The 144,179-nt window shown below is 41.3% G+C and overlaps 1 protein-coding gene and 3 pseudogenes across 1 annotated transcript; 2 read left to right on the forward strand and 2 right to left on the reverse strand.

The window, feature by feature from the left end:
- The first annotated feature begins 808 nt into the window (after positions 1 to 808).
- Positions 809 to 82,410, forward strand: LOC104573937 (rapamycin-insensitive companion of mTOR-like). The gene is made up of 38 exons (XM_088538627.1): positions 809 to 857; positions 1,000 to 1,047; positions 12,854 to 12,951; positions 19,510 to 19,574; positions 23,299 to 23,430; positions 24,534 to 24,597; positions 41,135 to 41,261; positions 43,260 to 43,429; positions 43,678 to 43,745; positions 45,567 to 45,634; positions 47,843 to 47,925; positions 49,867 to 49,954; positions 50,943 to 51,033; positions 51,157 to 51,223; positions 51,329 to 51,409; positions 53,269 to 53,369; positions 54,043 to 54,205; positions 54,563 to 54,664; positions 56,869 to 56,915; positions 59,131 to 59,266; positions 59,841 to 60,040; positions 60,125 to 60,251; positions 64,027 to 64,191; positions 64,837 to 64,913; positions 65,021 to 65,099; positions 66,041 to 66,150; positions 66,274 to 66,361; positions 67,127 to 67,219; positions 67,976 to 68,082; positions 68,753 to 68,982; positions 69,658 to 70,687; positions 73,740 to 73,917; positions 75,141 to 75,225; positions 76,527 to 76,760; positions 77,669 to 77,821; positions 78,661 to 78,784; positions 79,775 to 79,913; positions 80,061 to 82,410. The coding sequence occupies exons 1-38, from the start codon at positions 809 to 811 to the stop codon at positions 80,133 to 80,135; spliced, it is 5,142 nt and encodes a 1,713-aa protein (XP_088394753.1). The 3' UTR covers positions 80,136 to 82,410.
- On the reverse strand, positions 24,880 to 32,579 carry LOC148590751 (syncytin-A-like; annotated as a pseudogene).
- A 7,553-nt stretch (positions 82,411 to 89,963) lies between the features above and the next one.
- Positions 89,964 to 129,023, reverse strand: LOC104575754 (oncostatin-M-specific receptor subunit beta-like; annotated as a pseudogene).
- A 3,823-nt stretch (positions 129,024 to 132,846) lies between these two features.
- LOC148590752 (uncharacterized) overlaps positions 132,847 to 144,179 on the forward strand; it is a 23,707-nt pseudogene continuing 12,374 nt past the window's right edge.

A 144,179-nucleotide genomic window follows, 5' to 3' on the forward strand; every position in this document is an offset into this window, starting at 1 on the left:
CTCTCCTCCTCCTCCTCTTCTTCTTCTCCTCCTCCTCCTCCTCTTCTTCTCCTCCTCCTCCTCCTCCTCTTCTCCTCCTCCTCCTCCTCTTCTTCTCCTCCTCCTCTTCTTCTTCTCCTCCTCCTCTTCTTCTTCTCCTCCTCCTCTTCTTCTTCTCCTCCTCCTCTTCTTCTTCTCCTCCTCCTCTTCTTCTTCTCCTCCTCCTCTTCTTCTCCTCCTCCTCCTTCTCCTCCTCCTTCTCCTCCTCCTTCTCCTCCTCCTCCCCCCTCCTCCCCTCCTTCTCCTCCTCCTCCCCCCTCCTCCCCTCCTTCTCCTCCTCCTCTCCTCCTCCCCCTCCCCCCTCCTCCTCATTCTTCTTCTCCTCCTCCTCTCCTCCTCATTCTTCTTCTTCTCCTCCTCCTCTCCTCCTCCTCTTCTTCTCCTCCTCCTCTCCTCCTCCTCTTCTTCTCCTCCTCCTCTTCTTCTCCTCCTCTTCTTCTCCTCCTCTTCTTCTCCTCCTCCTCCCCTTCTCCTCCTCCTCCCCTCCTCCTCCTCCTCCCCTCCTCCTCCTCCCCTCCTCCTCCTCCTCCTCCTCCCCCCTCCCCCCTCCCCTCCTCTCCCCCCTCCCCTCCTCATTCTTCTCCTCCTCCGCCTCCTGCTTCTTTTTCTCCTCCCTCTCCTCCCCTCCCTCTCCTCCCCATCCCTTCTCCTTCTCCTCCTTCTCCTCCTCCCCATCCCTCCTCCCCCCTCCTCCCCCTCCCCCTCCTCCTCTCGCTCCCGCTCGCGAGAGCCCGCGAGGTTTCCGGTGTTGTGAGCGTGGGCCCTAAAAATGGCGGTGAGTCTCCGCGCTCGCTCGTTCAGGCACCTCCGCATCCGAGGTAAGGGCCCCCACTGGCCCGCGCTGCCGGCGCTGCCGCGGCCGCTCGGCGGAGCGCGGCCCCCCCGCTGCCCTTCCTCCTCCTCCTCCTCCTCCTCCTCGCGCAGCCTAACGCGTTCTCCGTATCTCTCCCCGTCCCGCAGGCCGGAACGACAGCGGCGAGGAGAACGTGCCCCTCGACCTGAGCCGAGGTACCGCGGCGGGCGGCGGGGCGGGCGGGGCCGGCGCTGCCCGGAGGCTCCTCGGGGGCTCTTCGTGGTGTCTCCGCTTTTCCGCCGGTTCCGGTGGCGCCGCGCGGGCCCCTCGCCGCCGCGCTCGGGTGCGATCGGGGAGGCAGAAGGCAGGCAACAGTCGCGGGGTGACAAGTTGCCCGAGGGATATCCCGGGGAGCCGCGCAAATGGTCGACTGCCTCTCCCCGCACGCGAAGCTCGGTCGCCCGCGCTGGCAGCCCGGGTGTCTCCCGCGCCCTCCCGGGGATCCCGTGCTTCCCCGAGATCCCGCTGCTTCCGGAGAGCCTCGGTAGGTCCCTCTTACCAGGGGATAAACTGCAGGGAAATTGCAGAAGTCGGGAAATAACAGTAGGATGTGAGAGGTGATGGAAATGCCACCACGAGCAGCATCAGTAAACTTTTTAGCTTAGTATAGCAACAATGCCACCATTTTTTTCCAGCTGTAATCTGTTTTGAGATGTTTATTCTTACTTATCGCTACCTTTGGCTGAAAGTTCAGAATTGTCTTGGTTTCAAAGAACTAGACACATGGTTTAAATGCCAAAGTGATTATTTTCGTATATGGTCTGTTTGAGGTGTTTTGCTCAGAATTTAGAAGGACACTGTCATTATGATATTATTTTTTTTGCTGTGAGGTGGCTTAACCCACCTACTGATCCCATGAGACCTGGGGTAGTAGCAGTAAAACTCCCTTTGTATTACATTGTAAAAGAGACTCTAAGATAAGATGCAAAATATATTTGTTATCATATTTTACCTGACATCGCTATTTGAATTCCTGGGCTGTTAGGACAATAATATTGCAGAGAATGTGAGAGAATTAAGTGCTTTATATATATATATATATATATATATATATATATATATATATATATATATATATATATATATATATATATGTAATGGGGGGGGGCGATTTTTGCACTATGACCGGTTTTACAGCCTATAAAATAAGTCATTGTCATGTGATGGCAGCTGAAAATGGGAGCGCTCTAAATTTTATTGCATGTCCCTTCTCAATGAAACACTTCTGTTGCGCTTTTGTCAGAGAAACGACAGCAGACTTACCAGTACTATCACTATCCTTAGTAGGCATTAACTTCATTTCAGGGAGGATAAAACCAAAAAAACAGAGAGAGGTAAAAAAATCATGCTAAAACAATGCCTCAGTCATAGGCGTAGTTGTATTGGTCTTTTCATTACAAATAAATTAAGTTGGTGTTGTCCTGTTCTAAGCAGGCTCTCGTTCAGTGTTAGCTTGGCCAAAATGACTTGAACGCATAATTCAGGACTTGGGTAGTTCATAGCCAAGAGGCCAATGCTGGTTTTAAGTATTTCTGAACTGTTAATAGATGCAGGGAGGATCCTGGTCCTGTTTTCACTGTTTTGGGTCCTACTTCTTCCTGGCCTCTTGGGCAATAAGGCTCCCAGCACTTTGCTGCACACAAAGCTAATTTGCTTTTCTCTGCAGTTTTTCTCTCGTTTTCCCTGTTGCCTTAGTTTGATCGCCCAGATTTCCCAGAAAGCACCATTTTGGCTTTTTATTATGTATTTTTACTGTACCTCTACGGGAGGATTTCACTCTCTGGGGCTTTTTAGTGTTCTGTAGCTTCAAAGAATGATATAATAACGTACACAACAAGTATTTATAAAGTTTATGATATGTCACACTGTATGTGCATGTGTGAACTCTCTCCATAGTTAGCATATAGTTAAAAAATAAGGAAAGGAGGATTGTGTGGGTGCATGTTAGAATTGTTGCTTGTGGCTGTTAAGGTCTTATATCTTCTGTTAGCATGAAAATTGCAATTAATAGTTGGAATTCAGAGTACTGATATTTTGACCTTGTGTTCTATTACCTGCTCAGAATAGAACGGACAAGGAAAAGGAGGACAGATTCATCATCAATGCAACTCCCATTACAGTCATCTGGAAGGGATTAGCTGTGGGATGAGGCAGACTGGTTTAATTAGACTATTGAAATCAACCTCCTAACTTCTTAAGGCTGCAAAGGACAATTGGAATTATCGACCAAATTGCCACGTTCAGTAGGAACCTCATGTGTCAGTTCTTGCTTCAAGTCTGGTCATAGCTGTGTGTACAACCGTGCTATAAGTTTCCACATTTTTTGACATAACTCATTTTAGGCTTTGACTGTTTTACAGGGATTACAAACTGAGTTGCAGGACTTCATGAACCTTTCAAAGGCCTAGGCACTTGGTTGGAGTTTCAGCTGCTTGCTTTAAGTTGTGGAGGCCTAAATAGCTTGGAACTTGCCAATTTGAGAACTGCCTGTTACCTTGTCTGTCGTCAAGTTCCTTTAAAGGTCTTTCCTCAAGAGATCCCTGTATTTTTGGATTCTTACTCTCTAGTTCTGAGTCTGCAATGGTTGAACATACTGCCCATTAGACCCACTTCAGTTTGTTTCTTTACTGAAGTTTTACGAGATATAGGCGTGCAGGAAAGACGGCTGGTGCTGGATGCGGCAGAGTGGTGCTTGTGCCTGTCTTGATTTTCTCTTCTCTGAGGGTAACAATCTTTGCATTTTGATAGGTATTTTTCAGGTAATTAAGCAGCACAGTGTCTCCAGACTTGATGCTTTCATTAATATGTGTGATATGCAGCACTTTGATTTATCAGGTTTTCTTGTATAGCCAATTCTCTCGGTTATATAAATGCTAGGTCTTCTGGCTATAATGGCTATAATACAAGACAAATATGAATAAAGTAACTGGCTGGGACAACTGGCTTTTTTTTTTTCTCTCTCCTCTCCCAAAGAGAGAGTTTCACAAAATTGGTTTAGTGCTAGCTGAAAAACTAACTAACTTTCTTCTTTCACAATCTTTCTACTTTCTATCGTGTAGGCAACATAAAAGATTAAAAAATAATTTGTTTGACTTCACCTGAATCTGAATTGCATTGCTTTTGTTACTACACTCACATCATTTTAAACTATATTGCATTTGATTCCACGTGCCCACATGGCAAACGATAACCCATCGCATGCAGGGCAGATGTCTTGGCATGTTATATGCGGTTTATAGCCCACAAAAATGTTGGGCGTTTCTAGGGTTTCTTTGAGAGATATTCAAACGAGGGTGGATGAGTTTTGTTTCCAAATTCAGCTTGTGATTTGGTGACCGCGCTGTTTCCAACGTACTCCAGTTTGGAGGCAGCAGAGAGGAATGCTGGGCACCTGTCTGGTCCTGATAGCTCAAGGAGTGGCAAAAATCCCATGGAGGGATTGCTATAGTGTTTCAGAAATTAATGTACTGCTCTTGCATAATGCTTTTTATACAGTTGGAGCCTAAAGGGGAAGGAGTTGCTGATAGCAGTCTGCCAGTTTTGACCAACATGTGTCCTTTTGGTAGGTCTTGATAGCAAGGGAGCTAAGAGATGTTCAGTACATGCAGGGCTCTCTCTCTCTCTTTTTTTTTTTTTTTTTTTTCTCCCCTCCCCCTGCTCTGGTTCAGATTGCTTAAAAATGTCAGCACTCTTCTGAAGGACAGAGGAAAAAAAAGGCTATTCTAATATCTGTGGTTTCTACTTCTGTTTGTCAAAGGGGATTGACCATGAGGCAGCAGTGTGCCCTCGTGGCCAAGAAGGCCAATAGGATCCTGGGGTGCATTAAGAAGAGCGTCTCCAGCAGGTCGAGGGAGGTGATTCTGCCCCTGTACTCAGCCCTGGTGAGGCCGCATCTGGAGTATTGTGTCCAGTTCTGGGCCCCACAGTACAAGAGGGATGTGGAGCTGCTGGAGAGAGTCCAGCGCAGGGCTACAAGGATGATCAGGGGCCTGGAACATCTGCCCTGTGAGGAAAGACTGAGGGAGCTGGGCCTGTTCGGCCTGGAGGAGAGAAGGCTGAGAGGAGACCTGATTAGTGTATATAAGAACCTCAAGGGAGGCAGTGAGGAGGATGGTGCTGGCCTCTTTTCAGTGGTGGCCACCGACAGAACTAGAGGTAATGGCCACAAACTGAAGCACCAAAAGTTCCACGGGAACTTAAGGAAAAATTTCTTAACAGTGAGGGTGCCAGAGCACTGGAACAGGCTGCCCAGAGAGGTTGTGGAGTCTCCTTCTCTGGAGATCTTCAAAACCCGCTTGGACGCAGTCCTGTGCCACGTGCTCTAGGTGACCCTGCGTGTGCAGGGGGTTGGACTAGATGACCTCTAGAGGTCCCTTCCAACCTTCAGCATTCTATGATTCTATGAAAACTTTTATCTCAAAACCAGGGAAAAAGTGAAGTAACCAAGTAAATTGAAAAAGGGCTATTTACAAACTGGCTATATCTACACAAATGCAAACTTTGCAAAAGAGGATAGTGTTCAAAAGGGCTACAAGAAAACCTGCTTGTATGATGGCTTGAGAAGAGATGTTGAAACAAGCTGAGTAGTTTGGGGGAATATTATAATAATTATTATTATTTTTATAACAGTGAATGACATGACTTTAAAGCTAGATTTTGGCAAACAAGACATAAGCTTGTGACGTGAGGCTTTGATAACTCTACAATAGACTGTGCAAAATAAGAATTTTACTTTGCATTGGAAGTGTTTTGTATGGCACGCAGCTCAGGCAGATGTTAATTCCACGCTGCAGATGACTTCACACGCAGAGTAGCACTAGCATGAAGAGCTTTAATACAGAAGGGAAGCTGCTGTAATGCTGCCACTCAAGGGATGGCAAGTGTTTGATGAGATTGCTTTAATTGGCGTGCTCATAATTTGCACTCTCACAATAAAATGTTTTATGCTATACTGGTTGAAAAATCTTTACTATTAATATATTCAAATATATTTCAGAAGCAGTATTTTTGTGGCAGTGGAAAATAGATTAAAAAAAGAAAAGCAGGAATTAACGTAATTTCAGAGATGTGACTAATGAGGAGTAAACTTATCAGATCCATGCAGCTGGTGAAGGGGAAGGGTGCTGGTGAAAATGCATGAGTGAGAATTGCTTTATTTGTCAGATCTTATTCATCAGGCTATACCAGCTGAAAGGATGTTGCCCATTACTATGTAGTAACAGTTTTAACACTGATACAGAATGTCTATGTAGTATTCTGTACATTTTGCAACATTGCAGTAGCTACATGAATTTTTCTCTGTAGTGTTTTTACCTAGAAATTGAGACAGACCTTCGGTCTAAATGTCTGTTACTGAGTTTTTGGCAACTAAAGGCTGCATGTAGCTGTTCCAGCACTGATTTTTATTTATTTTTATTATTGTTTTTTTCATCCTTGGCAAAGTACAGTTTGGTCTTAGTCCTTCATATGTCAGTATTAATAAATAAATTCATGAGTGAAATCTGTATCATGCAGTTCTCTCTCTCTCTCTCTTTTTTTTTTTTTTTTTTTTTTTAATGTAGCTTTTCTCTTCTTGTGGTGTTCTGTGCAGTTTCTAAATTTTCAGAGAGATGTGAATTTGGAGAACTTGATGTTGCTAGAGAGATTAGATAATTGTACTTCACTTTTTTTCTCCTTCCTTGCAAGGAGTTGGTAGTGGAAGGATCTGCTTTTTCATCAGCGCTTCATTACATGGTTCAAGATTCTGATGAAGAAGGTGTTTTAGCAGACTGATTACCTGTCGTCCAGGCTTGTATAGACACCTGCAAGTACCCGACTCCTAATGTTTCATTGCTTTTAAAACCCCGTAACTCGTGACTGTTTCGGTGGGAATGGCAAGCGCTGCATTAACGTTCCCAGCTGATCCCTGTTTTGCTGGATGCCCTTCCTTGGGGTAGCCTGCAGTTTAAGAAGTCATTAAAAGTACCTTGCAACACACAACTGGAATGACCGGCTGGATAGATGAGGGGAGAGCGGTGGATGTCGTCTAACTTGACTTCACCAAGGCTTTTGACACCGTCCCTCACAAAATCCTCCTGGGCAAGCTCTGGCAGTGTGGGATAGATGAGTGGACAGTGAGGTGGATTAGGAATTAGCTGGATGGCAGAGCTCAGAGGGTGGTGATCAGCGGTGCAGAGTCTAGTTGGAGGCCTGTAGCTAGCGGGGTCCCCCAGGGGTCAGTCCTTGGTCCAGTCCTGTTCAATTTATTCATCAATGACCTGGATGAAGGCACAGAGTGCTCCCTCAGCAAGTTTGCTGATGATACCAAACTGGGAGGTGTAGCCGATACCCCAGAGGGCTGCGCTGCCATCCAGAGGGACCTGGACAGACTGGACAACTGGGCGGTGAAAAAGCTCATGAAATTCAACAAGGCCAAGTGCAAGGTCCTGCACCTGGGGAGGAATAACCCCAGACACCAGTACAGGCTGGGGACGGACCTTCTGGAGAGCAGCTCTGCAGAGAGGGACCTGGGTGTCATGGTGGACGACAAGTTGACCATGAGGCAGCAGTGTGCCCTCGTGGCCAAGAAGGCCAATGGGATCCTGGGCTGCATTAAGAAGAGCGTCTCCAGCAGGTCGAGGGAGGTGATCCTGCCCCTCTACTCAGCCCTGGTGAGGCCGCATCTGGAGTACTGTGTCCAGTTCTGGGCCCCACAGTACAAGAGGGATGTGGAGCTGCTGGAGAGAGTCCAGCGCAGGGCTACAAGGATGATCAGGGGCCTGGAACATCTGCCCTATGAGGAGAGGCTGAGGGAGCTGGGCCTGTTCAGCCTGGAGAAGAGAAGGCTGAGAGGAGATCTAATCAGTGTCTATAAGTACCTCAAGGGAGGCAGTGAGGAGGATGGTGCTGGCCTCTTTTCAGTGGTGGCCACCGACAGAACTAGAGGTAATGGCCACAAACTGAAGCACCAAAAGTTCCACAGAAACTTAAGGAAAAAATTTTAACAGTGAGGGTGCCAGAGCACTGGAACAGGCTGCCCAGAGAGGCTGTGGAGTCTCCTTCTCTGGAGATCTTCAAAACCCGCTTGGACGCAGTCCTGTGCCACGTGCTCTAGGTGACCCTGCGTGTGCAGCGGGGTTGGACTAGATGACCTCTAGAGGTCCCTTCCAACCTTGAACATTCTATGATTCTATGAACTGCACAGCACTTAGACTTCAGAAGCCTCCGTTAAATGTAAACACCTGTTGTAAGCTAACCAGCACCGTCCATTTAGACTGCGATCCTCTCCCTCCGTAAGAGGAAGGCCGCTCTTGTGGTGTTGTTCTTATTCAATTATTAAATGCTTAACTGTAATGAAGTAAGTGTTGCTTCTTTAAAAGAAATCATTAGGCAAATTCCAATTTTGTCTCACCTTTGGCATTATAATTCCAGTAGATGTGAGAGCAGCTGCAAGTGTTGCATGTACATTGGCTGCTGTGTTCAGGTGCTCTCCTAGTGCCGAGGAAGCGATGTCTGTTAAACTCCCTGCTCTTCCGTTTGACTCATCCCGCCTGCCTTCAGACTCACTGAATTATTTGTGTGCTAAAGGCTCCTGCGCTTCCTGTTTGCTTTTTTTTATTGCCATGTGCCTAACAGGATAGTGCATGGGCTGCCCTCCGGAGCGCCAAACAATGGGGCTAAATCTGTGGGGGAGAGGAGGAGCTGGCGCCAACATGGCTGCCGCCGCTTGGTCCATGTGCTCGGCTGGGCCACGCTGGGAGCCGCTGCTCTGCCCTGGCCTTGCTGCCTCTCTGGAGAGCAGGATCTGTCAGATTGGATCATGGTTCGCACTGGGGAAAACAGTATCGCAGGCCTGAAGGGGTGAAAAAATGAGTCAGGCCCGACAGGTCATGTGGCTGTGTGTAGGGTCTTTTTCAAGGCAACAAAAACAACAAATTCAATTTTTTTTTTTAAGCTGTGCATGAGTCTATGAATTACATTGAGGGTAAGAGAATCACTAAATTCTTGAGACTATGGCTTTAAGTCAGTTTTAACCCATTCCACTGAGAAAAGTAACAAAAAAACCCAAATGCTTTGGCAGTGCTAAAGATTACCGTTAGATGAGAATGAGAGGGGTGTTACTCAGTGCACACACAGTTGTAGACCAAAGACTGCTTTTGGTGCAATATGAATAGGCAGCCCAAAGATAACTGCTCCTTCAAGGTACTTGCTATCCATAAAGAAAGGCAGAGGTGTAGAAAGTGACAGTGATGATCAGCACATTTAGGCTGTTGTGTACCCCAGAGTGGGCCAGCCTGAAAATGTTGTATACATCAATAAAATAATAATAATAATAATAAAGTAGTTGACATTTAAGTCAAAGTAGCTGTGTAAATACAAATAAGTGCATAAGAGAGCCTGAGTAATATCTAATGTTCCTCCTCTGGTGAAAAGGGCACGTCCTGTTTCCAATGCTCTGCCTGTGAGCTTCTCGCTGGCACAGTGTGGGCTGATTCTTGTGTGACTCTGCAATAATCCAGTTTGACTCAATCTAACACAAAACTAACACAGACAGAATGAATAAAAAACTGCCTGCTGAGTTAGCAAGCAGCACCATTTTCATGTGAACTTGATCAGCACCTGAGTAATACAAAGGATGTGGTATCCCATAGAGTGAGACAAGGTGAAAGGAAGGAAAGTAGGAGAAGGAATCATGCCCTTTTGTGGGAAGAGAGCTGTAGGGTCAACTCAGTCACTTTGCACAACTGCATTCTCAGAAACTCCATGGGAAACGTGTGAAGATACTTGGTTGTCATTATAGGCTACTTAAGGTGAGTCAGCATCTTAGTAATAAATGAGGTAAGACAGGAAAGAATAAGCTCTTAAGGGGTTTTAAGATTGAGTACCCTTCCCCCCCCCCCGGTAGAAAAGCAAGAACTTGTGAGCCAGATAACTCGCTTTGTTCATATAATCAATTTGATAGTGGAAATGACTGCCTCATTCTCAGTTTTCTCATTGTTATCTTATACTGGACTTCCCGTTCTGCTTTAAATTATTTTTCTGGTAGTAAAATTTTTGGGAATACCTTACTGCTCTGCTAGCCCCTGCAAAGACTTTTTTTCCTCAAACTTTGTGTCCCTGGGAATGACAGGTTATCTCTGCATAAAGAGACCAGTGTTGCTGTAAGTGCAGTTTTGCTACATGTTTACAATAAAATGGTTCTAATGCGCATCTTCATTAGGCAGACCCATTAAAAAGGTGTACATATACTATTATGACAGAATTGTTAGACTGGGAAGAGGTAGGAATATCAATTGCCTATGGTGTACCAGAGGTACAAGGGTGTACAAGATTTTCTAGGTGGTCTCATGTTTTTTTCCTGTCCATAATACTGAGTTTCATTTGAGTAGGTATTTATGTTCGGTAACCACTGCACTTTCAGAATTAAAACTTTGTAACTTATTTCTGGTCACTTTGGAAAATTATTCTTGCTTCTAATTCTTCAGAGAATTGAAGGAGAACATTCTAGAGAGCTAGAAACTACTAAGGGCCAATCTTTCTTGTGGCATAAATGTGGATGTGTTACAAGTCCAAAAGTCCTGTGAGCCAGGAAAATTCCCACCCATACCACATGACAAGCTCAAGAGCAGAAATCTGCTAAACTATTTTCAGAGAAACCAAATTATCAGGAAGTTATTTTCCTCTCTTATTATGTTCCCTTGAAATTGGAGGTTATGGTATAAACTGTTTGCAGTGCCATAACTTCCCTAACATACTTGTCTGTGGTGTTTCTCTGTATGGTTTGTGCTACTGGAAATCTCTGAGCCCTGGAAAATTATGTAGAGGAATCCTAAACACAGGATGGATCTAGTAGTAAAATCTTGTCTCCAATTTCTCCAATCCTAGGAAATCCTTTTTTTTTTTTTTTTTTTTCTTGTAGATGGGTGCAAATGTTCCAATTTAAATGTAAAGCTTATTGGATATTAGCTTTAACTAGACATAGTGTGCTAAAGTACAAAGTAGTTGTGGTTGGACCTAAGTCAACTATGCTTATTGCTAGGGCTGAGGTTTATGGAAGAGGATAGTTGATACCAAACTGGTTGTGCCTGAAGTTGATGCCTGTATTTAGGTGTCTACATTGTAAATGTCTGTCTGTATGTGTGCTAACTTATGTATGTAAGATAGGCACCTCATAGCTAGTGAAGGTAACTGTAGGCTTCATTAGCTGATGGACAGATTTCCATTGACTACAGCAGGACCTGAGACATCTAGGACTGATTAACCTCACTTCAGGTGTCTACATGTAGGTGTCGGAATCTCCAAAGAAATACTGCCTTGTGTGTCTGGTGGTAGAGTAGGCACAGGCTCCTATCTTTCGAAAATACATTCTGGATATATCCTGATAAAATTATGCTGATAAAATTATTATTATTATTATTTACAAATTTTTGCTCTTTAAGTTTTTAAGTTTAAGCAGCTGTTCACACTGCAATAGGGGGCAAGATTCTTCTACTATAAATTAGTATGGGACATGACACACAAGCTGCCTTCTTGCCCCTTTCCAGATGTCTAGTAATTGGACTCCAGTATTTTTCTAAAGACTTTGTTTTATGTAATTCCACTTTTTTTTCTCTCTCTCTCTTCTTGGCCAACAAAACTTTTCAGCAGTTCATGTCTCCAGTATGGGCTCGGTGTTCCTTACATTTAGAGCCGGGGCCGTGCTGGCAGTCATCCTGGTGACCTGCCTGTCACAGAGTGAAGTGTCTAACCCCAGACCGCACAGGAATCCTGCAGCGAAGCAGCTCGCTTTGAAGGCCATCCTTATGGCCATCCAATATGACCGTGCACAGAAGTGATTGCAGTTTGTTGTAGTAGTTGTCTGGGCATCAGTTTGTGCCAAGTTCTGCTCTGTGCTGCTCAGTCCTACTTTCCTGGTATTCCCAGCCTCATTTCCCGAGGCATGACAATGCCCTCTCTTTTCCCCATGTTTGGCAGCCCTCTTCTATTTCCCAGCGGGGCCAGGTCATCAATGGGAATCTGAGTTTTGGTGGTTTTGTTTGTTTGTTTTTGTTCGGATGATGGATCCTGAGGAAGAAAGGGAGGGAAGGAGGGGAATAATTCCCAGATCTCCTGCTCACCTTGAAGTTTGCTTCATGTCTTGCTGGCAGGTCACAGTGCCCTAGTTAAGTTTAGGGTGACTGTGGACACAAGTTGGTAGGGAGAACAGAAGAGAGTCTTGTCTACCCAAAATCCCATTGAGCCTCTATCTGAAAAAGAATCATAATTATGTGGTGTCGTAGTAACATGTAACATCTTTTTTACTTTATGCTTTGCTTCTGAGGAATGAATGTTTTGCCTTTTAATTTACAAGAGGATTTCAGATGAAGCTGTTCAGATAGGAAATACTAGGAATAGAGTTTCATAGAATCATTAAGGTTGGAAGGGACCTCTAGAGATCTAGTCTAACCCCCCTGCACACGCAGGGTCACCTAGAGCACGTGGCACAGGGTGGCATCCAAGCGGGTTTTGAAGATCTCCAGAGAAGGAGACTCCACAACCTCTCTGGGCAGCCTGTTCCAGTGCTCTGTCACCCTCACTGTTAAAAAAAAAAAAAAAAAAAAAAAAAATTTCCTTAAGTTCCTGTGGAACTTTTGGTGTTTCAGTTTGTGGCCGTTACCTCTAGTTCTGAATCACTAAATAGCTATTTTTGTCAACTGTAAATCTAAGATATTGATAAAAATCTGCTTTGAAAATAGGAATCTCTCACCTTCATGAGCATTTATTCTAGAAATACACTTGACTGATTTTGGACATAAATCAAATTGATATTCCATAAAGGAGAACAGTCTGCATACCTAATTAAAAATAGCTATTTCAAATTTTAATTTCAAAAGTCTCTACTTGGAAACTTAACTATTATGTTTAGGTAACTTGGTTGTTGAATACAAGTTTAGGATTTTGTTTTTTAACTGTTTATGCTAATAACATGTTTTTCTTTTGCAGAACCCTGTGATAATATGAGAGAGATTCTCCAAAATGTGGCCAAATTACAAGGCGTTTCAAATATGAGAAAACTAGGTCACTTGAATAATTTCACTAAGGTAAGAACTTTAGTAGCATAGAATATATGATCCTGTGTGCTAAATGTTTTATTTGCACTTTATCAGGTATTGGCCAGAAGCTTCATGAAATATTTAGCAGTATGAAGCAGTAAATGGAGTCTAGATGCAGTGAGAGAGAAAAGGAGAGGGGGGGGGAAAAAAAAAAAAGTATAATCAAACATGGGAAGTTAGGGTGATGCTTTAGGAAATTTTTTTTTTTTTTTGGTCATACTGTTGTACTTATTCTGAATCAAATTCCAATTTGTGGGTTAGGTTGTACAAGTAGAGGGTGCTTTCTCTGCAGAATTGAATCACACATTTGAAATGCCAAGCTGCCTGGATATAAATTACTGAAGTGCAGTGAAGGGACTGTGCTGATAAGCAGGACATGTAGTGATTTGGGCACTTCTATTGCCCTAGTCAAATTTCACTGTAGGTTTCATAGTGAAAAAGACTTAAAGGGCAGATTTCTAAATTACCTGTGTCATAAATTTGGAGGTGTGTTTTCCAGATGTAAACTCCCAATCATGGAGCAATGTGAAGGATATTTGCCTAAAAGTGTGATGGATGTGTTGGAGGTTGACATTGTGAATTGACAAGAGGCAGGAATTAATAACTTGCTACAGAATGAGAGAGGATAGTTGACAGAAGGAAACCATGAAAGGCCTTTGGAGTGAGAGCAGGTACCATTTTTTGGTAGATGAGGAACTGATAAAGAGGATGAAAAAGAGCACTGATGGCATGCGAACAGTCAGTTGGAAAAAGTTGGGTGTGTGTTTGAAGCACTCCCACTGTGGTTGGACTGGTGTTCTAGTTGTCAAGGCAAGGGAAAAAATATGCTGTTAGTAAGCTAGGAGAAATTGGAGTTTCAGAAACCGATAGATGGAAAAGGCCATCTCCAAATGATCATACAGAAGGAGCTAGTTAGATGTACACATTTCTGCTGGAGAGCCACAGATAGGGGTCTGTGTCTGAAGATAAAATTCAAGTTTCAGTGACAAACATGATGTATCCTGTAGTCACCAGCAGTGAAGAAGGAAGGTAATGATGGAGAAATAAGGGAAAAAAGTAAGGTTGTAGGTAAGCTGATAACAAGACATTGAATAAGGTAACTACAAGGCTGCCTGGCAGTTTTTTTTTTAATAGATAATCTCAAGTGAAAGAGAACAAATGCTCAAGGACAGGTTTCGGGACTTACTTAATGTGAGAAGGACAAATGTGTGTCATGTTTGGGGCTGGCGTGCTCCTTGGCTGTTGAAAGCCCTCCTCACAAGACTTGGTTGGATATGAGAGTCAGCTGGTAGAACTGTGAATACTGAGAACAAAATTCCTAGGAGATAAGTTTAGTTGCCATCTTCAGCGCTTCGGTAAGCGATTTGTAGGTGCTCTGTTTGGCGAGCTGGTTCAGTGCATGTATAGGTGTGCAGCCTCACTGAGGAACTGAACATATTGAAATCTTGTCTTGAATTCTTGTATAAAATGCCACTGGAGTTACTGAGATTCCAGATTTTTTTTTTGAGGAAGCCTTTAATTTCACTAGAGAAGGCAGTTGTAGCTGTGTTTCCTTTTTGTGCTTATCTGGGAACTTACAAATGCAGGTGTCTCCAGATGATTCTCCTGTTGATTTAAAATTAAAAAACTAAATTGAATTTTTAGATAGGTGATTCCCAGTGAAGAGCCAATATTTGAAGCTATGAATCTTAAAAGTGTTGATTTTCATATTAAAAATTGCTAGATGTTGAGCAGCAATACATTGGATAAATTAGTAAATATGTAAAATGTAATTAAAGGTAATGAACCTTTATCTAGTTCATTTGTTTAAAAAATCAATTTTGAAAAAAAATAGTTAATTTCATAATTAAATATTTGAAGAACTTGTTCTTTATCCCTTCTTTATGTTCTTTATTCCTTCTTTATCATAGTGTTAAAATGGGAGAATACGTACAAAAACACAAAGATTTTTTTTTTTAATAAATGTGACTTAAGTCTGTCGAGAAATTACAAGTTTGTGAAAAGGAAAACTTGTAAAATTAAATACAACTTTAGAAAATAGAGACTGTAGTGTGTAACCTACTTCCGATTCCAAATCAAAATACTGTATAATCAAATCATTTTATTTCTTTTGATGTTTAGCACTTGTTCTTATATTAGTCTTTCTGTAATATGGTCTTAGAGATGTAAGCTTATACATTTGATTGTGAAAATTGCTCCTGTTTTTTTTTTTTTTAATTTTAAATGCAGTTATGAAAATATGATTAAAAAAATGTATCGCCTTTTCTACTTCGTGGTTGGAATGGTTCCATGTTTTTAATTCCAGTGGTTAAGAGTGAAAGCCTGGAGCTTGAGGGAGATGGTTTTATTTTGCACTCCAGTCTTCTGCCATGTATTGACATAATCTCAGTTCCTTCTTAGTGAAATAAGAGTGTGGGAAAGCAGTGGAGTCTTGTGACGTTAGATATGCTAAAAGCTGAGCATGTTTGTATCCTTCCTTGGAATTACAATGGTGGTAGCAAACTTGATTTGTTTGTAAATTTTTGCATTTTACGGTCCATGCAAAAGGCTATTGATTATCTACAGTATTTATACCATGGGTAGGGAAAGTACCCTTGAAATATTTATATTTTATATTTCTTAAAAAAAAAAAAAAAAAAAAAAAAAAAAAAAAAAAAAAACAGAAAACTTATAAAAGCAGCTTTTCTGATAGAAATGTTGTTATGCTAAAAGGAAAGGGTAGGAAAAGTCAGTACCAGTATAAGCAGTTGTTCTCTACCTCAACATTTTTCTCTCTAAAGAGTAGGCAGCTTGTACATTTGAATCACAGAACAGTTGAAGTTGGAGGGACCTTTAGAGATCATTGAGTCCAACGCCCATACTCAAGCATGTTGCCCCAGATCCCATCCATTACAGGTCATCCTTCATTGATGACCAAGTTGAACAGGATTAGACCCAGTGTTGACCCCCGGGGTGCATCTCTAGTTACTGGCCTCTGATTATGTTTTGTGTCACCGAACACCATTCTGAGTGTGGCCATCCTGCCAGTTTTCAGTCTATCTCAGTGCTTATCTAGCTCACTCACCAGCTCTGGAGACGGTGCTGAAAGTCTTGCTGAAGCCAAGGTAGACTTACCACCTATTACTGGAAGCCACAGTTCTGCAAACCTGAATTTTAATCAAACCTGAATTTTGACTTAAAAACAGCTTGAGGAGTTGACCTCTAGTAAATGGTCTGTGACAGCCCCAATCATCGCTGCAGTTCCCGAGTTGGTCAAGTGTCTGGAGCTTTAGCAAACGGATTAGGCTAACCCCTCTCGACTTGCATGGCCAGCTAGCTACGGCAGGTGCCTTGAACTTTCCCAGCTTTTGCTTTTGCTGATTAATACCAAAACCTCTTGGTTATTTCTTTGGGGTTTTTCCCCACCCCCATGAGAGTTAGTAAGTGCTACATTACTGAAAACCAGAAGGACTGTACAATTGCAGATACCTAGTGGAAAATAGGATTTAAATTTGAAATATTCATTTAGATAGCTTTATTATAGATTACTTATTCTACTGTTAGTTTCTGAGAGATCCTTTATATCTTTTTAAACTTAACTGCATATTTAAATAATGCAGTGAAAAAAATCACAGGCATTATTATAGTTTTTTTTAAATATTTTTAATTCAAAGAGAAAGTTATTTCTTTAAGGACAAAATGAAACTTGACTAATCATTTTAGCTTAACCTTAACAATATAATAGCATCAAAATGTTTCTGTTGTTCTTTCAGTGTCTTGACTGTCATTTGCAAAGCCCCAAACTTTGAATCTAAATGCAATATTGACTGACCATAAGGTTCATCCAAAAAGCTGTACCACTGTGGATAAAACCTGATACCCTGTGGTGAAATACACAGCTGATAGGAATAAAACATCCCCTTAGGAACACTCAACTGTGGAACAAATTTGAAGAGCAAATGGATGCAAACCCAGAGTCTATAATTTCAGGAAGGGCTTCCCTTTGATGCAACAGTAATATCAAAGATTTTTAGAAACAAGTATTTTAAATCAATCTCTTTAGCTTCTTTGGAGTTTCCTATGGAGAAAAAAAAGAGAAAATGATTATGAAACCCTGTTTGCATTAAGCTAATGTGATTCCTCTTTATTGTGTAAACAGAATTACATTAACCTCTATTTCCTCTGAATCAAGACTTAGAAACTAATCTTAAAATCTCCGTCAAATAAATGCTATTGCATGATCAATGGACTGGACAGCAAACTAAGAATAGAGGAGAATTTTGCATATGCTTAGTGTAGCTTAAATTATTTTGTTTTGTGATTTATTTTATTTCCCTTGATTTGCCTTGATAAACAGTCTTTTAGCTTCAATTAATTGGAAGGTTTTTCTGTATCTGATTTGTAGCTAATCTATATATTTATAAATAATGCAGTTTTTTTCAGCAGTGGTCTAATCTTTATTTGAAATATGGTATTGGAATGACTTGAGTTTCTCTTCTGCATTGTGTTGGAAAGGATTGTACTTATTTTCACCTGTTGCTGAACTAAATCTTCTTTGTAAATTGTTGTATTACTTATCTCTCGCTTTCCAGAGACATACTTTTTGTCCTACTTTGGAAATATAATTCAGTTTTATTTAAGTAGGGGAGGGAAAAAAAGGCTGTTAAGGGTAATGTGGTTAGAGCAGGATTTCTTATTTGTGTGTGGTATGGAATGATGGGGAAGGTTTGGATTTGTAAACAATGGGCCTTGCTGCCGCTCTCTGGAATTGAGCAGTGAAGTATTTTTGCTCACTACCTTCCCACACTGTTTTGCTTACACTCTGCCAGCCAGTTTTTACAGTTCATAAGATGTCAATAGAAACGCTAAAGCAGCAGTGGTGGCCTTAGGCAGTCTGACCACACAGCATAAAAATAGATTGATAGTGGGATGTGACATACTGTCATAACCGATTAATGCAGGCAATTGCCTACTTTTATTATCACTTTAATTTGAAATGTGAGGAAAAATAGGTTTTACGATAACTTCTCATACCTTTTGTAATCACCTCCGAGTATAACCATTGTTATGGAAAATGGAAAATCCAACATATTGCAAATAGCTAAGGTTATATGAGCCAAAATATGGAGTGGATCCAGGTCAATTTATTAATGCATCTTATTATTTTAACATTTGGTTTCAGTACTACCACTACATAGTTTTTTCTCCCAAGATGGAAAATAATTTCTTAATGTTATGCGGTCCTTGAAAGACTTTGCAGTTGTTGAACATATACCCCCAAATTGCATTTAAGCCATCGTGGTAATGAAATCAAGTTTACTTAAAAATGGGATTTTGGTGCAATATGCTGTTTTTTAGGTGGAAGTGAGCAGTGGGATGGAAGCATGGAACACTTGGGTATTTCAAATTCTAGCAACTTCAAATTAATTTCTCGTTTTTCTGTAGCAAATTTCTTATTGTTAGTAGTAAATACATAAAATGAACATGGCACAGAATTGTTTTTATAGCTTCAGGGCAGCTGTGTTAGCATAAATACTTGCTGAATTCCTCACTGAGGAGAAATTGTTAATACTGCGCTGGTTTGAAATTGAATGCATGCTTTTGGGAGCAGCAAGGACGAAGTGCACATCCTCTGTGACCAGCATTAGTCACTAGGGAATTTGAAAGCGCTTTGAAAAGTACTTTGGGATTTGGACCTAGTTATTAAAGCATTTTATAACACAGCATAGTGAATGAGATTATTATTAGGAATTTTACTGCCGCTGTTCCAAAGGAGAACAGTTTTTCTTAAGGAAGAGACTGTTTTTCTTTTCTCAAGTTAGGATGCCCTGGTTTTCTCCTTTGGGATTGACCTTGGACATAAATGCTGCACTTGTAATCTTCAGGCTTATGCTCAAAACTGACAGAGAAGGTTGACTTGTTCGCAGGTTGCTACAGGTTATGGGTGTCGGGTGTGTGTGAATTCAATTTTCTACACCATGAGCCTGGCTTGTATTTGATTCCACAGAACTCATGGATGTTTTGTACCCCTGAAAATCAAGGTCAGTTATGGGTTTATCATTGGGGACTCCTCCTGATTTTTTTCATGTGCCTTTGCTGTTGCAAAGCACAAGCATGGGTCATGGGTTTCTTTCTTCGCTTCAAGACTCTCCCTGCAGTCCTGCCTCTTTTTGAATGCAAATGTCATGTGCGCTGGGACTTCAGTCCTCCGCCTGTGTTCAGGCTGTTTACCAATTTCCCATTGAGTGGCTCTTCTGAATAGAACTCCGAAGGCAGCAAGGCGAGCAACCTCAAATAGGTGGGGATTAAAAATGGACCAGCAGGCAGCTTAAATAATTGTGCAATCTTTCATCTAAAAAGAGAGACCCAAGGACTCCATGTGCCTGGTATGTAGATGAGTGGAATACCAGCAGCAAAGGCTTTCAAGGCAGTGCGAGCCTAGCACACTTGCCGTGGCAGTGAATGAGAGAGATGAATTTAATTCCTCAGGTTTCTTTGAAAGCGTTACCAGATATTTTTCAAGTTTTTAGAGAGTTATAAATAACAGATGCTTTCTTTTATTTTCAGCTTCTTTGTAATACTGGCCATGCTGAAGAAAAGCTAGGTTTTACTCATAACAGCATCATAATATGGTAAGTAGTAAGGAATACTACATTAGTAGTAGGGTACTTGTTCTAGGTGAAATAAAACTAATTTTATTTATACTCTTAAGCTACATTTTTGTAGTTCTAATGTGTTTGAAAATTTCATTATACATATAAATTAAACATAAAATTACAAATATTTATAAGGGTAAAATTGAGAATATATACTACACTGTTAGAGAGGAAAAAAATCAATTGAAAGTTTTTATTTCTGTATTATATTCCTCATAAATTTAAAAATACTTCTAAGCATCTCACTAATTACCGAAAACACTTTTCCTAAAAATGTAATCTTGTAGAATGTGAAGCAAACTCTTTAGGGAGAACCAGGATTTGAAGATAAACTTCTCATGTTAATTTGATCTGTATGATTGGGTTTGCAGCATCCTTCCTTTCAAGGAAAACATTCTTTGGCTAATTTTAATGCACTAAATTATAATGGATTAATGATTTCAAGAAAAAATACCAGTTTCCTATGACAGTTTTGTTTTGATGGTCAGTTACTGCAACCGAATATTTAACCAAGCCAAGCATTGCAATTGTTCTTCAGTTAAGGATCTGTTTTTTAGAGCCTTTTTTTTTTTTTTTTTAAATGCTTTTAGTCCAGGTGCCTGCCTGATGATAGTTTCTTCCTGCCAGCAGATGGAGATAATAGTGACACGTTTTGTTGTCATTCCCAGTATAGATGGGTCTTGCCGGTTCCCAGAGCATCATACCAATGACAGCTGAGAGGAAGCCTTGAGCCATGAAGAGTTGGAATGTTGGTAGGCCTCAAACTTCTGAGGTCTTTTAGTAATGTGCCAAGAAGCCTTGACCAGAAAAGCAAAGTTCAGAATATTCTTAATTACCTGACTGAAAGAAAGATCTGTCAAAACCACTCTGTAGTGGTTTTGACAAGATAAGATGCTTCAGGAAAAAAGGTGCAAGAATGAACCTACAATAGGTAGTTAATATTGTTATTCCATCCTTTGTTAGTTCTTCTAGACTTTTTAATCAGTCTTAATGCTGTCTTATGAAATTCTTTTTATTTCTACAGCAACATTTAAAATACTGGGGCAAGCGGTATTATACTTGGTTAAGAATATACTGTGCATTTATGTATAAATGTTGTATTCTTGGTAAAGCTCACTCTTTCACAGTTATAACGTTTCTTTGGCTCTTCCAGCCACAGATGCACAGTAAGTGATCTGCAGTTGATACCAAAATCATTTCCTTGATTGGATGGCTATTTTAGAATCCTGTAGTATGGATAAATAAAACATTTTTGTCTCGTGCACTAAGTCACATTTAACCATCTTGAATTTTCTTTACCATCTTGCTTACTATTCACACAAATTATTTTAAAGTTCCCTTGAAGTTTCTCTTAATCCCAGTCCTACTCTAATTAACATAAATAACGTCATCATATTTAATATTTCCCCCCTCCCTATTCCTTCTCCCAAATAGGAATCATAAATTAACTGCTATCTAACAAAGGAGATTGTGGTTCTCTAGTACTAAACTGTTGTCAGGATAAAAATCTGCCATTCATCTCTGCTATTCATCTTTCAGATTTTGATTTGTGAAACTACTTTTTATTGCCCTATAACATCTTTGTCCCTTAGTTCAGTCTTAAGTAACACTTGCTTGAACGTTTTGGTTGCTGAATTATGAAAGTGGTTCCTGTATGTACACCATTATAACAACTCCTTTAAAGAAGTCTTTCAGTAACTAGTGTAATACAGTTTGCATAAACTATTCTGGTTTCTTTATATGGTTCACTAGATTTATCTTAAGCAGTCACCTAGATGAGCTTCGAAGCCTTTTTTACATAGGCCTTTTATTACCTTTTGGCATGGCTGTTTATAATGAGGTGCTTGCTGTGCACAAACAGTTCATGCTTGTGTTCTTTCTGGATAGTTAGATGTGTAACTTGGTGGGTTATGGATAATACATGCTGATGAGTTTTCTCTAGTTGTTTAATCACTTCCTCTTCTGCAACTAGCTTGTCTTTAATATAATTAAAAAGGTTTTAGGACAAGAATCTTCATGTAGATCTTCAAAGCAAAGACTTAGCACAAAGAAAGTTTTCATTTTTTCCTGTCATACTTCAGTCCATTTTATATGCTGCATTCCTTCCCTCCATTCTCTCTCCTGATTCTGTGCATCTGCTTCATCTTTCTAGTTTCCTGCCTGTGATAAACTTGAGAAGAGAGAAAAAAAAAAAAAGGAAACATACACATCTGGATACCCCTCATATTTTTCTGCTTTTTTTCCCCCCTTTTAGCCTGCAGTAGCATATAGTAATTGAATTTTCATAAGGTCAGATTTCTCTTTTTGCTTATGCTACGTTCTCTGAGGTTTTGAAGTTGTTTTGTTTTAATGTGAAGGTTTTGTTCAGCCTTGTATGTTTCTATATATCACTTCCTTTATGCCTGTATGAATTTTATGATCTTAGAGCTAAGTCTTACTAGTTAGTACTTACCTTATATTTTCATTGTATCATCACTATTTTTGAAGATAGTGACACATTCCTTTTTGGTATCTGTTTCTTCTGGATTTTAGATCTCGTGATAGTGTTGCCATTTCTTGTGGTTTCAGTATTGTTGATTCTTTAGTTCCTGACCACAAGTTAAGAGTATCTTTCCCCAGCAAGTTATAGAACAAGTTTTCAGAACACTAATTAATTTTGAGAAACTATGTGTCTAAAGATTGTTTTGTAGTACCATTCAATAAGAGTCTTTGTCTCCAATATAAAAATAAATAGTGTTTTACTTGATGACAGGAAAAAAAAAATCCAGATTTAGAATTTTAGAATTTGGTTGTTTAGAATTTGTTTAGAATTTGATTTTATAGCAATTCTGATCTTCCTAAAGAGGGAGCTCCTTGGTGCTGAAGGTAATAAATAGTTCATCTTTATTTGTGTGTAATATTGTAGCCCTTCTGCTTTGTCTGGACATCATGTAGAAGTAGAAACTTTTATATGAACTGATTGGATCTCCATAAAGTTTCAGACTATTTGGACCTTGGAATATTTGATTACCCTGCAGCCATTGCAACTCATAACCATTAGCAACCCAAAGTAAGAAAAGCAAGCAAAATGCTCTCAAAATTTGTATAAAGAGAAATACATTACAATAAAATGTTGAAATGAAATCTGTAGCGATTTATTTTGTGTGGGGTTGCCTAAATTTCCCTTTTACTCTTTTGTAACATTTCATGTAAATGCTGAAACATTGGTGCCATAGCATCTATAATGCATCCTTCATAAAGCTACTGAAACTATAAATTTGTCTCTACTAGGTATCAGAGGTTTCTTTTAGGATTCAGGCTTATGGGCTGACAGTCGAGCGGACGAGGAATATTCTCCATGTTAACGTTTTCGAAAAATCCAGAATTTCTTTTGGGGGTTGATGTTACTTGACAAAACAGATGAGCACAAGTCAGGTACAGGGCTTGGTCATATAAAATTTCAGGGATGTAGGAATTATTGGTAAAAGATTGGTTTCTGGCTTTCTTCAGATTAATATATTGTCTACATCTGCTGGCAAGGTGAAGATTTCCCCTGTAGGCTGCACAGGTATACATCTCAAAGATACAATATTAATGCAGAATACTTTTCTTTAAACATCAGACTTTTTATTTTAAATTAGTAGGTACTAGCTGCCTCTCAGATTGTGAAGTCTACCTGCTGCTGTAGAATGATTTTCCTGCTTTGTTTCCGTCGTTGCAGCCTGCGGTTAGCTCTCCTGAACGAAGCGAAGGAGGTGCGCGCAGCAGGGTTGCGAGCCCTCCGCTATCTCATTCGAGACTCCGGGATTCTCCAGAAGGTGCTAAAGCTAAAAGTGGATTACTTGATAGCCAGGTATTTTTTCTTTCATTATAATCCTTGGTGTAAATCTCTTGTTTTATCAGGGCTGAGAGAGGTGAGGAAAGATATTTTCATGTCTGTTTACATTTTTGATATGTAGCTTTGTAAATGACTGTTTTATTCAATATTGAAGGTTTTCTTCAGTCTCTTTCTTTAAAAGTAGAGGGATAATACATCACACTGGCTAATCCAGATAAAATGCTATATGAATGTACGATACGCTATGAGGAAACTAAAACAAAATTAGAGGGACTTAAATTTAAGCTAATTTTGAACTGTAAATGGTACTAATCAAATTAATCTGCGGTGGTGTTAGGAGATTGAAATCTTTAAAATGTTTGTGCCTTAGTTTGTGCTATGGCATTTGTTCTGATTTTTTTTTTTTGTATGACTGTAGTGCTTAGGAGTACAAAGACAAGGGAAAAAAATAGCTCATGCCCAAGAATTCATCATCTAACTATATCCTATGACACAAAAGAAAATACCAGAGGGCAAACTAACAATGAGATAATAAGATCAGCATGATGAGTACATCTAACTATTATAATCTCTAGTGCTTGTTTTGTTAAAATCTGTTGAATTTAATGTACTGAGATGTGGATGTAACTGTTTGTATATACAAATATATATTAGGTACTATATATATAGTAATATATATATTATACTATATACTTGTAGAGATGACTAAAAATGCATGCTAAAATTGAGCGAGTGTATACATGCATTAGTATATATACAAATGTGTCTTATGTATTATATTTAATATATATATATACTTGTAATTATGTTGGGGTAATGGGGCTTTTCTGATATGAGGAGACACGCAACAAATGTCAGTATTTAGTTGAGTCTCATTTGAAATGGCAAAGGCAACTAGCTCATATTTTCTGTTGAAGCCTTTTTGCCTCATTATTGTATATTTTAGAACATTGTAATTTAGTTATGTGATGACTGAAATAATATATGTTTGCTAAATGGCAGAATTTAAAAATATTTTATCTTTTTTTATATTTATCCATTTGTGTAAATATAAACAGCGAGGTGTTAACAGTTATGGTGAAAGTTGTTGTTATTAAAATCACATTTTCTTATTTCAGGTGCATTGACATACAGCAGAGTAATGAAGTAGAAAGAACACAAGCACTTCGATTAGTCAGAAAGGTGAGCTTTACCAGTGTATGGTCTTATGTTAGATATGCCAGGCAGCTGTGCTGACTGCAGGCTTTCTCCATCAGCAGTTCTCTTTCTCACAGTCTCTAATTCCTTACCTTAATTATCATATGAGAAGCAATTATAGCTGGTAATTCAAAGAAGAGCAGGAAGGGCCCTGCTGAGGCTTGTTGTGATTTTAGTCTCTCAGCACTGACAGTCTTGAGTGGGCTAGAAGAACTGTGCTAACCTTTCTTTTGATGAAGATCAAACTGAGCAAGATTTGTGAAGAAACTATTGAACGATGAGTGCTAGGATATAAGAATCACACTATTAAGTTTATCTATTAAGGTTATTGTATAGCGTATTTAAACATATGTGACTTAAGGATGGGAACTTTTCTATGATTTGAGAAATGAGGCAAATTTCCATTGCTGGAATAGTTAGTTCAAGGAATGCTTCCAGCCTTATTGCATTATCCATGGGTGTTGATGCTGTCCATAGTTCTTTTCTCAGACTCACAGTCAGACCTAGGTACTCTATGCTAGTTATTGTTCTGTTATTTTAATTTGGCATGAGATGTTTGAAACTGTCGTAGCATCATTTTCAAGCCTGTCTTGGAGATCTTGGCATGCACAGTTATTAAACCTATTCTTTCAGGCAATGTGCTTTTTTTACTCTGCCTTTGTACTGGACTTTGCTATTCATTTTCTTGCCTTTAACTCTTCTATTGAACATCTCAGAAAAATTACCAAAGACTCATGTGAGATTTGAAGTGAATGGATTTTTTTTTCCCCGGGAGCACTGCGTTTAATCTCCGTGATTTGCACATACGTGTGTGTGTGTATGTAGGTTTAAAATATGGAAGTTTAATATGTGGTCCACTTTCTAAAAAAGGCATACTGTTTCTGACAGCAATACTGAGACAGTATTCTTTGTGCGGAAAATCTCGCTGTCAAGAACTGAATGTCCAAAAAGGAGACAGAGGAGTCCTAAAACTTTATTCGAATAAAGGGAGAGTCCACCGGGCATATCCCTGTGGAGTCTCTCAAATTGATGGAGGACGCAGCCCCCCTTTTATCCTAATTTCCCGACCGAGGGACGCCCTCTCCTTTTCCCCATTGGCCAAGGTACTCAGAAGTTACAGTCTTCCCGGCCCGCCTACACCGAACTCCGGCCTCCTGCCATCTGTTCTCACCTGAGCTCACCAACTCCTTTGTCCCCCTTGCTAAAGAATGTGGGGGAATTGCCCTATTTCCCTCCTTTGTAAAGGCCCCATCTCCTTGCAGATGGCTCTTTTTGTCCCACTCAGCTCATGGCTCCACTCAGTCTCCCCTCCCTTTGTCCTGCTCTTCAGCCAAACTGTGGAGAAACCCCCTTATTGATGAATACAGAAACTTGAGCATTCCGCTCAATCCCTCCTCTTTTTCTTTTTCTTTTTTTTTTTTTTCTCCTTTGGACAATATTTGTTTTTACAAACTAGGTTATTAACTAACAACCTGCGTTCAGTATGTCTAGTACCCATGGGTAGTCTTCATATTCTCCTGGACTCCCACAGACCCAGCAACCCAGAGTTTATTTTCCAGACCCACTCCCCGCCAGCGGTACAGATCTACGGAGAGTTAGCTGGGGCTTTCCATCCTCTTCCTTCAACTGAGAAGTCCAGACTTCTGGAGTCTTGGAAATCTTAACTCTGGTATGATGAGTCCATCCATGCTCAGCTGTCTTGATTGATGTTTCTGTGATTAGTAATACCTGATAAGGTCCACACCACTTCGCTAGCAGTGGTGCTTCTTTCCATTCTTTGACCAAGACCCAATCCCGTGGTTGGACTGCAAAATCCAAGGGGAGGCCCTGTGCGAGCTGGGCTTCCTGTCGGAGAGACTTCACAAGAAAAAGTATTCTGGCCACATATTGCTTTAAATATAATACAGTCATGGATTTCCTTTGGTTCTTCTCCCTCAGGACCAGTTAGACAAGAAGCTGGGTTAAACCCTCCCTCGCTTCAGAAGCCCCTTCAGGTAGCAAGGCCCTGACAAGGTGTGGGACCTTGACATCATGGGATCCCTCTGTGGTCAGTTTTCGGACCTCAGTTACCATTAGGACCGTACCTGCACAATTTTGCAGACAATAAGGCCACCCCTTAGCCACTGGGTCTAACATTTTAGAAAAATAAGCTATTGGTATTCGCATGCCTCCATGCCTTTGCACTAAAATTCCCTTGCCATGGCTCTGTTCTCCTTCTCATGTCCATACCACAACATTGGGGCTGTTTTGGGTTAAACCTCCAGCCAAAATATGCCCCAAATATATATATAATATAATATATATATAATATTTTTCCCAACACCCTAAACCCTTTTTGGGCCAAGAAATTGAGTAACTTCATACTGCAATAACCTGTCTCCTGGGAGTGGGATAAATTCCTTCAGTATTTTCTGCAAGGCTTGTCCAAATAGGACCGGAGCCTTGGTGTATCCTTGCAGGAGGACTGTCCATGTCAATTGCTGTTTTATCATTTTCCTGGAACTGCCCACACTTCTGAGTTCACTTCAGCCTAGCTTTATCAGACACTTTGCACAAAGTTACAGTAGTGCTAACTTCTTTATCATCCCCCACAATATCAATTGACATTCCCAATCCAGCCATCAACTCCAACCCCTCAGCAGATTGCCTCTCTCTTTTGTTAATCCCAAACCCTCAAAAGTCTTCCCAAGGGACTATATAGGTATAAGTCAAGGTCGTCATACCTTTTTCCCAGCACCCTCTTTTGGCTTCCCTTTGGTGCCCTCCCTAGATGTCCATATCGGGGTCGTCACCCCTTTTGTTCCCCAGTCCCATAGTACTCACCAGTGTGATTTCAATGGTCCTTTCCGTCGGACCTAGCCCTTTCCGTCGGGCTTAGCGCTACCCGGAGGTCCTTTCCGTCGGGCTTAGCGCTACCCGGAGGTCCCTTCTGTCAGACCTAGTCCCTTCTGTCAGACCCCTTGAGGACCCCCTCCCGGTCCTACCTGCAGATCCCCCTGATCCGCTTCTCGTCTGTCTCCGGACAGTCTCGGGAACCCAATCAATCGTCCGGTGCAGGCTGCCGTCGAAGGGAGTCGATCACCAAAAGCTATGGTGAGGCACGCCATCGACTCCAATCGCCGTCTGCCGTTCCCGGAAGGTGGAAGGATCCCGGACGAGCCCCCAATTGTGCGGAAAATCTCGCTGTCAAGAACTGAATGTCCAAAAGGAGACAGAGGAGTCCTAAAACTTTATTCGAATAAAGGGAGAGTCCACCGGGCATATCCCTGTGGGGTCTCTCAAATTGCTGGGGGACGCAGCCCCCCTTTTATCCTAATTTCCCGACCGAGGGACACCCTCTCCTTTTCCCCATTGGCCAAAGTACTCAGAAGTTACAGCCTTCCCGGCCCGCCTACACCGAACTCCGGCCTCCCGCCATCTGTTCTCACCTGAGCTCACCAACTCCTTTGTCCCCCTTGCTAAAGAATGTGGGGGAATTGCCCTATTTCCCTCCTTTGTAAAGGCCCCCATCTCGTTGCAGCTGGCTCTTTTTGTCCCACTCGCTCATGGCTCCACTCAGTCTCCCTTCCCTTTGTCCTGCTCTTCAGCCAAACTGTGGAGAAACCCCCTTATTGATGAATACAGAAACTTGAGCATTCCGCTCATCTTGATCGACACAACTGTTTTAAAAAAATATATCGTGAGGAAGAAAAAGGAGGAATCACCTGTATCAGCATCATGTGTCTTTGAGAAAGTTGTACTTTAAAAGTATTTTTGACTCTTCTTGTTTAAGAAGAGCTTCAGTGTAGGGCTAGGATAACTTTAATAAGAAATACATTTATAGTGAATTGGTTTTACTGGGGCCAGACATTTGTCCTCAAATTTCTGGCTTTTCTTGAGCAAAGACTTTTGCTGGCTTCTTGAAACAAGAAGCAAGAGAAATAAATTTTTGACCCCCCAAAAATAATTCTACAAGATCCACTAAGTGCTATTTTTTTTCTTCCATCGTTGTAGAACGATTCTCATTCTAGTTCTCTTCATTGTGTACCCAAAGAATCATGAACTTGCATCCCTTAAAAGAATGCCCCAGAAAAGCTGCATTTCTACCTTCTTTCAAATCATATAATGAAACTAATTCAATGCTTATCCAGGATTAAACAATACACGGAGAACCTGAATTTATTCAAGTGAAGAAGGAACACTTTGAAGGAATTATAGATCCATCTGATGTGTCCTTTGATTGAAGCTGCACAGCTCCTGTTAGAGAGTATTCTGTAGTTCCTCCAGCTCTGCTTTGATGCTGAGAATTGCATTGATCAATGATGCTTCTCAACATCTTTTGCTAACTAGGAAACTTGTTTCTTAAAGAAGAGCACCAAGCAAAAGCCCCCACCCACCCTTTACTGGCTGTAAAAGGTAGTAAAGGTAACACCTTTTTCACATCCTCTCTGGCCCACAGCAGCCAAACACTAAAGTTTCCCAGAGAATACTGTGGCACACTCAGTGTATCCACTGTATCCAATGGGCATACTCTGTATCCGCACTTGGTCTTTTCTAATCCTTCTCCTGCCCTTCTCCTGTCTCTCCTTGTCTCCCTCAAGGTCACAGACTCAGTGGTTTGTGACCAGGATTCCGTAAAGATTATTGGAAGGTCTAGGAGAGGAGAAGGGATGCCAAATGCAATCATCAGACACAGCTAATTTGCTTATGCAGAAGGTACTGTACTGAGGAGCCACCGAAGAGCTGAACTGGGTTTCATCTGCATCTCAGAACTATTGTTGTTTTCTGTTCCGGAGTCTGAATGTGGTTCTTTACCTTTTGTTTTTTCATAGGAAAAAAACATTCATAAGAATAGCATAGTGTTGCACCTTGTGAAGAAACGGACTCAGTCTGGGGTGCAGAGTGAGACAACTTTATTTTCAAACCAACTTCTTTTTATACTTTCTTAACACAAGTGTTGCAAAGCTTACAACCAATCAGCATCTTGCCGCCTGCGCAGTTGTCCTGGCTTTGTTTCTTTTCTTCTGACAAGACACTCTTCACAGGGGGCAGGGGGAGGTGTTTTGCAGTCCTTCTTTTTCGGCTCTGTCCCCCATCTGCTGAGAAGACTGACATCCTTGTGGTTAACTATCTGCTAATAAGGTACTATTGTCTTTGAACGAGCCTCCACATCTCACCCTTCTTTATTTGTTTTTGGTTGAACAGCCATGACTTAATTGATCAATCAATGCTTAAACACATAATAAGAAACAAAGCAGACATGCTAACAATAAACAAAATATACCAATCATCAACAGGCTGTCCTACTAGACAGGTTACAAATGGATTTCCTGAACTTGATAATATAATGTGTCCTGTCCCATTTGATTGGCCAGAATTACCCATAGGTAGGTTTTAGCTTGGGACGGTATCCACTGCGGTGTGGGTGATATCACGGTGGTGCAGATGATGGTGATGACTGTGATAAGAAAGGCTTAATCCATCGAGCAGGTACCCATCTTGGCCCTGAGCCTGTAGAAACACAAGCATATCCTCTACCCCAGCTTATTAAAGAAAAAGGCCCTTCCCACTGATTTGTCTGTGAGTTTTTGACGAGAACCTGGGCTTTATCCTGAACTTTGTGTTGTCTCTGTGAATCAAAATGTTGGTATATAGGGGGGGCCTCTTCTGTCCTGCGATTTAAAAAAATTCAACACATAGCAAGCTTTTACTATGCATTCCTGTGGGGATAAGCCTACACTCCCCCTTTTTTGTTTTTGTAACATATTCTTAAGGGTGCCATGTGTACGCTCGATAATCGCTTGGCCTGTGGGTGAATGGGGGATACCTGTGATGTGTTGGTTTCCCCATTGTTGAAAGAATATTTGCGGTTTTTGTGCTATATAGGCTGGACCATTATCAGTTTTTATAGTTTTTGACACTCCCAACATTGCAAAGACCATCATAAAGTGTCGACATACATCTTTGGCCTTTTCACCTGTACGTACAGAAGCATAGATACAGGATGAGAAGGTATCAACAGAAACATGTACATATTTAAATCTGCCAAATTCGGCGATATGCGTTATATCTGATTGCCAAATTTTAAGCGCAGAAAGACCGTGAGGGTTTACTCCGATGGATGGTGCTGGTAAAATGTGCCGGCAGTCTGGGCATGACTGTATGATTTGTCTAGCTTGTTCCTGAGTCAATTGGAACGACCTCCGTAACGCTTTTGCATTTTGGTGATAAAAGTCATGCGACAAACGTGCTTGTGCTGTTGGGTCCGGTTTTTGAATCAACAGAGAAAGAGGCCAACACCATCGATATATTGTGCTTTTTAATAATAGGAGAAAGATAATAAGTATTACCAGCTAGCTGGGATCCAGGCTTTCCCACGCAGGGGTCACACCACGGACCCCGACCGCTTCGGTCGTCCCTCTTTTATACCGTTCTTACCCCAAAAATGTTCCCCCTCCCGTTTTCCTGTTCTGCTTTCATGTCAATGTTATCTATATTTTATTGCTGACTGGGACCTCTGGATAAGCAACCCCTCCATGGAGATCATCCTGACTTGCCATATATCAGGAGTCCTTGCAGATAGGTAACCCCTCCATGCATAGCCACCTGTCTTGCCAATTATCAAGAGTCCTTGCACCTCGAGACTAAGTATTGACTAGCTTATTAGTACACTCTACATTAACTATTTAATCCCTACATTCCCCCCTTTTTCTTTTGTTCATATCAGAGAATCCTTTCTCGATTCTTCTGAGTTTGTCGCATAAGCATTATATGCATAGAATTACCTCGATTTGTAGCTTTTTCCATAACCCCCATTACACATTTCCATATTATACAGATACATAGTAACAGCAATAACAGAATTACAAATATGCGCAATCCTTCTTTTATCAGTCCTGATATCCACCCAGGTAACCCTCCAAACAATGACTCTAGCCATCCGTCCATCAGTCCTTCTTCCCGTGTTATCTTCTTAGTGTTTTCCTTGAGCCAGCGCGATTGTTGGTGAATCGATTGGCCATGATCAGGCAGGTTAAAACAACAAAGTCCTTCAAACTCTTCACATCCATGCCCATGCGAGAGGAGCAAAAAGTCTATAGCCGCCCTATCCTGTAGTAGTGCATGTCACAGGCTGTTCTGATCGAGCAGGAGTTGCTCCAATACTTCGGTTGTCACATTTGCTTGCTTCTCACTCCAACAGGCTAGCTTCGAAAGTTCCCTTAATGCATTTCCTGCTGTGGCTCCTGGTACAAAGATAGCTAAGGCGACCCGTGCAGTTACAGATATTAATTGTACATTATCATTACATTCCGGTGTTAAACCAAGGGAACGCTTTTGCCTTCTTTGTTCCTGCTTCATAGTTAACAACTTAGCTCTAGACGGGGCTATCATTGCCAGTTGCCCTAAATAACACGGTCCCCCATAGGCATTCTTAGGTATTCCCTGCCATGCTCTATTCCCACAAATTAAAAACACTCCATCTGGCAAGGCCTTAGCGGTATCATTATTCCATAGTAAATCTGTACTCTTATGTACCTGTCCTGATGGATCCCCCCCATATGCTCCTAAGGGTAATCCTGCAGGGAATCGTTGTTGTAACCCGTCGACTGTCCCATTTGTCCCACAGAATGTCCCGTTTGCATATATGGGACCGCTACCACCTGGGCTGTTTCTCGCTTAGTGGGGAAGGCCTCCACCCACCCCGAGAATGTGTCTACTAATACCAATAAATATCTATACCCATATTTACCTGGTTTTATTTCCGTAAAATCTACTTCCCAATGCCTTCCAGGTTCACCAGCCCTTTCCCTTATACCTTCATGCACCTTTCTGACCCTCGATGGCTTCATTTCCTGACACGCTTGACACCCTTCTATTATCTCTCTTAATATTTTCTTCTGATCTTGGAATCTCAACCCAAACTTTTCTATTAACAGTCCCATTTTTCTTTCCCCTAAGTGTGTGGTACTATGCAACTGCTGCGCCATCCTCTGTCCCATCCGCTTGGGAATTAACATTCTTCCTCCTGTATCGTAATATCTTTCTCCAACACTTTGTTCTTCAGTTCCTCTCTCTGAGCTGAAGTGCCGTCTGGTAAACGCTGGCTCCAAACTATTTCTCCGTTCTGATTTACCACTGCAGCTCCCGCCCTTCTTTTTCCTTGCTCGACCAAGCTACTTCCATCTGTAAACCACACTTTTCCTCCTTGCATCGGCTCATCCTTCAAATCTTCCCACACTGTCGTAGTTTCAGCTAACACCTCCTGACAATTATGCATAGGTGTTTCATACTCTGGGTTAGGTAGGAGAGTGGCTGGATTCGAAGTCATTGGGGACGTATACATAATTCTTCCTGGGTTTAAAAGCAAGGCTTGATAATGAGTCAGCCTAGCATTTGTTATCCATCTTTCAGGCGGTTGTTTGAGTAATGCCTCTACGTAATGAGGAGCCGTTACATACAGCTTTTGCCCAAACGTGAGTTTGTCTGCGTCCTTAACCATTAACGCCACGGCTGCAATAATTCTGAGACACGAAGGCCACCCTGTGGCGACTGGATCTAACTTTTTGGATACGTACGCCACTATCCTTTTCCAAGGGCCTTGATTCTGCGTTAACACTCCCTTGGCAACTCCCGCTTTTTCGCTCACATATAAGTGAAAATCCTTGGTTGGGTCCGGGAGTGCAAGTGCAGGGGCCTCTAGCAGGGTTAATTTCAGTTCCTCAAAAGATTTTCTCATAGCTTCTGTCCACTGCCAGTCCGGTTTCTCTAGACTCGCCTCATACAGAGGTTTCGCTTGTTCTGCGAACCCAGGTATCCACAAGCGGCAGTATCCCACCGTCCCCAAAAATCCTCGAACCTCTCTTGGAGATTTGGGTTCCTGAATCCGAAGAACAGTCTCTTTCATGGCACCAGTTAGCCATCTCCTACCATCTCATATCTTATATCCCAGATATGTTACTTCCGGATTACATAGCTGAGCTTTCTTAGCACTTACTCGGTATCCTAGTTTATTTAATTTTTGCAACAACTTCCTCGTGCCTTCCTCGCACTCCTCTTTCGTTCTTGCCGCTAGCAGCAGATCATCCACATACTGAAGAAATTTCACACTAGGATTCTGTCTCCTGAATTCACTCAGATCTTCCTGCAGTATTTTATTAAATAAAGTCGGTGAATTTTTGAACCCTTGTGGTAATGGGGTCCAAGTTAACTGACCCTTGTATCCGCTCTCGGGATCTTCCCATTCAAAAGCAAACATTTCCTGGCTCTGTTCCGTCAGGGGGATGGTAAAAAATGCATCCTTTAAGTCTAAAACCGTATACCATCCCATATCTGGTGGCATTGTACTTAACAGAGTATATGGATTCGGGACCGTAGGATGCACATCCTCCACTCTTTTGTTAACTTCTCTCAAATCTTGAACTGGCCTGAAATCTCCTCCGGGCTTCTTTACTGGCAGCAGAGGAGTATTCCATGGAGATTTGCATTTACGCAGAATGCCAGCTTCCAGTAACCTTTTAATACGCTTTGCTATTCCTTGTCGAGCTTCAGGGGTCATTGGGTACTGTCTAGCCCTAATCGGGTGAGCTCCTGGTTTCAATTCCACGACCAGAGGAATTTTCCTTTTAACTCTTCCTACTCCCGAAATTCTCTGCCCATACTTCTGGGAGTTCCCTCATCCATTTTTGAGTTTCTGGTCCAATTTCTTCCTTCCTCTCTTTATACAGTCTATATTCGTCCTCTAATCTAACGGTCAGGACCTGTATCGGTCGTCCTTCTTGGTCATTGATTTTTATTCCATCGTCCTCAAAATATATCCTTACCCCTAATTTAGTTAAGAGATCCCGGCCCATTAAGGGTACCGGACTCTCCGGTATATACAAGAAAGAGTGCGTGATCTGTCTATTAGCTACATCTACTTTCCTTTCTGATGTCCACCGATATACCTTACTCCCATTTACCTCTTGTACTCGAGTTTTCTTTGTTGATAGCTTCCCCGCTGCTTCATTTACCACCGAATATTCAGCCCCTGTGTCTACCAGAAATTTTACACGTTTCCCTTCCATTTCTAATTCTATCTAAGACTCGGGGAAGGGTTCCGAGTCCCGGCCCCTTCAGTCGCTATCTTCATTTGCCACCAGTACTCTAGGTGGCCCCCTTTCTCCTTTTTCCGGACACTCATTTTTCCAATGTCCTTTCTTTTTGCAAATTGCACATTGATCCCTTCCTAACCGTACCTCAATTCCTCTGGGGGGTGACGGTCCCCTTCTTTGCCTCCCTGACATTTCTCCTGCTTCAAAAAATCTCCTAGACATTTCCCTTTGATTTCTCTGATTTTCTTTTGCCTGGGATTCCCAATCTTCCCTTCTCATTCTTTCCTGTTTTTCTTCTGAAGTCTCCCTGCTGTTATACACCTTTTCTGCTACTTTTTAAAAGATCCTGTAAAGTTTGCTCCCCCAACCTATCAATCTTTTGCAATTTCTTTCTTATATCCAGGGCAGCTTGATTTACAAATGCCAAGATGACAGCTGCCCGATTCTCTTCCTTCATAGGATCTAAAGGAGTGAATTGTCTAAACGCCTCTAATATTCTTTCTAAGAAAGCGGCAGGGTTTTCCTCGGCTTCCTGCCTGACAGCATTTACTTTAGCTAAGTTAGTAGGTTTACGCGCCGCCGCCCGCAACCCTGCCATCAACGTTTGCCGGTATGTTCGGAGACGCTCCCTACCTTCAGGTTGCTCAAAATCCCACGGTGGTCTTACCAGTGGGAATCCTTCATCGATAAGGTTCTGCTGCCCAGTGGGTCTCCCATCCTCTCCCGGCACCAACTTTCGTGCCTCGGTCAGGATCCTCTCACGCTCTTCGGTCATAAACAACACTTTTAAAAGCTGCTGACAGGTAGGGTTATGTGTAAACAAGATGGATTCTAATAAATCAATCAATGCTCCCGGCTTCTCGGAAAAAGAGGGGTTTTGACTTTTCCAATTATACAAGTCACTAGAAGAGAATGGCCAGTATTGATACGTACGCTGTCCCTGAGGCCCTGTTGTTCCAATTGCTCTAACTGGGAAAGCTTGAGAGGTGCTTGACACACCTCCCTCGTCTCCCCTTTGGTGAGATCGAGTCCCAAACGCTGGGCCCCTATCTTCCCCTCCCTCCCTCCTTTGATCACTACTATTCACCTCCCTTCGTGCCTCAGGCGGAGGTGCGTAAGGGGGGGGATTATGCCCGCTTTCTTCATCCAATATTTCTGGATATAAAGTTGAATCTGATAATCCCGCCTTTTTCCCTTCCTTTTTCATTAAGTAAATATCAACCTTTTCGTTCTTTTCATTCACCCCCACAAAAGGTTTCAACCATGGGGGTGGATGTAAAACCAAATCCTCTCAGGTGATTATATATGGAAATTGATCTGGCTGTCCTTCCGACCCAGGTCTCATTATTACCTCTTTTACTTTCCTTACCAATTCTAAATCTAAACTTCCCTCTCTCGGCCAGCCTACGTCAAAACTTGGCCACTCACTTTTACAAAATATCTCCCATCGGTTTTTATACACTTCTACAGATAACACATGTGCCCGATGTTTAACATATCCAAAATGATTTAACATAAATGACAAAGGGGTGGATTTCCCTTGTCCCATTGTATCAAGCTCGTCGCTTAAAACCAAAATTAATACAACTGCCAGTAAACCAGTAAGGGCAATTATTAACAGAATTCGCCCTTCCCAGACCGGTCTCCCTTCGTCAAGGAGAAACGGTATACCCAACCAACCACCCTTCCTTTTCCTGGGAGTCCGAGGGACGTCTCCCTCAGACTCCAGCCGACTATCCTTCGGTGCGTCCACCTGGATTTCTGTCGGCTCACTCTCACCCCCTGAGGCCTCCCTTGGCTTATTGTCTTTCTCTATTTTTTTCTTCTTTCTCGTATTCGACTCCCAGACGAGCCCCCAAATGTTGGGTCCGGTTTTCGAATTGACGGAGAAAGAGGCAAACACCATCGATATATTGTGCTTTTTAATAATAGGAGAAAGATAATAAGTATTACCAGCTAGCTGGGATCCAGGCTTTCCCACGCAGGGGTCACACCACGGACCCCGACCGCTTCGGTCGTCCCTCTTTTATACCGTTCTTACCCCAAAAATGTTCCCCCTCCCGTTTTCCTGTTCTGCTTTCATGTCAATGTTATCTATATTTTATTGCTGACTGGGACCTCTGGATAAGCAACCCCTCCATGGAGATCATCCTGACTTGCCATATATCAGGAGTCCTTGCAGATAGGTAACCCCTCCATGCATAGCCACCTGTCTTGCCAATTATCAAGAGTCCTTGCACCTCGAGACTAAGTATTGACTAGCTTATTAGTACACTCTACATTAACTCTTTCATCCCTACAGTGCAAAGCGATCCGGCAGAACTACAGCTCCTGCAAGGCTGTCTGCTTGAGCGTTACCTTCGCTAATAGGTCCAGGCAGCGAGGTGTGCGAGCATACATGTTGGATAAAGTATGGATAAATCCTTCTGTTTAATAGCCATCTAAGCTTCCAAAGAAGCGCAGAGAGGGTCTTGTTTGAAACCTCTTTTAAAAAGGAGTGTTCTAACCTAGAGACTAACCCTGCAACATAGGCAGAGTCTGTTATAATGTTAACTGCAGAGGGCCATCGCGTAAAGATGCGGATGACCGCTGATAATTCCACTATTTGCGGTGAACCTGTGACGACATGTATGTCACTCTCCGTGCCCTTCATCATTTTTCCAAACTACAACTGCACGACCTGTCCTACCTGAGCCAATAGTAAATACTGTAAGAGCATCAGGTATTGGCGTTAGGCTCAAATGGGAAACAGGTAATAGAGAAAGAGAGTTAAAAGACTGTATGATTTTATGTCCTGGAAAGTGAATACTTATCTGTCCTGGATAATCTGCCAAGGCACACTGAAAAACAAAAGACTGGTGAGTCAAAAAGGTTAATTGTTTTTTATCGAGTGGTAAATAAATAATATCGGGCTCTGTGCCATCTAGAAACATCAAACGCTCTCTTCCTTTTTGAATAACCATTGCAATCATATCAATAGCAGTGGTGACGGTTTTGCCAAAATTATGAGGCAGAAACACCCATTCTAAGATTATTAATGGACATGCGTCCTGTGGTATCCATTGTGCTAAGAAGCCATAAGGTTGGAAGCTGGAATAAGAAACAAAAAGACTGACAGGATGATTCTGCTTTCGTCTGTGAACAGTCTGAGTGGTTAATTTGTCCACAACTTTGCCAAGCGCAGCTCGCGCGGGAGGAGTAAGCTTTCTTGAGGACGTCAAACTCGTGTCTCCCTCTAAAAGCTTAAATAGAGGATATAATTCTTCTGTGGAAGTCCCTAAGGAGGGACAGATCCAATTAATAGTTCCCAAAAGTTTTTGAAGATCATTCAAAGTCCTTATGTCTGTCTTTAGGGTCAATGATTGTGGTCGAATTTGATGATCAGAAATTCTCCATCCTAAATATCGCCAAGGTGGACTTTCCTGTACTTTATCTTTTGCAATTTTTAATCCTGCAGCTGATGCTGCTCGCGTAATCTGATGCAGAGCCTCTTGTGCCGTTTCCTTTTGCTCTGCAGCAATCAATATATCGTCCATATAGCGATAGATGAGGATGTTATCGAAATACTTGCGTATTGGGCTTAAAACTGCTGCCACAAATTGTTGACATAACCTAGGACTATTTTTCATGCCTTGTGGCAGAACTCTCTAATGGTATATGCTATGCGATTCCATAGCATTGATGGAAGGTACAGAAAATGAAAACCGAGGTGCATCCTGTGGTGCAAGTGGAATGGTAAAGAAACAGTCTTTCAAATCAATTACTATCAAAGTCCCTGTTTGAGGTAACATTGCTGGAGAAGGGAGTCCGGGCTGTAAGGCTCCCATATCTCCGATGACCTCGTTGATTTTCCTAAGGTCATGTAACAATCTCCAGAAATTATTTTTCTTTTGAATTACAAAAACTGGTGTGTTCCATGGGCTTGTAGTAGGAACTATATGACCAGCTTGCAATTGTTCATCTACTAACTTGTGTAATTACAGCAGTTTATTTTGTGGAAGGGGCCACTGGCCTACCCACACCGGCTTGTCCGTTTTCCAAATCATGGGTGGGACCTGCTGCTGGATAGTGACCCCTAAGAAAAATCCGTGCTTAACTGCATGCCCCATTGACTCAAACAGTCTCTCCCCCACAGGGTAACGGATCCAGGCAATATAAATGGCCTAATGTTTGCAGTTCTTCCTTCTGGGCCAATAATATTTATCAATCTTTTGCTTTGCATTGGGGTACTCTGCCCATCAATTCCTGAAAGCGATGTATGTGCATTAGTTAGGGGTAAACTGTTTGGACATTGCGAGGCAGCGATGACTGTAACGTCCGCTCCGCTATCTAAAATTCCTTGTACATTAAACTTTATCATTCCTGCTTGTAACGTACAGGATATCTGCGGGCGATTCATAGTTATCTGTTGAGTCCAGAAAATCTCATGCCCTGTGGACCCAAAAGAGCCTGTGCCATGGTTATTGTTTGCAGCATTTGGTGTCTGTGGTAAAAAGTATACTAATTGTGCTATTCGGCTCCCCGCTGGCACAGTACAGGGGGAGTCCATACCATTATCTTTATTTCTCCTTTGAAATCTGCATTGATAACTGCAGGTAACACAAACAGCCCTTGTCTGGTTGTCGAAGATCGCCCAACCAACAATGCTGCCATTCCTCGCCCCAGGGGGCCATGGACACCAGTTGGAATTAGCACAACTGAGGTATCAGTAATTAGCACTTCTATTGTGGCGGCCAGGTCCACCCCGCGCTGCCGCTTGTGCTGGCGCACAGATGGTGGCTGCTTCCCGGTGAGGCCACTCTGAGGGGTGATTTGTTGTCATGGCGCGACCCCTTGCCGCACTCCGCTTGAAGTTTCCCGAAGGGGCTAATGGTTGACCTTCCTTATCAAATTTTGATCGACACTGATTAGCATAGTGTCGTCCTTTGTGACAGCGCGGACATATTCCAGGTGCTCCTCCTTTGTTTGCTTGCGTTTTTGGACAGTATTTATGGATATGCCCAAATTGGCCACAAGCAAAACATGGCTTTTTCATGGACATTGTTGCAAATGTTTCGGCCATCAATGAATATTCATACTGTTTGGTACCGACATTAATACATGCTTTTAGCATGTCATCAATAGTAGGATCCTTTAGTGGCCGCAAAACTCTCTAGCAATCAGGGTTAGCATTCTCAACTGCTAGTTGTTTAAAAATGTAGCTTCGTGCTTGTTCATTATCAATTTGTTTCTCCAGAGCCTCATTAAGCCGATCCAAAAACTTCATATATGGCTCATTCGCATCTTGTCTTATGCTAACAAAAGGTTGTCTTTGTTTACCACTCTCCGGGACGGCCTTAAGGGCGCGGAGAGCAAGTGCCTTAACTTGTTGCAGGCCCTCAGGGGGAATTTCTGCTTGTGCTGTTGTAGCACTGTGATCGCCCTCCCCCATTAGCACGTCCACAGTAACAGCCCGTAAAGGACCTTTTTTTCGATAGCCGCTGGTTTTCCTCCCCCTGTGCTTGAGCAAGCTGTCTCATTTTCGATTCCCACATCGTACATTGCATATCAGTCATAATGAGGCGAAACAAAGTTTTAAAATCGTGAGGAGTAAAAACCAAAGTATCACAAAGAGATTGTATAAGATGGGTGGTATATGGTGCGCCGAGGCTATGATCTGTCACTGTGCATTGCACGTCCTTAATAAGATTATACGACAGACCTTCCCAACGCGGATTCTGGTCTGGTGCACAGATAACGGGAAAAACTTTCAGCATGCCCACATCCCCTGCCTGTTTTGCTCCTTGTCTTACTGAGGCCCATTTATCGTGAGGATCCGGGGGGGTATAGGTCTGGCTCCTTTCCAGGGTCAATAGGACCCGAGTCAAAAGGATCATCGTCCTGGTCATCAGGTGGCAGTACCGCAAAGGCTTTTGCAGCGGGTTTTCTTTCCTGATTCTCATCAGCTTCTTTGGTTGACTGTCCTTGCTTCTGTAGCCTGCAGCACAGTCTCCCCTCCTGTGTGCATAAGGAACTGAGTACCAAGAAGAGAGTTTATTCAACTATTAACTATCCAGGAATAGGTCTTGAAGAATCAGTGATGCAGTGTGAGTTTACTTTCTAAACGGGTTTATAAATCTACTGTTTGTCATTCTGTAGTGTTCTCTGATAATAAGTAAATTCTTGGAAATATATCTGAAAAAGGCAGCAATAGTTCTTTCTGGAATATGTATCCTTTTTATCCTTTCTCATTATGGTAAAATAATACAAAAATCCAAACCTAAACCAGGAGCGGAATGGTAAATTCAAGTCTTTCAAGAACAGAAGGAATATTTTTGAGGGTTCGTGTGATACAAGATAGACTGTTCCACATATTAACTGGTTTTATTGTGGAAACAGTCTCAGTATATCAGTTATGTTTGTAGAGAAATATTATGAAGAAATTTTATTTATTTATTTTTATTTTTTGGCAGATGATCACTGTGAATGCTTCACTGTTCCCCAGTTCTATAACTAACTCTTTGATAGCAGTTGGAAATGATGGTCTTCAAGAAAGAGATCGCATGGTACGAGCTTGTATAGCCATTATCTGTGAACTAGGTAAGATGTCTAGAAGCTAATTAAGAAGAATTTTGACAGGATTGTTGTCAGTTTTCTAACAGTTTCTCTTCTGCGTGTTCCTATTAAACAGCTTTATACAAATAATAAAGGACGTGTTCAGTAACTGATGAGGTAGTTGTTAAATGTTTTTAATGTACATTTCCTAAATGTAATTACTAATTTAATAGTACAGCAGAGGTAATGAGGTATTTTTTTTTATCTTCCCTGTATGTTTTTCCAGTGCAGTTGATGTTTCCAGTTGTTTCAGTTTATAAAAGCTAATGAATTTAGAATAGTGAGAATGCCATACATGAAGTGCTGTTAAATGTACAGAAAACTACTAAACACAGTGGTACTGTGGTTAGCTTATAGAAGTCAGTATCTGTATGTGTGTAAAGATGTGGACAGTGGTTTATACTTAATACATATACTTTTCTATGGTTACAGGTTTTTAAGGTTCTTTGATTTTTGTATTAGTGAGAAATGACTAACAAAAGTTCAGAGATATGAACAGTTTTAAAGAAATATTTCATTTATATTTTTTAGCCTTCTATTATAATTATTTTGATCATGTCAGTCCAGTGAAGTACAAAACCTTTTTGTGGTGAAATGCAGACTACTTTCATAGAATCATAGAATGCTTAAGGTTGGAAGGGACCTCTAGAGATCATCTAGTCCAACTCCCCTGCACACGCAGGGTCACCTAGAGCACATGGCACAGGACTGCATCCGAGCGGGTTTTGAACATCTCCAGAGAAGGAGACTCCACAACCTCTCTGGGCAGCCTGTTCCAGGGCTCTGTCACCCTCACTGTTAAGAAATTTTTCCTTAAGTTCATGTGGAACTTTTGGTGCTTCAGTTTGTGGCCATTACCTCTAGTTCTGTCGGTGGCCACCACTGAAAAGAGGCCAGCACTATCCTCCTCACTGCCTCCCTTGAGGTACTTATAGACACTGATTAGATCCCCTCTCAGCCTTCTCTTCCCCAGGCTGAACAGGCCCAGCTCCCTCAGCCTCTCCTCATAGGGCAGATGTTCCAGGCCCCTGATCATCCTTGTAGCCCTGCCCTGGACTCTCTCCAGCAGCTCCACATCCCTCTTGTACTGTGGGGCCCAGAACTGGACACAATACTCCAGATGTGGCCTCACCAGGGCTGAGTAGAGGGGCAGGATCACCTCCCTCGACCTGCTGGAGACGCTCTTCTTAATGCACCCCAGGATCCCATTGGCCTTCTTGGCCACGAGGGCACACTGCTGCCTCATGGTCAACTTGTCGTCCACCATGACACCCAGGTCCTTCTCTGCAGAGCTGCTCTCCAGAAGGTCCGTCCCCAGCCTGTACTGGTGTCTGGGGTTATTCCTCCCCAGGTGCAGGACCTTGCACTTGGCCTTGTTGAATTGCATGAGGTTTTTCACCGCCCAGTTGTCCAGTCAGTCCAGGTCCCTCTGGATGGCAGCGCAGCCCTCTGGGGTATCAGCTACTCCTCCCAGTTTGGTATCATCAGCAAATTTGCTGAGGGAGCACTCTGTGCCTTCATCCAGGTCATTGATGAATAAATTGAACAGGACTGGACCGAGGACTGACCCCTGGGGGACCCCGCTAGCTACAGGCCTCCACCTAGACTCTGCACCGCTGATCACCACCCTCTGAGCTCTGCCATCCAGCCAGTTCGTAATCCACTTCACTGTCCACTCATCTATCCCACTTTATAGATGCTTGGTGAGAAATTGGCTAAGAAATGGTTGTACTGTGGTGATTGACTGATAATATTTTTGTTGCTGACAAGTGTAATACAAAATCTTGATTTATCATCAATGTCAGTCAGTGCCAGAAAAAGCTTTATATGCACCTCGACAGTGTTCAGGAAAAGAAGATATCTGTATTGCATAGACTATGAGTTTGACTCATTTTGTATTTTTTATAGTGGGCACCTTGAAATTTCTTCTTGCCTATCATTCAGTGAATTGATGTGTCTTTATTTTTTATATATATTTTTTAGCACTTCAGAATCCTGAGGTGGTAGCTCTTCGAGGAGGTTTAAGCACCATCTTGAAAAATGTGATTGATTGTCAGCTAAGCCGAATAAATGAGGCTCTGATAACTACAGTTTTGCACCTCATTAATCATCCAAAGACCCGACAGTATGTTCGAGCAGAGGTAGAATTAGAGGTGGGTTCCCTTTTATTTGTTTAGTGACAGAAATTAGCAAATTATGTTACTAATTAAAGTGTTTAATTTTCACTTTGTATTTCACCCTTTGTGTTAATACAAAATGTTTAAAATGTAAGAGTTTAGGCTAAGAGCATGATTATTTATAAAGCAGAAATAAATGGCAGATTGGGGTGGGACTGAGGAAAGGGCAAGACCCATTAACTGTATTGTCATGTGAAAGTAATGCATGTCTTTCTTTTGTTTAGCGAATTTTAGCTCCTTACACAGATTTTCACTACAGGCATAATCCAGACACAGCAGAAGGACAACTCAAGTAAGTGTTGGTGCTGCTGTACTTGTGCTACCAGCTGTGCATGGTATTGTAATTAAACAAGTGGTAAAGTAAAAGCAAGGAACTAGAACGAAACTTCGTAAAGTTGCATGTGATAGCAGCTTAGGATGCAACTTCCCAGTATATTGTTAAACTTTCAAAGTTTAAAAGGGAACATGTAGTTTTATCATTTTTCTCCCTTGTTATATTGTTTTTTATTTAAAAAAGCACTAAATTGTTGTTATTATTATTATTATTTATTGTTTTTATTTTTACTTCAGACATGGGTTTCTTTAGACATAGTATCATAGAATGCTTAAGGTTGGAAGGGACCTCTAGAGATCATCTAGTCCAACCCCCCTGCACACACAGGGTCACCTAGAGCACGTGGCACAGGACTGCATCCAAGCGGGTTTTGAAGATCTCCAGAGAAGGAGACTCCACAACCTCTCTGGGCAGCCTGTTCCAGGGCTCTGTCACCCTCACTGTTAAGAAATTTTTCCTTAAGTTCCTGTGGAACTTTTGATGCTTCACTTTGTGGCCATTACCTCTAGTTCTGTCAGTGGCCACCACTGAAAAGAGCCCAGCACCATCCTCCTCACTGCCTCCCTTGAGGTACTTATAGACACTGATTAGATCCCCTCTCAGCCTTCTCTTCCCCAGGCTGAACAGGCCCAGCTCCCTCAGCCTCTCCTCATAGGGCAGATGTTCCAGGCCCCTGATCATCCTTGTGGCCCTGCCCTGGACTCTCTCCAGCAGCTCCACATCCCTCTTGTACTGTGGAGCCCAGAACTGGACACAATACTCCAGATGTGGCCTCACCAGGGCTGAGTAGAGGGGCAAACATCTACAAGGAGCTTGCATTAGGGCTGCTTCTGTGTTCAGGAGTTGGGTGTGAGGCTCAGGGTAGTGGTTAATGAGTCACTCTGTGCCTGGAGGCAGGTAGTGCACAGACTTGAGGGTCTGACTGGTTGGGGTGCAGCTCTTGTAAACAGTAAATCTTTAGCAGGGCAAAAAGATTAGCAGCAATGTAGGCTGTATGAACAAGAAAAATAGCCAGCAGACTGAGGGAAGCAATTATTTCCCTCTTAGCACTTACTAGACCTTATCTAGACCACTGTGTATGGTTTTGGGCACCTTAACACAAGAAAGATGTTTTGAAACAGGAACAAGTTCAGCAAACAAGCAACAGCAAAGATAAATTGGAGGAGGAAAAAAAACCAAAATATTTTTCAGGAGGACAGTCAATCATTGGAACAGGTTGTCCAGAGAGTTTGAGTCTTTGAAATATCCGATTATGAAGACTGCACAACTGGATGAAACCTTGAGTAACCCTGTCCACTGGTGTCATTGCAGACACTTGTATTGTGCAGGAGTTTGGACTAAGGGACCTTCCTGAGGTCTGGTTTCTACATGAATCCTATGATTCTATCTTATCAAATGGCAGTTGGTGCTTAGGTCTAGGTAACTGAAGCAAGGTCCAAGTCTTTTGGCCCCCACTCTAGTCACACTGTCCAGGGAAGCTTGAGTGATTCATCTGACCAGTTCAGGGTATTTACTTTGTGATCTTCTTACAATAAAAACTCTGCTGAAAAAGAAGAGTAGGAATACTTAAAATTCTAATCTTTGGATGTGTGCATACATATCGGATATATGTATAGGCACCTCAGCAGTGTTATATGCAATACAGACACACTAAAATTTTTCTGACTTTGGGTTTCATTCCCCATCTAAAAATCTAAGTTACATTACCATAAGACAAACAGTGTTACTAACACAGAAATAATTAACTATGTATTGTGGCATTTGTGTTTTTAATAACAGGGAGGACCGAGAAGCCCGGTTCCTAGCCAGTAAAATGGGAATAGTGGCAGCATTTCGATCATGGGCAGGTAAGGTTTGGTTTGTTAGTTCCAAGTTGCATGATTGGAAAGCACTTCCACCTTTTGGAGTAAAAGAATGGTTTATTTAAGCACATAATCTGTGTCTCTTGATCCGTCTTCTATCAGTACCTTCCTATAGTTGAGACTAAGGCATTTTTTTTTGATAGGAGGAAACATAAATAGTTTGCTTTAACTGATTCTGCTGACAAGATACGGCTTTGTCAATGTAGAATATTGCATCCGTTGTTCCTTGATGGTAGTTCTGGACTTCAGCTTAAAGATAAATCCCATTATGAACATAGTTTTGGATTTTTCTTAATTGCTGTTTTGCATTTTTCTTAGTCCTTTCTTTGCAATAGTGCAATATCTGACATGGAGCTGTTACCATAGGGACTGCTCATTCTTTCACAGGAAAGTCAGTGTCTCTAAGATGAAGTAAATCACTTGATAGGAATTTTTACCAAAGTTTGGGGCAGTTTGTCCTTACAAAAGATACAGATATATAGAAAGCCTTTTTGATTTTTAAGACTATTTGCTTTATCTTTTAATCTTCTGAAAATGATCAGTAAGCTTAATTTAGTGCTCACATGTCCTTCAAAAATTTCCTCACATGCAGTCCCACTTCACTGGGACAGAAACTTGGAAAATTAGTGACAACTTTGAAACTTTTAAATAGCAATTTCTATTAGGAGTGTTGCTGCATCCTCCCTAATTCAGGCCTTCAGAACTGATAGCATAAGCCTAAAAAGTTCTAAGTGACTCAAGAAACATCGTCTTGGAACATGCTACTTATCTTGGTACTTCTATTGTTATGCTTTCTTCTTTTTTTAAAAAATTAGTTGTTATACTTGTTTATATATATTATATATCTATTTTTAAATATTATTGGTACAAAAACGTTCCTACAATGTTGGCCTTCCCAAAAGACACATAGTAAAATCAAGGTTGAGTGATTTGTTTTTTGCCTGTCTACACTCGCTCATCACAGTTGATTCCTCTGTCCTTTATTCTCATGTTCTGTTACATCCTTACATATAAATTTGGGCCACTCAGCAATAATTGCATTAACCCAGATCTATTCCTCCCTTGCATTTGGGATGTGGCCATTATATGGAAAGGCCCTTGGAAAGGAGGCCTGTGAGGTGACTGTGGAACATACTTGGAACATGCACACTTCATGTGTATGGGCCCATATGTGTTTATCATAAGCTTGTTGTGACAAGAAAGTTTTGAGCTTGAGGACTCTTCCACATAAGACATTTGTTATTTAGTTTAGTATTAATGAAAATAAATGGATGAGTAGTCAATTATTACCATCTTCGGGTACTTAATTAATGAATGGAGATTTGGGTTTATATAAAATGCGTAAGACAAAGATGGGTTCAAGCCTGGCATCTCTTTTGTTCACTTAAGTTTACATTTTTTGATTGTTTGTTTCCTGAATAGTGTGTTACTGTAAGCTTTAACTGCTTCTGTGATGTGTGAAGGGAAACAGTTAAGGAAATGGAGCTAAAATACTGTCTTTGGAATCATATAGATTGAGACTGTAAATCAGTGTAATCGCTAGCTTCAGGCAGAATTTTGCATCATTTAAGAAAAACTGAGGGTTTATCCTTTAAATCTAGAATTATTTTATTGAGTAGAGCATATTTTAAAAGGACCAAAATGTAAGAGAATCCCTGAAATTTTAGGCAAAGTAGAATCAACTGTGTTGATTAATCTAGAGATGAGCACTCTTCATCTTGGCAAATATGATCAAAATAAACACAATAATGTTATTCCAAGGCATATTCAAATTTACTGTTTAGATTTTTTCAAGATTAAATCAAACAAAATAGTTTATTTTGTTAAAATAGAGCTTTCAGTGCAGAAGCTGCTCACAGTTTTGTTAAGGTTATGCAGATTTTTGTTTTCAAGGCCTTCCCCCCCAGCTATTTCTTTCACATAAACTTTGTTATCACAGCTAACTTGAACATACTGTCCACATTAGTGAGGGCGAAAGCTGTAAGTGTTAGTGAAGGAACAGTGTTTTATAATTAGAAAGTTTTATGTTAAGCATATACCACTGATTAGAAAAGAGATTACATTAGAAACATGAAAAATATTTATAATTAAGACATTTGTCATCTATGCTTGCACTCTGTGGAAATCAAATTTAATAATGTATCTCAGGCTTTTTTTGTGTAGGAATGTTATTATGTATTTGATATTTTCTAGGTATTATCAGCTTGTGCAAGCCTGGGAATTCTGGGATTCAGTCTCTGATTGGGGTACTTTGCATACCAAATATGGAAATACGGGTAGGTGGTAAATATTTAATACTGAAATATGAATAATATTGGATGTTTTAATTACACATTCTTAAATTTTTAACAATCTAGTGGTTTAAATACTTGTTCTATTTTTAAGGCCACTACCTTGAAGTTTACTTGACCCCATTGTCTGTAAGCTTAATTAATTTGTTTGCTTTTTCTATATCTAGCTCCTTATCTATAAAATGAGACTAAAAGCACACCCTCTGTCTGACAGGAAGGAGAAGAGAAGGGGGGAAAATATGGGGAATAAACATATTAAAAAATTGATATATACTCAAATGTTATGGCACTAAAATAGCTTATAAGCTGTCAAGAAGGAGGGTTAAGTTTTTGTTTTGTTTATTTTTAGTCTGTTGCTTATTATTTTATGTAGACCTTGAGCTCATTCTGTAGAAATTCCACTGTGATTTAAAAGGAATTAAAAAAAATAAGGCACTATGAAGTTGATACTGCCAGGAAAAAAAGTTTAGTAGCTTGCAGCAGTTGTTCTTGGTTTTAAGTTTAGTTTCTCATTCATACTTTGTATGGTGGGAGTCTCAGATGTCTCCAATCATAGAATCATTAAGGTTGGGAGGGACCTCTAGAGGTCATCTAGTCCAACCCCCCCCCCCCCCCCCCCCCGGCACACGCAGGGTCACCTAGAACACGTGGCACCGGACTGTGTCCAATCTGCTGGTATTTAGTGACTAAATGCATAGAAGGCATTAGGAAAGTCCACATGGAGACAGACCAGATCAGAGGTACGTAAATTAATTTCTGTTTTGGCCACAAGTCAAAGCAAGCACAAAGGAGCTGTAGTTATGATGAGTTTAAATCTGCAATGTGAAAAAATTGCTTCCTTCAAGTAACTGGCTAAACTAAAAAGCTGTTGGTGGCAAAATAAAAACAAAAAAAAACCCAACCTGCCTACTCAGGAAATATGCCAGTATCTTGCTTCATAACCTTTGGTAGACAAGATAATGGAACTGTTTGTATTTCTAGTACACAACTGTGCATTAGTTTCATTTTTATTTGCATATTGGGTAATGCTGAATGAATAATTGAATAATCATTAACATTTCTCAGGGTTTCCTAATTAAGTATAGAAGATCAGTCTGCACTTTCACTGTCATTCATGGCAGAAATTATACAGTAATTGTTAGTGCACTGTTTGGTGGTGGTAGTAATGTATATGGCAGTAACATCCAAGATGCCGTTTTTGGATTTTCTTCTGTACTATTTTAAGTAGAAAACCTATAGAAAGCGTGTGGCTAGAGGAGATTCTACTGAATGTAGAAAGAATTGAGAGCTTTATTTTGAACAGTGTTGAAAAATATCAATTAAGTTAGAAATTATGCTTTTAACTTAGTAACGTTTTCAACTGATGTAATTCAAGTACCCCAAATTTCTTCAGCATTTATGGTGATAATAAAGCACACCTGTGAAGTAAGCAAGCTCTTGTCTTCTCCTTTTTTTCTCTAAACTCATTTAGATTACAAAAATAAGTAGGACTAGAGGAAATGGCCGGAAACTGAAGCACCAAAAATTCCATAGGAACTTAAGGAAAAAATTTTTAACAGTGAGGGTGACAGAGCACTGGAACAGGCTGCCCAGAGAGGTTGTGGAGTCTCCTTCTCTGGAGATCTTCAAAACCCGCTTGGATGCAGTCCTGTGCCACGTGCTCTAGGTGACCCTGCGTGTGCAGGGGGGTTGGACTAGATGATCTCTAGAGGTCCCTTCCAACCCTAAGCATTCTATGATTCTATGATTCTATGATTCTATATTCTAACCTCCCCTCCTCCCAAAAGAAAAGCCGCAAAACAAATGCACTGATCTTAACAGTTATAGAAATGTGAACTTCAGTATTCAATTTCTTAATAGTTTAATGGAAAAAAGACCATTTTTATAAATCAATAAAATCTCTACTACTTTCTTCTTATTTTCTAGCGAGTTCTGCTGGAGGTTCTTTATGATATATTTCGCCTTCCTCTCCCAGTTGTCGCTGAAGAATTTATTGAGGCACTTCTCAGCATAGGTAAGTATTTAGAACCAGTTCACAAAAACATTCTGTGCATTCATTTACAATTTGAACCCTTGACCGTTTCCTTCATACGGTAGATAATGTAGATTAACTGCTTTATCACTGAATTCTTTGGGTGTTCTCAGGCCCTATTTGAAGTTCTTTGTCAGTTATTGGGCATTGAAGATGAAACTACTAGAAGTCTGATTTTTCTTCTGACATCCTTACTGCACCAATGTTAAGTTTGATGCAATAGGTGTATTGGAGCATAATAAATGCAGAAGACTGTAATTACGTTGCAACAAAGTAGCCTGCTTTGATCATGAAGTTAATCTGTGTCAAAAAAAAAAAAAAGCCTGTTTCTATATACTATGTATGTGCTAGCTCTCTGCGCTGTGCTTCAGCATGCTTAGCTTTCCTAAGGCAAACTTGCACCAGTTTCATGTCTTTGTATTTAGCAAAGTCAGGCTTTTATTTTTAGAATTACTCCTTTTCAACCAAAAAAAAAAAAAAAAAAAAAACCAACAAATCTCCCTTTGCCGCACAGTACAAAACCATTAGCTGCATGAGGAGCAAGTCTTAGCCTTAGCTGTTCTGGGCATTCTCTAGAGTCTGGTTTTAAATGTCTGTGTCATAAGATTGATTATGAAAAAGCTTAATCATTTGTCAGCAGTTAAATCATTCTTGCAAGCTTGCTATGTTGCTTCATAGAGATAAGCGCCTTTCCCCCCCCCCCCCCCTTTTAAACAAGATGAATGTATATATGAATTTGGAAATTTTGTTATCTTGGTTGTCCTAGTTTCAAAGTTAGCCTTGCTTTGCATGGGAGTATGGATTAGAAAACTTGTAGGGGTCCCTTCTGATGTAAGTTTTTCTATGTTTTGAAATCTGAAATTGCAGTTATTGTTGATATAAGGGCTATTTCTCTAATGGTGACTCTCTAAAATGGCACTATGAAATACAGCTTATGCAGTGTCATAATTATCATTTTTTTTTTTAATAGATCCAAGCAGATTTCAGGACTGTTGGAGACTTACTGATGGCTTTGTAGCTGCTGAAGCTAAAACAATATTACCCCATCGAGCCAGGTCAAGGTGAGTATTTCATGAACAGCATCTAATTTTATTTTATTTTTTTGATAAAATAATTGTTGTTCCCTTGCAGATATAATAAAAACAATGTTCTTTCTAAATTTTTTCCATAATTCTTCTCCTTAGGCCTGACCTCATGGATAATTATTTGGCTTTAGTGCTTTCAGCTTTTATTACCAATGGACTTCTAGAGGTAATTAATGGCCTTAAGTATAACTTATTTTTTCCCATAAGAATTAAAATAAGAGGATGTACATTAAATACTGTAATTCTTTTAACCTTTTTTTTTTTTTTGAAGGGCCTGGTTGAAGTGATTGCCAGTAGCGATGACCATGTATCTGTCAGGGCAACTATCCTTTTAGGAGAACTTTTACATATGGTACGTAGAGACTTTCTGCTTAGAACAAGTAGTATTAGTAGCTCTCTGTAAATTGATGTTTCTGGCTATAGCCTTGAATGTATCTGTTGGAACAGATATAAAAATCTCTTTATAAAAATAATGTGCTATCTTGTACTACATTATATGGCACTGCATATTTTAAAAATAGCATGACTCAGCTAGGAAGGCAAGACTGAAAGAGGGGGCTTCTGTCCCAGATGTAATCCCCAGCTCTCAGGCTCCCACCGGCACTCAACTTGGCTTCAGAAACTGGTTGTACTTTTAATCTGGAGTCAGACAAACTCACTGGTCAATTACTATGTTTGGGGAAAGGAGGACTATACTTGCTTTTTGCTTTTATTTCAGTGTTAGCAGCCTTGTGGCAGTGAGTTAAGCTTTCTGTTTAGAAGGATATAAGATATTTATTTATTCATATTTTTTTGCTGGAGCACTTTGTATTATTCATCCAGGCAGCTCCAGCTTGGTGGAGCCCTTTCTTAGCAGTGTTATTGGCAGCTCTTACACAGCACAGAGAAGCTGGAGGTCCCTCACTTACTGCCTCTCCTCTCTCACAATAGCTCTTCTTCTTCCTTTATGCAGCATCCAAACAACTCTTTACCTTTCCATTCTTTGAGGGTTTAATCTCATTTCAACAGCTGAAGATGAGAGGAAATTTGTAAATTCATTCCACTGTATTTGTCTTACTGTGATCTCTGTAGCCCACTCAAAACAAATGAATGGAAACAACCTGCTCAGAGAGCAGAACTTTTGAGCAGAGCCTAAATTATTGTGGTATAGAGGTGATTTTATTGTTTTCATGCACAGCAGTGTATGAAAATGGCCTTCTTCCGCCTGCTGAGAAGCTACTAGTGATGTATAAAGTGGTGACATGCCTTTCTTATGAATGGTTCTTTTTCACATCCTTTCCTGAAGGCAAGAATAGCTTGTACAGAAGAGCTCTTTGATTCTGGAATACTTTTTTGTATGAGGGTGACCAGATGCACTGACTTTTGAGTATGCTGGTACACTTTCTATTTTATGAGGAGATCATTCCCTAGTCTGAGATTAGGCTTTTTCAAAATACTGAGCAAATATCTATATTTTAGTTTTAACAAAGGTGAATACAGAAATATTTCTCTTTGTGCAAATATATTTGAAAGCTATAAAGAATAATTTACTATTTTTCAAAACAAAACCAATTCATCAACTACTCACTTAAGAAGTTATGTGATTGAGTTCATCAGATAGTCACAAGAATATTATTTTTCTGTGCAGAATCATTGGTTGTTGAAGGTATTAAATGAATATAATTAATTTAAATAGATAAATTTTGTATTGTTATTATGCTTTTTAGTACTTAAAAGCATATCAGAATGACTGCAGCTGAATGCAATAAAGGTTGTTTTTACTGCTTTTGTATTTGTTTTGTTTATTTAATAATGCTTTGCTTGGCAGTGTTCAAGAAATGTGTAGATGAGGCACTTGGGGCAGTGATTCAGTAGGCATGGTGGTGATGGGATAACAGTTAGACTTGATGATCTTAAAGGTCTTTTCCAACCATTATGATTGTATGTTATTCCATACTGTCACTTTAACTAATATCAGCCTGTTCATAAATTAGAATGCTCTCATACCAAGTCTGTGTCCTAAGATTCTTAAATTAGTTTCTACTGTATTTTAGACTGATGAATTTGAGAAGTTAAAAATCTTGTGTTTGGTTATTGCTGTCATGTTTTACAAAAAGCAATTTTGTGCGTCTTTGAAAGTTTTGTGAGAAGTATAGACACTTCAAATGATTCTTACAGATGGCTGAAAATGTTGTGATAAGTTACTCTGCTTTTTTGGTTTGTTTGTTTTAGGCAAACACAATCCTCCCTCATTCCCACAGCCATCACCTGCACTGCTTACCAACGCTAATGAACATGGCAGCATCTTTTGACATCATGAAAGAGAAAAGACTGTAAGAATGCTAAATTATACTTAGAGATTAAAGTATGTACACTGCCTTCTCCCGCCCCAAGATGTGTATTTACCACAGCTGCGCACAAACCTGCATTACCTGTTTCTTGGTGGTTGAAACCACTGCTGTCTTTATTGCAATGGAAATGCTCTTTGACCTTTATTAAAGAAATGCTGTTTCCAGTGCATGATTCAAAAAATGCATGATATTTATAGTATTGATTCTGAAATTCAGAAATCCAGAAGAGAATTTTCAGTGGTAGGTTTCAGAACTTTTTTTTTTTTTTTTTTTTTTTTTCCTACTAGCACTGTTTTGTGAGTAGCCAATTCTGGCATTGTCCAATGTCTTTTTTATCACTTCCTATCCTTTCCTGGAAATTTTCTTATGTGGTGTCCCTCAGCTGCTTGGATTTAAAGAGCAGAAAATATAATATTGATACCCCCACTACCATCTAGAAAAGAGAATTTACTTTCCCAAGTATAATTTGCATAGAAGACTGAGGGGTATAAGTGTGTTAAAACCTATATTTAAAACATTCTTTTCTTCTTTTTTTTCATAATTGCTTCTTGTTGGTTGATGCTTACTTGAGCTATGCCTGTTAAACTCAAGATTTAGCAAACGTGTAACTTAATTGGGGAACAGTCATCCAATACTGATTATATTTTTCTGTTAGACGAGCAAGTGCTGCACTCAACTGCTTAAAACGCTTCCATGAGATGAAGAAGAGAGGACCTAAACCTTACAGTCTCCATTTAGACCATATTATTCAGAAAGCAATCTCAACCCACCAAAAAAGGGATCAATACTATGTGCAGAAAGACGTCTTTATTTTAAAGGTATTACCATTACTTATTTTCAAATGAGGAGATTTTATTTTTCCCTTCTCAACTTTGCTTTCTTTAATTCACAACCATTTTTTTTTTCATTTAATTTGACCTCTAGCTAGTCGTTGGGGGTATATGTGGATTGCACTTTATAGAACTTATAAAATGAAATTACGATGTTTTTTTAATGCTTTCTGGGGTCATTAGTGGTCTCTTACTGTTAGATTCTGATAGCAGTACCATCATCATGCAATGTACTCTCAAACACAAAAGGCCCTTCAGTGAACATTACATGAATAGTATATCCAGTGACAGTACTGAAAAATGATGCAAGGAAACTTACTGTGGTTTTTCATGTCTATATTACAGGATACAGAAGAAGCCCTTGTAATGAATCTTCGAGACAGCCAGGTTCTTAATCATAAAGAAAATCTCGAGTGGAATTGGAATCTCATAGGGACCATATTGAAGGTGAGCAAAGACAGTGCATGATTCTAATTTTACGAAGCTGTTTAAAAAATGATGGTATTCATTTCACATGTGAGCTTTGACTTTGTCCTAATAATATAGTGTTATACACCATAATCTGTTTTATTTCAGAAAATTATGATGTTATGGGTTTAATCAATGCTGGTACACTCTTTTTCGTATGCAGCCTCTAAATTACATACAAAAATACACTAGTTAAACGATCAGTTTCCTTAATAAACTTATATTAAGCTCTATATAACATTTTGCATATATACACATACACTTTATGAAGTGATACAATGATTTTAAATTTACATAATATGTTAGATGTAATATGTTAGTAAGGCATCAACCTGTCTGTGTTCATTGCATCACTTTTAGAAGACTTTGTCTTTTTTGAGCAACAGACTTTCTTACCAGTTAAGTCGGAATAATCTTAGAGATCATCTGAAGTCCTGTTTTCTGTGCATCAAAACTGTCCTCCTATTGTTACCCACAAACAACCTTTCCTTACTATAAGCTATATTATTATAAATATGATAGAGTACAGAAAGGATTACTGGTGACAGATATATATGATCAAGTGACAGACACTTACATAATCAAGATTATATAAAAAAACATGAAAAGAAAATATATTTCTATATTTTTTTTTCTCAAGGACTGATAAACTTGAGAAAACAAGAATTTGTCTAATATAAAGGATTAAATAGGTCTATGACAGTAATTTCTTGCTCTGACAAATTTCACTTGTTTACAGGCTTTTGGCAATGTTGCTAGGTTTACGTTAATCATATATATTTCTGCTTTTGATTCCGCATTAAATACATTATCAAGAAACTATTTCTCAGAATCTCACAGCTAATCTGTGTAGTACTTTGTCAAAGGATGTTCCCCCCCACCTTTTGTGAAATTTAGAAACAAAAGAGCTTCTCAGTCGAGCTGTCAGTTTCCCTGATATTTAAGACATTCCCACAGAACGTTTTCTAGTGATCTATCAAACAATTTTAAATATCTCAAAATGAGACTTCTGTCTTTCAGAATGAGAAGTTATTGTGCTTTCTGGTTAGAGTCTAACCACTTCCCTTCCTGTTAACATAATGTTAACAGATAATCTCAGTGCATGCTGGTGTTGTGCAGTTTGAGTGGTCCATCTTTAGCCCCAGACTGAGCAGGATCCAGTTTCTGATGTTTGGGTTTCATTATCTCATGTGGCAACATATCTTCTCCTCACTCAGTCAAAATGTTATGGCTATTGAACACCAGCTTTCCTACCACCTCACTGTTTTATGCTTCATTTGGTCCCTTGCAGCCTTTTTTACTTGCTCATCTTGCTGTCTAAGCTGCAAGAAAAGCAGCAAAAGTATCAGTTGTCAGGATGGAAGGATTCACTTTGTTGACAGTCAGAGCTTTATGTTTATTCTGACACCCATGGAATCAATATTACCAGTCGGGTCAGCTTTACTGATCGTTAACTATTGCACTACTTGTCTTTAGAATATTTGTATACCAATTTGCAATGTAGAACTGAATTTCTTAGGTAGGAAAGAACAATGTGTTTGATGCACTCTTTTCCACTCTTTCAAAGAAGATACTAGTAGCAACAAAAACAAATCTGAAATCATAGATAACAGCTGTAAAAGCAGAAAACTCAGTACGGAGAAAAGAAAGGTCCAGAAACATCTGGCACAACTTATTTTGGCCTTATTCGAAACAGTTTTTAAAGTGTCAAGAGGAGTTTAAATACCATTTTAATAAGGAATATTTAAGTGAACTGTAACAGAATAATGACTGTTTCAGAACTCATCTGATTAATAGTGAAAACAAACAAAAGTTTTCTTTTTACATGAGTATTAAAAATTGCTTTGTATTTGCAGAGTTGATACTGAGCATAATTGTTTCTTTTTCATTAGCATGTCATAGTTTGGTGTTTGCATTAGAATTGTGGTCATGTACGTGTAGCACGCAGCCAGCACTCCCTGTCCTTCTCTGCAAAAAATAAAGCATTTATTGGAGCAAGAAGAGTGTGGGCTTTTCAATAAAATAAGTTGTGTATTTTTTTTAATAGATAATATTAAAGGCAAGAAAACATATACTTCTAATTATTAGATGAATTTGACTATAATAGAAACGAGTCAATATTAGTGACTAATCAAGGCCTGATGTACAAGTTTCATATAATGCTATATTTGCTGTTTTTCTAGTGGCCAAATGTAAATCTAAGGAACTATAAAGATGAACAATTGCACAGGTATGTAAAATTACATAGACATCCTTTGAAGAAAGAAATTTGGAACAACTGTTTTTAATATTGTAATAAACTATTCCTTGGATATGTCACATTTCTAAAACTTAATATATAGATAAGCATTAAAAACAAAATTTTAGATAATTAGGTTGCAAAACTTGCTTTACATAAAAGGGTCTTTAAGATTTATTGTGGGGTTTTGTTATCGTTGATGAGGTTTTTTGTTTTTTTCTTCTATGCACTCTGTCTATCTGTTCCCTAAACAGGAATCATATCAACTTTGCAAAATACCCTATTTCATTTTAAAGTTTTTAAAGTATTATGTCTTCAATATTTCATATATTAGTGTTTTGTATTAACACTTGGCAAATGTGAGCAGAACATGTAAAGTTATACAGTTAGAGCCTGAATTTGAGAAGAAGGAAAAAAAAAAAAGGTATTTCTAGCTGCTGTTAATGGTGAGGGAAGCACAAGTGATTTGGAAAAGCAGACAAAAAACCAACTTTGCTTCTATTCATATCTCTCAATATTGTAGCACTCTTAATCAACTTTGTGCATATGTGATAGTTAATTATTGGATGTGATACTTAGCATGCATTTCAGGAACTTGTTTTGAAGAGTAGTAGTTTAATTTTAGGCATGGAAAGCTATTTCTCTGTCAATTTTTAAGGAAAAACTTAAAGATAAAATATATCCTGAAAGGCTCCATGCTGCTTCATCTTAAATTTTTATAAAAAACAATCAGACTAATTTTATATAGTGCTCCAGTGTACAATGGTAGTCCCATTGTAATCATAGTTATAATTCAACTTTGCATTTTTTTTCCTGTTTTTTTTTTTTTTTTTCCCTTATCTGGTCATTAACTGCTAATCCGTGTGGTAAAGGATTATTTTCCAGATCCTGTAGTTAATAACATTGCTTTTTTAAAGGAATGTCTGCAAACGTGGCACACACCTAGATGCACACACACTGTTTTTGTGTTTTGTGTGCAAGCATTGTTCAGTGGCTACGTGATGCCAGATAAATCTGGAAAACCTAGGACTCAATCAGTATATGACTTAGGCAGTTAATTGATCCTTTCTGCAGGTGGCAGGCTGCATGCTTTAATGGCTGTGAAATCCTTGTTTAATTATGACAAATGAAACCCCAGTTATCTCTGACCACAAAATGGTTTTTTTTAGATGTTTTTGTATTTTTAAAAATGCAAAAGATATATCTTGTTTTGTGTTTTTATAAGTTATTTTTACTGTTAGTTTATGATCTTATGTCTGTAGAAGTCATTTTCTAGATACTTTTAGTGTAGGTTTTAATACTGATTACCTCAAAGGAGAGCTGTAGTTATTCCTAGCCTTCCGTAATTTTTGAGATGCAGTTATGGGGGTATGTGTGGGTCTGTATATGTATCACTATATATACACCCTTAGGCATATATATATATGCATGTGCATGCAAATATAAATATGCTAAATATATAATGCGTATATTTAGTAGTAACTCAGAATCAAATATTTTTCATTTCACAAAATCTAACCTAACCTCCACAAATTTTCTTTATAATCAGTCCTTTTTTTGGACTTGGAAAGTGATAACACTTTTTCCAACTAAAGCACTACTTTAGTTAATCTTTCCTATTACTTTAACCTTAAGATAGATTTAGTGATTTTTTTTAAGCAAATGTTTGTTTATTTTTTTGGGTGAACTGGGTGGGGAGGGGAAAGTCCTTTCCTGAAGATTTGTCCTCCAGGACAAAATTCAACCCATATTGCTTAATGTGATATTAAGAAGCATGAATGAGAATCTGTTTTGCAATTACCCTGTTGTTGAAGTGCTTAGGTTTTTCTTTTTATTCTTTTTAAGCTTAGACTATATAGTCTTGGAAACTCATCACAGGATGAACAAAATGAATTAAAAGCATAAGAATGAGAAAGAAGGAATGAGAAGGCTTCTAAGAGCATAGAGATTTTGAGTTTCTTTTGCTTGTTTCAAATCATGGCCTAGGAAAGCCTTCGTACCACGCACAGTACAGCTGCATCTCTGAAATCCTCTGTGGATGGACTTACTACTGATACCTGCTATACTCTCTTTAATAACTTTGAAAATTATTAACAGTGAGCTAATTTATTGATAAAACATCTTTTATACCAGTATCATTTTCTACTGTTAGGGATTCATTGAAATTGAAAGTGAAAAATAACAGCTTCTATTGTACTTTCCATAGGTTTGTAAGGAGGCTGCTGTATTTTTACAAGCCTAGCAGTAAACTTTATGCCAACTTGGATCTGGACTATGCCAAGGCTAAGCAACTCACCGTGGTGGGTTGTCAGTTTACTGAGTTTCTTCTTGAATCAGAAGAGGTGAGAAATATTCAGCTGCAAGACTGGAGATAGAACTAGAAATGCTGCTGCAGGACACTTAGAGGAAAAAAATCTTAATTTTAATAAAGACTTCATTAGTAAAACTTCAGGTGTTAATCTTAAAATGATCAGCATAATTAAGAAATATAACTTAAAATGCTGAAGTATCTAGGTGAGAGACTTGGGGGGGCACCATGTTTTAAGTAGGGGTTTTATAATAAGTAGTTATATTAAATATAATTTATTTTTGCTGTGGTATCCTTCCTTTCTCTAACTCATTTCTTCTGCCGTATTAAGATTTTTATGCCTCAGGCCACAGGGCAAAAGAAAAATGTCATAAAATGTTCCCTTTCTTGGAAAGAATAGAATAGGTCCTAAAATGACTGCAAGCTAAAGCTAAGCTTATTTGTCTTGAGCCCTTTTCGTTATTTTGAATACTGCTTGTCAGTCAACACTTCTATTTTGTATCTTTATTGTGTTTGTATGTTTTAAGTAATGTAAAATAATGCATTTCAGTATAGCAGAACTGGCTCCCTCTTCTTTTAGTAAATGCTATTACTCTTCCTTTTGTTAGGATGGACAAAGTTACCTGGAGGAATTGGTTAAAGATATTGTGCATTGGCTCAATTCGTCATCAGGGATGAAACTTGACCATAGTCTTCAAAATAATGGGTTATTGAACACTCTTAGTCAGCACTACTTTCTGTTTTTTGGTACTCTCTCTTGTCACCCTCATGGAGTGAAAATGCTTGAAAAATGTAATGTGTTTCAATGGTGAGTGGTGTTCTTGTGAATTTCTCTCTCCCCCCCCCTCCCCCCATCTAATACTAATATTTTCTTTTTCCCTCCCACATGCAGTCTTCTTAATCTTTGTTCTTTGAAGAACCAGGATCATTTATTGAAACTGACTGTTTCCAGTTTGGATTACAGCAGAGATGGATTAGCAAGAGTCATCCTTTCTAAAATCCTAACAGCAGCTACTGATGTAAGTTCAAATCAATATACATTCTGTGTTTGTTTTCAATTAGACATTTTTTTGGTTCAAGATGCATAATTTTATTTTGAAAGTATTATATATTCAGAAAGGTTTTTTTTTATTTATTTAGAGACATGTAACTCCTACTCATGTAACTTTAGAGCTTGCTGTGGACGTCACCTCTTGTAGTGTCTTTGTGCTCAAGACATTAATTCATTTCAACAAGTTTATCCCATGTATGAGAGTAGTTAAAGTCTTAAAATGAATGCATGAAATGTAAATGCATACACCAAATGCAAACCAAGATAATGCTATTGTTCAGATCAGTGGATATTCTAAATCAGCAGTGAGGGCATTGTTTTCACAATAAGAAATGTGGATTTCTGACGGTATAACTTGTAGTGATAGATACTCCTTTGATAATGATGGAGATGGCTGTGCAGAACTTCGGAGATGCTATAGTTCCTAGAATGGCAGAGGGCTCTGAAGTAGATGCTGGGTTTGGTGCTTCCAAATCAAAGGTGGTAGGTGTGGATAATACACAAAGTATCAGGAAGGAAAGCTACTGAACCTTTAACAAAAGATAAATTATTCAGGTGTTACATGGTGAACAAGCAAGCATTGATGTCAGATAAATGAGAATTAAATAAGTTGCAATCTTAACTAGGAAAAGTAGTTTCCTAGTTAAGAGGGGAGAGCTATTCTGTCCACTGGACAAGGCAGAAATATATACTACAGTGAATGCAAGAGGGTAAAGAGTCTGAAAGTAATGGAGATAGTTGATGTTAAAGGAATGACTCATTGAAAGAAGAGGGTAAAAATCTCTATTGTCTACATTTTTAAGTAGTTTTTTAATGAAATCATGACTTTGGCATTCTTTCTCCATAGGTGCGTTATGCCTGGCCTGAGCAGGCAAGTAGAAAATAACAGGTTGCGAGGACACATGTCTGTGTCTTTATTAGACTTCAAAGCTTCTGTAAGATGATGGCCAATTAAGAGCAGTTTAGACAGTGGAACTTCATTTAGCTGTTTCAAATGAGACTTTGTGTCAATAGATACCACCCCCCCCGCACACCCACCAGCAATTTTTCCTCTCATAAAAGAGGCTACACGAGGGGGAACAGCATGCCAGCATTTCACTTGCTTCCAACTAAAAATAACTGCAGGCATGTTGTAATAATTTCTTCAGAACCTAAATAATTTCTTCAGAACCTTCAGCTGTGTGCAGCTCAACGCTATGAGCAATTCATAGCGAACATTTCTTGTCTTTTGGATACAAATGGGATAGACTTTGCTCTTTAGCACCCTTGTAGAGCCCCCAGGTTTACCTGATTCCATTCCAGACAGTTGGGCATCCTGAGAAGGATCACAGATCGAATTTAATAGACCTCAGTGGTATTACCTCCAGCATTCAGTGCCAAATCTTAACAGATAAACGCCATCGAAAAAACTGAGACACATTCTACAGATTCAGGAGCTTAAGAACTCAAATTTTGCAGCTTAAATAATCATCTTTAAAGGAAGAGATGCTTCCTGCCAGACACCAATACCTTACCATGTCCCTGATGTTTTAAGGTCTCAATCTATGTTACAGCTTCTGAGTTTCACTTTCCATTTTCTCGCATTGATAATATGGATCTAGCAATAGTGCCTGGAAGAAGATCAGAGATTATATAAATACATTATTTTTGACAGTGTTTTGAAAAACCAAAGATAGAAATAATTAAGATATATCTTCTCAAGCACTAACACTGGCTGATTCCCTAAGTGAAAGTGTAACCTGTCTTTTACATGCCCTGTTTTGGTTCAACAGTCCTCAGTATTGGCACAGGTTGCAAAGTCAAGGGATCTCTAGACAAATTCACGACTGAGATCTCTTGTGAATTAAATCTTACCAGCTAGACTTTGATATGGCATCTAGTTGCAGTGGATGAGATTGTACTCTGATTCTGTACTCTGCAGTACCATGAGAATCCTATCAATATCAAAAAAGAGATTTATGATAGTAAATTTAAGAAATATATATGTTTTTTAAAAGCTTTGTTTATCAAAAATGTCTATGAATCTTTTACTATCAGAATAGTGGAAAATAAGGAAAAGACACTGCTTGACTTCCTCTACGGTATCTCTTGAGTATGTTGTGGGGTGGATAAAACAGGCATTTTGCATCCTGAACCAGTTAGCCTGCTCGCGATTCTTAGCATTCATAAAGAAATATCTTGTATTTTTGATCTTAAAGAGGAAAGCACAAGTAGAATAGACTATGGAAGGAGTTGTATTAGTTTATAACAAAAAAAAAAAAAGAAAAAAAAAAAAAAGACCTAGCTTCTAAAAAAAGATAATTTCCCGTAAGGGTTCTTTCCATCAAAAATTCTAATTTCCTGATTTTTTTTTTCAGTTAAATATCTTATTATTAGTTCCAGTTCATTTGAAGAGCTGAAGTTGCTCGTATTTTAGGGTTAACCATGGTTATAGCCTCAAACACAGCTGCTCAGAGCTATAATTTAGGTTGTTCTCTGTTAATGAGAATCTCAGGATAATGAGAAAAGTCACTTCTCTAGTCACTGTAGCGCTAGAAGGAAAGAGTGGATTTTGGGCTGGCTGAATGCAGTAAAACATTTACAGAGCAGCACCCTTGAGCAGTGAACATTTGGTGAGCACCTCAGCAGGCCTTCGTATGTGCTCTGAAGACTCGTGCTGAAGGAAATGAGCGCTGCTCAGCTGCCTTCTGCCACTTCATGGTGGAAATAGCAGAATAGGCAGCATGGTCTTCTCAACTGCTGCAGATCATATAGCCTAACATTTTCCCTTAGCCACCCATGAGGGTTTAAGGTGGTAGACGCGTCCTGTGCTTTCTGGCCCCGATGCTGAGCCGTATGTAATTAGGTGAATATACTGTGCTGACGTATGGCTTGCTATATCATCACACGTGAGGGCCTTTAGAAGTAACCATGAGGAACTCCTGGCAGTTGGTACAGGAAATTATCTACAACTTGTATGTAGCCTGCACTTGGAGGGCAGGGGTGTCTGTTTCCTCAGATATCTTCTTCACTGGTTTTCCTTTCAGTTCTTCTCAAATATAAAATTATTTCAGAATGTTACTTCAGCTGGAGACCCAGTGCTGGATTTTGCCCCTCTGGTTTGGGAAATATGTTCAAGTGTTCTTATTCCATGGAGGCTGTGGCCTTATTTGAAGACTTGGAGTAGGTTGAAAAGCAGTGATTTTGCAGCCCCACATAGGAGGTTCCACAGAGCTAACTGATATTAACTATAAGGTCTTGTCCTTGAGCTGAAAGAACTGGCTTAGAGCCTTTTGTGTTTGCAAGGTTGGATTTATTTATTTTCTCCTAGTTCATCGTTTCATAATTATCTATAGGGAATTTACTATTTATTAAAATAAATTCCTCTAAGTTCTAAGGTTTGGTGGTTAATCAAAGTGTTTTTCAAACCGTTACATACATGAAAGTGTTTGAAGTTGTAATGGCTGTTTACAAGGCATTTCTCCTTCATATGCCGCTGACTTTCAATATGGTACCATCACAGTAAGTGACTAACTGGTAAAGGCTTCTGATGAGACTTGTAATGACTAGATTGCTTGTGATCTCAGACTTAAATTCACCATTTGATAAGAGAGAAATAGCTCTCTAATATACTATAGTTTTAATGCCTGAAGTGGATGTTACAGTTAGATGCTATAAAATACTGCAATTGAAAATATATATTTTAACTGAAGCATTAGCTATTTTTCTTCCATTCAAATGAGCATTTCCCTTGATTTTTGCAGAGCTGCAGGTTGTATGCAACAAAACACTTACGAGTATTACTGAGAGCAAACGTAGAGTTCTTCAGCAACTGGGGGATTGAGTTACTGGTGACCCAGATACATGATAAAAATAAAACTATTTCTTCGGAGGCACTTGATATTCTAGATGAGGCATGTGAAGACAAGGTGAGCATCATCTACCTTTTCAATCTCATTTTGGTATCAACTCCATAAGTATTTTGTTTTTCCTGAGTTGGAGATAAGTTTGTATGTATAGCTATCTAGATATATAGATATCTCTATCATGTGTGTATCTATATCTATCTATCTATCCATATAGATAGATACTATATAGATAGATTGATAGAGAGATATATGGATATATCCAAGTAGAGGCATACAGTAAGCTACTGACAGTTTGCTTTCTTTATCTTCTGGACAGCATGCTATAGATGACCCTGCTTGAGCAGGAGAGTTGGGCTAGATGATCTCCAGAGATCCCTTCCAACCTCAACTATTCTGTGATTCTCTTATCATTGGTGGCCTCCATAATAGTATACATGCCCCTTGCTAAAAAGACTGCAATATTAATGACAAGAATGAGCAGACATGTAGATTATGACTACTTATAAATACTACTTCAGGTATTTTGATAATATATTTTCTTTTGTAAAGTAATACAAATTTAATGACAAAAGGTGTCTAAATTGGCTAGTATTAGGATAAGCTTAGTACTGTTTGATATTTCCTTCATGAAATACTTGTTAGCTTACTGCTGTAATTTTCAGAGATATATTGTGTTCAGATGTTCAATATGCATTTTTATTTTAGGCCAATCTTCATGCCCTTATCCAAATGAAACCAGCTCTCTCTCATCTTGGAGACAAAGGTTTACTTCTACTCCTAAGGTAAATGTTAAGTATGCTGTTTCACTTTAATCTTTAATCAGTAAGAAAATTCAAATTACATTATTTATTTTTCAGTGGAATACTGACTGTCTAATGTTACTTTTCAGATTTCTGTCCATTCCAAAGGGGTTTTCCTACTTAAATGAAAGAGGCTATGTAACAAAGCAAATGGAGAAGTGGCAAAAGGTAATATAAAGTGTACATTCACTCGAAATTTAAAAGTAGGAAGGATGTGAATACAAAGGTTTAGGAGATCAAGGACTGTGAAAAATATTGTATATTCACACGTGTTTATTGCTAATGCTAGTACTTTTACTGCTTCAGTGATTTATGGTTTTGTTGAAAAGGGCAACAGGAACTTTGTTTCATAGCTCCTCTGTACATACATTCCTTTAATTTAACCAGGCTTTTTACTGGGTTTTCATACTCTAGCAAAAATTTAGAGATGGCAGTGGCTTACTGAATTTCCTGAACAGTTATATAAAATTGTATCTAAAAAACTGCAGAGAGGATTATTGCTTTTCAAGACAGTTGTCACCCCTTTTTTTTCCTAATCTAGATGTAGATATCATAACAATTCAGCTAGTCAATGCTGTTGGGAAGTAAATAGAAACACAAGTCTCATCAAGAAAAACGTATCATGCTTATGACTAAAATAAAACCATTAATATATTACTTTATATTTGATCATATGTGTGATTGGTTGAGGCAGGAATGCCATTATAATGGAAAATTCCTCTTGACTATTAGACAATTCTGTGAAAAAGTTATACATAAGCTATCACTTATGTAGGAATACATGTGAAATACATGTAGGAATGCAAGTGAAATGCATGATATTCTATTGAGATTATTCAAGTAAGAAAAAGGAGAGAGATGTTTCCCTTATCCCCATCCTCCCTCTTTGACAAATATCCTGAACTAATTATAGAATCAGTTGTAGAATCTGTGGAAAAATATCATTGTCTTTATGAAGTGCAGTAATTATGGTGAGTCTGACTTCAGAGCATTAAAAAACTCAACTTTCATAAAGGAGCCCTTTATTTTATTCTTTCCTTGTAAAGTACCATACTATAAAACCATGAGCTATTTAACTGTGTTGTATCAATCTGTCTGTCATCTTTTAGGAATATAATTTAAAGTATGTTGAGCTAATTGAAGAACAACTTAATGAAGCACTTACCACATATCGCAAACCTGTTGATGGTGACAATTATGTTCGTCGGAGCAACCAAAGGTAAATACTCCCCAAAAGATTTTTCTGTCTCTTAAAACTCAGAGTAAATGCACCATAATGTAATGTATTTTAAAAGAAAATTTCTTGATTACTATGAAATCGTATAACTTCTCTTTCTACCAGATTACAGGGATCACATGTCTACCTGCCCATTCACCTTTATGGCCAACTGGTGCACCATAAAACAGGCTGCCATTTATTGGAAACTCAGGTCAGATTATTAACTATTAATACCTTTTACAGTTAAAGAGAACTGAAATACTTTTAAAATAAATTTATTTTAAATGGTCACTGCACAATAGGTAAATTATGAAAATATCATATGAATATCAAGTTATATTCACAAAAATTTGTGAAGACAGGCTTTTGCCATCTAGTTGTATGTAAAATTCCTTCCTAAAACTGAAATATTAGAAAAATACTTTGCAATGTTTTTCTTAAAATGGATGGCAAAACATTAGAATGACAAGGAGCTCAATAGTAGAAATAATTTTTCATTCTATATACAAATGTGTGAATTCTGTAATGAATATTGTCAAGATGTGGCTATCCTTTATAAATGTATAAAAAAAAATGTAAAGAGAGGTTACACAAAAAATCTATTCTTAAAAAAAGAACTGCTTTTCTTAGTTTTTATAAATAAATTGACTTTAAAACTAAATTTACAAAACTATATATTGAATTGTATATAATGGAGAGCACTTTTCTTATTGTATTGAGTTAATCTGAATCTTTTTTTTCCTTTTTTTTTTCTTTTTAAATTCTGAATTAGACCTGATGTAGTCAGTAGTTAAGTTGTTCAACGTCATTTCAATTGCTGATGATTTATCCTCATTATGCTAGAACTCTCACTGTTTATTGTAGGGTTCATGCTTTAAAGTAGTGCTTTACATTTAGTAAAACTGCACATGAACATGTTTCATTGAAGTCTGCTTTTCATTATGAAATAAGTGCTTTTTTTGTTTTTCTCCTTTAGAGTATTGTTCCAGATCTCAGTTACACCGTTCGTTTCCCAATGCTAGATAAGTGGGAAGGAATTAAGCAGCTCAAAGCAGCTCTTTGGGCTTTGGTGAGTAATGGTCAGATTTACAAACTTTGCAGCTGTTTTGGTTCTGTTGTGACTTTTTGATACTGAAATAAATAAGCAAAATCTCTTAAAACAGTTATTTAGGGATTTTTGTCATAAGAGGATAAGGTTTTCCAAGTTGTCTCTGTATCCTAGGTGGACTTTCACATGAAATTCTATTAATTTGTACCAGTTTTGTTCCCTCTTTTTTTATATATATATTTAATATAGTCACTGTGGTGCTTCTAAATTCTGTGTTTCTGGTAGAAAGTTCGCTGCCTTGTTGGTGCATGTGAATATCATGACAACTGTGGTAGTTGTGTAACAGGGGAAACCTAGTGTCTGTACCAGTCAAAGCTGTACTTGTAAAGTTGTTTTGACACCTCAAGTGTCTGTCTGTTCTCTTTCCTGTCTTCTACAGTTTATTTTAAAGCATTTGGTCAAGCTGATTGTTAGTGGAAGTCATTGTAAGCATGTAATGAAATGCCTTTGCAAGAAGAGACTTACTGCAGGCTGCAGTGTGACTGATAAGCTGAGGGCTACGTAGTAGTAAACAGTAACCAGTTCTAGGTATTATACATAGTGTCCTGAGTCCTCTATTGGATATAGGCAACTAGGAAATAGTAAAAGGATAGATTTCAAATTTCTAATAGCTTTGAGAGGATGTGGCTTGAATGTGTGAAAGTGAAAGGCTTTTTGTTCAGCAGTGATGCAGGTCACACCAAATGTAAACATATTTGACAAACTATTTTGTTTCAGGGCAACATTGGATCATCAAATTGGGGTCTTAACTTGCTTCAAGAGGAGAATGTGATCCCTGATATAATGGCACTTGCCCAGCATTGCGAGGTTCTCTCTGTTAGAGGGTAAGTGTATTTGATTTTAAACATAACTTACAGAAAGTATTCCAGTAGGTTTTCAAATAGACTTTCTTTAAGATATGTGAATATAATGTTACCACTTATTTTGAAGTCATTGGTTTACTAGTTACTGAAGATCATCAATAACAAACTTTGAGAGAATTTTAGAATTATGTAAAAAGGTTAAAAATACAGCCAGTAGGGCAAGGAAGCTATTTATATATATATATATATATATATCTTTCCTTTTTCTCTCTCAGGCAATCAAAGTATATACTATCCGTATCCCTCTTGCAATCAATTTATTATTCTGTCGTTGTTCACTATTATTTTCAAATCTTTTAGAGAAAACATAAGTAGATATTCTTTTGCCTAATACTGCTCCCACTTTTATGTTTGTCCTTTAAAATAATACGTTTCAGTTATATGTATCTGGGTTTTGTAAGAATTAGAGTTTATTTTTGAACAATATGTTTGCAGATATTTTAGTGTATTATTTAAGCTTCCATTGATTTCTCCCCCCCCCAAAAAAAAAGTCAGGTACAAAAAGCTGCTTGGCAACTTTGTGAAGTTTCTACTGAATTGTTTTGAAACTATTCCTTTTAGAACAAATAATTTTAGTTAAAATGGATGCTATATTGCTGCTCTTTTTTTTCTATATGTACATTGAATACAGCACCTGTGTCTACGTGCTTGGTTTAATTGCCAAAACCAAACAAGGATGTGACATTTTAAAACATCACAACTGGGATGCAGTGAGGCACAGTCGTAGACAGCCTTGGCCAGTGGTCCCTGATGACATGGAGCAGCTCTGCAATGAACTTTCTTCTATACCCAGCACTCTTAGCTTGAACTCTGAGTCCACTAGTTCTAGGCATAATAGTGAAAGTGAATCTGCACCTTCAAGTAAGTAAAAATAATTGTGTTTAATGTTCTTACCAACATTTTGGCAAGGTGAGGTTAGAGTAGATGGCTTAAAGGCGCTAATGCAGGAAAGAAGGGTGTGATGGAAGAGAGCAGAGCAATTTGCATTTGGCTTAGAGGATCAGAGCTTTTAGTGTTAGGGTAAATTACTAGTTCTGAGGTCAACACGGGGCAGCTTGCTGTAATACCCCACTGAAAACTTCACATCTGGATATAAACATACGTTTGCTTCTATGTACTCAAATATCTAGACAACATTATATGTATACCATATTAGTATGTTTATATTCTTAATACTTTTTTTTTGTATTTAATGTATTTTAATATTGCAATTGACATTTGAAATTTATATTCATAAATATTTAGGTATCATTAAAGGAGTGCATCATCAGTTTTTATTCCAGCTGCTGGAGATCTGCACTGAAATAAGCCAGTGTGGCTTTGCTTTTGAAGCAATGAAATCTTCAGCTCAAGTATTCCTAAAGACACTTAATTTACTGTACAAGGATCTGCAGGAAAAATGTTGACTTGAAAGTTACAACAGAACTTGTAATCTGTAATTTCGGCTTTTTAGAATAACTTATCCTGCTGCAACTTAGTTCATACCTTTGAAGAAATGTTTGATTTCAGTAACAAGGATTTTGTATATAATTTCAGGTATGTTTATCATGGAGGATGACCGTTTTGGCAATACTTCCACTAGTACATTCTTCCTAGATATTACTGAAGATGCAGAACAAATATTTTATGAAAGACCTGGACCTTCAAAGGACAAGGATCGTAGTCCCTTTCCATTTTTTTCTTCTAGCAGATTTGTGAAAAATCGCATTTTAAACTCACTTACTCTACCTAATAAAAAGTACAGAAGTAGCAGTGATTCGAAAGGAGGAAAACTGGCATCATCTGACAGTAAATCAGGCCTGAGGCGAAATCGTACTGTAACAGAACCTTCTAGTAGCCTCGACTTTATTCCTGGGGATGAGTTCAACCCTGCTTTCAGAGTTCCTAAAATCCAGACTTTACGATTAGAAACTTCTTTTGTTGGAAGTAAACACACAGAAGACACTGATAGTACCCCGAGTATTGGAGAAAATGACTTGAAGCTGCCAAAAGGTCTTGGAAAGGAAAATCACCAGGAGAACACAAGCAGAGAAAGGCTAATAGGAGATGGTTCTACGCAAACACATTTCAAGAGCCGTAGCTTAAGTTTTAATACAGATACCACAACAAGTGGCATAAGCTCAATGAGCTCTAGCCCTTCTAGGGAGACTGTAGGTGTGGACACTACAAATGTAGACACTGACTGTGGGAGTTTGAGTACTGTGGTTAGCACAAAAACAGTTAAACCGAGTCACTGTTCGACACCACAGTCTAACCACCCGCCTCTCTCAAAATCAAATTCTGTATCCCTGGTACCCCCAGGGTCTTCTCATACGCTTCCCCGAAGAGCCCAGTCTCTTAAAGCTCCTTCTCTTGCTACAATAAAAATTCTTGCTGACTATAACTTTAGCTATACAAGTTCTCGAGATGCATTTGGCTACGCTACACTAAAACGCTTACAACAGCAGAGGATGCATCCCTCACTGTCCCATTCAGAAGCTCTAGCATCTCCAGCCAAGGACGTGCTGTTTACTGACACTATCACCATGAAGTCTGGCAGCCTGGACTCTCGGCTAACCCCAAGCCGGTAAGAGATTATCCTCCAATTTGTTCTCATTTTGCTAAGATTTTTTTCCAGTTTCAGCTAAAAGTGACAGCCTGGTAAGTTCTAACTTCACTGAAGGCAGTGCAGATATTAGGAGACTAATAGGCCAGTGAGAAACCTGAACTTCTCACATGGGAGAAAGGGGAGAAGTTACAAGTATGTTAGTCACCTCCTTACTGTACAAAAAACAAATGCCTGGATTTAGTCCTATTTTTTTTTCCTTTTGGTATAAAATTATTGTTATTTTCACATCATTCTGAATAGATATTATGAAAGATAGTGGGGTTTTTTAATCTTTTATTTTATTTGGCTAAGAAACAGGCTGAGTGCCTTGATGATCATTAAGGATGATCATTAAGGATGATTCAGCAGGAAAGTTGTGCTCGCCTGGGTGATGGAAAATGGAAGCACCGTTTCTTACCCTATCCCAGGCTTCCTGTGTAACCTTGAGCAGATGCGTTTGACATAAATGGCCATAGAGATGAAGCTGTGTCTGTCATCGTGTTGTACCATCCTTTGGGATCGTGTTCTTGATGTGCAAAGCAGCCTTAGTGCAGTGGATTTTCATGCAACGTAACACTAAGGGTATTCCCAGGGCTTAGCTGTTCATGATCTCGCTTATCAGTGGTTTGATGCAAGGGTTTGAGCTGACATGCTCAACTGAACTGAAATGATTGGGGTGCTTACAGCTCCAGTGATGCTTTAAGCTGTGATTTGAGAAGGTTAAAGCTTAACCTATATAGAGATCTATATAACCTATATACCTGTTTTATATATAAAACAGCCTATATAGAGATGTGGTTTCTGATCATGTTAGTGCTTCTAGTCCATGCCAGTTAAAAGTGGCTGCCTCCTCCTGGGAAAGCAGTCACAGCAGTGTTGGGTACTGTGTTAGGTTAGGTGTGAGCTGATGATCCAAAGTGTAACTGGTCATATGGACCATTTCAAAGTCCCCGTGTCCCACTTTTCAAAGTCTCGAGATATAAAACAGGAATCATACTATTTCTGTATGCGCAGTGCCCAGCCAGCTGAACAGTGTAATCTGAGAGAAATAATTATATAGCAGATCCGTTTTTATGCATTTGATGGCCCGCATCTCTACTTGGTAGTCTGTAAAATTTGGAATAGTACTATTAGACTTTAAGGATATTGAAACCAAGACCTTTTCTCTAAAAATAAATAAATACATAAAGTGCAGACTAAATACAACTCATCTAACGTGTCTCCTTTTGTAGTATATAAATACTACAGTCAATACTAGTGTGTCTACACAGGGTAAGCTTTATTTTTAATTCTCCAGTATTTTATAATTTTATATGTCTCTGTTTCATTTTGTTATGTGCTTTCCACTTGCACCGTAAGCAAAGCAACGTTCCTGTGGACAACTGCTTGTCCATGTCTTGCAGTCCCTTTCAGTGCAGGGCAGTCCTGTACTATGTGTGCAGTGAGGTTGTAACCCAGGTGTAAAGCAGTGTATGGCTTTGCACTTAAATGCTTGATAGTACTATGCTAAGGATATGTAGTTAGTATTTTAGCACTTTTTGTTTTACCTTTTCAATGTTAATGTTCTTTCAACATAACCCATAGTGTGCTTTTCTAGATATGTGATTTTTTTATTATTATTTTTCAACAAACCTGAAGAAGAATGATGATGAAAAGGAAGGAAAAATCTGTCCTGTGTTATGTTGACATTTTACATGGTCATCTCAGAGTACAAATCTTTAATCCCCCACACAGCTCATCCATTCATGCAGCCTAACAGAAAGCATGCACAGGTTCTCATTTTTGGGAATGAAAATGAGAGATGGCCAAGGAAGTTTCCCATTTCCCTCATACTTGGTTTCAATTTTAATTCATTAACTTTCAGCTTACCTGGATTTTATCATCACTTCCTCCCCGCCACACGTGCACCCCTGTTGGTCCCATCCCTGTCATTAAGGCTGTGGTCAACACTGAGGACTTCAGTGTTGAAGTTCTGTAGCTCCCTCTCTTGCCAGTCTCATTTTCCCCAGTCAATTTCTCTCTTGTCATCCGGGCTGCTTGTCCCAGTCAGCTCTGCTCCCTGGGCAGGTTCAAGTTCCTGCATGGCTGCTTTAGAGTGCAGAATAAAAAGCTCCTTGTTCCCATCTCTGATACTCAGCAAACCCAAACTTTGCAATCACAAAATTCTGAACAATTCTGAAAAAAAAAAAAAATTCAAAATAAGGCAGTTGCAGCAGTTTAAAAGTCTAAATCTGTGGAGTCATATCTGGAGGACTGTGGCCACCCGTCTGGCTCTCTGCTGAACCAGATATATGAGCCGTACGAGATGCCTGGGCAAGTACATAGTGCAGGCCAAAAGGTCATCTCGAGCCCGTGAAATGAGGAAGAAAATCGGTTGCTCCACCGCTCAAAGAGGAAGTAAGAGGCAAGAATAGAAATGGAGGAAAGATTGGCGCAGCCTGACAACAGCCAACCCGAAAAAAGATGAAAACGCGTGGACAAGGGCTCTAACCAATCGGGCGATACGGGGACGCATGCAGGGAAAGGAAAAATTGTACTTAAGGGACACCTTTGCTTCAATAAAGTGGCTTCAGCTTGATTTGCATTGGATCATACTGAGCCCATTGTTCTTTCTCCTCATAAATCTTTCCTGATTGTGTGAGGGTGTGCATGGCTTGTAAATTTCCAAAGACTGGTAAGTTGGTGAAATTTTTTTCTTTTTCTTTACAGGGGAGGCTACCCCTTAAGCAAAAGTTCCATCCTACTATTCATCAAAGTCCCGTCCCAGGACTTTCAAAGAAAAGATCATAAGAAATTTTTCACTGAGGAACTGCCAAACCATGCAATACAGCATGAGGCAGTACAATGCACAGAATGAAAGAAATGAGCCTACATAGCTATAATTTAACAGAATAACAAGTTTTGACAGAGTAAAGAGTCTGGATTTTACAATGGGAAGATGAACATAGTCTTTGTCAGCAGTCCTCCTTATTTGTAATGTGCCAAAATGTATAATTGACAAAGATTGTGATTTCCTCTCTTAATGTTGCAGGTTCATGAAAGCTTTAAGTTATGCTTCATTAGATAAAGAAGACTTATTAAGTCCTATTAACCAAAACACACTTCAGCGTTCCTCTTCCGTTCGCTCCATGGTTTCTAATGCTACATATGGTAGCTCTGATGATTACATTGGCCTTGCGCTCCCTGTGGATATCAATGAAATATTTCAGGTATTTATATAATAATTTAATGCATTTGCATCTTCATTCTGAGTAGTGACAAACTGGCATTTTTGTCCAAATAGATAAGATTGTAGAAAGAAGAAAAATATGTTGCGGTACTTTAAATGCATTTGGGAGAACATGAGGAACAACATCTCTAGCTCTGTTTACAGAAAAGCTCCACTTTGTTTTATGTTGGCATCTCTGTATGTGTTGTTAGGCAAATAATGGAATAGAACAGGTTAGAGAAGTGTTAAATGTTGGTAAAATAAATATGCTGTCATAGGAGTTTTAGTTGACAGTTCTTATGCTAAAATTGGCATAGTTTGTGGACATTTCTAAATATCTGTTTAGCCGACTAGTACATATGTTCACTAGTCAACCATACAATACATATAATCTCACAGTAAAGTCTTCCTGTTACCATGTTCTCTTGATATAATACCACACTATTCACATATATTTTACCATACTCTGCATTACATTATTTAATATCAGAGATATTAAATCAGAGCATATAAGTTAAAATAGGTTATCTCAGTGTCTTATCGATTCTCTTCCTCTCTCTACTTAGTAAGTAGACACTGACACATCACAAGGATTAACCATCACAAGCAGGACATTATCTATATCAAAAGTAAATCAGTGTGTTTTTCAAACCTAAATTCCTTTCTTACCTCAAAAATTGCTCAAACTAGAGCAAAGGCAAGATCTTCTGTCATTCCTGCTTCTATTTCTCCTATATGCAGTTACTACTCTATATCTTTTTTGCTGCTCTTCCACAGTCTTTGTGGCCTGTTTTTTGTTGCCTCAGTTTTCTTCCTCAACTCTTTTTTTTTTTTTTCTCTGGGATGACTCATTATTTTTGCTCTGCTGTCCTGAGACATCTCCAGTGTTTTGGAGTGATCAGGGACAGATCATGAAGAGGAATTTTTGGATCACCGATTTCCTTACAGCCTGTCACCACTGCCATTTGCTGAGAATTTATAAGTCTTGCTTCGAAAGTGCTCATTTACAAATGTGCTTTGTTCTTGTTGGCTCTTTTCTCTCTCTCTCTCTCTCTCTTATTTTTTTTTTTTTTTTTTTTTTTTTTTTAGCATTCAGGAATCCATCCATCCTTGACTTCCACTTCTAATTACATCCCTCTTCCTGCAGTTGTCCTGATTAAAGTTATTTTCCTTTGTATGCAATTATCATCTGTGCTTATTTTAATTTTTATTTGAACATTCCAGGTAAAGGAAACTCCGTATTTCCAGAAGAAAACCACACCTCCATTTGATGACCGTGGAGCTCGAGTCTTTGCACCCGATGCAGGAGGTATTTTTTTCCTCTTCTGTACCTTTCCATTATTTACTTAAATGTTTGTTATTTAGGGAGTTGGGGGGAGTATATAGGTTTTTTTTATTTTTTTAAAAATGATATTTTTTGCTGTTGTGTTTTGAGAGATGTGTTCTGGCTTTCAGACCATTAACTCCTTGTTCAGTGTAGTTCAAGACAATGGGATGTTGCTTGAAAGCAACGTAAACACAATTCACCTCTAATAAACTAAGGAGGAAAGTCTGCATATCTTTTATTATAATATAAGCTGTTGTTAAGCAAACACTGGAAGTGAGTGGATTAAAGTAGCATATTGTAAAACAAGATTAAAAGTATAATGTTGCATACATACTCAGCTGTTACATTTTGACTCCCCTTTGATTACATATGGGTTTAGAGGTACCAATAAAATTGTTAGGTGTGTATTTCAGAAAATAAATTTTGTCTTTCTGTGATGTTTCTGTGCCAGCTGAGATCAGCGGAAGTAATGGAACATGGTACAAGAGAATTGCAAGTGTTGCGTAATGCCTGGCTTGTTCTGGAGTTCACTTCCTTTTTATTCCAGAGTAGTCAGAAGTGTGTAGGGCATCAATATGTATATTTGTAGTAGGACAGCTAAAAAGGAAGCCTTGATTCTGATTCTAGGGTAGTACAGGATAGTTGTTGTCATGCTTGTCAGTCATCTGGAATATTATCACAAGCATATGGAACATCCAAATAGACACATCCTAGTGATTTGTTGCTATTTGTTAATGTAATATATAAAGATGAATTTCCTGACGGTGTGTTTCTATAGTGTGTAATTTTTGGTGTAGGGTAACTTTTGTTCAGAATTGTGTTTGTTGATATTTTCCACTTAGGAAAGAGCATGTCAGTGAAGTGCCAAGACCACGTTGTTGTTTTTATATTGTGTTTTTGTTTTCATTTGTGCACATCTCATTTATATACATCTGGAATATTGTTTTTGCTAATCTTGTTTGATACTGTGAAAATTCATAACGTTAATATTACGTGATTATTACTAATGTTGAAATAACGTCAGATTTTACCACATATTACAGTATGTGTATTTACAGGTTTAATTGTATACATTTCAATAGTTTGTCATTTAGTATAAACTAGGACTAAAATGCTGTGTTGACTTTGGTAATGCTGACAAAATGGAGCTTAACCATTCCAAAAAAAGTTATCTAGATATTTGGGCTTTGCCTTTAAAAGAGAAATTTTAATTCAAATAATGTTATAGTAACCATTGGTTGTGAGGTTTTGTTTTTTTCTGATATTTAATCGCTTATCTGCAGGTCTACAATCAGGTACAAGTGATGTTGTCAAAAGTCCTTTCCAGATGCTTCGACAGCAGATCAGTCTCACAGAAATAATGAATACAAGCCGTTCAGATGCCTCTCAGTTTCTAGAAAATACAGAGGATACTGGACTGCAGGAGCACACAGATGAGAACTGCCTTTATTGTGTCTGCATTCAAATTTTGGGTTATCAGCCTAACAACAAAGTGAACTCTTCATATAGTTGTGCAGGTTAGTGTTCTCTTGTGGGGAAGTGTGACACAAGTGAAGAAAAATTTTGAATTATGTTCATCTTTAAAGATGATTAATCTGTAGTTTCTTCTTATTGACTATACTGCCTTGAAATTAACTTTCACTAATATTCTATTTTCACTAATATTCTCAATATTTTTAAAAGTATAAAATGTGAAAATTTAAACCTTAATTAATCCTTATAAATCAATGCCCTGAAAATTGAGGATGTCTTTCCGCCCAAGGAAAAGTCACTTCAAGACCTTAAAACAAGAAGAAAATAAAGTTCATTGAGAAGTCTGTTGAAGTTGTGCAGTAATTCCTGGATTTGGTCTTCTTTATTTCTTCAGATTCAGATATTCAAATAGAATGATACAAAGATGGTTTGGTCATTTTCCTTGGAGCTTGCTTTGCAGAGATTGCAGTTGCATCCTTTTTACAATGATCATAATAAAAATAATGGAAATCCTGATTTCTGCCTAGTAGGAATCCTCACTATTTTACTACAGGGATATGCATTCAGTTAGTAACACACTGTCACACTCACATCTGTTAAATGAGGGCAGGGCTCAGTTTTCTGGCAGCCTGGCACCCTTCATAATTCTTATGCGTTTAGGCTCTTTCTCTACCTTTTGTTTGAAGCAGCTCATGACCCAAATGGGAGCTGCATCTGCTTTTCTATGGGAAGGGTGTTTTTTTTTTTTTTTTTTTTTTTTTTAATATCCTGATAGGAAACATGAGACTCCTTTCTCTTTTTCCCTTCTGGATTGCATAAAAACCAGTGTGCCAGCAGTTACCATGCTTAGTATATCAGTGTCTTGCAGACTTAACTATGATAAGAAATAGGATAGGCATTTGAAATGAGGAAAAGCATGAGTAGCAAAGATGCAACATTTTGTTTCTGTCAGATTTTTCAGACATTCCATATACTGACTGGTGTGGGCAGGCCATACACAATCACTTGGATGTGCATTCCTCCAAATTTTCTGGAATTTCAGGCTGTAGCGATGCAGTATCCCATGGTTCAGCTAGCAGCACCAAGAGTACAGAGCTTGTACTAGGTAAGTTTGCTTTATGAAAATGAATATCATATTCATAATTATGCATATCTTAAAGTATTTTCTTAGGTATTGTGGAAAAACTATTAAATTTATGCTTACTGCAATAAACTAATGTGCATTACTTGCAAGCTGATAAAACCCATTGGTGCCCTAATCGTTATCAGTGAAGGCAGCAATATTGCCTATGTTTAAGTGCAGATGGGAGAATGTACTTTCATACTCTAATCCCTAGGCTTTATGGCATTTTTGCAGGTAACCTAGGGAACCCTGTATCATATATTACAATAAAATTGTCTTTTATTCCTAGTTTGTAGGTTAAAAAAATAAATAAGTTGCTGAATTTGTCTTTTATGAAAGGTCTTTGAAGTATAAATAGAAATTTGCATTCTGTAAACAGAAAACAATTTATTCTGTTTGAACCTATGTTCAAAGCCTGTTGAACCTATCATAATTTCTCATGAAGTGACTTGTTGTTGATTTTAGCAGCATCTTATACAAAAAAATAATAATAATTTCGTAGTATCATGTAGCACTGTTATGGAACCTTACAGTGACTTCAGTTTTTCCAAATATTTTCCAGTACCACTAATATAACTTTCCAAATAACCAATAACTTTTTTAAACATGGCCATATTAAAATTCACAAAAATAATCTATTTTTTTAAGTTTTGATGGGAATATTTGCTGGTATTTTAAGAAAGCATATATCGTGCATACATATATGCACACACATGTGCGTATATATGCATTTATATAAAACTCAATCTCATTCATCTGACGTAAGTGTAGCGCAAAGACTATTCAGGTTAAATCTCATACTGTTCAATTTATTTTTCAAGGAGTAAAATCAATTCCAGATGATACGCCAGTGTGTAGGATACTGCTGCGGAAAGAAGTCTTACGTTTAGTGATCAACTTGAGCAGTTCTGTAGGAACAAAGGGCCATGAAACTGGACTCCTGACGTAAGTTAGATTATTTTTTTTTAATTACAGTTTTAGCACCATTCAGTTGTTTGCATTCCCTTATGATCTTACAGAGGTTTTCCTTATTTTCAACAACTCTAAAAATTGTCAAGCAGATTTTATAGTATGTTACTAGAGTAGTTGAACACAATGTACAAGCCAACTTTTAACTTTAGCGTGGCACTAAATTTTGCAGCAGATGTAAGTGTGGTAATACACTTGGGGGCATCTGTTCTATATTTGTATTAACAAGTAGAGGCAGTTTCTTGTCATAAAGAGTATTTTAAGAATTTTCCTTTTAATATTCCTGCTTTGTCTTATTCTTTCCCTTTCTTTTTGAAAACATAATTAACTGTGCTGATGCTTCTTTGGATATCTCAGTGAATATAGCTTTGCATGTATACCCATATCATTTAGGACTCTCTCATATGTGATGTATCTTTAAAAAAGAAGCAATAATTGATTAGTTCTTCTGTTTGTGCCAGATAAAGTATATCAAATAACCAAAATAATCTGAAAGTAGCTTCTTCTCACTCTGCTTTAAACAGGAGTACAACTACTGGAATTAATTTATAGAATAACTTATGTTACAGATATAGAAATATAAATCAAGGGATTAAACATGATGATAAAAGTTCTTCTGGACTGGTCTTATTGGAAACTGATAAATGACTGTTAAAATGTAGAAATTCTTGGTTTAAAAATGCTGACAAATATGAAGTTCTCTTTGCCATAATTACTTACATATTGATGCTATGCTTGGCTGCCACTTTTTTGATACTCTGTCTGCTTCTTGCACTTATTTTAAGAGCAGGTATTGTCAGATACTATATGCAACTTTCAAAGTGGGTTGTCTGTTTTGTCTTGTTAATACAGGTTTCCTGTAATTTAGTACAAAATAATGTATGAAAATTGAATTGAAAATTAAAGAAATATATCTGTCAGAAGTCTGTGTAGGATTTTAAAACCTTTTTGTTTCCTGTTGATCAGAATTAAGGAGAAGTATCCCCAAGCATTTGATGACATATGCCTTTACTCTGAGGTGTCCTACTTGTTAGCACACTGTACATTTCGACTGCCATCTCGAAGGTTCATTCAGGAGCTATTTCAAGATGTACAGTTTTTACAAGTAAGTTGAATGCACCAAATTGTGCCCACTGGGTGCAGGGTTCATGTTCTAAATAAATGTCATCCTGGCATGTCGTACAGGAAGCCATTTTATGTCTTTCTAGAGAAATATCTAAAGGCAGCCCTGACATCCATATTTTTCTTTTAGATGCACGAAGAAGCAGAGGCTGTTCTAGCAACGCCAACAAAACAACCAGTAATTGATGCATCAGCTGAATCCTGACCTCTGTCTCAGGCAGTGTATCACATATGGACTTACTGAAATCCTCAAACAACCTCCAGTTGACTGGATGTACTACTTTGGAGCATCATCTTCTAGACTGTTCCAGAAGTTACTGGTACCAGAAGAGTGAACTGAAAACCTTTCTTTTCCTCAACCAATTACTGCCCCAGTCTTTTGAGCCCTTTGGGGAGTTATTAAACATTACCATAGTTTTAATAATAATAATTACCAGTATATGTAAGAGCCAAGCACTGAACACCTCCACAAATTTTCATTTCATTTTTTAACATAAATAAAAAATAGGACAACGTGCAGAGACATCTTTTATGACTGACTTTTGAATCTGTTCCAGAGAAGCAGAACGATGCCTTGCTTTTTAACCCCTGGATAACGGGTATCGGACTATCTGAGGGTGCATTCCATTGGCAGCAGTGGGCAGCCATGCTGTAAGCGTGGACACCAGGGGTTTAATGTTAGCCCTTCTCTGTTTGCTTTCGTACTGTTTGCAACACTATTTGGGGGGTTTGTAACCAGACAGCAAGAAAAGCCTTTGTGAATCTAAGGCATTCTTTAAGTTATTTTAATATTACTATAGTTGTAAGTCATTTTATTAGCAGTCTCTCCAGTTTCATTGTCTTTAAAATATGTATCTTATCTGAACCAGTTAAGGATTTTCACTACAGTTTGATTCAAAAACAAAAAAATCATTTAAACATGAGATGCTGAAATCAAATTGTTTTCCCTGATTAATATGCATGTGTTTGAAGTTCTTTGACTCATGCTCATATGGTATGAATGCTGGTCATATCCTTAACTGAAAACCTTTGATGAGCATGATTTTTATCAGATAAATGAATATTGTATCAACTAAACTTGAAAACATTTAATCATTGCTGCTTTGTGAGAAGACATAGTAAATGAGCAATTTCCATGCTCCATGGAAACAACCTTCTGTAAAAACTAAGGTTTGCTTCAATGTCAATGTGCAAGTGATCAAGGATCAGATAGTACTAAAAATTGTAATGAAAAGCCTTAAGAACCAAATTTTGAAGCAGCGGTACTTACAAATTTACGTTGGTATTGAGACCTGTTGCACAGTGACCGTTAGGGGAAGACAGTTGCCTTTATCATGTAACTAGAGAGGTTGTTAAATTAATGAGTGCAAGCTTAAAGAAATAATTATCTTCACCACTTGTCATGCATCTAAAGATTCAGAAGCCTTTATAAAAAGGTAGTATAAATATATGCAAATATATATATAAGTAGCATGGCCACCTTTGTTAGAATGCCTGCAATAGAAAGGTTTACCTTTTGATTTTGATATAGGTGAATAATTCAGCTGGACTGTACTGTAATAGGTAGAATATATTATTATCCATTCACTCTTACCATTTTTTTTATAATTGTCAGATTAATACTTAGATAAAGCTAAGTGAAATTGATCCTAATACTCATAACCCTGATTTTACTAGCTATGCTACTGGAGACTTCAATAAGTAGGCCTGTGAACCAGTAAAAACATAGCGTGATTTGTACTGAAATGTAGGATTTATTTGCTCTTAGTGAAGATTTCATCTTGCCACATAAGCACTGCTTAGCAGAGATCACTTCACTGAGTTCTCACGTGCACTGCATACTGCTGGGTTCTGGTAAAGCAGATCTGTAAGTTGCTGCTGACAGTCTAGTTTCCTAGGTCATCTTTTCATGAGTTCCCACTGAAAGAAAGAGCAAAGAGAAACCAATTCAACTCTTCTATGGCCAGTGACACAAGTAATACATTTATGTGTTGAAATGTGTTTGAAATGCTTTGAAAACACACCTACCAGTGACTATTGGACTTCTGGCCATAAGAAGTAAATGCTTCTGTAAAACCAAAATGTCAATCACAGTAGACCAAATAGTGGTGTAAACTCCAAAGGAAATAATGTAGCGTTCCCAAGAATGGGACTGGCAGATCTTATACAGTAGTTTCAAACACTACCTCAGTTAGGATAGAGTATGAGATTTGTTTTAATAACTAGATGGGGCTACATCAAACAACTCCATGTTATTTTTCTGCAGTTAAAGCAAAATAAGCAAGTATTATCATTAGTATTAAAAATAAATAAAATAATAACAGCACCCATGTTAATTGTTAACAGTTAATCCATAGCACTTAATGTAGAAAAGGCAATAGGAAGGAAGGCCTCTGATTATTAGAAAGGTAAGCAAAGGAGATGTCAGTATACTTTAAAAGGATTCTCCATCCTGAAATGCGTATATGTTCTGAAATACTCAGTTCTGTGGGGATCCATGACAACAAAACTTGACAAATAATTGCTGCAAATTCAGTTGTAAAGCATGATTTTCTTTCTAAAAGTGATTTCTATGAACGTCAGTAGTTTTCAACAAATATGCATAATGGACATAAAGTTCATGCTGTACATAACATACAACATTTCTAGAATTAATTTACATTAAGCTCATTAATATTTTGCTTTAATTGACAAATGAAGGGATATTATAAAGGAAGGAATTTGATATTGTCCTAGTTATAAACTGTGAGTTTCTAGTTTTATCGATTTCTTTTTTTAAAATATCCCTTTCAAAGTTATTCGAGGGTTTTATTTTACTTCATGATGAAACTTTAGAAGAAAACAGTTATAAAAAGTGTGCATATATTAATAGAAAATCCTCCCACTTTTCCTGGAAAGAGTAGCAAGCTTGTAGACCATTAATTTTCCATTTTTCCAGTCCTAACAATTTATGATACTATTGAATAAATGATGTAAAGCATAAGGCGCTCAGTTCTACCATATGCAAGTATAGTTTGTTTGCTGTGGCAAAGAAGACTGAATGATTAAACCTGCCAGCACAGAAAATATTCAGACAAGTTGGAGGTTAAACCCTTTGTGGGGAAAGAGATGCTGGTTATGAAACCAGTGGGACATAATCTACTAAATTACCTGGCTAATTTCCTTGATCCCCTTTTTTATAGTCAGTGGAAAGGGATTGCCTCCACCAAAGGCAGCTTTGGACAGAAATCTAAATGCTGGACGCTGGATTATTTCCTGGTGAGCCTGTTTCTTTCCACCGAGGATAGAAGAGGACAGAGCTGGATGGTTTGAATGCCCTTTTTGAGAGAGATGGACCTTTTCAGGCATCAGAATTTCAGTGATGTCGGATGCAGCAAACTCTCATTGACATCACTTGCAGCTGGAGAAGCACAATAGGCCTGTGTGCGTTAGCCCCTTGGTGTGTTATACATGAAATAGAGAGTCACTCTCCTATCTGACTCTTCTTATTTGTCTGGAAATACCTACCTACAGATACCATTGCTGATTTTCCTTTTTTTTCCCCAAAAACAGCGTAGTTTTCAGTAGCTTAGTGCACGGTGGCTTGGCACACTGAGGTGAGCGACCTTCTACAAACATTTTAAAGTACCTGCCAGGCATCAGTGCCAGTACCCTTCATCTTCTGAATTCCTTCTGCTCTGGAGCATGTGCAGTGGTGCTGAATGGGAGGATTGTAATACGCAGTGAGAAGCTTAAGAAAACTCTAGCACCCATGGGTGCATAAAGGAGAGTGGACTAATCTAGAAATATTTCAGGAGGGAGGTAGTAGTTAAAGCCTGGTGAGAGACGAAACAGCTGGTGCTTCATCATAGTGTTTTGATCATGGTATTTGGCCTTTGGACTTCAGGAAGCTCCTGTTCTCTTGGGAAGTGAGTGTCAGCTCATGATGAGGCATCTTAAAGGAAGAATTTCTGCCAGGTTCTGGAGCAGCTCAGGCTCCCGTTCATCTCCTGGCAGGGCTGTGCAGGGAGCCCCATTGCTGGCGCTTCTCTGCAAGGCAGTTGAAAATAGGTCCCCTATTATTATTATTATTTTGTTCAGCTTTATTACCATGTGTTTATTAAAGGCATACTAGGTGAGATGAAAATCTGAAGACTATATAAGACCTTTGGGAACATGCTAGAAACCATGTTTATATCTTGCTAGAAGCCCTCAGCTCTTTGGGTGTTTTTGTTTTGTTTGTTTAACTCCTAATTCAGGTTCCCTGGATATTTTTGTTTGCAACAGACTCGTATGTTCAGTAAAGAATGTGGATTTTTCTTTGGACTATTTTTATAAAATAGATGAATAGCAATGCCACAGCATGCAGAAATTGCACATTTTGTTTGAATTGCTTTGTAAAATACACTATTTGAGAAATGTAATTTATGCCAAAAAGTGTAACATGCCATTTTGCCACTGAATAAGTGGTTTTAACACAAGATGCAATGTCTTAGGGGAGAAAGGCAGACATTTGGTAGGTATAATTGAAAAGTTGTTCCAACATTGGCTGTCAGAATCCCTAATACTGCATTACAAGAGATTATGTAAATTATTCTGAGGAGGGAAGGGATTGAGGAAAACCAAGACTTATTCCCCCCTGTCCCACGTGGTCTTCTTTTTATTTAGTAATACGCTGCTACGTATTTGGAGGTTCTAGTGTTTGTAGGTCACTGAACGGACATTGAAATCTGATTTATATTGTATACCTGTAACATAGAAAGAAAAAGTATTTATATATTTTCTGTAAGAATATTGCATTGATCTGTGTATAATTTAAAGAGGCGTGTCCCAAAATGGTATTGCCCACCTTGATTTTTTTTTTGTGTGTGTATAGTGTATACAGTTCATGTCTATGGGCATTAAAAGCCTCCTGAAGCATAATCTTATCAAAGGGATGCATTGTTAATAAAATGTACTTAAACTTCCTATAGTTGTTCTGGTCTCATATGTACCTCTCAGCACTAGAAATGGGTTGGAATTTTATTTATATTTGTAAGTTACTAATGAACTAGAATGACCTTAAGCTTTCCAAATAAACTTTTTTTTTGTCAAAAATATATTTTACATTAATACTTTATAAGATGTTTTGTAAAAATAGAAGGGTGCTAATATTTTGTGCACCACTTTTATTTAAAAAATTTAGTGTACTGATACTGAAAAATCATCACTTTCCATTATGTGATGTTTACACGTGCGTAGTATTGGCATTTCAAAAGTAGATGTGCAAGCTGAATTATAAACAGAAATGGCAAACACAAAAGTTCTGTTTTGAAAACCAAACCAAGGTTTGAATTTTGAACTTGTTCAGCCGTAATTAATGCGCGACACTTTTATTATTATTTTCAAGTTTTACGTGGCAACACTCCCCCCCCACCACCCCAACCCCTTTGCTGGATCTGCAGCTGTGGCTACAAGGCCCTGACTGTATCTGGGGGCTTGCACGAAAGCAGGTCTCGTCCTCAGAATTGTCTGCTTGTGTGCTTGCTTTCTGAGCACAGGTAGTCTGAGCAACCATCCTCCACGAGCAGAAAACCTGGTGGGTGAAGAGCGGCTGCCTTCTCTTCCTGCCGCTATGCGGGCTTCGTGTTTTGCCGGGGGGTTTCCCCGCTTCCCGACGACGACGAGGGGCTCCCGGAGGCTGAGGCGGGAGCCAGGGGCAGGTCCGGCGTCACCCTGGACGTGGAGGAGGCGCCGGCTTGCAAGTGGCACTGGCAGCAGGATCCTTCTGCTCGTGTGGTGCCCTGGGCTGCGCCTCTGCGGCAGACGCCCGTCCTAGCCCTACGGCCTGGACCGTGGTGGGGCTTGAAGCGTGTCTCGAGGTAGGCTGAATTCCATGTGGAACATGCCTATAACTCTTGATGTAGGTTCCTTGTCAAACCTTCTTAAATGAACAGGCCTTTCTAAAATCAGCAAATTGAGCGGAACGCTCAAGTTTATGTATTCATCAATAAGGGGATTTCTCCAGTTTGGCTGAAGAGGCAGGACAAAGGGAGGGGAGACTGAGTGGAGCCATGAGAGAGTGGGACAAAAAGAGCCATCTGCAAGGAGATGGGGCCTTTACAAAGGAGGGAAATAGGGGAATTTCCCTACATTCTTCAGCAAGGGGGACAAAGGAGTCGGTGACCTTAGGTGAGAACAGATGGCAGGAGGCCGGAGTTCCGGTATAGGCGGGCCGGGAAGGCTGTAACTTCTGAGTACCTTGGCCAATGGGGAAAAGGAGAGGGCGTCCCTCGGTCGGGAAATTAGGATAAAAGGGGGGCTGCATCCTCCAGCAATTGGAGACACCCCACAGGGCTATGCCCGGTGGACTCTCCCTTTATTCAAATAAAGTTTTAGGACTCCTCTGTCTCCTTTTGGACATTCAGTTCTTGACAGCGAGATTTTCTGCACAAAAATCAAAATTTTGATTTCAGAAATGGAAAAGAGCCTACATTTAAAGGCTTACTGCTAGGCAACCCTGGCACAAAGCACAAATACAACAACGTCTGTATTTGCTTCCCCTTTTGGGACCTGAACACTTCTCTCTCTGCTTGTTTATGGCTTTTACTATCCAAAGTCTCTGGAAATTGTTTTTTCTGCAGCAGCACAGCACCTATATCTTATGACAATACTGATAAGACACAGTATAAAACCTAGATGATGCTGAGGATAACTCAGTTTTGTCTGCAGCTACTTGTTTTTTAAGGAGAGATGGTGATTAGCTAAAGAAGTTAAACTCATGTTACACAAGAGGAGAGACAGGGCCATGGTAACACCTCCACAAACAGCTGCCCTGCCGAAAAAACAGTTGCTCTTAATTCACTGCATTTATTTGCTTAATAAATGCAGGAGCAGTTGGCCTGGCATTTTAAAGGATTGCTCTCCCAAGCAGGGATAAGCAGAGGAGCCAGGCGCCCCCTTTGCCAGAAGTGGCAGCGGCAGCCCCCGAGAAGGGGCCTGTGCCTGTGCCCGAGAAGGGGCCCTCTTGTCGGCGCTCCTTTGCCCCACTTGGACATCGTGGCTTTGCCTCACTGCGGTCACAAGTCAGTGCTGTTACTGCACAAATGAGGACAAAGTAGGGAGGTCTCAGGACATCGGTGCACAGGATAGTAAGAGCAGGGTGGTGTATTTAGAGAAGGCAATTGCTTCTACACCTGAAGATATGGCCCACAGTGAATGCAGGTGGCCCCTCTATGCTGCTTCTCTGGGGGCAAGAACAGCACCCCCCCCATCAGACATTACCTGTCTGATGGCACAGCCCAAGGCACATGCTGATGTCAAGCATGGTCCCACACACATTTTCATGGTGTATCCTGGCCGGGGCTTGTGGAAGAATTGTTTGAAAGCAGGAACCGAGAGGAAAACTAGGGCCTAACTGAAGTTTTGGCATTACAAAAGCTTGCTTGGGGTGATACACAGTTGCCACTTCCAGGATGCTTGGTACGCACAGACTCAGCTCCTCCACGGTTCCCTGGGCAACACAATCATCTGCCCTCCTCGCAGCTGCAAAGGGGAGTAACGGAGGCTGGAGCGGAGTGAAGACACCGCGGCCAAACTCTGTTGCACTCCCTGTGCTGGGCTGCTAATAAGCCGCACAGTGGCTGTCTAATGGGAGATATACGATAACATGTCTGGTGCTGAGCCAGCAAAGGTGGCAAATCACTCCTTTCAGATGAACTTTGCTCATTATAATGTGAAAACCACACCTCCATTCCAAAAGTCACCTGCCTCTGAGGTACAACCACTCCTCACTGAGCATGCACTCTAGATTTTTAATTGACTGCATCTTTAAATTAAATCGAGAGATTTTTCACCAATCAATAACAATATTAAGTATGACTCTAGTCACTCAAGCTCTACCTGAATGTAAAGAAAAGTATAAAAGGTGAACTAAGGATAAGAAGTGAGGGGGGAAGACTCCATCGTAACTCCTGGGTTAGTCGACGGGCTGAGCCCCCTTTCCTCCCCTCGGACTGGAACTCCGCCTGAGGAGACTCGAGACTGAGAGCCTTCTCCCATCTTCTGGGGTGAGTGATGATTGCACATTTGTACATCAGGGCTAGCTAAAAACCCCACGCTCTAGTAGAGAATTTCCTGTACTGACATCCGAAACCTGCTTTGTAAATGTTGCATTTGAATAAATCATACTGTTTGTGAACTCGACTACTTGTTTGGGGGGGAGGTGATCAGACCTACAATTGACGGACTGTTCGTGAATCCGATACTGCCAGAGTCGAGCTTATAGTTGATCACACTATTTGGGAACTCGATTCTCTCCTAGGAAGGTGATCGGACCTACGATCCCCGGACTGTTTGTGAATCTGATACTGATTTGATATCTCCTTCCCCCCTCCCCACCACCACGGCTTTCAAACTGCACCCTTTCACAGGGCTGTTCAGAGAAGTAATAAGTTCACATAGAGGAATAGTATAGATTGTCACGTGCAAGGAATGTATTGCACTCATCTGTTGAACTTGCCTATCTGTTTTCTAACTGAATTTTTAATTTCTAAATGAGCTTTTACAAATAAGGGTAGGTGTTTGAGTCAGGCTATGGAACTGCTACATAATATAGGCCCCAAAATACCGGCCTGTAAATCTTGTACCATGCCCATAGCTTTAGCACCCATCATTCCAGTGCAAAGTCAATTTTTTTTAAACTACTCCTGAAGGCTAGAGCTTTGTAGCATTAACAGAAGTAGGACACTAGCGCTTATGAAAGTCCTCATTAAAAAGAGAATTGGTATGTGCATCCGGAAACTCTTGTACTTTGCAATCCCAACCCTTCAGGAACTCGGGGACTCGGGGGTACCTGAAAGCCTGCTCCCCAGACAGTGCATGCCCATTTGTTAAATGTATTGCAAACTCGTCTTTCTGCCAGCCGCCCCTCTGGGAGAGGAGGCTGCTCCTTCATTGACAATATCAAAGTAATACTGGGGCTGGTACAACCCTGCCAACAGCTGGGGCTTGCTTGGTTCCAGCATCCCTGCGTTTTCGTAGGGCTTAAATTCGACTGCGATAGATGTGCAATTGGCTGTAGATCTGGGGTACAGGTATATGTTTTTGGACATTGATTTGTCTTACAAAATTGAAATATTACCAGATTGCTTTTAATTTGCACTCTGCTTGCATTGGCTTCTTACCTGGAAGGAAATTATCAAGAGTTAAGGCAGTAAGAATCTCACTTACAGTTGTTTTTTTAGGTTTTTCTCTCAGATCCCACAAAAGGCCAACAAGGTTGTTACAGTGAGACAAGAGTGAAGTAAACTCTGCCTCCAGTGGGGACAGACTCTATCATGATAGACACCAACAGTGTTTTTCCCCTCCTAGGATTTTATGCTGCCACAGGGATCTCAGTATTTCCGTTGGGTTTGCAGAGGCAGCCTTGGGGGTGTTTGCACGAACTGCTGAGGCAGCTGTGAGCGGCTCCTGACTGAGAGAGGCAGCGCTGCGAGCAGCCTGGCCGCAGCCCTCGGCACCTCGTGTCCCCGCCACAAACCTCGGCAAGGCACCACGGACACTCCGCTTGATTCCTTGCGAGTACATCTAGAAATGGGCCGGCCCAGCGCTGACTCCCTGGGCAGCTGTACGAGTGGCTCTGACCATGCCAGGGAAGCCTGGAGCTCCAGAGAGGAGAGGCACAAGTGCCTCTGCCCACCAGGGATTAGAGGCAACCCCTTTGCACAAGCCCAAGGGTGAGCCCTTTCCTCCTGCTCACTCTTTGCCCCCACCTCAGACAAATGCTTCCAAATGAATTATCGCCCACCTAGAGCACAAGTCTCAAAAACTTTGAGACTGGTGAACGCGTGAGTTCTGCTTTGAAAAATCAAATTTGCCCAGACTGCTCAAGCCAACAATCTTCTCTTACTGACTTGTGAAGGAATTCATTCATTAATGGATTTAAAGTGATATGAGTAAATATAAAAATCAGAAATTCATAAAAATCATTGCACGTATGTTTGTCAGTTTTTCATAGATCACAAAACTAGTTAAATGCAAATGAAATTCTTTAATGCATTCTAGCAAGCAGGACTCAGTGGCCAAGCAGATATGCATGCATGAAGCTGCTTCCAAGAATATGAAATTTAAAAAGGTTTAAGTTGGCAATGGGAGTCTCTCCTCCACCTGTATATGCTTTAACCACTAGTTTGTATTTGGTATTAGGTATGAGGTGTTTCACAGTGTATCTCTTTTCTCCTGGGTTTTCAATTATGTATTTACATAGCACCAAACCATCTAAAATGAAACCAGATGTTACAAATAGGTGTGAGACTGCTAAACCAATGAAATAACAGCACGTTTATGGGTCGCCTTCTTTTCAGTAAGTGCACTTTCCTCTGTGGAAGCTGAGGCATCCTGACTCTGCCGATGAGCTGCACTCACGTCCCCTCTACCCCGTCTGCCTGCAGTCCAGCTCATCCTGGCAGACCACCTACCCACTGCCTTTTCTTTTTTCCTTTCTTTTTCCTTTTCTTTTTTCTCTTTTCTCTTCTTTTTGCTCTTCTCTTCTCTTCTCTTCTTTCTCTTTTCTCTTCTCTTTTCTTTTCTTTTTTCTCTTTTCTCTTTTCTTTTTCTTTCCTTTCTTCCAAATCCTGTAATCCTCAAAGACTAAGAAATGTCTGCATGAAGAAAAAAAAAAAAAAAAAAGTCCCTGCCTCTCCATTAGGCAATTCCAGAGCCCAGGGAGAGAAGGGGCAGCTTCTTCCTCCTGCTGTGGGTGACACCTGTTATGTGCCAGCTCAGGCAAATGGGGAAGCAGACAATCTTTGATTTAAATGTCTTAAACTCTTCCTAACTGGGATTACTTGCAAAATTAGGGTACCACTGTGATTAATTTAATTTTGGTAGGAACTATGGCATAAGCCTCCTTCAGTTCAAACTTAATGTTTCAGCCTGGTACTAGTCTAATCAGCAGAAAGGATCTGAAACAGGACATGAACCACCTGTGAGAAGAGGTAAGGGGAGGGAAAAAGCAAAACAACAACAAAAAATATACCCTTGGATGTGTTGGAAACAAACACATGGAAATTTCAATGCATCTGTAGCAGCTTGGGGTATGGAGCAGGAAAATCGGAAACCAAAGATTAAATTTGGCTTTGTGCCACATCCCAGCTTAGCTCTTCTGCACAAGGAACTCCATTGTAGAGCACAGCTATGAATATTTTCATTGTAAAGGAATTTAAATGGGGAATTTCTACAATGTTCCAACTCTGAGGCATATAAAAGGCATCCCATCTGTTTCTAGAATAAGCTAAATCCTAGTAAAACTGACATGCTTCCTATGAGTCTCATCCAAGTTGACCACAAACAGATGTTTCAGAAATTTATCCAGAACCCAGAGTGCAAGAAGCAGAAACCTGATTCCTGCTCCGGTACTGCAGGAATCCATTCTAAAGTTAAAGGAAGATATAGATCTGCATAATGCCAGGACTGCTTCTCCCCATTAGCACCTCAAGCATTAGGGAGGAATCTGTATCTTGCCTAATGTGCCAATTTGCTTATCTAATATGAACTTTCCAAGAGATTGCCGTATCAGCTACAACCACACACAGGCTTTTAGCCTCTACCAACGACAGAGCTTCCTAGGTCAGTTACCTGGAAGAATGTGTTTTTTGGATTCTTTCAGACTGCAGTCCTCTTGCACAGGAGAGGGGTAAACATGGTAGCCTCTTATAAAGCCAGGCTGCGACGCAGTTGTGGGATAAGAATCCCAAGACAGTGTTACTGCATGGAAAGTCAGATGAATTTTTTTCACAGGAGGGTCAAGCGTGGGGGCTAGAAGAAAGGAACTGGATGGTAGACATACCCTTTATCTTCTTACCTGAAAGAATTCTAAATTCCCAAGCAGTGGTTCTGTTTAAATTCTACTTGTATTTAAAAGTTTCACACACCCAAAGCACTCCAAAAACCTGTCAGCTTCACAAAGCTGTCACATAGCCCACCTTCTACACAAAGTTCTCGTCTAACTGCACTAACATGGATTCTGCCTGGTCACTGCACTAGTTAAACATCCTCTACATAAGCCATTTGCATTGCTTCACAACTCGTACGTTCTTCACCAATGATAAAGCTGCATTTGCTGTGTCGTTTCTGTAACTAGTGACAAGAAAAAGCCTGTAAAATATGTGGCCAACGTACGGAGCTCCTTGAGATAACCAGTCGTCTTCTCCAACAAGGAGACTGTATTAGCAACAGATCCATAGATGTGGAAGTTGTATCCCACCCCCTGGCACAAACGAAGCTAAAAAAAAGAGTTAGATACCAAAACTATGTGTTTTCCTCACAGACAGTCACTCCCAATCACATTACCCAGGTACGACCCACTGAGGAACCAGACAACATATTCTCTACTGAAACACTCACCACACTGTCAGTGAAGAGGCTCCTGTAAAAGAACACTCCATGTGTTTGCATTAATTGAAGTGTAGCTCGTTTAATGCACATGGAAATGTGTTCAGTCAATTTTTGATCCAACATGCTTTATTCCAAAGTGGGCTCAGCTGGCAGAGGCTTGAGGAAGGCTATAATCCTGCAGCTGCACAAGTGGATCAGAATGACTTCCATACATCCAGAAAGAATTCAGGTCTAATGGCCACCATGAGGACAGAAACACACAACTGATGCTAAGCAAGGACTGGTGCTGAGACATCTCTCTGTGGCACCCACTCTCACTAAGCTCTGTGTGTGTCTAAACTTCTGACCTGTGCTACAGGTAAGGCAGAGCTCTATTCTGCTGCTCTTGCTGAAAACAAATTTTGAAGATTTTGAACTCCTTCATTAACCCCACTACCCTCCTTCAAGGCTTTACCACAGGCTACTCAGAAGGGGTTTTGCCAAAATATTAGGCTGATTTCCAATAAATAGGCTCAGTGGTGCTGATGTGTGTGTGGTGTCTGATCCAGCTATTAGGCAAACACAATTCTACCCCTTTTCAAAGAATTACACTTGCATTGCACAGGTTTCAGCATTCCATAGGATTTGTATCCTAAATTCAATTAAGGCCCAGAGCATAAGAACCAACATCAGAAAAAAAAAAAAGATTGTTCTGCTTTCACCTGAGCTGATCAAAGTACTGGAATTGTGGGGCCCAAATCTCTTCCACTGAAGATCACGGGGCTGCAACTCTGGGAAGGTACACCAGTCAACAATGTAACCATCATATGTATTTCTAGGTTCCCAGGAAAGAAAAATGCCATCGTCTGCACCAATAACCTGGTCTTCTTTAAGATCTGAAATGCTGAGCTCCTTTTCAGTGCCTATTAATAAACAAAACAGAATTTATATTTATATTATTTTCCAATATTAGACCACTGATGCATAAATGAGGGTTGATACAGTTTCTATGCCAAGCTGTTTAAACACTAATAAATCTGTGTGTTCCATCATTAACAGATATATAGACATATGGCTCTTTCATACATGGAGAGCTGATCTCTATCTATAAGAACCTGATTTCTCAAAACCTAGCAGTTAAATTACTCTGCATTTGTACAAAGAACTGAACTGCAGAAAATGCAGCTGTAAATGATAAGCAAGAGACATAGGAGGCTGATCACATGCAAAGACTCATGCGAGACATTGGCTGCATCTATGGCACTTGCTGCAGGACTAAGGCCTAGCTCTGAGCTAAACATATATTAATCTGTGTAGATTCCCTGTGGACACAGACTTTCTGTTGTGAGGGATGGATTGAGGTACCTCAGCTTAATTTGCATATAGCTACCACTTTAGAGGCCAAAATACAATAGTAATTTCCAAATAGTAACAATTTTAGTTAAAAGGCCAGGTTAATTTATTTACCCAAGATGATAAATTACCACTTCACATAAAATAGGTAGAAACAAAACTTCTGTAAAGGAAATCTAAACTCAGCAGAAAATATTGCTGTTACCTGTAGCTCCAGGGATGATCATTACTGAAGGAAGTGAATAATTAACATTGTTCTTTGCCACAACACTGATTTTATAAGGATCACTATCAATGAAAATCCTTGTGGTATTATAGACTGATGAAATGGAGATATGCTCAGGCTTAGAGTCCTCTTCAACTTTTTCTCAGGTTATTTTATATGAAATACTTCTTCCATTTGCTTGAAAACTTGGTGTTAGCTGGGGGAAAAGTTATGTGTGTAGTAGCAAATTTTAAACACCAATTACTTACTAAATTATTGTTGCAATAAAACAGTTTACTTTTGTAATGACACAAGCACTTGCTTGCATACATGCATACAAACACTGGTTGAAATGGAAACATGCAAATCTCAGTAATGTAATTTTTCTTGTTACAGTGTTTGGAAAACTATATATATATATGTCTGCAATGCCAGGAAAACACACCATCATACCGCTACATAAGTTCTGAAATATGTTACATGTAATCTTTTAAGAATCTAACAAAAGAACTTTTTCATGAGTAGTTGTTATGTACCGTTAGGGACTTACACACATGGACTGGTTAAAGCTTTGGGGAGAAGTTTCCAATTCCTTTATATAGAGGTTCATTATTGTTTCTATACCCATGTCTCACCTTCCAGAATAAGGTCACATTCCGCCCACCCAAAACTGGCGTAATTTCTCTCCAGATATCCAGTTTCCCTGATGGACTTGTAATAAACACAGTAAAACAAGACATTCTAGGTGCAGAAAGGACAAACAGTTTATTTCCCCCTCTTTGAAGAGAGAACTCATAGGCCTCTGAAGAGAGGGAAATAAATCTCAAATCTCTCTTTCTAGATGAGTCTTGCCAAAACTTCATCTTTTAATTTCTTGCTGTTTTTGTTCTTCTGTATGAATGTCTGCCTCATTTCCCTAGAAAATCTCTCTTTGCTTGCAATTCTCAGGTCTTTGTTTCCTTTTCTGCACAATTTCTCCAGCCTGCATGTCTTACTGCCTGCCCTGGATGAAATGATAGAGACTGGCAGGTAGGAAGAAAACTATTTAAGCCTCCTTCCTAAAGTTTGCTTAAAGTGCTTTCATACATGCAGCAAGCCTCTGTTTTAGCTACACAGCATAAAAGCAGCTGTAAATAACAAGCAGAGGTGGCAATCAAAGACCAGCCTTCAAGCTCCCAGTCCCAAAAGGCCAGACGTACTTGCTTCCTCCATCCTGAAGGTTTGGGCCTTGCTCCATTCACCCCACCTCTAGAAGTGCTGGGCTGTCCCGCAGCGTACTTGAAGTGTGTACTGGATGTATGGCTGCAGTCCCCCCACGGTGATGCTGGCATATTGGAGGCGCATGCTGGAGCTGTTGTGCTGCAGGACAGAACAACAGAGCAGTTTCATGAGAAAGGGGGTTTTGTCTGTAGATCCTACGAATAGCAGGTTAAGCTCAAGAAGGAAAATGTAATTATGGAACCATGGTCAAGAGAAAAAAAGAAATATGGCAAAAGATCCAAAGACTGGGATGCTCAAACAGAGGTGTGCAAGCCTCCTTTGTGCAACGGTCTGATTAGAAGTCTTTCACAATAGCCTGTAAGATGACCACTATTAACATCAAGGCAGAGGTAATTTACTGAGACCTTGTCCTCACCCTACCTGGGGCTCTTATTCACTTCACAGCAAGAAGCTGTTCTAGACAAATGCACACTATCTACTGCTGCCTTTTCTTTCTTTTTTTTGTCCAGTCTTCCCTCTCATTTCTCCTATGACTCAGGGTGAGTTCTGGTAAAAGTCAAAAAGTGAGCATGCTTTTCACCTCTTCTTCACCTCTCTTCTGACTGTCTCCTGCAACAGTCATCTGCAGATGCCACTTGATCTAACCACTCTTAGGCAATACTGCGGACAGAATACATGTTGCTCATGATCTTAATAATATCCTTTTACATGCTAGAGCCAAGCTACCTTTGAAGAGGACTAAAGGATAAATCACAATACTTATGCAAACAGCTGATCAGCCTCACTATTTTTGAAAGATAAGGACTCTATTGAGACACTCTTTCTCAAGGAGTGGGAAAGGATGGAAAGAAAAACTAAACTTGGGTCCACTACTAGGAACCAGACAGGCCAATAGTATCCAGAAAGCTCCTGGACTAGGAGCAGAAAAGCCTGCTCCTTCACCACACCTCTCTACCTCTTGCTTATAAGATGATATGAGTTACAGAAACACGAGCAATTGAAACTAGCAATAGCTGCAATAACAGCAATTATAAGGCCCATTTGTATTTTCTTCTATTTCAACAAACCTTGGTCTGTTCAGCAAAGGACATAACTACCCATGCAGAGCAGTCAGGGTAATATGTTGGCCAGCAGTATAGGAAGTATCAACATTAATTTGTACTCAGGACAAATGCTGCCCATGTGGATGACATGATCAGGGTAGACAGAGCTTGGGAGCTCTTATCTGGAAGAGAGAGCTCTCTACACACTGTGAGTATTCAAATTGCTGGGGAAGTATTTTTTTAATCCTAAGTCAGAAAGATATTTACTATGTTTTTGTGTATGAAATTCAGGTTTCATACCAGTTCTGCTTTCCCATCAGGGTGGAGCACTTCCATCTGACAAAAGAGTTTAAGTAAGTCCTTTGTTTCAATGTTTCCAGTACAACATGATTTTTGTATCCGAACAATGTCCAAACAGCTCGGAGGGTGCAGAGGGATGAACTGCCAGTAGAAAGTACAGGTTTGTTCTTGTAAAACACATAATGAATGAAAGATTTTGAAGTATTTTAATTGAGGAGTAAAAGCATGCAAGAAATACCGCCTAAGATATTTTTGCCTGTGTAGACAGGTAGATATAAATCAGTAAAAATTGATTTCTGAATGTAAACATATCCTTGTAAATAAACATCATACAAGTTAAAAAACAACAACAAAAAAAAAACTTGCACTGACTTGGGGATAATTTGGAACATCACAAGCAAAAGACACAGTCTGAGACTTTTTCTGCAAACCCAACAGAATTCAGGGTCTGGGCAAGGCAGCAGTTCTCAAACCTTCCCAGACAGTCAACTCAACCACAAGAAATAAGACACAATGACTTAAGTGATATGAGTGTGGAATGTGCTTATAGGTGTGGGCTACTATGCTAGAGCTTCATGGAACATGAATTACAAATTGAGGAATTTCAGAATTAAAGGAGTTCATGTTTGACACAGAAAACCCTTGCTGTAATACATAGAATTGGAAATGATGTACTTCATTTCCTTTATTTTATGACATTTTTTAAATAGGCCAAATTATACTTTAAATATTGCCAGGATCAGAAAAAAACATAAGGGACTCTACTGCAATCACTACCTAAAAGATTAATCCATAATAAATATTGTACATATTTCTGTAACAATAATCAGACTGAAAAAAAAAAAGTTGAACTCTAATGTTCATAACTGTGCTGAATGTAGTCTATTTTAGCCTGATAATTTCCCATTAATATTAAATTTATAAAATTGTGTTGACTCTCTACCACCTGCCAGTTTCCTCTCCTACTCTCTTCCTGCTCCATTTATTCCTCCCTCAAAGAACCAAACTGTCAAATTTCAGAACTCATAGGCCTCTTTAAGCCAAATCGAACAACAGCAGCCAGTGAAACACTAATGAAGGAAGTGCTGCCAGAACCCAAGAGTTACATCACAGACTCATGGTCCATCAGCTGCACAACCAAAATCATGAACATGCTACCTCTGACCTCCTCAAACATGAAGGGTGCAGAAGGGCCTTGGAAACAATGTGAGGTGGATGTGGTGGGTCAAGAGAACACAAGGAGAACTGGAAATCCTGCTGGAGATGCAGGAAAGATCCATGTGTTTTGAGGTGGAGGAAGATCATGCGGAACTTGTGGAACCTGGGGCCTCTGTGTTGGGGCACACCGTGATAAAGGACACAAACTAACAAGAAGAAAAAAGAACTACAAGCATTAGTTACTGCTCACAGAGTAACTTGTTTTATTTCACTGATGCTTGAATACTCCCCTTACACTAGCAGGGCAGATGTTACTGTCCCATATTAGCTGTGCACCAAGACACATTAACATCTTTCCCCCTCTCCTGACTTACTTTTTTCAAAATAAGAATTTTCATTTTATTTTGGATAGAGGGTAACTTCCGTAATAAGTAGCAATAATATTCTGGAGAAAGAAATTAATTCCCAAGTTTTCAACACAGAGATTTGTCTTGAATAAAAAATGTATTTTTGTATTGTTGCTTTCCACATTATGAATCATCTCCATTAAAGTGATGGATTTTGAAACCAGAATGGGTCATGTCTATAACTAAATGTGACCTTTGGAATAAAACTGTTTTCTAACATTAACAGAACTTTGCAAAGCTGAAACTGAAGAGGCAGCAGGTAACTATAGCACAGGGAAAGATAGCTAATAGAAACTGAGAAGACAAAAAAAAATAAAGGACTTTTACTTCTATATTTAAATTTGCAACCAAGTATTAGGGTAAATAAGAGAACAGGGCCTTCAACAAAGAAACAGAAAAGGCCTTACTTCTGTGAGTTACATCAAAAGCATCCATGGCAGTTTTCTTTCCCAGTGAGTTTTCATCAGTCAGCATGATATTATAGACCCTCTTCTGGTTTATATCCCAAGAACATGAGCACTTCTTAGAACAATTTACTGTGCATGGAATCAATTTTTGGGCAAATCTATCAAAGAAGAAGGGGGGAAAGAAAGACAATTTTCCTTAATGTAGAATCAAGACAGATTGAAATTGCTTATGTCAAAGTAGAATATAGCTACATGGAAAATAAAGCTGAAACTATCAGAGGCCACCCAATTCTTTCCCCTGCTCCAAAGTAGGATGAATGTAGGTATTCTTGCAATTAAAAGAAAGCCTTCTTTCTTTGTACTTCTTTTCCTTTTGGGGTACAGCTAAATGTATTAAGAATTTCATCATGGGCTTACAGCTTTCTAAATTAGGGACTTGATATGTCAAGAATTAAACCATTCTCATGGCTACAGTTAAGCTTTTAAATAAAACAGTAATTTCAGTGCATCTTTTTATTTTTTTTCATCCACATCATACTATTTTAATGGAAATGAATGATGCAGAGAGTATGAAGTTACTATGCAATGATGACCTGTCTTATGTTGAGACCTTCTAACAAAAGTCTATCATGACACCTTTTCTCTTGCAGTCCCTGATGCAAGGTCCCACTTCTCTCCTAGGGATTTAGCTGCCTGTGTAGCAAGGAGCCAAGGCTCAGCTCTGATATGCTACAGCTGCATAACCTTGACCCAAACTGCTGAGAAAGAGGTGTGAGAAAGTCTTCGGAGACATAAGTTAAAATCACACACAGAAACAGGATTGTTGAGATGAGATTGTCAGTAGCTCAATAGGTCAAGAAGGAAAACACCAGCATAAAGAGTTATAAAATCATAAAGGTGAAGAACCAGGGAAGCTGGGGCTATTGGGGCTATTTGGGAATCATCAGTTTGAGTCAATAGTGCCATCATCTGTCATACTTTTATGTTATGTATATCCTATTTGCAGTGTGTCTTCATGCCTAGCTAAAGATATCCAAGCAAACTGACCAAAAAGGAATGCTCTTACACCTTGTATAAAGCAGAAGTTGGTCTGATGGACTTGCAATTTGTTATAGCTAGTCTAACTAAGGGCACAGATTTTAACGAACAGAAAGAAATTGACCATTGTTCAGTACAGCACAGGCTGGAGTGAAATGTAACTACAATGAGACTTACTCTTCAAAAAAAAGTGTATTTTGTTGAATGCTGTCCGTAGAGATAGGTGTGTCATCCTTGGCTCCAAGTACATATTATCTTTTTCATGTCTCGAGCGTGGCAGGAAAAATCATGAGGTAGATCAGGTGGTTCTTGTTAGGGGAAAAAACAAAAAGCCAACAGCATGAAAATTAAGACAAAAGTCATCAACATTCTCACTATATTTACAAACTACAAATACTCAAAGTGTACAAAGCCTGCTTTACTGCAGGCCCCCTAGCAAATAGGTACCCTCTAGCCAATAGGTACGAGGCCCTGGAGGAGAAAGGGCAATCAGTAGATAGGGTAGGCGAGAATCTCTCTCCTCCAAAAATAGGAACACAATCAGAAAGACGAACCCCGCGTATCGTTACCACAAGTATGAGGGAGAAAAGGCATGTTATAGTTGTGGGTGATTCCTCAATTCAGGGCATGGAGGGTCCGATATGTAGGCACGACCCTCCTCTTAAAGAAGTCTGCTGCCTTCCTGGGGCCCGGGTTAAGGATGTCACACAGAAACTTCCCAGCCTGGTTAGACCCACTGACTATTATCCATTGATGATCCTACATGTGGGAGTAGAAGAAGCGGCAACACGCAGCCTGAGGGCAATCAAAAGGGACTTTAGGGAACTGGGGCAGACAATTAGGAACTCAGGCGCGCAGGTCATATTCTCTTCCATTCTTCCCAGTGATGGCAGCAATATAGAAAGAAACAGGAGGACATGCTCCATTAACATGTGGCTCCATGGCTGGTGTCATCGCCACAACTTTGGTTTCTTCGGTAACAAGAAGCCTTACACAGTGGCAGGCATGATGGAATCTGATGGGATCCATCTTTCTCAAAGGGGGAAGAGAGCCCTGGGACATGAGCTAGCAGGGCTCATGGAGAGGGCTTTAAACTAGATTTGAGGATGGGGAGGAAGGTATCATCGGGGAAGCAGGTTATGGGGTAGGTGATGGCCTGCCATGCCACTCGCAGCCGCCTAACTCCATAGCCTGTGTAGGGCACCCTAAGCCTGAAGAAGCGAGATGGGAAAACAAGAGACCTCCTGAAGGCCCACATGGTCAAGTTCCAGCTGCCCCAGCTAGAAAGAGAGGCACGTTGAGTGCCCAGCTCAAATGCCTCTATGTAAACACATGCAGCATGGGAAATAAACAAGCCGAACTGGAGATGCGTGTGCGATTGCAGGGCCATGACCTCATTGCAATTACTGAGACATGGTGGGACAGCTCTCATGACTGGAATGTGGCCATGGATGGCTTTAGGCTTTTCAGGAAGGACAGGTCAGGAAGGCGAGGTGGCGGAGTTGCTCTTTACGTGAGAGAGCAACTCGAATGCATGGAGCTCAGCGTAGGGGAGGACGAAGCACGGGTCGAGAGCCTGTGGGTGAGGATTAAAGGGCAGGACAACAGGGGCGACACTGTCGTGGGAGTTTACTACAGGCCTCCTGACCAGGGAGAGTAGGTGGATGAGGCCTTCTACAGGCAGCTGCAAGAAGCTTCACAATCCCAAGCCCTGGTCCTTATGCGGGACTTGAACCACCCTGACGTCTGCTGGGATAATCACACAGCTAGGAGCAGACAGTCCAGGAGGTTCCTGCAGAACATTGCAGATAACTTCTTGATGCAGGTGGTTGATGAGCCAACAAGGGGAGGGGCGCTGCTAGACCTGATACTAACCAACAGAGATGGTCTGGTGGGAAATGTGAGGGTTGGGGGCAGTCTTGGCTGCAGCGACCATGAGATGTTGGAATTAATTTACGCTCCTGCGAGGAAGAAGCTGGACAAGAAGTAGGATTGCAACCCTGGACTTTGAGAGAGAGCTACCTTTGACCTCTTCAGAGAACTCCTTGGAGGAATCCCCTGGGCAAGGATGCTAGAAGGAAAGGGGGTCCAGGAGAGTTGGCTACTATTCAAGCACCACTTTCTCCAAGCTCAGGATCGGTGCATTCCTACAAGAAAGAAGTTGAACAAGGTGAGCAGGAGACCTGTGTGGATGGGCAAGGAGCTCTTGGGTAAACTTAAAGAGAAAAAGAGCACGTAGGTAATGTGGAAGAAGGGCCAGACCACATGGGAAGAATATAGGGACATTGTCAGAGAATGCAGGGATGCAACGAGGAAGGCCAAGGCCTATTTGGAATTAAAGTTAGTGACAGATGTCAGGGACAACAGGAAGGGCTTCTGCAAATACATCAGCAGCAAGAGGAAGGCTAGGGAAAATGTTAGTCCGCTGCTGATTGGGGAGGGTGCCTTGGTGACAGAGGATGCAGAGAAGGCAGAGTTACTAAATGCCTTCTTTGCCTCAGTCTTTACTGCTAGGGCCAGTCCCCATGTACTGAGCCCGGAAACAAGAGAGAGAACCAGGAGAAAGGAGGACTTTCCGCTGGTCGAGGAGGACTGGGTTAGGGATTATTTAGGCAAACTGGACACCCATAAATCTACGGGCCCGGATGGGATGCACCCAAGAGTGTCGCAGTCGCTGCACTCCTCCATGCTGGCTGCGCTGCAGATCTTCTCCTGCGCTTCCTCGGGCTGCAGCTTCTGATCTCGGCCAGAACCCTCAGGGCCACGTCCACCAGCTCTGCCTCGGTCATGCAGTAAATGTTTGCTGCCCTAGCCAGCACCTGCCCCTGCCTCCGCCACCGGCGCCGCCGGGCTGCCGTGGGGGGAGGCCCGGCCGGTGCTGCAGGCTGGTCCGCTGCTGCCATCCAGGCGGGCCGCAGCCGCCGGCTGCCTGCGGCCATCTTGTGTACCCGCCCGGAGGAGGGGCGGGGCGCAGGGTTCCGGGCATGCGCTCCGCCCCGCAGAGGTCATGGCCGCCTCCGGGGGCGCCAGCCCCCGAGCCTATCAGCAGACCAGCCGCAATCCCCGACACAAGAGTGCTGAGGGAACTGGCAGGGGTCATTGCTGAGCCGCTCTCCATCATCTTCGAGAGGTCATGGAGAGCAGGGGAGGTGCCGGAGGACTGGAAGAAACCAACGTCACTCCAGTCTTCAAAAAGGGCAAGAGGGAGGAGCCAGGAAACTACAGGCCGGTCAGCTTCACCTCCATCCCTGGAAAAGTGATGCAGCACCTCATCCTAGAGACCATCTCTAGGTATGCCAAGGAAAAGAAGGTGATCAGGAGTAGTCAGCATGGATTCACCAAGGGGAAGTCGTGTCTGACGAATCTGATAGCCTTCCACGATGATGTGACTGGCTGGATGGACAATGCGAGAGCTGTGGCTGTTGTCTACCTTGACTTCAGCAAGGCTTGTGACACCGTCTCCCATAACATCCTCATAGGAAAGCTCCGGAAGTGTGGACTGGACGAGTGGACAGTGAAGTGGATTGAGGACTGGCTGGATGGCAGAACCCAGAGGGTGGTGGTAAATGGGGCCGGGAATAGTTGGAGGCCTGTGGCCAGTGGTGTCCCACAGGGATCAGTACTGGGCCCGGTGCTCTTCAACCTGTTCATCAGTGACTTGGACAAGGGCACAGAGTGCTCCCTCAGCAAGTTTGCAGATGACACCAAACTGGGAGGAGTGGCCGACACTCCCAAGGTCTGTGCTGCCATTCAGAGAGACCTTGACAGGATGGAGAGTTGGGCAGAGAGGAACCTCAGGAGGTTCAATAAGGACAACTGCAGGGTCCTGCACCTGGGGTGGAATAACCCCAGGCACCAGTACAGATTAGGGGTTGACCTAGAATCATAGAATCATAGAATGCTTAAGGTTGGAAGGGACCTCTAGAGGTCATCTAGTCCAAACCCCCTGCACACGCAGGGTCACCTAGAGCACGTGGCACAGGACTGCATCCGAGCGGGTTTTGAACATCTCCAGCAAAGGGGACTCCACAACCTCTCTGGGCAGCCTGTTCCAGTGCTCTGGCACCCTCACTGTTAAGAAATTTTTCCTTAAGTTCCTGTGGAACTTTTGGTGCTTCAGTTTGTGGCCATTACCTCCAGTTCTATCAGTGGCTGCCAGTGAAAAGAGGCCAGCACCATCCTCCTCACTGCCTCCCTTGAGGTACTTATAGACACTGATTAGATCCCCTCTCAGCCTTCTCTTCTCCAGGCTGAACAGGCCCAGCTCCCTCAGCCTCTCCTCATAGGGCAGATGTTCCAGGCCTCTGATCATCCTTGTGGCCCTGCGCTGGACTCTCTCCAGCAGCTCCACATCCCTCTTGTACTGGGAGGCTCAGAACTGGACACAATACTCCAGATGTGGCCTCACCAGGGCTGAGTAGAGGGGCAGGATCACCTCCCTCGACCTGCTGGAGACGCTCTTCTTAATGCACCCCAGGATCCCATTGGCCTTCTTGGCCACGAGGGCACACTGCTGCCTCATGGTCAACTTGTCGTCCACCATGACACCCAGGTCCCTCTCTGCAGAGCTGCTCTCCAGAAGGTCCGTCCCCAGCCTGTACTGGTGTCTGGGGTTATTCCTCCCCAGGTGCAGGACCTTGCACTTGGACTTGTTGAATTGCATGAGCTTTTTCACCACCCAGTTGTCCAGTCTGTCCAGGTCCCTCTGGATGGCAGCGCAGCCCTCTAGGGTATCAGCTACACCTCCCAGTTTGGTATCATCAGCAAACTTGCTGAGGGAGCACTCTGTGCCTTCATCCAGGTCACTGATGAATAAATTGAACAGGACTGGACTGAGGACTGAACCCTGGGGGACACCGCTAACTACAGGCCTCCACCTAGACTCTGCACCGCTGATCACCACCCTCTGAGCTCTGCCATCCAGCCACTTCCTAATCCACCTCACTGTGCACTCATCTATCCCACACTTCTGGAGCTTGCCCAGGAGGATGTTGTGAGGGACGGTGTCAAAAGCCTTGGTGAAGTCGAGATAGACGACATCCACCGCTCGCCCCTCATCTATCCAGCTGGTCATCATAGAAGGCTATCAGGTTAGTCAAGCAAGATTTCCCCTTGGTGAATCCATGCTGACTACTCTTGAGCACCTTCTTGTCCTCCATGTGCCCGGAGACAACAGCCAGTATGAGCCGTTCCATCTCTTTTCCGGGGACGGAGGTGAGGCTCACTGGCCTGTAGTTGCCTGGGTCCTCCTTCTTGCCTTTTTTTGAAGACTGGCTTGACATTGGCTTTCTTCCAGTCCTCCGGCACCTCCCCCGTTCTTCAGGATCTTTCAAAGATGACTGATAGAGAGCGGCTTAGCTATGACATCTGCCAGCTCCCGCAGCACTCTGGGGTGCATCCCATCGGGGCCCATGGATTTGTGGGTATCAAGTTTCCTTAGGTGCTCTCTGACCCAATCTTCCTCTACCCAGGGCGAGTCTTCCTCTCTCCAGGCTTCTTCTCTTGTCCCTAGGGCCTGGGGCTCTAAAGGGCTGCCCTTGGTAAACACCGAAGCAAAGGCGGCATTCAGCAACTCTGCTTTTTCTGTGTTATTCGTAACCAGGGTGCCCATCCCATTCACCAGCGGACCCACGTTTTCCCTGATCTTCCTTTTGCTGTTCATATATTTGAAGAAGTTTTTCTTGTTATTTTTAACCTCCCTTGCCAGATTGCGTTCCAAACGCGCCTTAGCTTTCCTTGTCGCATCTCTGCATTCCCTGACAACGTTCCTGTATTTCTCCCAGGGGGCCTGTCCTTTTTTCCACATTGTGTATACCGCTGCCTTCTGCTTGAGCATTGCCACAAGCTCCTTGCTCATCCACGCAGGTCTCCTGCCCCCTCTGCCTGACTTCTTACACGCAGGGATGCACTGTTGCTGGGCGTGGAGGAAGTGCCGCTTGAACACTAACCAGCTCTCTTGGGCCCCCCCATCTTCCAGAGCTCTAGCCCATGGGATTCTTCCAAGGAGGTCTCTGAAGAGGCTAAAGTTGGCCCTCCTGAAGTCCATGGTTGCAAGGCTACTTACAGCCCTGCCACCTCCTCGTTGGATCCTGAACTCCACCAACTCATGGTCACTGCAGCCGAGGCTACCCCCCACCTTCACACCTCCTACAAGTCCCTCTCTATTTGTTAGCACGAGGTCCAGTAGCCCACCTCTCCTCGCTGGCTCCTCCACAACCTGCGTCAAAAAGTTATCGTCGACGCTCTGCAGGAACCTCCAGGACTGCTTGTGCCTGGCTGTGTTGTCCTTCCAGTTGATGTCAGGGTGGTTCAAGTCCCCCATGAGAACCAGGGCCTGTGACTGTGAGGCAATATCCAGCTGACTATAGAAGGCCTCATCAACCTCCTCGTCCTGGTCAGGTGGCCTGTAGCAGACACCCACCACAATGTCTCCCACATTAGCCTGCCCTTTAACCCTTACCCACAAGCTCTCAACTCGCTCATCATCCACTCCCAGGTTGAGCTCCATGCATTCCAGTTGCTCTCTCACATAAAGAGCAACTCCACCACCTCGCCTTCCCAGCCTGTCCTTCCTAAAGAGCACATAGCCTTCCATGACCTTGCTCCAGTCATGTGAGCTATCCCACCACATCTCTGTGATTCCAATGAGATCATGATGCTGGGACTGCACACAGATCTCCAGTTCGTTCTGTTTATTCCCCATGCTTCACGCATTGGTGTACAGGCATTTCAGGGAAGTAACCGAGCCTGCAAGTTTCCCAGGAGGGGTGAAAGAGGACCCTCTGTGATCATTTCCTATCCTCACTTCCCCACTAGCATACTCCCCCTGGAAGCCATCTGACATTGGCTGTGTGGTACTGTTTGCCATGTGTGTGTGACACTCCCCTTCCCCCTTCTCGCCTAGTTTAAAGCCCTCCTAACCAGGTTGGCCAGCCTTTTGGCAGAGACGTGTGCCCCTCTTGCTGAGATGGATCCCATCATTCCCCACTAGCTGGTGGTCATCAGAGTCCCATGGTCATAGAAGCCAAAACCCTGTTGCCAAACCCAGTGGCGCAGACAGTTGTTAATCTGCCATATCTGCCTTCTCCTCCTTGAATCCATTCCCCTCGTTGACAGGATAGAGGAGAACACTACCTGGGCTCCCATACCTTTGACGGCCATCCCTGGGGCTCTGAAGTCATGCTTGATATCCCTCAGCTTCCCTGTGGCATCATTTGTGCCCGCGTGAAACAGTACGAGCGGGTAATAGTCAGACTCCTGAACAAGCCTTGGGAGCCTTTCTGTAACATCCTTTATTCGGGCCCCTGGCAAGCAGCAGACCTCTCTGGATGAGGGGTCCGGTCTACATATCGGTGCCTCCGTGCCCTGTAGCATGGAGTCACCCACGACAATCACCCGCTGCTTCTTCCGGGTGCTCCTTTTCTCCTTAGGGGGAGCAGCCTCAGGGTGTGGACCTGACTGCCTCTCTTTAGACAGCCCCCTAGATGGGCCTTGGTTTATGACCTCCTCTATCTGATCCCCAAGTTCCAGGGCCTCGTACCTGTTGGATGTGGTCACAGGTGGAGGTGAGGCGGGCCGTGGAAGGGTTCTCCTGCCACCTCGAGTAGGGACCTGTTTCCATTGTTGATCGCCCCTTGATACTGTTAATTCTGCCCCCTCTGCCCTATGGCAAGAGGGTGTTGGATTTACAGACTGAATTGGGGGGTTCTCAGAGTGGCTTTCCTGGGAAGACTGCAGAACACAGCTCCACCAGTCTATTTCTTTTTCACATTCCCTGATGGCCCTCAGCCTTTCTACCTCCTCCTTTAGCTCCACCACCAGGCTGAGCAGGTCATCCACCTGCTCACACCTAAGGCAGGCTGTGTTTTCACTACTCCCCGGTAACATGGAGAGGCTCAGGCATTCCCCACAGCCAGAAACCTGGACCGCTGCATGTTTTTGTGGCGGTTCAGTCTGTGTCACCACAGTCTTCCTGGGGGAAGCTCTCTGCCAAGTGGAGACCACGGCTTCACCTGATCTCCCACTGCTGGAAGAGTCTGTGGAGAGAATTCTTTTCCATACCTGGGAGGAGACTCCCTGCCCACACCTCCTACCTGCACAAACTGCCACACCACACACAAACTACCCACTCTGTTCACCACGCTCCTGGTCACTCACGCTCCCTGGGGGCAGCTTTTGAAATCCCGCCTGCCCTGCTGGCTCTGCCCCCGCTGAGTCAGAGCCGCCTCTGGCCCGGAGCTCAGCACTGCCCGCTCGGGGGGGGGGGGGGGGGGGGGGGGCGGCGCTGGGGCTGCCTCTCGCTCTCTACGCTTTCTCGTTCAGGGGCTTTTGCTGCAGTTGTTCGCCTCTAGACAAGGTGCTCTGGCACGAGTGTCCTCTCCAGAGCCCTTCCCTTCGAGACCTGCTGGAAAGCAGCTCCATGGAGAGGGATTTGGGAGTCCTGGTTGACAACAGGTTACCCATGAGTCAGCAGTGTGCCCTCGTGGCCAAGAAGGCCAATGGGATCCTGGCCTGCATCAAGAGGAGCATTGCCAGCAGGTCGAGGGAGGTGATCCTCCCCCTCTACTCAGCCCTGGTCGTAATTGTAGTGGTTCCCTTTTCCGCCAGACTCTTGACAGAACACTGTGACGTGAGATGGTTTTTGATGTGCCACTGTTTTTGCAGTGAGCAGTCCAATTTGAGAGTTTGTGCGACTGAAATTATGAACAGCTGGCAATGAAAAGAATTCCATAATGATTTGACCTTTCCTCACAATGCAGCAAAGAGTAATGTCAGAGCCTTCCTCTATAACTTTTTCATCTGGAAAGATTTGTGGTTGACTGTAATTTGAAGTGCCCAGGCCTGTAAATTAACACACAATAAAGCATTTCAAAATCTGCTCGAGGTGGGATGTCAATCTGAATACATAACTGGGCATTTATACAAGCATCTGCTCATGTTATACTATCGATTCATATACTGTCAAACAGCTTTCTTCACTATACAGGGATCAGTTAGATATGCAATCGCACCTAAGTGTCTGTTCCCATTCATTCCATTCACATACAATTTAGTTCAACAACCTATTTAAAGGATATGGTGAAGTCTGGATTCATTACCTTTCAAAGAGCTCTGAATCAGGTCTTAATGTAGGATTAGTTTGTGAAAAGGAAAGAGTATTTTCGATCCCTATCGAATTTCAATTAAAAAATAAAATGTTCAGGATTGTAGTCAGACTGAAAGGCAAGTATTGCATCTCCTCTTCCATTATATAAGGCAAGGGGGAAGGGCAAATTGCATGCTACAATCCAAGTATACAGACCTGTACTCCTTTTACAATCTGAAACTGTTGTTGATCCAGACAAGAACAGAGTTCTTTTGCAAAACCATTCTAATTATTATTATTATTATTATTTTGGCTGAAGCAAAGCACAACAGGTATCTATTTGTTTAAATGATTTGAATTCCCTGGAAACCAAGTTGTTCCAGTAAGATCTGTTGTAATCTGAAGAAAACATGTTTCTTGCTGTATCATTTGATTACATGTTTAGTCCACCCCCATATGTTCTCATACAACTCACAGCAGTTCTGTCCAAGTGGCATAAGAAGCTGACTCGCTCCTCCCTCTCTGCTTCTTTCATACTAGGCAGAGCTATGACCCAAGACAAAAGAAACATTCAAGCAACAGATGATGCAGCCACAGCTGTGCACTTCCTCTCCCCTGGCCTGACCCAGTGATAACCTAAGCTACAGCCAAGGCTCCTGCCTTGGGCAACAGCTAAAGTTAGGTGAGCAGGCCAAAACTGCCTTTAGATTTCCACATTTCATTGCATGATAAAAAGAGACTTCACAAAACACCCACGCGCATCTACTCAATCTACTCAAACCCAACTTCCCGTACCACTCAGTGTGCTGCACTGTTTTAATGTGTGAGCAAGAAAAGCTCTGAAACTTTTCACCTACTATCCAAGGAAACAGTCTTCAAATCAAGACAAGGGTTGAAGTAATTACTCTTACTGCCAGCAGAAAGGAGTTGGTTGGTGCTTACAGATGAAATGGTCCAAAACAAATTATTGATTTGATGTTCGCTCTCCTGAATTGGTCACTATCATTAAAATCATCAGCAAATAAAAATCTAGCATTCCACTGGCAAAAATAAAAAACAGTGTGCCAAGTCTTATTTTGCTTACCCAGGATGGTCTCCCACAGACTCCACTGACTCCAGATTTTTGATGCTTTTGCTTTACTCCTGATTCTCACAGTGTGTGACATACATACACTCCAGAGGTAAGTCTGAATCCCAGTTCCAATGAAGAGGCTTCCCTGATTTGTCAAGTGTGACATTATAAAACTCCTATAAACACAGGCAAGTCAGGCATAGTATTAAAATTGCAGCAATGCGTACATATTTGGAATTACAAGCAAGTACCATGAGAGAGAAAGCAGGCTCAAAGGAGGAAAGTGCTTTTGAAAATATCAGTCTATGAAATCCAAGCTGCCACATGTGATCTCATATTCTCAGAGGTCTAAGTGACTGCTTAAAAATTTGCACTAGCAGTAGTGGAGTGACCGAGATGTTGGCAAGACTACTTGATAACAACATCACTGTGAGTCAGGCCCTGCTTCTCAAGAACTGGATTTGCCTCCAGAGACTCTCAGCAGATTTCTTGTGTCTGCTGTTACAGCAGCCTGCATACACACACTGCTGTCTGGAGGTGTACCTTGTCAAAAGTGCTGGTGTACGTATCTCTGGTTCTGGATTACAGCATGCATTTGCATTGACCAAGGAATTACACAGATATTATCTCACTGTAGTTCACAGAGGCTGCAGACAGTATTACCACTAGCCAGAAGCAGAGAAGTACCTGCAGGTTTCCCCAAAAGGCTTCACTATTGTAAAATGCAAATGCAAGAAACATGAAAAAAAATATTCAAGAGTGTTAGAGATCCAGAAAGCTCTCAGGAAAAAGATGGCCTAAGTTTAAAACAGAACTGAAAAACTGTGAGTGCAAAAATGCTCCATAATGAATGCAGACACGTCAAAAAAAAAAAAAAAAAAAAAAAAAAGTTCTCTGCTTTTCCCTTAGAGAAAAAACCTTGCAAATTCCTCTCAGCATGTACCTGCTCAGCCCACATGGGTCTTCAAAGGGCTGTACAAATATGCCACCCTGCAACTCAGATGAACAAGGGCACCAACTAGTCACACAAACAGATATGGATGAAAAGGTATCCCACCCAAGTGTGAATCTTCCGTGGCACGAGAGTCCATAAGAAGCAGGAAGAAAGGGCTCAAAACAGTTATATTAATGGCCTGTAATTAAAAATAAAAGCGACCATGCCAGATTCTCAGCACAGAGATCAGTGATGCTCCAATTAGCTGTGTCAGAGCTCTGGCTCGCACCGACAGCTAGAGTGCTGCTTTCCATTGCTGCTTTCCATCAGCAGCAGATGCACTTTCATAATAGCATAACTCTGACAGACATTCTGCAATCATTTTACAATTTTAGTCTGAATTATAGCACTGAGGAATGCAGCTACTGCATTTAAAGTTCTATAGACTGTACGTGCTTTGGTGTGAGCAGATTCAAAGTTTCATTATTGGTTCAGAACAAGAGAGAAACAAATGCATTCCTGTGTGGTATCCAAAATACCCTATTTATTTTCCATGCCATGTTTTTAATGAGTACCGGTACAAGCTGTGTCCTTAGATTTGCACAGCTCTCTCTTTTTTCCTGCAAGCTAACAGATTTTCTTGGAAGATCGTCCCAAACAAACATTTTATTTTTGGAGATACATGACCCCTCTTTTCAATTTCAGGGTTAGATCTGTCCAGGAAGTGTTGATAATCCCTTTATCAATGTGGCCAATATCTTCTGAACTACACATAGCTCTTCTGTAGTGAATTTGTGGTTCTTCAAACTCAGAGAGACAAAAAACTGGCCGATCAACAATAAGTTATGACTCTTTTAACAGTGTCCATCTTATTTTCTTGATCCTTGATTTCAGAAAAAAAAAAAAGCTTTTCTGTTAACAAATAGCAGCTTTAAATGAGTTAGAACAGTTTTTCAATTTTACTGTTTTTTCACATATGTATTTAATTTTCTTCCAGTTAGATCAGTAGATGACTCATAGAAAAGCTATAATATCCCTAAAATGTGCATTTAATTCTCCAAAGATCTTGTAAGATCCAAAAGAGAGAAAAAAAAAAAATCTTGTGATATAGCAGTTCTCACAGTGAAGTCACGGACCGGTGAAAAAATGAGGAGCAGGCTTAAAAGCATAATGACTTGGGTGATTATATCTGCACCTCCTGACAAAATTTGTCTGGTTCAGGTGATAAGATGGGCTATGACTTGCCAGAAGAGACATCCCTATCTTATTCCCTAACTGTAAGCATTGGATATAAGGCAATTGCTAGCAGTGCCAAACCCAAGCCTTATACAACCTGGGTAATACTGAGACTATTTGGTTCCTAAGATGAGTTGCAGCAACACACGACTTCTGCTCAATTAGTCACTAGTGAAGGGTAGTAATCAGGCTACAAAGATAATTAGTTGCCTGCATTAGGAGCAAATAAGTTTTTATTTATTTATTTATTTATTTTGAGGGCCTCAGGGAACCTGCACCTTCAAAGGTGAACGGAGGCCTTTAAAAATCAGATCTCCTAAGTCTGCCCACTACAGTACCTGAATAAGGATATGCAGGGTGCAGCTACACTCTGCACAGGCAGAAATGACCCCCTTTTCTGAGCCAATGTTTTGTTTTCACTGAAATTGTACATAATATTAGGCCAAGTGTGGCACCTACTGAAATATGGAGGTAGTTCTAGTTCAGCTTGGGAAATACTATGTTGTAAATGGTAAACTTAAACAATAGTGCAACATGTACATGCATCTGAACATTTGATTTTGTTTCAAACTCATCCATATAGAAGACATCTAAAATATCCTTTTTTGTTTAAATACACTTACTGTCCACACAGTAGTATTTTCTCCTGTTCGATTCACTTGTATTTCAAAAGACATTGACAGCTCAGCATCATGTGCTGACTTGCCAACATCCCATTCCACCTGCAGACACTGAAGAGGCAAATCTTTGGAAACACGAAGGTATGTTACTGGAAACACGAGGGATTCCAGAAGCACAAAAATGATACAAAATTATTAATGGTTTTGTATGCTTCTGTCCTTCAAGTGTGTTTAAGCTACACGAGACCAAAGGCTCCATGACAGTTTTCTCATGAGAGCCATTAGTCAAGGCAGCGGAACAAGCAGTTTGACATATCAGACCCTGCTCCCATCTCTGACACCGACTCTTTCAGGATCCAATAGAAGAGATAGCAAAGGAGAATTCTGAAAATAAAAAAAACAAACCCAGACCCTAAAGAGAGATATAGAGAAAAACTCTCTATTTTTTTGCTATCATAAGCAAAAATTAAATTAAGCCATTCCTAAGTACCTTCCCAAAGCCCATACTGATTATAAACATTTCCAAGGTGATGCAGATTGCAGATGCTTTTGAAAATTTACTTTATGTTTACCATATTGACAAGACAGACCTGAAAAAACAGTACTGAGAAATAAGATAGATCCCACACCAGCCAGCTCAGAAGAAGAAGCAAAAAATAAAATGAGTGATCCAGAGGCTCACACAGTTTATATCAAAAGCAAAGATAATCTTTTATCTTTATGCATCAGAAAGCTAGAATGGAGCTCTTGAATATATCCCCACCATGGTCTTGTGTTTGCTATTTAATTTCATTATGCCCTCAATTTACTAGCTACTTTATCAGACTATTGATCATTCCTTTTTTCAGTCTTAAAAGAGAAACAACACACTATATAACAACGCAAATAGGGACAAATCTCAAGAACCCTCCCCCTCCCGTCTCCAGCAAGCCCTCTAATTGTTAGGACAGAAAATTCAGGCTAATTTTTGCTCTCTGACCTAATGAAGATTAATTTATTTAATGTAAATCAGGTGTTTGAAAAGAAAAGGCTAAGAGCTTCCCTTCACTAGGCAACTCAGACTGCAGTGTAGCTTTAGGCACATTCCTGGTTGCTCTGCACAGAGCTTAGGTGTTTAATTCAGGACCATGGATTCTTCTACTAGAATTAGACACCTGCTTATAATGGCACCTCCATCCCTTTGTGAGCTTAGGTTTAATCCATTGCTCAGACTAACCTCCTGTTTGGTGTTGGGAAAAGGGCTGAAAAGCTCACTGAAAAGCAGAGATCACCTTAGGAGTTGTCCCTCTCTTGTGGAGTGGGGAACTGCTTTGTTCGCCTCCCCAAAAGACAACATTTAGAAGAGATAAAATGGAGCACTCATTGACCTATATTTTCTCCTCTCTCAAAAAACAGATGATCTGGTTGTTAATGAAGCCAAGGAACTGAAACATCTAAGTCGGTAGGATTTTTCTTCTGCCATAGCTGCTTTCCAAGGTGTTTCTGCTCGTTATGAACAAGATGCAGGAAGGAAATCACAGAAGTAGCTGTATGTTTTAATAACAGACCTCATTCTGGGCTTCCTCACCCTTTTTAGTCACAGTCCTCATCTAACCTGGTCTGAGATTGCTAAAAACAGTAATCCCAGCAAGATGCTTCTTATACAACTTCCACCTCCCGTCACTTCTCACATGCGTGCTTCGCCACTGGCCTAGAGATTACCTCAGACACTAAATCCAGTAAATGTAGTCATTACTGGTTTGGGCATGTTCTGAGAACCTATACATTGATAGCAGCTGCTCATGGGGGCAATCCTGCAGTGCCTTCTTTGCACTAACACCAGTGTAGCAGTTTCCTTACATGTGAATCCCTGCATTAGCTGTAGGAAATGAAAGGCTCAAGAGAAGCACTATATCTGATCAATATCTATCTATATCTGATCAATAAGGGAAAAACTTTTTTAAGTAAAACTTTGCATAAGTATAAACTTTATAAGTAAGTTTAATAATTTTGAGAATGCAGACACTGAAACCACTGAGTTTTACATACAAGTCCAGACTATAACTAAAGAATATATAGAAGAAAACCTGTATCGAGCCATAGCTAACAACTTAGAAATGATCCTCTCTTCCAGCAAATTTTATCTTTTAGAAAATCATCTACTAACTGTATTTTTTTAAAAACCATTTGATTTTGAAAGGTACAGGGAAAAAAAAAAACAAAATGAAAGTCACAAGTTTTCAATCTAGAAGAAACTACTGCCATCCTATAAAAGGCTTTTCAGGTGTCTTGGAGGAAAAAAAAATCAAGGTTTCATTCCTCAGAAACTGTTACTGTACCTTAGAAAGTATTTCTCAGAAACTGTTGCTGTACCTTAGAAAGTATTGGAGGAAGAAGTATTAATACACATAACTTCCTCTTCTGTCAATTCTGACATCAGTCTTAATACTTGATTATTGAAGAAAGACAAACATTTGCAAATATATGATAGCAGGATCTGAGAGAATCAGTGTCTCCTGTAAGGAAAATTCAAAGATGTTTCATATGAATTCAAAGATGTTTCATATGCAGAAGTAAAATTTCCTGTTTGGCCCCATTTACGACATGGTCCTTAAGAACAGATCCGCTGCTTAACAGCAAAGATTGAAAAATACTGGCAGCAGTATTACATTACCTTGGAGAAACCCAGCACTTAAGGCAACTAGTTCATGTCTGGTATTGTATAGATAAAGTAGAAGGCCTGGGAATGACCTTCACTTGTCTGAATGATGAAGCAGCAGCAATTTTAGGTTTTACTGGAAAACAGAATTATTGTTAGTTCCACTGCCAAGGACTGACTAGGCAGGCAGCCAGAACAAGGAAAGCAATGAAGTGAACCATAAAATTAACTATGGAAGGAAAGGATCTTTTGGTATTTTGGGAACACATGACAATGTGCACTTCACCTCCCATATTCCAGATTTTCGCCATCAAAACAAGATAACCAGGTTTTAGTGCCTGAGATATCTCATTGCTGTTCGATGATTTATCAGGTACTAGTCTGCTAGTGACAGTCTTTGTGGTAAATGTAAAGGTGATGTTTGACTGTTAAAATCCCACATATGCTAAGGAATCAACTGTAAAGCTGTTCTTCAGTATGTAGTGTTAGTTGCTCATTTTTTGGCCATCCTTACCTGTACCTTTGTCACCCTGTCATATGAAGCACTGTGCAACTGAGCCTAGGAGGGGGATCTGATTTTGTGTATGAAAATTGGGCTGATCTCACACTCTGGGCCATTATCATTTTTGTTTTTTTTTTCCCTTCTGCAATGCTGAACCAACTAGGGGAAAACAGATGAGCCCAGCACAAAGAAACAAACCTAAAAGAAGGGACCTGGCAAGTCTGTCTATGAAAAACAGAGGCACAAAGTAACTCTCAAGAAATGTACACCCAGAAAGAAAAGCCAGATAGTTTGCAGAAACCTTTACTAGGGCCAGATGAAAAAACAGGCTGCTGGTGAGCAAACATTTCGCAAGTGACCCTCCTTTCCTTTACCATTCCCCATGACCCTCCATATACTCCTCTGAAGGAAAATGGTTTAGTTTCCCTCACAGAATGAGCCAAAACCTCACAGACAGATCTAGCATCGCCTATACAGAAAACGTTGTTCTCATAACCTAAGCTAATACGTTGCTCTCATTACATAAGCTAATACGGTTTTAATATTACTCTGCAGATTGATCCCATAATGGCATCTGCCCTCTTTGGTATCAAAAGGAAACATTGCTCGCCTTAGGGGCATCATCTTCGGGAGTGTGGGGGTGGGGGTGGGTAGAGCACAGATAAACCTTCTCAAGGGTGACATCCACAAGGGTCAGTACGTGGGTGAAGTTCACAGGTCTCCATCACGCTTGAAGCTGTCACTCTTTCTCTGTGGTTGCGTCCCACACGATTTTTTCAGATCTCGGTGGGGAGGACTCCATTGTCTCCGTCTCTCAATATACCTGCAACAACACTCTGCACCCACGTCTGGGCCTGGGTGCAACTAAGAACAAGGGACACATTATTTTGTTCAATTCCCAGTGCTTTCAGCACACCTAATGATCTCTACATGGGGTCGCTGGCCCTTCCGTGCCCCTCATACTGGAGTTTGGCTGTCGCTTCATTCTCGTATTCTATACTGAAGCTATGTCCCTAGTCTCTCTGCAAGGATACAAGTCAGAGTACAGCTCTCAATCCTCCTCCTCCCCCCGGAACATCTGGTCCACTCACGGGGGAAGGTGGCGGGGTGGGGGGGGTGGGGGGGGAAGGCGGGAGGGCGGATGGGGAGGGAGGGCGGGTTGCCTTAGCTTTCGAGAAATCCTGTTTTCACCATCTCGGGGATTATTTCGATTCCCGGCCCCTCCGTTTCAACACCATCTCCCAATCCTCCTTGTCCCCCAGAACATCTGATCCGCTTGTGGTGGCAGGGGCGGGAAATGAATGGGGGGGGCGGGAAGAAGGGGGGGCCTTAATTTTCGAGAAATCCTCCCCTGGGATCCCATTCAAGTATTCCTCTATGGTTTAATACCAACCCTTCCCTAGCAGGGAAGATACTAGAGTTCGCTCCAGATTCATATGCTACAGTCGAGGTGGCTACCGCACGATTCACACGGGGTATCCCTCTCATCAGGGTAAGGGGTGCCCGCTCTGTTGTTGAGCACTCTGATTGATTGGATCACCTGGACCTTCCCTGGTCACAGCAACCCAGCAGATTCAAGAGTCTGGTGTATAGCTTGATGGCAGTCAGTCACAAGTTTTCCCTTGACAGGCTGGTCACCCAAACCCCAAACAGGGATTACTTCACCTCTGCGCTTTTCTGGGTTCCCATGCACTACTGTGACCTCTGCTCCCGTGTCCACCAAGGCACGAACTGTTTGTCTATTTTGTTCCGACCAATGAATGACACGTGTAACGAACAGTCGATCATCTCGGCGAGTGATGTTACATTGGAACCCTTCGGACACTGGAGCTTGGCCACCCCCCTATTCTTGTTTTGGGCGTCCAAGGCCCTCCTGAGGGGGAAAAAATGGTTCCAGTTCTTCCTTCGGTCTGAATCGTAACACCATCCGCTCTACATCCTCCCACGGGTGCAACACCTGTGATCTATCAGCCTTGGACATTATTCCTGAGCGTTGCTTTGCAGCCTGGACCGCATGGACATTATATTGGCGTGCTAGTTGGCGTAATACTTCTGCTGGTTTCCCACCAATTTCCTGTCTATCGACGCCCTTCTGTAAAAGCAGACGGAAGATCTGAGTTTGCTCCCCGGATTCCGACCCCGCGTTCCCACTCGGCCATCTTTTCTCACTGCCGCCTTTTCCATCCACCTCTAATGCCAATCCTGGAAGGTCCCCTATCTGTTGCAACTTTTCAATTACATTCTCAATAGGGTTTCCTTGTTCTGACATCAGAACTGGAATTAGATAGGGGCGCCACGCTCCTGGGCATTCCTCCAACAACTTATTTCGCATCCCGGGTAACAACGGCTGTTGTAGATAGAGCTCTGGACTTCCCAATTCTATAGCAATCTTCCTGGCCTCTGCCTTAAGCATCTGGCATGCTTGTCTTATAGTTACCCAGGAGGAGCTGGATGGGGGCCAATCGCCGTCATTAGTGTGGCAATAAGCGAGACCCTCGGCTACCACAGCAATAAGACTCTTGCCGCTTCCGTCCACAGGGCGGACTGTACATACATGTCATTAGTCAACCCCCAAAACCTCGAGGCATCGACATTGTCAATTATCACCGAATCAGCCCCTTCTTCCATTAATCTTACCATCCAGGACTGTGGTTTCTCCCCGGGTCGTTGTTTATATTTCGCTAGCAGATTCTTAATATCTTCGGGGGTAAAATCGGTTAGTTCATCCTGTCGCACCACTTGTCCTGGCCCTGGCAGCACAGCTTTCCTTCGCATTACTGGGGCGGCTTGCCTTTTTGGTTCGTCCTCCGATGGGCCCTTCTCCTCTGGTATGGGGACTTCCTTGTCTGATTCCCAAATATCCCCATCCCAAGTTTCCAGATCCCAGTCAGGGTCGGTGATAATAGTTCACACTCGGCTCCCCTTTTGCCCCGGTTTTCTCCCTCGCCTGTTCTTTACCACTCGTATTGCGTACTCTCTCACCAATTTAGCACATTTCTCCTCCAGGAGCTCCCTCTGATCATTCATCTCCAGCAGAGCCTGCCTCTGCACCACCTGGGTGGCTCGGACTGCCTGTAACTGCTCTTGGAGGAGCTGATTCTTCTCCTGTTCCTCCTTTAGCTGCCCCGCTAGAATCTTACATGCACACAGCAGAGCACCTCCCATCCGACCGGCATGTTCCAGTCGGACCGAGTTCTTAGTACGGTCAGTCTCCCCAAACCAACCCCAATGCTGTAACACCGCCATGGGGTCCTGCTGGGTCCATGGTTCTGGAGATACCCGGGTGCAGGTCTCCCATCGGTTCCATAGAGCATTCCACGGTTCTGGCCCCGATTCGGGGCGCTCCCTCGGAGGCGCAGCCTCCCTGCAGTCACCAGTGCTGCCTGCAGCTCTCCCGAAAAAGAACCACCGCATGTCGCACACACAATAAAGACCACAAACACAAATAGCACAGACACGATTTCTATCAAGTGGCACGACCTCACATAGCTGTGCATTCACCTTAGTGAGTTCCACTATTTCAATAGCACAAACATTTTCTATCCAGCGGCACGACCTCACCTAGCTATGCACTCCGCTAGTGAGTTCCACGGTTTAATTGCTGAATCCCATCCTCGTCGCCAATTATGTTCCGGATGGGCTCGGGATTTGGCAGTAATCAGGCAGAACGAGGTGACTACATCAAGCATTTATTCAGGTGAAAGCACATAAAATAAGCCAAGTATGGATAACTACTCACGAGGTGATACCTGCCGATCTGGACCCGAACATCCTCTTGAGCTGGCAGATCAGAGAGAGGGAGTTGCTGACCGGCTCCCGTGGAGTCAGCGTAGGCCTCAAAGTCAGGAGTTTCTCCTTCCCCCCGCTCTCTCCGCACTGTCCTCTATGCCCGGTGCATCCTGGCACGTAGAGTCAGTCCGACCCAGGAGGCAGGCTGGGGGGCAGCCAAACTCCGCCTCTAGTTGCGCAACTCTCCCCCCGCTGGGTGTGCAGGCGCGCATACCAGTCAAGGGTCCCAGCCCTCAATTCGAGGGTCCTGCCTTCCTCCTCTTCTTCCTCATTTCCGGGTGTTTGGCCTCCAAAGCTAGTTTGGAGGACGTCTGCGGTTAAGTTGGCTACAAGCCCAGCTGAGCGACCGTCTTCAACTGGTTTTCGGAGGGGGCTGCCTGTGAACCGGGCTGAGCAGCTGCATCTGTGCTCCTTATCGCTCAGCCTAGGCAGGCAAACATCTTATTTTTCAAGGTCTGGCCTCTGCTTCCCACAGGAGATTTTTATGACTCTACAGATCATAGAAATTTCCATCTCCAATACAAAGGGAGAAACTCTCATTGACATCTGTTTATCATTAAGCCAATGCACGACATGAGAATGACCACATGCTGAATGACTTGATGTTATTTCCATTGAACATACCTCTCATCATCATGGCTAGGATTCGCGAACAAAGATATGGGAAGGGCTTTACCCACGTTTGCTGCAAGCGCGCTGATGGCTAAAAAGACCGATGTGGGAAACGCAAGTCCGGTTGCAAAAGGCACAGCGGAAGGTCTCCTTAGGCAGTATTGGCGAGGCACGGTTCTTTCTGCGTTGTCTTTTCTCTTCGAGACTGATTCTGCATGTGTTCTCAAAGGAAGCAGCAGCATTATGGATGGTGCGTCTCCATGTCTCCCGATTCGAGGCCAGAGTGGACCATTGAGTGGACCATTGAGTGGACCATTGAGTGGACCAAAGCTGAGGTATTGTTTCAGGGAGTCCTTGTATCTCCTCTTTGGGACTCCTCTCTTGTGGCAGCTGGTGGCGAGTTCAGCATAGAGCACAATCTTAGGGAGGCGGTGATCTTCCATCCTGGAGACATGCCCTGCCCAGCGCAGCTGCGTTCTCAGCAGCATGGCCTCAATACTAGTGACCCCTGCCTGTTCAAGGACAGCCACATTAGTCACATAATCAGTCCAGTGGATGTTTAGGATTGTACGGAGGCAGCGCTGATGGAAGCGTTCGAGGACTCGCAGGTGGTGGTGGTAGATGACCCATGATTCAGACCCATATAAAAGAGTAGACAGTACAATGGCTGTATAGACACTAATCTCTGTACTTCTCTTCAGGTGTTTATTGCACAGACTCTTTTATAAAGCTTTCCAAAAGCTCTGTATGCCTTTGCTAACCTGTTGTCTATCTCATTGTCAATCTTACTGTCTGAGGAAATGATGCTTCCTAGATAGTTGAACTTTTGGACTGACTTAAGCTCTGATTTGCCTATGGTGATGTAGGGATGATGGAAGACTTCCTGAGGTGCAGGTTGGTAGGAAACTTCTGTCTTCTTCAAGCTGACTTCAAGCCCAAAAAGCACAGCAGCCTCTGCAAAGCAGGATGTTAAGCGCTGCAGTGCTGCTTCTGTATGAGCAATGAGGGTGGCATCGTCAGCAAAAAGCAGCTCGTGGACAAGGTGATTTAGGATCTTAGTGTGGGCCTTCAGACGCCTTAGGTTGAATAACGCCTCTAACACGTTAATAAAAACAAACAAGTCTTCTAAACTGAAATACAGAGAATTTGGTTGACCTGTACAGTACTAGTATAGTACCTGCCTGCTATATTTTACATTTTGTGGTATTTTGCTTCCCAATTTTTAAATATTAATTAAATCGGCTACCACTGAGCACCTACTTGTAGCTAGGTTCAGGCATGGAAGCCAGATTTTTCCAAGCTCCTTTATAAAGCTCCAAAGGCAGAACTCTCATATGCCCAGTAGCTCGGAAAAGCTTGCAACGGGCTTGTCTAAATACATGATTTTGGATAACAGTTTGAGTAAGACCTACATAATTTTCCAGACTTAACCCTTAAATCAGGTATGCTACTGATATAACAGGCTCGTCAAAGAGAAAAATGCATCTTATAGCTGTTCTCTAACAAGGTTTATAAACCCAAGTTTTGACAAAATTGTTATGGTTGCTTCATGCAGAACTAAATCATGGCTCTTTTATGACAGTTTAAAAAAAAATTGACAGAGAACTCCAACTGATGTGCTGTGATGAGGCTGGATAGCCTGGGTGACTGAAACCTAACAGATCTGTGTAAATGAGCTAAACTTGCAACATGCAACCCCCTCTTCTCCCCACAAACAAAAAACAAATTACTTTAAGTAGAACCAACTCTGTACTCAGATTCTCCTTCCCACACTAAACCCAAATCCTCGCACCAAGCAGCCCGAATACCTCTTAACTACCTCATGTCTGCACCATAGTTCCTTCATGATAAATCTCCTGAGCCTGAGACACAACGAGATGGTCTTTCCTCACTGTAGGGAGAAACCCAAGCCTCTGTTTTGCCACAGCGAAGTGGCTCAGCACTTCCTGCAGGCAGACACACTTGGAGAGTGATTAAAACTGACAGCAATAAATTGCACAATACAGAGGGCAAGTCTGCTTGCACTGAGAAACACAGCTGGAGAGGAATAAGGGCTCCTGTGCTTTTTACAGTGCCACTATGAAAATATATTAAAGAAAGGCACCATAAAAACACACAGAAAAAAAAGTTATTGTATCAACCAGTAGCTAATGAAACTGCAGGCTGTTTGTAAAAGATTCTAAAAGTACTAAATAATGCATAATTCCCTCATATCTCTATTTGCTCCTTCAGGGTGCATCATTAAAAGAAACCTCTGCTTATCTTCCAAGTTTCCCTTTTCTTCTTCCTTCTCTGGGCAATTCTATTTGCAAGTGTCACTACCATGTCTACTGCAGTGCTTATAAGCTCTGTATGTTCTCTTCTCAGCTTTATATTCTGCAGAGCTTGACATAACAGAGTTCACATCACTGCTCAGGGCTTATAGACATTACCACAGTACCAAGAAATACAAGAAACAACATAACTAAGGATTCTTCTAGAGGCCAAGACCCTGAAAATCACTGAGTTAGTTAGTTAAAAATTCAGAATTAAAGACCTTCGTAGTATGATTTACACAGATAGAAATGTTTGTAGCATTCACAGTTATAATTATAACTCCAGCTCCTAGGAAAGTTAAATAGTCAAGGCATCTTAAGACTTGCTTTAACTTGAAAGTTAATTCAAACTGAAATAGCTTCATGATTAACAACAGAGAGTAAGTTTATCCCTGAACGACTGCCTGGGAAAACAATTCACTAAGTTACTGTAATGCAGTAGCTGTTTGGACTTGCCTGCATTACGAAGTTTTTCCATTGCAGGATATTGGTAATAGAGTCTCAAAACTGAGAAAATGGTACCTTGAGTGAGTGGAGAGCAAAAACATGCATTTTAAGGAGAAAGAGAGGAGAGAGCAAAGAAGTCCAAATTACAAATATTACCCCTTCTGCATGATATCAAGTGCATTCAGACAAACAAACAAAATTTCTCTCCCTCCTTCATCTTAATTAAGGCAATGCAATTTCTATAATGTAGACTATACCTTCATAAATTCTTCCTCTTAAAGGTGCTCACATGAAATCCATTTACGAATACACCTCCTTTTTCTTCTTTTAACATTTTAGAGCCCAATCTATTACCAGTAGCAATTGTGCAAACAGTCTTCTGGAAATTTATCCTTATCTTGAACTTTGTTCTCTGGATATATGCAGAGATTTTTTTTTCTTTATATTAGATATGCAGCTAAACTGCAAGACAAAATTCTGGTCCTGTTATTTGATGGCACAAGCAGAAACGAGCCAACAGAAAAGCTGAAGTTTACACAGATGAGGCAAACAGGAAAGATAAAGTATACGAAGGATATAGAAAAGCATAAAGTGGTCAAAGAGGAAATAAATTATTTAAAAAGGAATGAGTACAGATCAAAACATTTACAGATCAAAGACATTTAAGAGAAGGAATGTCGCAGTCGTGGCGGCCAAAAACACAAACAACTGGGGTAGATGCAACGCAAACTACGCTTTATTGTTTTTTAGGTACATTATTTATACCGAGCTCTCCTCGTCGTGGCTGCTGCTTATTGGTGAGGACTACAAAGGACAGTAGCTAGTGACAGAGTTATGATTGGATGATTCTTAGCTTGGCCAGTTTCTGCTCCGTGGCCAAACCTCCTTAAACTCGTTAATAACTTTCTGCTGTCTCCGTGTGAACTCCCTATCTCATAGATACACTCTAATCTTTTCAAGGTTAGCGTTCTCTGCTAAGGGAGCCAGGGATTTCACAGACCAGCTGCAATCCCTGACAAAGGAAAGCAAAAAAAAAAAAAAAAATACTGTGACTTCATTACAAGCTATGACCACTTTTCATGTCCAGATTACCAAAGGTAATTTTATAAGTTACTTCATCTCCTTACCAAAGAGGATAATTTGATTAAGCATATAACTCTCAGAGGAGTTACAAATGAACAACCATAAGCAAATGTTCAAACATTTACCTTGATGGGAGTGTGCAGTCCTCAAGGAGAACAGTACTGCCAGAAAGATGAAATGATTCATCATTGATCCTCCATTTCCTTCTATCAGGAGAAAAGGCATTTCTATTTATTTGTTTCAGGAGAAATGCATGCCAAACAATAGTCCAGATATTATTGCTGCATTTAAAAAAGAAAAACAAAAAGAAAAGAAAACAAAAATGAAGTACTTGCACACACTCCTGGCAATTTATGTAGAATTCAGGAAGAATGGACACAGAAAAATCAGAAAGATACAGAATTCAAAAACCCTCTTGTTTCAGGACCAGCTTACAGTATAGCATAGTTTGCATATTCCCAGGGAATATTAAAGCTAAGATTGTCTTGGCATATTTTTGGCTTTTCTTCTGCAGAAGTAGCAAGAAATGTATTCTAACACCAAAAAAAGAAGTATCATAGTAGTCAAAGGCCTTGTGGTTTCCAGAACACAATTCAGCTCCACCTGGGAGCCTGACTGAAGAGTCCTGCCAACCTCAGTGGCAAGCATGGTTTTCAGTCAGCAGCAAGATACTGCATGGAGGGTTCCAGTTGGGCTGGAGTTGAAGTACACACATCAAAGTCTTAGCAACCTCCATTCCTAGAAAAATTGTCTTCTCAAGCAATGAAAAGTCCCATCTTGCAATTCTTCTGCAGTTGCAGTCTCTCACTTCAACGGGCTGAAAGTCTGTTTGGCCTGCGGGACTGACCTACTTCAGATGTTGTAAGACATAAATCACCTGCGAATTCCCCAGTATAGAAGGAGGATGTACAGAGAAATCACAGAAGGCTGAAGGATCATTAGCATCAGCCATGAAACATTCAGCAGCAGTATGGTTAAAGCTCACAGGCGCAGAGGGTACAGAAGGCCAGATGACAGTAACAGGAACACACAAAAACACAATTATCTTGAACTTTCCATTTCTCCATTTTACATTTCTGGAGCTGTGTATCAGCTGAATACTGATAGAGTGTCTTCTTCCACTGCTTCCACGACATCGACAGAGGAGATAATGCAAGAAGGAACTGCGTAACGTAAGAGAGAACTAGGTGACCTTCTGTCCACATTAAAGCCAAAGACAGAACAACCATTGATTTCAGAAAGGCCAAGAATTCACTCCAGAATTTCTTCCCAAAAGAAAATCATCAACTTAGTACCTCAGAACTGAAAATATTTAAGTTTAATGACTCTGATCCACTCTGTTTTGGGGAAACTCTGAATTTCTCTGGTGGTTCCAAAGAAAAGATTTCAGCTCTTTCCTGCCAATCTGTCAAGGAGATTGTTGAATGCTAAATTCAGAGGTCCCTCTGAATGGTACCCTTTCCCGACAGCATTATCAACTAGTCTCATCAATTGGTGTCATCCATAAGCTTGACGAAGGTGTTCCACTCCACTATCTAGGGAGTTGAAGAAGATGACAAACAGCACTGGTCTGAGCATTAGCATTAATCCTCAACAAATAACACCCTAAGTGTCCATCCAACAGACTTTGATGTGCTGATCTCTCCTTTTAAACATAATGGTTCAGACAGGTTTTCTCCCACCTTGTAGTATACCAGTTCAGTCCCTGTTACCTTAATTTGGCCACAGGATGATCTCTAGAAGATCATTAGCATCCACTGTTCTCCCCTTGTTCACAGGGTCTACCATTTCAACCTAGAAAGCAATCATGTTGGTCACACACTCTTTGCCCTTGGTAAATAAACGCTATCTGTTCCCAAACAAATTATTGTTCTTCATGTGTCTGGAAATGGCTTTCAGGAGAACTTGCTTAGTAATCTTCCCAGGGGCTGAGGTGAAGCTGACAAGACAGTAGTTCCCCACTTTTTACTCAGTGCAGTGAGAGTTGTGGGAAGAGATAATCATGAAGACACTCTCAGCTAGAAAACACCACGCATAGCAGGTGACTGGAAGCCAAAAGAAAACCTAGACAAATAACTGCAATTGAATTATGGAGGAAGTTTTAGCAACACAGTACCAAATTTAGCTTATGAAAATTAATTTCTAACATTTCAATATCTGTGGGGGAATAAAGAAAACAGACGTGAGTCCCTAGCCTGTACCACTATGTTTTTTCACTTGTGAATATACATTGTCATAATCGTACTAATGGGAAAAAATTCCTCTTGCCATGTAACCTGGGTTGTGATAAGATGGATACCACTGGATTTAGGGCTCCCCACTCAAACTTGGAATTAATAAATATTGATAGATAGATACATCAGTAGGGTAGAACTTTTTGTTTTTTTGTTTGTTTGTTTGAGAGCTAACAGTAACTATGATAACATTCAGCAGCAATAGGAATTTTTCAGAGACCCAAAGAACAATCATTCCAGAAGCAGAGACAGTATGGGAACCATTACCTCAGGAGGAGGTGAAATTTCTTTCAGTAGGCAGTTAGGGAATAGTTTAAACAAACACCTTCAGATAAGTTGTTTCTGCTTTAGAGCAAAAGGCTGGCTTAGGTGAAGTCCCATCTGGCCCAATACTTTTGTGATTCTGTAGACAAGAGCAGGAAAAAAAAATCCTGTTATTCATCTAGCAAATATGCCAAGATAAATATTTTGACAACTCTCTCTTCAAAAACGCCAAAATTCCATTGAAAGCACTTTAAGTTCAGACTTTCGATATTCAGAAGCCAGTGACTTGGAGCTGGAGCTACTGAGGCACCTACATTGCTGCAGTACGACAGAGCAGAAGCCTATAGCTCTGGAAGGACCATACCTGTGACAAGGAAGCCCCAGCTGTGAACATCTAACGTTATCTGGCCCCAGAGGAGCTCTGCCTTCATTCATTCCATTAGAGCTCCACATTCCAAACCATTCTTTATACAACTTTCAGCACCCTTTGCTCTGCTTTTTTTTTTTTTTAAGCTGCTACTTATAACCCACATCCTCAAATGAACCAGAGCTTGTACACAGGCTGGGAAAATAAACTTCTCCAGTTTCTACAATCCAGGAAACACTTAGTTTAAACAGTGCATTAGACAGGGACGCCAAACCATATCTCAGTCAGACAATTTTTAGATGTGGAAGACAACTAACTGTCAGTGAGACACACGCACAAACAACATAACTATACTTTGAATTCGTATCACATTTTTCATTCAGTGTTCTCATTGCCTCTGCTTTACAGGCAGACAGAGTGAGGACGGGAACCACGACTCAAATTCACACCATGCAGTACACACCATGCAGGTCTCTAACACAACTAATGTGTTAAGCTTCAGAACCTAAATACCGTAAGCTCCTTTCACAGCCATCATAGAGAAAGAGGAGCTCCTTTCTCCTCCAGAGAAAACCAGATCAGAGGTGGGCTAACTCATCCTCTGCAAATGTTTATTCCTCTTACACACAGAGATGACGAGCTAAGTGCCTAAAATGAACCAGACTGCCTTAACCCAGGGCTTCATACAAAACCATGGCACCGAGGTGTAACTCTGCTCTCCCAACTCCTACAATTCCCCACAGTCTTGGTAAAGCAGCATTTGCCAGAGCATCCTACCAAATAGCCCCCTTTCTCAAATACACATCACACTGTTTATCCAAAACATGGTTTGCAATAGTTCTGAGTTCTGAGAAAACAAATAGCTGAGATGCCAAATTCTAAAGTGAATGAAGCCTTCATTGAGCCCTTGCATGCAATGTTTTTTCTCCCAGGCAATTTTAAAGATGATTTCAATTACTCTTAGTTTATTTACTGGAAATATGCCTGTATGCAAGACATTGAAAGGACCTAATGAACCTTTGTGATCTAGATGGGTGAACATCAGGTTTTAAAAAGCTGCATATAGAATATCATTAAGACCTGATAGGCATATAATCATTTAATTACTTAAGGAGAGTGTTTTTGTTGTTGTTGTTGTTTTGGTTTTTATTTTTTTGAAAAACAGAAAGCTCTTTTAATGCATGCGGTCAGTTTTCTAAAGAGCTTTGTCAAAACAGGAAAACATTATGTATTTTATGGCCCCATAAAAATTTCAATGCTAATGGGGGTTGGACTAGATGATCTCTAGAGGTCCCTTCCAACCCTAAGCATTCTATGATTCTATGAAAAAGACAATTAAATAGAGGAAAAAAAAGTGCTCAAACTGAGAGCAGGTACTCCTGCTCAAAGAACTGGCAAAAAAGGCTAAAAGTGGTAAAGAAGTAACTGCACAGCACTGCGGCTGCTTGTAGCAAGGCAGAGAGTAATTTTACCATGATTTCTAAGGCATAATCTGCTCCTAGTGCTGCTAAGATCTGGCTTCCTCTGTTGGAGTAGAGAATGGTCCAGGCTTGATGTCTTTAGACAGCAAAATAGACTTGAAAAGGTTATACCCCCCAAAGCAGCCAAATCACAGAGAATACAGGAACCGTACTGGAATATCCGACATCATCTCCTTTACTCCGATGCTCCAAAGAAAGCCGGGGCAGCCTTAGCCTCCGCAGCCCGGCAACCCTTGGCATGCGCACCCGTGGAGCTTGGCACGCACCCACTCTGCTAGAAACCAAACTCCTGGCAGGGTGGGATGCCCTCTGGAGGGGCAGGTGCCCTCTGTTTGGGCTCAGAGCGGCATTTTTACGCAATATTGAAGCAGTGCATGTGGGGATGGAGTAGCATCGGGGAAGGGGTCAAAGAGGTGGCCCGGGGCAGAAGGGGGGGGTCACGCCGGGCATAGGGCCAGCAGCAGCCGGAGGGACCAGACCTGAGGCAGCAGCACCAATGGGAGCGGGGCTGAGAAAGGGCTGCGCGCGTGGTGGCGAGGGGACAGCGGGGCGGAGCTAGGACACAACGCAGGAGGGCAGCGAGCGGAGCCCCGGGTGCTGCACTTCTGCCCATGGAAGATTTAACCAACCAGAAGTGCTGCTTAAACCCATTACTCGTCCTTTTTGAGGTGTTCGTGATGAAGGTTTCTCCAGTTTGTAGCCTCTTATGGCTGCTTTTCCCTCAGCAGCTCGCATACATCTGTGGGTTGGGTGATCGTGGCACTGTGCGCATCGCTCTCCCGTTCCCACTGTTTCCCATCCTTCAAGTTCACTCAGCTTTCCCTGGAAGGCTGGAGAGGCTGAGAGGATCTGCTGTGCCCTACGTCGTGCATGCCTTAAACACGGGGATCATGGTTGCTGCTTTGGACTTCATGTCCTTGCGTGTAATGACAGCAGTCTTTAATGACATGGTTGTAGGGTACGGCGGTCGGAAGATCTCGTGCTATGCGGAAAGAATAGGGGAGATGGGCACGTGCAGGGGAGATGGGCACGTGCCCGTATAAGGCGATGTTAACGCTATTGGCTACGGAGCGCGCTTCCGCACACAGGTACCCTATAAAAGTTCGGATGTACCTGCAATAAACGCCATTTGCTGCATCCACCATATTGGTGTCTGTGCTCATTTGGCCCGGGTTCCCGGGTGGTGGCGCCCGTGCTCGCTCGAGGTAACGACGAGGCAATTGAAGCCGAAAGGCAGCAAGTGGTGACCCCGACGTGATTCGGCGGGCGGCTCCTGAAAGACGGGGCGGCCGGGAAGCGGCGAGAACTCCATGGAGGCGACTGTGAAGGTCGTGTTAGCGTGTGCTCGGGAATGGGATGTTTCTGTGAAACCTAGCGCAGTTAAGTGCTGCATCGAGCGGCTCCTGAAAGAGGGGGCGATTCACAATGCCGGGGATGTTGTGTTTCCCCAGCATTGGGCAGACTGTACTGCTGCACTAGCGGAGTACAGTATGAGTAGTAAATCGGCAAAAGAATTGAAGACTTGGGGAACTATCAGGCAACTTTTACAAAGAACTCGGGAAGAGAGCGAGTCCTGGGAAACAGCGTGGGAGGCAGAGGGCGTGACCGATACTGCGGGGGCTCCGAGACACGTGGTCAGGGAAGGGGAAGAGGCCGGTGGAAAGGAGTCCGGGGCCGGAGAGCCGAGAATGGGGGGGGCGGAAGAAGCGCCACAAGTCTATCCGGTAGCCAGGGATGGGGAGGGGAGGCCCCCTGCGTACCCTTGGGAGGAACTGCAGGCCGCGGGGCGGCGGTTAGACCAGTCCCCTGCTGAGCACGATCCGGGAGGTGGCGGCCACGTAAATCAAGGGGAACGTCTAGTCCCGACAGCCCCACCGATGCCGATAGTAGTGGACGACCCCAGAGATTGGGTTCCAGGGATGCTCCTGCGACCTCAATACCCTCCAGAAGAGGATGAACCGCCTCGGAGGGCCCCCCAGCGGGTTCATGGCGCCGCCGGGAGATGGCCAGCGCCTTTGTCGATGTTGAGAGAGGAGGCGGGGGAGGGGTCAGACTCCTCCTCCTCGGGGGGGGGGGGGGGGACTCCGTGGGGGAGCTGACGGCCAAAGGGCATCGGGCCCGAGACTGCCGGAGGTCGCAGGGAAACTCCGGGCGGGGAGGGGCGAGGGGGGGCCGCCCTTCTCCGCGAGTGCGCGCCCCCCCCCAAGGAGGGTGGAAGCAGAGCCCCAGGGCGTATCCGACGGGGCACCCTGGGGAGGGAGGACAAGGACAACAAGAGGAGAACGAAGCCAGGTGGCCCTGGTCCTAGGCTGCCAGCAGAGACCCCGTGTTAAGGTGCACCTTCACGGCCCCCCGCTGGTGACCCCAAGGATATTAGAGCTCACTGTTAATTGATACAGGGGCAGATGTAAGGTGCATACCAGAAAGCAACTGGCCGGCCACCTGGCTGGCATCCCCAGCGGGCTTGCTAGATGGGGTGGGGGGAACAACGGACGCGCGATGCAGTGCTGTGCCTCTGGCGTGTGAATTAGAGGACCCGGGAAGGCCCCCCATGCAAGCGATTGTCCGCCCATTAATCCCTAATCGGGCGTGACGTATTGGCTCAACTCGGCATTCGCCTGACAAATTTAGCGTAGGGGCCACTGCTTACCTGCTGAGCCCTAACAAGGCCATTCCCTTGAAATGGAAAACAGAGGAGCCGGTGTGGGTAGAGCAGTGGCCCTTAACTCAAGAGAAGCTGGTGGCCGCACGGGCCATTATACAACGCGAATTGGATCAAGGACATTTAGAGCCGAGCCTGAGCCCATGGAATACGCCTATCTTTGTCATTCTAAAGAAGGATAAAAGTAAGTTTAGATTGCTACACGACTTAAGAGAGGTAAATAAGAGAATGAGGGACATGGGGGGCTCTTCAGCCGGGGCTTCCACTACCCGCGGCGATCCCTCGAGGATGGCCGGTCGTGGTAATGGACATCAAAGACTGTTTCTTCTCAATCCCACTGGCCTCTCAGGACTGTGAGAAATTTGCCTTTACAGTCCCAGCTGCGAACCTGACAGAGCCAGCGCAGAGATATCAGTGGAAGGTGCTCCCTCAGGGGATGAAAAACTCCCCAACTTGCCAGAGGTTAGTGGCCCAAGCATTGCAACCCATTCGTGACCGCCACCCCGGGGCGGTGATCATCCATTACATGGACGATTTGCTGCTGGCTACAGCCACGCAGCAGGCTACTGACAAACTGGAAAAGGAGGTGGTTGATCATCTACAGCAGGAAGGGCTGTATATTCAGGAGGCAAAGACGCAGAGAGGTAGTTCGGTGTCTTACTTAGGGACACAAATCCTTTCTGAAACCGTCCGTCTACAGCCGATCAAACTTGACCTGGAGGTGAGAACCTTGCATGATGTTCAGAAGTTGGTAGGGGCGATTCAATGGTTGCGCGCCTTGGTTGGCATACCTACCGACCTCATGACACCGTTGTTCGAACTGCTGAAGGGCCAGCACCCATGGGAGAAGCGGGAACTGACGCCCACAGCTATCGAGGCCCTAAAAAAGATCGAAAGCCTAGCCTCTGAAAGCCACCTTTGCAGGTGGGACCCGGCGCGCCCTGTTGAGCTATACCTAAATGTAACAAGAAGGGGAGCCGTGGGGCTGTTAGGACAAGGGAACCCCGAGAGACCACATGCCCTATGGTGGATCTTGTCCAAACAACTGACAACAGCCTACATGTCCTATTTAACGGCGATGGCTAAGCTAATCATTAAAGGCAGGGCCGCATGCATTAGACATTTTGGCGTTGAACCGACTGCGGTGTGGGTGCCAATTAAAAAGGAATTATGGGATGAAGCGATGCAAGAGCAGAGCAGTCTGCTTGTGGCCATAGAAGGGTACCCTGGGGAGGTGAAACACGGCCCCGCCTTGGAACTATATCGGCACCTGCCACTCGTTGCACTACGGTGCACCCCACGAGTGTTGAGCGAGCCGAGGGAGGGCCTTACGGTCTTCACCGATGCCTCCTCCATGACTGACTCAGCTGTTGTAGTATGGCGTGATATTACCTGGGAAAGGGTCAGGATTACCGTACCGGGCAGTACTGTACAATATCTGGAAGCTACCGCGGTTGCTCATGCATTGAGAATCTGGCCGGGACAGCATGTGAACATAGTTACTGACTCAATGTTTGTTTATAAGCTACTGCTTAACATGGCCGCCCCCGGATGGGCAGGAACCCCAATAGCAATCATGCTGGAGGAAGCGTTACAGTATAGAACGGCCATGGCCTCCATTGTGCATGTAAGAAGCCATGACTCCCTAGCGGGATACTACCAAGAAGGCAATCAGAAAGCTGATGAGGCTGCAAAAGGGGTTTGGACTGCTGCACGTGCCCGAGAGGTGCACGAGTACCTACATATAGGAGCCAAAGCGTTAGCAAAGCATTGCGGGATCCCACTAGCGGCGGCTAGAGACGTGGTGGCAGCTTGCCCGTACTGCCAGCGGTCAAGCCTTTGGGGAGCAGGAGTCAACCCACAAGGGCTGCAGGCAAATATGGCAGTCTGACTTTACCCATATAACAGTCAGGGGCAGGCTATTGTTGAGGGAGCGAACCAAACACTCAAAGAGAAGATTAGGGTTCTTGGGGAGGGGGAAGGACATCCCCAAGGAATCCCTGTGGTGAAGCAACCAGAAATTTTAATGCGAGCGTTATACTCGCTAAACCACTTTGTCCGGGGTGACGAGAACAAGACGTCAATAGATAAACATTGGGCGGTCGCGGCTATGGAGGACGGACCTCCAGTTCTGGTCAGATTCCCGGAACGGGGGGTTTGGGAACCCGGCTGGGACCTGGTAACCCAGGGAAGGGGTTATGCAGCTGTGCGACAGCAGGGAATAATTAAATGGGTGCCGGCAAGATGGGTGAGGCCGGACCTTAAGACTAATAGCGGCTGCAAGTCTTCTCTTACAGGACCGAATTGTGGGACGTCCTCGCAACCCGTACGCCCGTCTGGAGGAGACGAGGAAGCTGGAGGAGCGAAACCCTCGTAGACGCGATGAGAAAAGGCCACCGCACTTGTGTGTTATCCTGTTATTGTTCAATTGGGATTGGTTATGGAGGTTTGGATTAATAGCTATAATAGTGTTAGTAGGCATCTTTTGCGGCATGCCCGTTTTGTCGTGCCTAATTCGTTCAAAGTAGTGATGTTTAGGTTAACCTAGGATGTTTGGGTTAACATGGGACGTTTACATTGACATAGGATGTCTAGGGGAGGGGGAGATGTAGGGTACGGCGGTCGGAAGATCTCGTGCTATGCGGAAAGAATAGGGGAGATGGGCACGTGCAGGGGAGATGGGCACGTGCCCGTATAAGGCGATGTTAACGCTATTGGCTACGGAGCGCGCTTCCGCACACAGGTACCCTATAAAAGTTCGGATGTACCTGCAATAAACGCCATTTGCTGCATCCACCATATTGGTGTCTGTGCTCATTTGGCCCGGGTTCCCGGGTGGTGGCGCCCGTGCTCGCTCGAGGTAACGACGAGGCAATTGAAGCCGAAAGGCAGCACATGGTTAAATATTTTTCCATTGAAGAACAATCCCTGTTTGATGCTGGATTGAGTCAAATGATTAGTCGTGGAAGAATAATTATTATTGGGAACCTTATTCTGGAGAATTGCTTCTATTAGTGTTTCTTCCAAAGAGATCCTGTGCGTGCTGTATGAGTCATCCTGATGGAATTTTTCCTAGACGGTCACTAGTTACTCATTTCTTGTGGCCCACATCTGCGGACAGTCATACAGGTCACGTACTATTGCATCAGAACTCAGGGGATTGTGTACACAAAGGGTCATCTAATTTCTTAGCTTTATGGAAAACTCAAGTCATAGATCTCTAAAACTAAGATGGCAAAATTTTGCAATTTTTTTTTTATATCTACCGAATGGTAATAACAATACTTCTTTACAACCGATTGTAATATAGTAAATATTTCTTTTTCCTAATGTGCTTAGATGATATGGTCCTAGAAGGAAAGGTGGTCTAGGAGAGTTGGCTAATATTCAAGCACCACTTTCTCAAAGCTCAGGATCGGTGCATTGCTACAAGAAGTCGAGCAAGAGGGGCAGGAGACCTGTGTGGATGGGCAAAGAGCTCTTGGGAAAACTTAAAGAGAAAAAGAGGGATTTGGGTGTCCTGGTTGACAACAGGTTAACCATGAGTCAGCAATGTGCCCTCATGGCCAAGAAGGCCAATGGGATCCTGGCCTGCATCAGGAGGAGTGTTGCCAGCAGGTCAAGGGAGGGGATCCTGCCCCTCTACTCAGCTCTGGTGAGGCCACGCTTGGAGTATTGGGTGCAGTTCTGGGCTCCCCAGGACAAGAGGGACCTGGAACTTCTAGAGAGGGTCCAGCATAGATCAACAAAGACAATTAAGGGACTGGAGCATCTATCTTATGAGGAAAGACTAAGCGAGCTGGGCCTGTTTAGCCTGGAGAAGAGAAGATTGAGAAGGGATCTGATCCAACATGTTCAAGTACCTGAGGGGTGAATGTAGGGAGGATGGGGCCAGGCTCTTCTCCGTGGTGGCCAGTGACAGGACAAGGGGTAATGGGTGCAAGTTGAAACACAGGAAGTTCTATCTCCATGTGAGGAAGAACTTTTTTTACTGTGAGGTCTTTTACTAAAGACTTTAGCAAAATAAAGGTCAATCCAAAAAAAGGACTACAATGTCACAGCATCTACAAAATCTAAAGTGTTAAAGCTCTTTATGTTAAATCATAGAAATGTAGTTTGGAAAGGTCTATGAGAAGGTCTAGTCCAACCCGTGACCTTCTTTCCTTCTTTCTTTGCAACCTCTGGTATAAGCTTTCTCCCGCCTGTGCTGGAGGTTTAGTTGCTTGGGTAGAAAGGATCAAAGACTCAGCGCTGATACAGCATAACTGCATTATATTGATAGAGACTACTACTACTCTGCAACTCCTCACAGTATCACCAGCACCTACTGTGTCACCAGTATTACTGAATACAAAAACAGCACCCTCAGCAGCTTCTCCTGTGTACTCCTCTGCATAAACCACCACATAGTTGCACTCTGGGAGCAGCACTTATGTAGACCTAGCACCTGCCTGTGTTTGACCCTAGTTTATCAGGAGTCAGCTGGAGATGATTGATCTTATTGATTAGGAATAGCTGGCAGAGCTTGTTAGAAGTTGCTAGAAGGTAAGACCTCCTGTAGCTCTCCTTTCCCAGCAGTAACCACCCTGAAATTCTTTAAAGACTTCCCAGGAGTCTGAATGACTCCAGAAGAAATTCTTAAAAGATCCAGAAGCAGAACATGGAAATGACTGTAAATACTGGTATGGGTAAGTTTCATTAGCTGAAATATTCAGGTGAAGAGTTTTGATCTTGTGTCTTAGGAAGGCAAGTTTTGAAATGATTGCTGTTCAGAAAATCCACAGCATCCTATGACACTCATGTTAAAGAGCCTTAACTGGCTATGCATCAAATCTTTGCATTTTAAACAGTAAGTTTGTAGGATATATAATGTTAGTAAAAACACAGTAGCACTGCTTGAAAGAATAACTGCATCAGGTAAGTGATCTCTCCATAGTTCAGGCTAGTATATTTTTATAAGCAAATGTTCCTGGGGAACATGAAGGGATCTCATGAAGGTTTGTTTTTGCTTTGTGTCTTCCCTCAAAGGGACTGCGGCTATAAGTGTTCATGCTAGGATCATGCAAGTGTTTGTGCTACGATGTTTACCTACACTTTTAGGCAGCATAGGGTTATGTTTACTAAAATCACACTTGGACAGGTTTGTGGGGGGGGGGGGGAAGTCCGGGGAAAGATCTTCCCCCCCCCCCTCCATATTTGCAAATCCTATTCACTGATGTTTAGCTAAAGAGAGAAAATAAGCTGGTTGCAGAAAGGAAAAGAGCTGGGTTAGAGTTCTGATACCAAGTAACAAAATAATTATGTCACATAATTTCCATGACTTAATATTCCTTCATCAATTGGAAGAAATAAACAAAAAACAAACAAAAAAAATTGCCCTTTTTTTTTTTTTTTATCTTGTAAGTTTTCAGACCAAAGGTTGTCTCTAGCTTTTTTTTTTTTTTTTTTTTTTTTTTTTTTTTTTTCCCTCTACTATATAACATAACTAACTGGTCATAAAATCATTATGGTTGGAAAAGACCCTAAAGGTCATTGAGTTCATGAACCCCAGGAGGATATTTCCATCCTAACTTAAAAATGAATACATAAATAGATTCATTAATAAATAATGAATAAATGAATGAGTAAAACAATTACGCTAGCCTGCTGAGAATAGCAGGGCTGCTGATGGTAGTGTTAGGTTTGAATTTCCAATTTTGTTTTGTCATTTTTCATTTCAGAAGTGCTTTGTTTAATTATTATACTTTTGGCATTGTAATACCACCTATATCTATTTCACCATTAATCTGTCAAGTTGTTGTAGCGTCTGGGCATCTAAAACTGATTATTTTCTGTTGAGATCGATGTTCTAAAATATGCTTGTAACATTACACATATCTTCCTTCAACATTTATTAAATCTACCATTGATGTTGGTATCCTTTTATTTATATATATATATATATATAAAGCCAATGGTGACTTATGTCGTGTGCCCCTAAAGAGTAATAAACAGGTAATTTTCTGAATTTGCAGTCTTTCATGAAGAGAGCAAGCCACTGGAACAATGCTATCTACATCAATAGGAGAATTTTAAAAGAAAACCAAAAAAAAAAAAAAAAAAAAAAAGCCTGGAAGTGGAATGTACAAAAGAGAATTCCCTGTGTCAGGCTCTGAATCTAAGACTTGAAAAAAGATAAATGGGGTAGATAAAAGTTTCACAATAACCAGGGAAGTGAAACATGTTGTTTAACATGTTATTTAAAGTAGAAACAGAAATACTTGTCTGACTTCAGGAGCTACTGATTCCACTTGACAATGGACTTGAGATGTTAATGATCACTCCCTAGAACTTCTAGACAGTCTGCTATGGATATTGTATCTCATTTTAAAAGCAAGTAATTTGTAAGAAAAGCATGGAAGTCCTTTCAGTTGTACATTTATATGTACACTAGTGTGGAGAAGCCTAGGAGGACATCTTCAGCCCTAAAGCAGGACCAATCAGGCTTACAACCTGATTCATAGATGTTTGTTCTTAGAAACCACTAGTGCCAGAAACCTTACTGCCTTCTAAGGCAGTCTCTAACTAGCACCTAGCCTATCCTTAGCAGTGGAAAGTTCTCTAATGTGTAAATCAAAAATCTTTACTACATCTTTAACTTCACCACTTTCTACCTACATACCTGCGGAGACCAAATTATTTTCTTCCTCTTTGCAGCAGCCTTTGAAGTACTGAAGACTAACAATTCTTTCACTGCTTTAAAGAATGTTAATTATGGTCATTGAAATCTAATCCCTAAGGTAGAAATGGAGGGTTCAGTGCTCCAATGGGGCCTTATCAGCACCATGTTTACTTAGAAGTGATGTTTCTACACACTTATATATTTGCTCTGTCCTCAGTGAGTGATCTTCTGTAAGCTCCAGATCGTTTTCTGCAGAACTCTTATCTTGCCAATTCTTTTTTTCTTGTTTGCTCAATTGATTATTTCTGCTTAAATTCACAATCTTAAACTTTCTATATTGACACATTGTTACTCTAATTTGTTGAGACATGTTTGAATCTTAATCCTGTTTTGTAATGTGCTTGTGATCCCCTCATATCTTCCTGCTATTTGGAAATCCAGACAGATTTACATTGACAGTTAGCACAGTGAAGATGGATTTTTTTGTTTGTTTGTTTTGTAACTCCATTCTATTCCTCCTTAACCTTGAACCACTGATAACAGCTTTCTGACTGCACAATGACAACTTCCAAAACAAAAATAAAGCAAACCTGTCTTTATAAACAATGCTCATCATGCAAGATTTGATTTCTGATTAGAAAAAGCTTCTATTTAGAGTCAGTAGTGATGGAAGATTCAGTACTGTTTCAGAGCAAAGGACAGTGATGTGTTCTTGAACTGAAGTTAAATAGATTGACTCATTTCAGGTGTGCTCTGTAGTGCAGCCAGAAGGTCAAGAGAGATGATGCAATGCTTGGGGAGTTCCTCTAGGAATGATTTTGGTCATCCCACAGCTGAAGAGAAAAATTACTTAAACTTTATACTCATTAATGTTGGAAAGAGCCAGTATTCTTTGCCTCTCAATAGGGCTTCCTAGCTGGGGTGAAGCTAAGATACCTGATTGCCAATCTGATCTGCCTCATGAAACATGCAACTGCCTGCACTTGTTCTGCAGGTGCACCCTGAGTCTCCTACACAGATACGGTTTGTGCTTTCCATAGATGTTTCCATTGTGTCTGTGGTAGGTAGCTGCAAAGGGCAGAGCCTGAGCTTGTATTGAATTGCCATGTATTGTACACAGACTTGTATGCTTTCAGGAACACTCTCTCCTCCAGGTATATCTCTTTGATCAAGTAGTACTTGTAGCGCACAAGAGGTGCTGCAGCTGTTATGTATGTATAACCTGATGTAATCTCACCTAACAAGTGTAGGTTTGTTCTAAAAAATTAAAAGCATGGTAGCAGAAACAAGAGATTACTGAAGAAAAATGCTCAGTTATATTCCATAAGCTAATAGTCGCATAAAAAAATCCTGTTAAACAAATGTTATTAAGGTGAAAAAGCAGTGAAATATAAGAATTTCCAGCATTAGAACTGATACATAGACTGAAGTCACTTTATTTTGTATATATGTACACGGTTATATAGTGCTTAATGAGTTCAGTTCTATTTTTTCACAAGATGCCTTTCCTCAGTCTGAGGCAAGTGAGGTTGTTATTTGCTGATGTTCCATATTTTGTTTTCTCCCCATTGTCAAGTGGAAAAATAGCAACCTAGTATTCTGCAGTATTTAGATGCAGCTCAGAAACTTTATATTAAAAAAAAAAATCAAGATATTATCTTTGTTTATGGTCCTAATCCCAGGTATAATAGTGTAATCCCAGTTTAGGTGCCTGTATTTAATCACGATTTCCCTTCTTGTTTCCATATAACTTACTTGGAAGCTAAAGATGACAAAGCTATGTATTTCCTAGTAGTATTGCAAATGTAAAGAAGTAGCATTTCCTTTGGTTCAGCTGATCACAGAAATAAATTCTGCTCCAAGTAGTGAGTATTTACACTGTTTTGGTACTTCTTTACCCTTGAGATTGTTTGGGGGTGTAGAGACCACTATCTTCCTAGTACCTTAAAGTCCAGAATAAATAAATTGTGGCCTGTATGTATGAATCTAAACTCCTTCCAACTGAAGAGAGAACTGAATCTTTCCATTTTCAGACTGAGCACCTGGGCCAGTCAGCTGTTACAGAAGGGCTATGTGCCTTCATACTTTAAAGTGTCCTCTGCAGCCTTTTTGTGACAAATACATGCAATATGCAACAGTCATACTCTAAGAACACCAAGGGAAGTGGACTATTAGTCCACTAGTGGCATTAATCCATTAATGGGCATTAGTCCATCTATTTCTGGACCACAGGAGGATTTGGACATACTGAATGTTCCACATACTGAAACAACTCTAGGCATTTGAAGCCCAAGTGCTTGGGGAATTTGAACAGGGAGATGCTCAGTGAATTCAGATTTCTAGAATAAAGGGTAGATGGGATTAGACAGAGGGAATTAATTTCTGCCCGAGAGCCTCTTTAGGTGACTGGATTGTTTACTGGATCTTTCCAAAGAGGTTAAGGTCAAAGACATCCACTCATTTTGGGCCCCAAGCTAGAAATACTTAGCATTACTCTAGTAATATTTGTTTTCAGGTAAGTTTCTCTTAAGAGAAACTCTCTGCTGTCATCTTGCAGTGAACTAAAGGAAGAGACTTATCAGAATAACCATTTTGCTTATAAGAGTCATGAGTCAAAATTCTTTCTGTACTTTACTAGCTCAATGCTCCAAATATCTCAGGTGTAATAGAGCATTCCAGCATAGGACAGTGAACATCACTTAGTGTGCTGGAACTATATTTATTATTATTATTATTATTTCTCCACTGGGAAGTTCACCACGAAGAAAAAATAGGTCCAGAATTACTATGAGTTTGGTCAAAACATTAGTTATAGTGGTAGTAGGGCTGCTTGCTGTCTGTTATAGATGCATTAAACTGTACATAGTTCAGCTGTGCAGCACACACTCATGCCCATATGCAGAAGCCCATTTCGAGTGGCTAAACGGTGGAGTTGAACATATCTGGAAGGAAGAGCAGGAGGTTTTTGTTGCAGTATGGACTTTTCCCTGATGTAAGGACAAGTATGAAATCTGCCCAGTATCTGACAGGAAAGTCATAGGTGTGTCAGTAACAATGAATGAGCTCTAGCTAGTATACTTTTACATCTAAAAATACAGATGAGATCATTGTAAGTGATGGCAATATGGCACTGGAACAAGAGTGCAGTAGGGTGAGGCCCTTTTTGTCCTACAACCACAGAGCAAAAATCAAGTATTTAAGAATGTTGCTTTGGGGGCTGATTGGTGTATAGACAGTAGTGCTTCCAGACACAAAAAGCCAAATTCCAGTTAGAGACAGTAGTTAACGAGAGGTGACGCAAATGTTACTTCCCTGCAGAAGTCCTTCTGGTGGAACTGGACTAACTGAAGACCATTTTTTGTGTTCTGGGACAAAATGAGCCACTGAGAGCACATCTCCGGACTCCTTTTAAATGTCATTCTCGGACACTGATAAATTGGATTGGTTTAGAAGAAGAAACAGCATAGAAAATTCCAGTTTTTTGTTTTTTTTTTTTTTTTTTTTAAAAAAAAAAAAACACTGTAAAAAGGAAGGCCCTGGAAAATGTTAGGTAGTGTTGCTAAACTTCCTTATGTGTCAGTTTGCAATAAGCATAAAATGACCTGGAAATGAGCTTTGTAAGCCTTTTGATGCTGCAAATGAGAGAACTGAAGTTCATTCTGTCACATATCTTGGCTTTGGACAGCTGTATTTAGTCTTGTTCCTAGAAAGTCTTGCTCAGCAAAAGTTCATGGAAGGCAGAATGAAGATCTAGAAGAGGAAGTAAGCCTTCTCAGGTGCTCTATAAGCCAAAATACCTCAGCAGTGATCGGAATCCTCCTTTTATAAGAGGTTAAGAAAGCTGAACAACAAACTTAATGTATTAGCTTCATGGAAAAATGAAGAATGCTGAACTTTATACGGATATACCAGAAGTAGACATCCAATGCCAGCCACTGAGAATTAATGAGCTGGCCCTTTTGTTTTCCACCAAAGTTCAGAGACTAGCTTAGAAGGCATGACACTTTTTTTTTTTTTTTTTTTTTTTTTTATTAATCTATTAGAAATTTATCATAAATGCACATTAGAAGATGATACATTGAATGCATGATATAATGTATAAAGGGTTGTTTATATAATTTAAGAGAGTATTGCAGCTTAGATTCTTTGGCTGGTTAGGCTCAGTGCTTTGATATGCAGGGTGCAGTGCTTGCTACAAGCTATGCTGAATAATGCTCAATAAAAGAATTGCTGTGACAAATCCAGTGTGGCAATGAGCTGTGCCACTAGGCAAGGCTGAGCGAGTCTGGTTTAAGGAAGAGGAAACATTGGAAAGGGAACATGGAGTGCTGAGAGCACCGAGCAAACTGTGGAGTGCCTGGAGTTGGCATCCTTGGGATCAATAGTGCCAATAATGGCCGCTAACTAGGGGACAAGCGGACTTCGGAAGGAACAGCCCTAACATGATATCAGTATAGCTGCTTATGGTCATGCTCACAGGCATCGCCCATGCTTCAGGGGACTGTGGCTGTGTCTACACCAGCTATTCCAGCCCTGGTGTTATTCCAGCAACCCACCACTGTTGGTACAACTTACTCTAGTAAAAAGTTCTGTTGTCTTTGCTGTTCACAGTGATTCCCTGAGAAAATGAGCTGTTCCCAACAAATGGCTTTTCTGCTGTTGGAAGGTGTGTTTACTGTGGAGCATACAGAAGGATGGAATATTTGTATCACTTAGCAATATGATTTTTTTTTCTCTGCTGACACATATAGAGAGGCATGACGATCAAGTCTTGTTCTATGAGAGTAGCTTTTGTGATTTAGCTGTAAAGTTTTCCAAGGCAGGAAATACCAGCCATGAAAATAACACCTTCATACTAGAATAAGTTTCACCCAGGGAAGCATTTCAGTGTGTGCTCAATATTTAAATACACTTCTCAGTTGATATTAGACTATCATCTGTCAACAAATTCTGAGGGAAAATTCCTCCAGCGAGGACTAGGTGGCGCAGTAGGTTAATGCATTGCCATTTTCAGGCATTTTAAGGTCTCCACATTCCTGTAATTTTCCACAGCCTCCGATGTTTATTGCCACATTGATGCATTGATAACATGCATCAATGTCCGGGTCCCCGGCTCGCCCTCAAAGGGGGAATCTTGCACAAGGACCACCCCCCCCCCCCCGGTGCCGCGCGCAGGGTTTATATACCAGCAAGAGGTTGGGCGGTTATACAAAAGCTAGATATTTCTTTTTAAGGTCCGACCGCTCCGGATTCTCTTCGGATTGGTCGTAAGGAGTGTCTCTCCTCGAAATCTTCCCGCGTTGCGGCGGCAGCTCCGCCTCCAGCAGCCACTCGGCCCTGCCCGGCGGCCAATGGCAGCGCCCTGAGCTCGGGGCAAGGTCCAACCCTCGTCTGTTTTTGCAAGACAACCTCTGACAGGGAGGTCAGTGACTTCTCTAAGCATGATATCGATTTTTCAATTTTCCTCATCTACAGCAGCTTGTAATGAGGCCAATTTTTGAGGTTGTAAAGTTAGGGATGCTATTCCTGTTCCAGCCCCCGCTATTCCCAACCCTCCTAAGGTTGCTATGGTAAGCATGGTTATTGGTTCCCTTTTCGTTATTCTTGACTTCCCCTGCTCCCAGTGAATGTACATACTCTCTTCCTGATGATACAATATGCGGGGAACTACTGCAACCTGTATACAATATTCCTTGCTCTCATTGAACACCGTTAAGGCGAGACAGGGTGTTAATTCTGTTTCAGAACATATCCACCATCCTCCTCCTTGAGGTATTGCCCGTTTCTCTCCTCCCGTCCTGTTGATCACTTCCACTTCCACCCTGCAAAGCATCTTTCTATTGTGGGATACCTTTACCTTCCTGTCTTCCCATTTGCATTGAGGAGGACTATCCAGAGTGCTGAGGTTGTAGGTAGCCCTAACCAATTTCCAGAGAGGGTCGTCACCGGTCCCCTCTTTCCCAAACCCAGGGACTTGGGTAGTGTCATCCCTCCGAGGGGAGGATACGTAGCCCTCTGGGCTACGGGTGGTTAACCCCTCCCCTTTCCCTCTGGTTTCGTCTGACCTGACTTCTTAATAAGGATTAAGCCTCCCCTATCTGTCCCTGGTTCCCAATATCTGACCCCCCATGTTTTCCCCAACCTCCACCCTGGATCCTCAGGGCTTGTAGCATTGAGGATTAGATATTTACAATTGCTATAGGGATACTCGATTCTCCTGTGGGGACCGTATCCTTGAGGCTTACAGCCCCTTGGTCCCTTGAGGTTCTTTAGTTTCTTAAGTTCTTGAGAGATCTTTTGGGACTGTCAGAATAGCAACGTGATTTGATGAAAATACCTTTTGTACAAAAATCCTTACAAAATAGCTTTTCTCAGTGACTTTCATAGTGTTCTTATATTTTCACAGTTTGGACTGATTTCAAGGAACTCTCTTGAGGAATAATGTACAAGGTCCCAAGAAAGGTCAAAGAATCAATGAAACTTAGACACACCAGCATAGATCTTAATACCAGCTCTTCTGCTGCTTAAGAGAAGAGTCTCTGGAGAAAGGAAGAGAACAATGAGAAAATGGTTAGAGGAAAAGACAAATCTGAAGGCAGCAGGGAAGGTACCTGTGTCAGAATAGCAAGGATCTGTAAATTACAAGTGTCAATGAATAAATGTTGAAAAAGGAGATTTTAAACAAAATCTTACTTTCCCATTTTTTTAAAAAGTCTCTTGTATTTTCTTCCTCTCTAAGTACATCTCATTTTCCTTGCTTTTTTTTTTTTTTTTTGCTTGCT

This window comes from Tinamus guttatus, unplaced genomic scaffold (genome assembly GCF_059628265.1).
Source record: "Tinamus guttatus ecotype Peru unplaced genomic scaffold, ASM5962826v1 Tinamus_guttatus_pri_ptg001120l, whole genome shotgun sequence".
Classification (NCBI taxonomy): Eukaryota; Metazoa; Chordata; class Aves; order Tinamiformes; family Tinamidae; genus Tinamus; species Tinamus guttatus.

Coding starts and splice junctions, on each gene's coding strand:
- LOC104573937 (XM_088538627.1), top strand. CDS start 809: ATGGCGGTGAGTCTCCGCGCTCGCTCGTTCAGGCACCTCCGCATCCGA. Junction 24,598..41,134: donor CACTTCGATTAGTCAGAAAG/GTGAGCTTTACC, acceptor ATTTTTTGGCAG/ATGATCACTGTGAATGCTTC. Junction 49,955..50,942: donor TGAGGCACTTCTCAGCATAG/GTAAGTATTTAG, acceptor TTTTTTTAATAG/ATCCAAGCAGATTTCAGGAC.